This window comes from Esox lucius, chromosome 21, assembly GCF_011004845.1.
Source record: "Esox lucius isolate fEsoLuc1 chromosome 21, fEsoLuc1.pri, whole genome shotgun sequence".
NCBI classification, from domain to species: Eukaryota; Metazoa; Chordata; class Actinopteri; order Esociformes; family Esocidae; genus Esox; species Esox lucius.
Genome location: NC_047589.1, coordinates 28,189,286 through 28,298,250, shown reverse-complemented (window position 1 = coordinate 28,298,250; position 108,965 = coordinate 28,189,286). Strand labels below are relative to the sequence as shown.

General features: G+C 44.4%; 4 protein-coding genes and 1 long non-coding RNA gene across 10 annotated transcripts; 1 reads left to right on the top strand and 4 right to left on the bottom strand.

Moving 5' to 3' along the window:
• Positions 1-8,828: 8,828 nt before the first annotated feature.
• Positions 8,829-15,260, bottom strand: LOC105019615 (retinol dehydrogenase 12-like). 2 transcript variants are annotated; one of them, XM_010885924.5, is made up of 8 exons: positions 15,079-15,260; positions 14,078-14,209; positions 13,707-13,822; positions 13,209-13,364; positions 12,774-12,878; positions 12,013-12,222; positions 11,136-11,328; positions 8,829-9,472 (listed from the first exon to the last, which is right to left on the bottom strand). In XM_010885924.5, exons 2-8 carry the CDS (start codon positions 14,089-14,091, stop codon positions 9,370-9,372), a joined length of 897 nt encoding a protein of 298 aa, XP_010884226.2. In that variant the 5' UTR covers positions 14,092-14,209; positions 15,079-15,260; the 3' UTR covers positions 8,829-9,369. The 2 variants fall into 2 exon arrangements, with proteins under 2 accessions (XP_010884226.2, XP_010884228.2); XM_010885926.5 differs by lacking the exon at positions 14,078-14,209 and having other exon boundaries at positions 15,079-15,259.
• A 5,285-nt stretch (positions 15,261-20,545) lies between these two features.
• phldb2b (pleckstrin homology-like domain, family B, member 2b) lies at positions 20,546-60,923 on the bottom strand. 5 transcript variants are annotated; one of them, XM_010885927.5, is made up of 23 exons: positions 60,623-60,923; positions 50,413-50,469; positions 49,994-50,114; positions 48,879-49,061; positions 43,066-43,185; positions 41,520-41,704; positions 40,133-41,422; positions 36,956-37,312; positions 34,969-35,106; positions 34,454-34,591; positions 33,267-33,395; positions 32,671-32,826; positions 32,479-32,589; positions 31,257-31,346; positions 30,072-30,224; positions 29,126-29,269; positions 28,941-29,043; positions 27,758-27,917; positions 22,641-22,731; positions 21,678-21,824; positions 21,227-21,446; positions 21,012-21,097; positions 20,546-20,833 (listed from the first exon to the last, which is right to left on the bottom strand). In XM_010885927.5, the coding sequence occupies exons 1-23, from the start codon at positions 60,653-60,655 to the stop codon at positions 20,693-20,695; spliced, it is 4,353 nt and encodes a 1,450-aa protein (XP_010884229.2). In that variant the 5' UTR covers positions 60,656-60,923; the 3' UTR covers positions 20,546-20,692. The 5 variants fall into 5 exon arrangements, with proteins under 5 accessions (XP_010884229.2, XP_010884231.2, XP_010884230.2 ...); XM_010885929.5 differs by lacking the exon at positions 30,072-30,224 and having other exon boundaries at positions 60,623-60,922; XM_010885928.5 differs by lacking the exon at positions 33,267-33,395 and having other exon boundaries at positions 60,623-60,922.
• Positions 46,246-48,927, top strand: LOC109614876. The gene is made up of 3 exons (XR_002195847.2): positions 46,246-46,349; positions 46,882-46,933; positions 48,842-48,927. It is a non-coding gene; the product is annotated as an uncharacterized LOC109614876 (long non-coding RNA).
• A 2,617-nt stretch (positions 60,924-63,540) lies between the features above and the next one.
• plcxd2 (phosphatidylinositol-specific phospholipase C, X domain containing 2) lies at positions 63,541-68,420 on the bottom strand. Its single transcript, XM_010885932.5, has 7 exons — positions 68,122-68,420; positions 67,516-67,652; positions 67,298-67,417; positions 66,970-67,179; positions 65,311-65,421; positions 65,062-65,192; positions 63,541-64,189 (listed from the first exon to the last, which is right to left on the bottom strand). Exons 1-7 carry the CDS (start codon positions 68,222-68,224, stop codon positions 64,030-64,032), a joined length of 972 nt encoding a protein of 323 aa, XP_010884234.2. The 5' UTR covers positions 68,225-68,420; the 3' UTR covers positions 63,541-64,029.
• Positions 68,421-73,963: 5,543 nt separating this feature from the next.
• On the bottom strand, positions 73,964-84,389 carry chodl (chondrolectin). Its single transcript, XM_010885933.5, has 8 exons — positions 83,928-84,389; positions 79,683-79,858; positions 77,985-78,154; positions 76,813-76,970; positions 76,595-76,645; positions 76,394-76,480; positions 76,200-76,296; positions 73,964-74,804 (listed from the first exon to the last, which is right to left on the bottom strand). The coding sequence occupies exons 1-8, from the start codon at positions 84,025-84,027 to the stop codon at positions 74,723-74,725; spliced, it is 921 nt and encodes a 306-aa protein (XP_010884235.2). The 5' UTR covers positions 84,028-84,389; the 3' UTR covers positions 73,964-74,722.
• Between the last annotated feature and the right edge of the window lie 24,576 nt (positions 84,390-108,965).

The following is a 108,965-nucleotide window of genomic DNA, read 5'->3' as shown; positions in this document are numbered from 1 at the left end:
AGATAATTCACAGAACAAACTCCACGTCTGAGCTTTTGACTCAAGGCCTTTTTTGAGATAGTTTGGATTTTAGGTAGAGCGAAAAAAACATTTTGATGCAGTTGGTAAAGGAATGTTTTATGGCTAAAGCTTATATATTGTATTTTGACTTTAAAAACAAGGATTCAAATATCAATCAAATCAGAGGGCTGCAGTTATCGGATTCTACCATAATGAGCCGAATTGAAGAAATTGGTAAAGACATCAGCAACCAATTAATAGTGGATCTATCCACTGCACCATGTTTCAGCATTGCAGTGGACGAAAGCACAGATGTGTGTGATGTTGCTCAGTTGTGTGTGTGGGCCAGGTTCCCAATAGAGGATCCGTTCAGGGAGGAAATGTTATGCTTATTTGCAAGGCCAAACTAGAGGAGAGGACATCCAGAATGCACTTTTGCCATTTGTTAACGAGAACAATCTGAACTGGTCGGGTCTGGCATCTGTGTGCACGGACGGCGCCCCCAACATGCGAGGGAAAGAGAAGGGACTTATTGGTCTGATGAGGAAAAGAGAAGAATTTCCAAACTACATCATACACCAGGAGGCACTCGTCTCAAAACTCAAAGACAACGAGATGCAACAGGCTGTGCGTGTTCCAAGTACCTGGAAAACGACGCAGACGGAGAAAGCGTGGGAAGTGGGGTGGAGTTTCGGGGGAAACCGTGCTCCTCCCCCAGGTATTGTCTTAGCGAACGTCCCGTCACTAGACAGCAAGCTGGACCAACTTGGGAGCAGGCTTGCTTTCCACCGGGACATTAAGAACTGTAACCTACTGGTTTTCACTGAAACATGGCTGGAGCCCTCAATCCCAGATGGTCCTAAAGGGCTATCCATTCATAAGCAGGATCGAACAGCAGAGTCCGGTAAAAGCAGGGGGTGGTGTCTGCTTCATGGTAAACAATCTATGGTGTCGTGACGTGGACTGCATTTCTTCTGGATGCTCTCCTGATGGATCCTGAGCTTCCTGACGGGCAGACCCCAGATGGTGCGGATGGCAACACCACCTCCTCCTAACTGACTCTCAGTACTGGTTCCCCCCAGGGCTGTGTGTTGAGCCTGCTCCTGTACTCTTTCTTGACCCATGAATGCCTGGCAATCCATGTCTCCAACACCATTGTTAAGTTTGCTGACAACACCACCATCATAGGCCTGATCTCTGACAACGACAAGTCAGCCTATAGAGACGAGGTAAGGTCACTGACTTTGTGGTGTCAGGAATACAACCTCCAGCTCAAAATCAGCAAAATGAAGGAGATGATTGTTGATCACAGGAAGCAGTGGCTGGGAGACCACGCCCCCATACACATCAATGGGTCTGCAGTAGAGAGAGTTCACAACATCCGGTTCCTTGGTGTCAACATCAATGATGACCTGACCTGGTCTCATCCCTCTAACATCTTGGTGAAGGAAGCCAGGAAATGTCTCTTCTTCCTACGCCGATTAAGGAGATTTGGCATGGATTCCAGAATACTCACCAACTTTTACAGATGCACTATCGAGAGTATCCTGTCCGGCTGTGTCACCGCCTGGTATGGCACCTGCACTGCCCTTGACCGTAAAGCACTTCAGAGGGTGATTAAAACAGCAGAGAGCATCACAAGGTCTGACCTGCCACCCCTGCAGGATCTCTACACAGAGAGGTGTAAGAGGAGGAGCAAACGGATCATTACAGATCCCAGCCACCCAGGCCATGGACTGTTTACCAAGCTGCCATCAGGCAGAAGGTACAGGAGTATTCTATCCAAAACTAACAGGCTACTGGACAGCTTCTTTCCTCAGGCCGTAAGGCTGCTCAATTCAGGAACCCCACCTCCCTACCATCCATTGTTCCATGCACACCTGTCACTTTTTCACTTTTACATTGCACTACGGTTGTACAGTGGTATGGTTATTATTGATGCATGTTTTCTGTATAGTGTTATTATTGATAGTTTGTGTTATCTTCTTATTTATATACAAACCCGATTCCAAAAAAGTTGGGACACTGTACAAATTGTGAGTAAAAATGGAATGGAATAATTTACAAATCTCATAAACTTATATTTAATTTACCATAGAATATAGATAACATATCGAATGTTGAAAGTGAGACATTTTGTAATGCCATGCCAAATATTGGCTCATTTTGGATATCACGAGAACTACACGTTCCAAAAAAGTTGGGACAGGTAGCAATAAGAGGCCGGGAAAAGTTAAATGTACAAATAAGGAACAGCTGGAGGACAAATTTGCAACTTATTATGTCAATTGGCAACATGATTGGGTATAAAAAGAGCCTCTCAGAGTGGCAGTGTCTCTCAGAAGTCAAGATGGGCAGAGGATCACCAATTCCCCCAATGCTGCGGCGAAAAATAGTGGAGCAATATCAGAAAGGAGTTTCTCAGAGAAAAATTGCGAAGAGTTTGAAGTTATCATCATCTACAATGCATAATATCAACCAAAGATTCAGAGAATCTGGAACAATCTCTGTGCGTAAGGGTCATGGCCGGAAAACCATACTGGATGCCCGTGATCTTCTGGCCCTCAGATGGCACTGCATCACATACAGGAATGATACTGTAATGGAAATCACAACATGGGCTCAGGAATACTTCCAGAAAACATTGTCAGTGAACACAATCCACCGTGCCATTCGCCGTTGCCAGCTAAAACTCCATAGGTCAAAAAGAAGCCGTATCTAAACAGGATCCAGAAGCGCAGACGTTTTCTCTGGGCCAAGGATAATTTAAAATGTACTGTGGCAAAGTGGAAAAGTGTTCTGTGGTCAGACGAATCAAAATTTGAAGTTCATTTTGGAAAACTGGGACGCCATGTCATCCGGACTAAAGAGGACAAGGACAACCCAAGTTGTTATCAGCGCTCAGTTCAGAAGCCTGCATCTCTGATGGTATGGGGTTGCATGAGTGCGTGTGGCATGGGCAGCCTACACATCTGGAAAGGCACCATCAATACTGACAGTTATATCCAAGTTCTAGAACAACATATACTCCCATCCAGACTTCGTCTCTTTCAGGGAAGACCTTGCATTTTCCAACATGACAATGCCAGACCACATACTGCATCAATTACAATGTGATGGCTGCATATAAGAAGGATCCGGGTACTGAAATGGCCAGCCTGCAGTCCAGATCTTTCACCCATAGAAAACATTTGGCGCATCATAAAGATGAAGGTGTGATAAAGAAGACCTAAGACAGTTGAGCAACTAGAAGCCTGTATTAGACAAGAATGGGAAAACATTCCTATTCATAAACTTGAGCAACTTGCAGTCTGTTATAAAAAGAAGAGGGGATGCCACACAGTGGTAAACATGGCCTTGTCCCAACTTTTTTGAGATGTGTTGATGCCATGAAATTTAAAATCAACTTATTTTTCCCTTAAAGTGATACATTTTCTCAGTTTAAACATTTGATATGTCATCTATGTTGTGTTCTGAATAATATTTAGAAATTTGAAACTTCCACATCATTGCATTCGGTTTTTATTCACAATTGTACAGTGTCCCAACTTTTTTGGAATCGGGTTTGTATGTCTGTATGTACACTGAACCAAGTTATAAACGCAACACTTTTGTTTTTTCCCCCATTTATCATGAACTGAACTCAAAGATCTAATACTTTTTTCTATGTACACAAAAGGCCTATTTCTCTCAAATATTGTCCACAAATCTGTCAAAATCTGTGTTAGCACTTCTCCTTTGCCGAGATAATCCATCCACCTCACAGATGAGGCATAACAAGATGCTGATTATATAGCATGATTATTGCACAGGTGTGCCTTAGGCTGGCCACAATAAAAGGCCTCTCTAAAATGTGCGGTTCCATCATACAGCACAATGCCACAGATGTCGGAAGTTTTGAGGGAGCATGCAATGGCATGCTGACTGCAGGAATGTCCACCAGAGCTGTTGCCCATGAATTTAATGTTCATTTCTCTACCATAAGCCGTCTCCAAAGGCATTTCAGAGAATTTGGCAGTACATCCAACTGGCCTCACAACCGCAGATGAAGTGTAACCACACCAGCCCGGGACCTCCACATCCAGCATCTTCACCTCCAAGATCGTCTGAGACCAGCCACTCGGACAGCTGCTGCAACAATCGGTTTGCAAAAAACCAAAGAATTTCTGCACAAACTGTCAGAAACCGTCTCAGGGAATCTCATCTGCATGCTCGTCGTCCTCATTGGGGTCTCGACCTGACTGCAGTTCGTCGTTGTAACCGACTTGAGTGGGCAAATGCTCACATTCGATGGCGTCTGGCACTTTGGAGAGCTGTTTTCACTGCACAGGGCAGATGGCAGACAGCGTGTATGGCATCGTGTGGGTGAGCAGTTTGCTGATGTCAACCTTGTGGAATCGAGTGGCCCATGGTGGCGGTGGGGTTAGGGTATGGGTAGGTGTGTGTTATGGACAACGAACACAGGTGCATTTTATTGATGGCATTTTGAATGCACAGAGATACCGTGATGAGATCCTGAGGCCCATTGTTGTGCCAGTCATCCACAACCATCACCTCATGTTGCAGCATGATAATGCATGCTGGCCATGCAAGAACTGGGATGTTTTCAGCTTCCAGGAATTGTGTGCAGATCCTTGCAACATGGGGCCGTGCTCACCGGACATGTCAACCATTGAGTACTCTGGAACGCTGGAATGGCCATTGAAGAGGAGTGGACCAACATTCCACATGCCACAATCAACAACCTGATCAAGTCAATGCGAAGGAGATGGGTTGCACTGCGTGAGGCAAATGGTGGTCACACCACATACTGACTGGTTTTCGGACCCCCCGGACCCCCCCTGACTCCCCCCAATACAGTGAAACGGTACATTTTAGAGTGGCCTTTTATTGTGGCCAGCCTTAGGCACACCGGCGCACTAATCATGCTGTCCAATCAGCATCTTGACATGCCACACCTGTGAGGTGGATGGATTATCTCGGCAAAGGAGAAGTGCTCACTAACACAGATTTTGACAGATTTGTGAACAATATTTGAGAGAATTAGGTCTGTTGTGTACATAGAGAAAGTCTTAGATCTTTGAGTTCAGCTCATGATAAATGGGGGCAAAAACAAAAGTGTTGCGTTTATAATTTTGTTCAGTGTACATACATACATTTACACACATCTAAATGTTTTTTAGTAACAACCATAGATTGTCTGCAGGAAAACATGGTTTCAGGTTAACCCCAGGCTATTAAACTGGGGTCCTGGAGGACCGAAACACTTTTGGTTATCTTCCTCTTCTTCCAGTCAGAGGCTGATTCAGACCTAGCTACACTATGTGAGTTTAATTAACTACCAGGACTGGAGTTGAAGAGCCTGGATTACAGGGATCTTTAAGAAAATAAAAATAATAACGTACCCAAAATTAAGAAGGGAGCAGTTGCAACAGTCATGCTAAAGGGCATTCCACAGAGTAGCAACAAACCAAAACTGGACAGCACAGCCAGGCCAGCAGAGAGAGCGCCAAAGGTTGCCACCCACACCTTGTTCCTCACGCAATCCAACCTAGGTGGAAATATTTTTGTGCCTTTAGTGACTAAATTAAATATTTATTTAAATGTATATCAACATACTGCACACATTAGCTTGGTTTGATCACGATGACATATCAGACGTCAAATTACCTCAAGCAAGATGTAACGGAAAAACCTATAGCCAGGAAGTATGTGACGGAAAAAAGAGGGATCACAGAATTTGAGCTTCCCTTAAATTCCTCCTCTCTAGAATTTGATGTGAAGTATGATACTTGAATCTATTGACATAAAACAAAGCAAGAACTGTGAGATGAAGTGAAAACAGACCTTTAAGGAAAATAGTATTCTTATTTCTTATGTTTCATATAATATAAGAAGTCTGAAATCCATACAGACACTAAGAAGTATATAAAAAATAAGAATTCAATAATTGTGCATGGAAAAACTACTTTTACCCAAATCTATGTCCAGAGACACTGGTATCTGTGACATATAGTCAAGTGAACTTACCTCATTCAGTTTTGTTTGTGACCCATTGGAAAACAGTTGTGTGAACAAATACAGCCACAGGTCATTTTCTGCCTTGTTGTTTTCTCTGAGAAAGTAGAAGAGTCGAACAGCCCGTGCACTGACAACAATCGTCGAATTCAAAATGACTCCACCAATTTCTGTCCCCAAGAAGACAGTGTTTGACATTGATACATGATAGGGATAGGTCAAATTGGACATTTCAATTGCACCAGCCGTGCCGTTGGTGAGATCTAAGATGTAATTTGAGAAACACCTGTTACGTTCCAAGGCACAAAGGTTTTCATAAGTTTTGTTGCCAATCTCCCTCACTCTTTTGTCTAAATTTAAGATCTCCTCCATTGGCTTCTGTTTTAAGATGTTTGACTCTGAGACGGCAATGAACGACCCATAGGTCCCCTCGGTATCCAGGCGCAAACGAGAAAACTCTGAATGGTTCTGAGGAAAATGTTTTTGGACAAAAAATCGCTCCTTCTTTGCATGCCCATCTATCGCCGTGAATTGGTCCTCAATGCCATTCGCCTGTCTGTCTTCGAGGAAATAAAATCCTGCCCCAAGCCCTATGGAGATGAACAAGGGAACAATTAGAAACCACACAGGATTTCTCCCAACAAAACCTCCAAGTTTTTGAAACCCCACAGACAATGGTTTTTCAATGCAGTCTGTGTGACACGAAGGCATGTTCTCTGGTTCAGAATAGAAAACTCTTTTTTTATCAAAATGGCTCTATAAGTCCACGGTAGAAATAAAGATAGTTTGAGACCCTCCAATGGGCACAGGTACCTCCTGTGGAAATGCTCGCAGACTTGGCAACAAAACCTACTTCAAAAAGAGGAACTAGTCATCATGGAAATTAGTTCCAACTGTATCAAGCACCTGTTTCCATGACCAGGCAATTTATGACTTTATGATTAAACCTGATGTTTTGTAAATTATAATGTCAGTGTTTCTGTTTTAGTATCCTTCAGACTGGACATTTGGAATATGCCTGAAATGCCAGATGGGCTAGTCCAGTTTGAATGTGCTTTCCCACTGCTTACAAAGACACAGGGACTTGTCTACCCCGGAAATGTCCACTCTTTTGATGTCTGAGCATTTTTTCCTTCAGACTGCTGACCCTTAAAAAATGACTGGCTTGTTTCCTGTTCCCTGTCATTGGAAATAAGGACATCCTGGAGAAGTCCACTGAGAATCAGCTCAGTAAGCTGTATGCTGTGTTCATTCCTCAGGCTTCTACCCTGTTAGCATCTCTGATCTCAACTCTGGTCAGACAATGGACTGGAACAAACAGGCTCATCTATCTCAGAACCACTAGTTCCTGGCACTTAACATTTGTGGCACTGTCACAACTCTAGGGAAAGAGGTGAAGAAACTGAAAGTGGGAGAAAATGTAGTCTCATGTTGCTGCAACTTTCTGCATCTCATCTGTTCCTCAGTTTGACATAAGACCTTAGACCAAGGTCATAGCTCGAACTAAATGCAAATCAGCATTTTTATGTCATGTTTTAGTACCAGCATTATATTACATTTATCAATTACTTTATTTTAATTTTAACAGAGAAAAAACTGTACATTTATCTGCTTAAAAATGTGAACAAGCTGAATTTATTGATCCTATTGTCATCATTTGACAAAAAAAGAAATGCTGCTCTTAGCAAAAATGAGGGACAATACATTTCACCAAATTTCTTAAGATGCGCCAACCACAGCATTTGTAAGCATTGTTCAGATTTCCAACGAAAATCTAGGAGATATCAGGGCAGAGCACACTCACATTTATTGTTGTCTCAAATCAATGCATTTGGCCAGGAAATGTTCACATTTCAAGTCCACTACTTTTCAGAGCATCACCCAGTAGCACTGAGCCCTGTTGAGGATGGGTACTTCAGCCCAAAGACCCTGCCAGTTCTGGCACTAGGGCAAGAGGATAACAAAGACAAACTCTCCCACATTCCATTGATACTTAAAGTACACAGAGTTCCAGAAGAACTCAGTGTACATTTTCACAGGTGGTCAAACTGGACTAGGATTTGCAACAGTTGATTGCATAACAAGGACGGAGGTACATTGTCATTCTGGAAATATTTTGGTACCCTTCCCCAGATCTGGGGTTTGACACAGTTCTGTCTCGAAGCTCTACGCATAATGCCTTCGGCTTTTACTTTGACATGCATTGTCAGATATGGGGCCTTATATAGACAGGTATGCCTTTCCAAACTGGATGCATCGGAGCTCAATTTCAAGTGTCATAGTAAAACGCCTGAATACATAAGTAAATATGTTGGTTTTTATTTTTTAATACATTTGCAAAATGTTCTAAACACCATGGGGTATTGTGTGTAGAGCAATCAAAAAAAAAGACACCATTTTAAAATAAGGCTGTTCGTAAAACAATGTGGAAAAAGTGAAGGGGTGTGAATACTTTCCGAATGCGCTGTACATGTCTACTGTACTTTAGAAACATCATTAAAATATATTTGTATTTTATTGCAGTCCATTAAGTTAGATTTGTTTATGGCCAACCATTGTCAATAGTGTCTATATACACTGTCCACTTCCATAGCATTTATATTCAATTGTGTGCGTTCTATTTACAATAAATATCATGTAATCATAGAAAAATCATGTAATGCCATTATTCTTTTTATCATGGTAAACAGTTTCAATTATGGTGTATTTTACACAAAATCCATAATCCTTATGCAATCTGTATGTCTTCATTCTAGTTTGTTCAGAAATGCTTCTTTCAACCAAAAATCTATGTCAGTATTAGATCATTGTAATTTAATCAAATGTATTTATTTTTTGTTTGTTGATGTGTTCAATCGTCTGTGTGTAGCAGATTGAAAAATGTCTTTAGTAAAATAATAAAACAGAAAGCCCCCCATACATACAGACCAGATCTTATCACTGCAGACAACAGACGGTAATAAATAAAACTTCAGGAAAGAGAACAAAAATGTAAATGGTGAAAGAACATTTCAATAATCTTAGAGATGCTGAAGATATTGTTTGGTATGTAGAAGTATCTAAAAGAAGTATATAAAAAATGTATACTATTATTATCAAAAACTAATGTTCATTAGAAAAAAATGTTAAAACATAGAAAACTGTATATGCAGAGCTACAGTGGAAAGGGGACATTAGAATGTCCCAATGAAATACGGAGTGGGTAAATACCATGTCATGTTTACTTATTGACTCTTCAAAACTGTCTGATAATATCCAACATTGTAAGTATGTATGTTATAGCATGACAATAACTTTTCACTTTTCAGTGCCCATATATAGACCACACACTATGCATTACTTCTGAGGTATTCAATCCCACGAAACAGACAGCATCTGGCAGCTCAGCTCCCAGAGTTTCTGTGCCATGTCATCATCTGAAGCAGCCCTCGAACAGCTGGCCGGCGCGCAGTCACTGTGGACAAACAGAAGACACTGTGTTTCCTGTTTTTTTTACTACATTCAAATACAATAAATTTACAACAAACGCAAGCCATAATTTCTAGCCTTTTCAAGAAACTAGAACAAGTTTGTCATTCACAGATTTATTTGAATAAAGAGTATTGCTAGTATTTGCCCCTTTGGATTTTGGAAACATTTTGTGTTTTTACAAAGTAGGATTTAATTGTGATTGATTTTCTCTTAACTACACAAAGTACTCCATAATAATAAAATGTTGCGTCTCAGTTGGTCGAGCATGACACCAGCAACTCCTGGGTTGGCCAGGAATGAACTTTTCAATACTACAATAACCGGCCAAATCTACATAGAAGCTGCTTAACAAAAAGACCGGGAAAGTTCCTAAGTGGCAAAGAGGATGGAAAAGAATGTTCGGTCAACCACAAGCACTCATCAGTATTGGCAAATCAACGGTTAATTCAGATGGCCATCCCACCTTCCCCCATAAAAACATGATGGGTTAATCATTGTATAGCAATTTATATAGCAAGATGTATTATGAAAAATAAATGTTCTCTGGTGTCTGAGATATTGCAACTGATGTTAGCACTTTACAGTAATTACACACAAATCTTTACAAAAATGTTATTAATCATTTGATCGTAAAATGTAAGTGAACTATTCACCTGTTTGTAAATTATTTTTGAAAAGACAATGAGATGCTTCCTAGTAAGTCCTTTTAAACCGGTTGTTACAGATACACACTTGTGTTGCCTCACCAAAGCTGTGGGTTACCCCTGAAATACTTTTTTTATTACCCAGTGAAATCTCTCGCAAAACTTTGAACATGCTATCTGGAAGCAATCAAACCACCAAGCTTGGAGTCTTATAATGGATCCTTGAACACGTCAAGGGAAAATAAGCATTCAATATAGAGGACATTTAGAAAATATATATTTAACAAGAAATTGTGAATTAGTCACACATAAGTGTGAAATGACAATACTGACTACAATATGTTTAGGGTCAAAAAAATGCAGAAGCATTTCTTGGTAGGGACGTTTTTGAAGAGATCAATGTAGATTGCTGTCATAGATTAACCTAGTCTGTTTATCCCAGTACTAAAAACTTGTGTAACTGGGTAAACTGTTGGATTAGGTTCTGGGTCCATGTGTTAGAAACTGGGAGCTTTGTGAAGCCTCACCCACGTGAAAGGAAAAACTCCAGTTCGGCAAATTGCCCCGCATGCACAAGCCAGTTGATCAATCAACAAAACATATTTTAAGAAGCCATGTCTACATCAGCCGTTGTCAAAAAGGTTTATCCAGACACCCAGCATGAAACCCAAAAAAAACAAGCAACAACAATGTATTGAAGCACGGAGGATAGAAAGAAACTCCTGTAGGGTTGGAACCTAGAGAGGAACCAGGCTCTGCGAGGTGAGCAGTCCTCTTCGGTGAGCAGTGCTCGCCGGGTGACGATGTAAAGAGTACTTGACCTTCTGAGGAGACACTGTCCATCAACACATTCACACTGTAACATTACCAGACAATATTCCGTGGCCACGAGCAGGTCGCCCCTGTGATGTGTCGTCCCTAAGAACACCTCTTGGCATGGTATATTGGCCATATACAACACCCCCGCATGTTGAATGCAGTGCGCCAAATACATCTGTTTACCTGTAGTAGCCGCCACTCTCGGTCTCTAGTTCGGGGGCCACAGCACAGTAGATGGAGGTCTGGGCTCCCTTGGCGGAGGTCTTGGTGAAGGGGCTGATCATCTTCATGAAAGCCGCCTGGGCTCCATTGACGTGTCTCCACAGGTCGGTCTGGACCACGCCGGGATGGAGGGAGTAAGCCGTCACGCCTGTACCTGAGGGAGGCCGACCACGTTTATTACTCCTCTGTGAGGAGGTGTTGGATAGCTTTTGATAAAAGGCCTTCAGATTGAAATTCCCTTCTGAACAGCGGCTACAGGACTTTAATCTCACAGAAATCAACAGGCATTTTCATATGGGCGTACACAGCAAAATTGTAATTAGACATTTGTGCAATCTGAGCATTAACAATTACAATGTGAATGTACGTTTCATTGGAACTGAATGTGCCTAGATAATGAGAACAGAAACCTCTCTGTTTAGATTATCTCTCTGTAGGTTGCACTCTGATAACCACAGGAATGTTCACATTGACCATTTGGCATGGGGGTTACTGTCTTGGAAACCTGATCTTCGCTAGGTAGACACACCCTTCAATGTATATATCAGCTTGTAACCAACATTACAGTGAGAAGAGATTGAGTGAGATGAGATTGAGGTTGTGTAAGGAAGACCAGGTCCGTAACCTCATGAACAAAACTTTCTAATGCTGCAATAAATAACAGAATGACTCTTTCCCTTGACAAACGGATATGCGATAATTATTACAACCACTACACAAAATGGCCGATTTCTAACACATTCATTAAAAAAAATATTTGCAGCTTTGATCAGAACAAAAACAAAAGCCCTGAGAAATGGCAAGTGTGTAAGTATTAGATAGACTGGGAAACACAAACCTTGTAGCCTTTTCGCCAGGGATCGGGTGAAGAGGATGTTAGCTAGCTTGCTCTGGTTGTACGCTTTAATCTTGTCATAGCCCTTCTCACTGTTGATGTCGTCCAGGTTGATCGTACCCCAGGAGTGGGCCATAGAGGAGACGTTGATGATTCTGGCCGGGGTCGAACTTTTGATCAGGTCGATCAACAAGTGTGTCAACAGGAAATGACCTAAGAGACAAATGCAGGGTGCTATGAGACCTTAAGATCGGTAGATTTTAAATGTAATTAGCTGTACATTTCACAATTCTGGTGTTCATCTTCTACAATCCAGTGAGTTGCTTAGTGAGTTATACTTGTGATTACTGACATTTCATCTCATGTTTCATGACAACATTTCCTGGAGATATTCATAAAACCTAAAATATGAGAAATTAATTAATTAATTGTCTGGACTTGCTTGTTTTGTACAAGTCAAGACTTGCTTGAACACTTGAAATTGTCTTGGATGCACAGTCAAGGAAATCATCCATGCAGTTAGTCATTTCAGTTGGAACATAACCAAATCTATTAGAGAAGTATTGAGCTTCATGTCCACATGTTCAGTTAAACACAAGGAAGTAAAAAGCCAAATGTATGCTTCCTTGTGGGAGAAGATACAAGCATCACCGGGGTACATGTCAAAGTATAAATTAGGTGGTCCGTCGACTGTGTCAACCTTGTGATTTATGTCAGGGTTGTAACTTCTGGTCCACTTCCTCATGCTACACTGATTCACCTACCCATGTGGTTCACACCGATCTGCATTTCAAATCCGTCCACCGTCTTCCCATATGGACACACCATGACGCCAGCATTGTTGATTAGGATGTTGAGCCTTGGCTCTTCTACAGGAATGGGAAAAGATCTCAAACATTCAAATGTTAACAGGATGGATTCATTTAATCAGTTAGGTCGTGATGTACTAAAGGCCGTCTTCTCCACAGTGACAAACAGTAGCAACTAGGGTTAACTGTTGTGGTTAGGGACAAGGACAGAGCGACACTTTTTACAGGGCTTCGATTTTAGCAACCTTTCGGTTTCTGGTCAGATGCTCTAACATCTCGCGGTGTCGTACCATCTGACGTCTGTCTGCAGTGGCTGTGGTGAAATAACTGGCGTTCTAGAGACCATGTGGAGTAATGAAGCAACTGACCAGAGTCTCACTTCCCCCTTACCCTTGTTGATGGTCTCAGCAAACTCCCGGACAGACTTTGTGTCTGACAAATCCAGTTTCTTGATGACAACGTTTTGGTTGCCTGAGCCGTCTATGACTTCTTTCAGGGCCCCTTCTGCTTTCTCCATGTCTCTGCAGGCCATGATGACCCTGGCTCCTAAAAACAAATAGTACATTGTATTTTAATAATGATTATTTCTAAAAACGGAAGGACGCCACAGATGTGTGAGTAAAATAATATAAATAGTGCATGTTTTCATACTTTTACATTGTTTTACTGTGTGTCTAACCTAAGTGCATGCTTGAAGCATGTGGAGGGTTTTGAGGAGGTGACAATATTCTTGCGGAAACAGTGCGAAAAGAGCCTGAGAGTCATTCAGGTTATAACAGGTCATAACAGGTTATGCTGAGACGCCTTCCTACAAACTTATTAGAATAAAAGTGTGACTGGACACATTGTTCAGTGTAACCTAGGCCTATCCTATATCTACAGGCCTACCTCTCTTTGCCAGGTCCAGCGCAGTCTCTTTTCCAATACCAGTGTTGGCTCCAGTTATGACCACGGTTTTGTCATCAAGGCGGACATCAGAAGACCATGGCCTCCGGAAGAGATTTCTAAGAGATTGAGAAATCATGCTTCATTAGAAATCATTAGCAATCACTTGCACTGAACAACAGAGCTGGGTTAGACAACTAGATTCAGCCAGGTGTTTACAGGGTTTTCTTGTTTTGGGACTGTAGTACAGACTGCTTGTTGTCAGCCCCTGCTTGATGCCTGGAAAATACTAATGAAATCAGAAATAAACCGCAAAGACAACCAATATTAGGCTAAATTAAATGTTTGAGAGTGAACTGTTTGGGTAAAACCACCTGTGAGCTAACATTTTGTGAACTTAGGAATAGATGTTTCTGAAATTTTGGTCAAAAGTGTTATTCCCATAAAGCTCTGTAGGGGGTCATTTGCTTGTGAGGAAGACATCAACGCTGTTCTGAAATCTGGGACTGGAAAAGTACAAAAAGGGAACAACAGTCACAAGACCATCTTTTTAAAAACTGCCAAATTCTTCCACAAGCACACTTCTTAAAAAGAAATTGCACCTTGTCTCAAACTGACTTTGTCTCAGACACCATCACATTCAATATCAGGTTCAGGTGGGCAACTGGTCATTTGGGTAGGGACATGTTGTGTCTTTATTAATGAGCTGGAATTGGTTGTCACTTTTATTTACTCTATTTTGTAGTAACTTAATTTTTAACTGAACTTTTTCAGAATATGTCCATACCATACAGCTTTTTATTTTAAAAAGTAAAAAATACACGTTTCCATAGAAGGCATGTTTAAAGCCCATTGGTATAGCACTGAAAAAAAAACTGCCACACCTCACAGAGAAGTAGAAATAACTTGACTCTGGGTCCGTACTTAAGCAATAGCAATGTTTTTTTTATTTTCCAGAATACAGTGTCATTTAAACGAACTATCACTTAAACAAAAGCTTATTAAACTTTAAATAAAAACTTTTCAGGGTGTAGTTAGAAATAATGCTTTTCTCTTGAAGTAATATGTCCTTATTGTTCAACTGAAATTGAAGTTTTAACATTCTGGAACGTCCTCTTCAGCCCAGATTGGTCAGGTTGGGTTCCAAAATAATTCAACACCAAGTCGTCGACGTTCAATATATCTTACAGCTTAGTCGCAAGGACTCGTTTTGGGTTATTAGCCATCTAAAAAAAACTGACAGTAAGACGGGCAATGTATATAGTAGACCTCTTAGCTAATACTGACTTTGAAAATTCGTAGTGAAACGATAAAATTGCGTAATAGCCTAACTAAGCTACGCTAATATTGAAATAATTGAAAGAACGCAACTCACCCAAAAGGCATTTTCTGAAGTGGCGATACAATTCCTAATTCTTAACCGTAATATCATTCATTCAAATAATTAACCGCAATGAAACCAAAAATATCCAATTTTACAGTAAATCGTAGTAATCTGCCAAAACAAATGTATTTTACACCAGAGATAAATAATGAGGAGATACTAAAATCCACGCCCATGTTTGTCCATAGGGCGGGCCGGCAGTTAACTTGTTCCTACCTATTCCTTGCTTTTCATTGGTAGATGGATAACAGTATTGGAATATATCATAGATATAAAGCATAGATGGGACATATAGTTCTATCTGACGTCTCAATAGCTCCGCCATCTTACCTGGGACCAGTTCGGAAAAGTCAAGGCTCTTAACACTAATCATGGTGGTATTTTGTGCAGCAGTAATTTGAAAAAGGATGAACAATTAAAAGGAGGTGGGAAACATTGTTCTCCCATCAGTTAGTGTAGGAATGTATGATAACTTTACATACCATGCTTTTAATCAATGAACAAGAAAGCTAATCCAGCCTAACCATCGCTGTTTAGCTACAGAACTTTAGAGTAGGCTATCAGAATTTTGTTTTTTAAATTAACGGTTTCAGCTAGCATGTTACAGAAAAGTATAAATTAATGTTGCACATAACTTGTGTGAACTAATGCGTTTTCACATCAGCAGATGGCGATGTTGAGTAGCCTTTGTCCACAAAATAGTAGCCTTGTTACTCCTATTAAATGTTCTGTTCTCTGAATACTATGCTCCTGTTCTAATACCAAATTCAGTGAGCTAGCTTGCTCTGTTTAGCGTACTGTCAGAAAATAATGATTTCTACAATTAAATTATAATTTTAATTAAATGATAATGTATATACAAATACATACATGTATTTTAATTCAAAATCACAGTTAATTGTTTTCGTTGGAAATAAACAAATGTACACTTGCACTGTATTTAAAGTACTATCCTGTATCTTCCTACATTAGACCATAGCCATTTTGTACTCTTACATTAATAAATGATTGAAACCTATTTCAAATGGATTTGTTTGTTAATATTCTCAAAAGTACAGTCATGTTATGCATTATGCTGTGCATGACAGTGGCTATTTATATATTATTAAGGATATGTAACTGTTATAAGAACTGAAATGCCACTTGTATTGTAGATTGCTTAGAACAGGACCCCAGGTAAGATGGCTATAAAATAGCTCCATTCTGATTTATAGGGGCTCTATGACATCAGCCCATCTAGTGTTCTATTATCTATGGAACATATATTTAAATAAGGTGTGATGACGTCCTTCGAGAGCATGCAAAGATCGTCATGCTCTCATGGACACATGCAATAATAGGTTGTGTCCATTATTGCATGTGTATCCACTATGGTATGTGTATCCATAGATATAAAGCTGTTCTCTTATCTATGCGTGTATCACACTCATATCAACACTCTCGTAATTACCTAAGAATAACAAAAACATCCTTGTTAAATTCGACACTGTCGTTTACCCCATACAAATTCTCCACTCTTGCTTAATAATTTATGTATTTTTGTGGACATATAAGAAGCTGAGTCACCCTCTCGCTTTGTCTCATATTCTCTGGTAAACTTGCTGGGTGACGTCAAAGAATGCGGAAGTATATTGTGGTAGGCGTGTATGCAGAATACTACTACTACAAGTACTTCTAATCGTCAACCTACGGAAGCAATAATAAAAAAAATCAAACCATCTCGAGATTAAAGTCATTATAATGCGAGATTAAACTCGTTGTGTTTCGAGAAAAAAACTTGTTATATTTGGAGAAAAAAAGTGGAAATACAATTTTGAGAATAAACCCATTAAGGTCAGGGAATGGAGCTTTGAGTTGTATTGGTGGTGTTTTCTCAAGGGAGTCGTATTTCGTATGAACATGATATCATAGAGTTAGCCCATGGCCTGACTTTGTTTCACATGAGATCGCAAAATGAAAGTGCTTAACTATCTATGGTAGTCTAAGTAGTATTTCTGGGCCATCGAACGGACTTAAAATGTTGCTCCTTCAAAGACGTCTTGAGTTCAGTTACATCAAAACATAGTTGACTTTAAATATATTTTTTAATGTAACCTTGCATTTGTCCACTGGTTGTCAATTCATGTTGGACAAAAGCGAGTACATCGCGCAAATTGGACTGATTTTTTCTTCTAAAAAGACCTAGCCGCTTGCAAATTCTCTTTAAAGTTCGTATGCTAATTATAATTATGTCATAATTAGCTAAAGTTGATATCAATCAATCAATCAATCAAAATGTATTTATAAAGCGCTTTTTACAACAGCAGTTGTCACAAAGTGCTTTACAGAGACACCCGGCCTTAAACCCCAAGGAGCAAACAACAGCAGTGTTGAATTTCAGTGGCTAGGAAAAACTCCCTAAGAAGGTCGAATTTTAGGAAGAAACCTAGAGAGGACCCAGGCTCAGAGGGGTGACCAGTCCTCTTCTGGCTGTGCCGGGTGAGATATTAAGAGTCCAATTGGAATAATAAATAAATTTCTCTTGGCTAAATCCAGAGTATATTCGATTTTAGACTAGGTCAGAAGTATGACCAGGTGGACAAGGACAGGAACAGCAACGGCCCCCCCAAACCAGGTAATCCGCCGGTGTGGACCAGGACCTCATCTCCTTCTAAAATTTAAAATTGGAGGAAACTGAGAAAAGTTAGTAGTACATCCCTCATGTCCCCCAGCACAATAATATAGCAGCGTAACACCTTGGAAACTGAGACGGGGGGGTCCGGCGACACTGTGGCCCTACCCGGGGGAGGCCCTGGACAGGGCCCAACAGGCAGGAAATCAATCCAACCACATTGCCAGGCATCAACCAAAGGGACACCCACCAACCGCAACCCCCCTGAATGAGGGCCGAGTATTGCTAGCAGCGTACAGCCCAACTGCACAAGTGCGCAATAGAGAGTCAACAACAAGCCAGTGACTCTTCCCCCGAAGGGCATTGGAGGGAGGGCATTCCAGTGGCGACGAGAGCCCACCTGGCAAGACAGCAAGGGTGGACAGTATCAAGCCTACTGGTCACCTTCACCTTCACGCTGATAGTATTTCTGTGTTACTGAAAGAAAGTCTATAATATAGCTTGACTAATTGATCCAACTCTGCCATGTCCTCTATCAGTAGGCTATGCAATGCACACTGATCGAATGCGTTTAATTTAATTTCGATTTTTATTCTCGATATTTAATGAGTTTATTCTCAAGATTGTATTTCGACTTTTTTCTTGAAATATAACGATTTTTTTCTCGAAACACAACGACTTTATTCTCGATATTTAATGAATTTATTCTCAAGATTGTATTTCGACTTTTTTTCTCGACATTTAACGAGTTTAATCTCGCATTATAATGACTTTAATGTAGATATGGTTTGATTTTTTTTATTATTGCTTGACACTAATCCTCTTCCGTATCAACCAGACACAATATTTCAGAAAGAAATATAATACGTAATACATATTAAATAAAGGTAATTTTTTTGGACTTGCTTCATTCAGTCAAAATGTTACAAGCTGCACTACACAACATAGAATAAAAAAGTATGAGGAATCAAGTGTGCTATTAATGTATAGAAGGATTTATTAATATACGGATTCAAGAAGATTCAAGGAGATTGAGGGAGGAGATCAAAGGGTGTCATCAATTATGAATCATCAATCGTCAGGTCTTGCCTGTTTGGGCAGTTATTATCGAAACATTCTCATTGTAGCTTCACTTCATAGCCAACATTTGCAAGTATCAAAAATACAACCAATAAAAAGTCCAGGCACTGTGTCCAATGACGACCACTAGATGGAGGATTTCAATCAACAAAACCTCTGTCATTTAAACTGAATGGCATTATTTATCCCAATAGCACTTTTTAAAAAGAACAAGAACTGCCAGACCATCGTGATGTTTCATTTGGTTAAATAATGCAGTTCTGATGAAAAGGTGCTCTAGTAGACTGAAAACATACAATCGGTGATGCAAATATTTCAAGTATGTCTAACATATCCAAGGCACAATGTGTTTATTTTTCTGTATGCAAAAATAAAGATACATGCATTGATAATCAATAGCACAAATACAGTATAGTATAGCTACATTATAAAATCATCCAATGATATCTTTCCAAAAATGCTGTCTTAGACAAATAGTTAAAAGCACATTAATGCCCACTAACGAATAAACCCCTGGCTAGCCAACCCAAAGTAAAAACAAAAACTCTGGGCAATGTTTGCTTACACCAAGCCTTTGGGGTTTTAAAAGTTAGTAAATAAGTTCCTGGAGTTGACTAGATGGCGAGAGCCTGTTCTCTGTTCCTCTGCTATGCTACAGCTTTTGCCCTCTGCTGGTGAGAGGGAATAAATACATGTCTGTGATGCCAGGAAGATGATCCATGTTACAGGCTTTTGTGACTTAGAGGTTGCTAGAAGATACTAATCACTACACCTTGACTTGGCCACAGAGATCTCAGAGAAAGGTCCTTGGTAGACTCACCTGGTTGAACAGCATATGTTGCACACATGCTGATTACCATGTTAGTCAGGCTGCCTTTCACCAATTTTGGCCCTGTTCCTGGTATTTATGTTGGTTTGCCTTTTCTGAGGCAGACATAGTGGACATATTCATTAGCTGTAACCTTTCTGTGGATAGCCCCTGTGGGTGCTTTTTAGAACCCTTTCTTATTTTATCCACTGATTTCCTTTTGGTTGTCAGTGACTTTGTTAGTTTCCATTTGGTTGTTCAGTATGGGACATAACACTGTGCTCTAACATTCACAAGGCCTATAAGACTGTTCACAAACGCGGAACCTGGGCACTGGATAACATACTACGCAATTTACATATAGCGATGTGGTTAGTGAAGGATAACGTACGCGGGGAAAGCTCAACTGGCACCCTGCTAAGCTGTAAGACATTAACCGATGGGATGATTAGTGTGCCTTCAGCGTACCACCAAACGTCCCACAGTTTTGGTTTTCACCACAGATCACGGGGTCTTTGGCAACACAAAGACAAAATGGAAGACATTGGCCTGATGTGAAAAAATACATTAAAGAAAGATTAGCACCTCTGGGTTATGGTATCACATTCAGCATAGTACACGTTCACACACCCACACACACAGGAGACCTGAGCACTTTGGTGTTGAGTAAATATCAGTGACATGCCCACTGATAATTTGACGCTTCACCAACACAAAGGGAAACCGGCATTCTGTTTAGCTCGTCTGCCACCGGATGCACATTGACATTTTCAGTGAATGAATAATGAGTTACGACCAATATAGTGATGTGGTGACAGTGGCCAATCCCAGCTGAGTTTCTGTAAGAACGCAGGCACACTGTCAGAGAACACCATGTTAGAAGACATAAAAAAAAAAAAATATATATATATATATATATATATATATATATATATATATATATATATATATATATATATATATATATATATGGAAATACAGAGTCACAGAGATATATCACAAAGAAAGAGGGAACTAGTCCCGGCGCCTGGATCGCAGACCGGCGGTATCCCTCCACTCCGAAGCACTACTCTTCACAGCACAAACTGCACGTGTCCTTCCACCTCTCACACCATGAACTGGGTGTATCCCTCTGCCCCGGTCACGATGACGTCCATCCAGATGCGCATGGCCTCAGGAGACGGGGCCACCATGTAGTAAACCCGGTCGTGAGTCTTCACGCTGAACGTCAGGCACGGGTTAGGGCTCTGGACGGGGGGGGATTAGACAAACTGGGCCGTGAGGGCAAATAATCGAGCCGCGAGCGCTGCTCACACACACTCTTAGACAGCCGCTTAACCCTAGCTCTCTCAGCCTGCTGCAACACACACACCTGCGCACACACACACACACACACACACACACACACTAGAATGAAGACGTTACCTTGTGTGCATTCTTTAAGTGGTCGTAGTAAACTTCTTCTATGGCCTGGAAGTAGATAACCCCTTTCAGCTTGGCCTCGTGCTTGTCTGCAGCAACGACAACGGACACAGGAGAATTATTAGCACAAGACGGACACCGGCCAATGAGAGCCAGATCAGAAGGAGTCAGGGTTTTGGTGTGTCAATCACACCTCACGGTCAACGCCCGGCATTTACCCGAGAAGTAGGACAGCGTTCGGCGGTTGCGGTCAAAGACGAACCAGCGTTTCTTCCAGGTCTTGATCTTTCCCCCCATCTTGACCAGAAATCCCCTGCAGGTCTTCTCCGTGAGGGACAGGTGGAAACAGGTGTCGGCGCTGTGACCCGCCGATTCAATATGGGCCCTCAGGTCAAAGTCATCCTTACGCACTGGCAGGTACCGCGTCAGGGGGCGAGACTGAGAAGTCAAGGGTTACAGATTAGTGGTCACCAATCAATGTGCAGGAGAGAGACAATGTCTTGGGGGCATATGCATACATTAGCACCACCTCTCTCCTACATCAGGCCCACCTATCTCCTCCTACATAAGCCCCTACCTCTCTCCTCCTATATCAGCCCTACTCATCTCCTCTTAAATTAGCCCCACCTATCTCCTCCAACACCAGCCCCACATCACTCCTGCTCCTACCTGTGCCCTCTGTTTCTCCCGTAGTTTCACCTCCCTCTCAATAAGTTTCTGTCGTCTGTTGGTCTCCTCCTGCAGTCGTTTCTCAAGTTCCTCTCTCCTTTTCCTCTCCTCCTCCAGAGCCTGTTTGCGGGACTCCATCTCTTGGTCCTGCACCAGACACAACACACTTTTTACACATATTGAGGTTGCGTGTGTACTGCCCCATGTTGAGGTTGCGTGTACTGCCCCATGTTGAGGTTGCGTGTGTACTGCCCCATGTTGAGGTTGCGTATGTACTGCCCCATGTTGAGGTTGCGTGTGTACTGCCCCATGTTGAGGTTACGTGTGTACTGCCCCATGTTGAGGTTGTGTGTGTACTGCCCCATGTTGAGGTTGCGTGTGTACTGCCCCATGTTGAGGTTGTGTGTACACTACCCCATGTTGAGGTTGTTTGTACACTACCCCATGTTGAGGTTGTTTGTACACTACCCCATGTTGAGGTTGTGTGTGTACTACCCTTAGTACTCACAGTCTCCATCTGAGGAAGAAGCCTATTTCTGGCCAGGACGGGTAGGTTTGAAGTAAAAGTTTCAATTGAAGCCAAGTACAAATCCCCAATCACATTTGTAGGCGTTATCATAGCTGCTAGCCAGTTAAGGTATTTTAATCTAATGTTTGTGTGGTGCTGATCTGAGCATGTGCAAGCTATCAAATGACAGGCACTCCTTCAAAATAAATGTTTTTGTCAAACACTTGTCATGTTTGTTACATTTTCAGCGTGGCACCCCTACACGGTTGGAGCCGACATTTTGGAACTGAACCCCGTTATTTTGTTCATTGCAGTTTTAGCGCTGAACACGTCAGCCTCCCAAACCCAGCTGCAGTGACCAATAACATCACAGCGATGCTGACCATGACTACAAACACCTCAGTGTCCAGTGAAATCCTTCTTAAACCCGTGACCTGTGTGCGCGTGTGTGGTACCTTGTGTTCTATGAGCCGGTTCTTCTCCGCATGGGCCTGTCTCAACAGGCGCTCCATCTCCTCCAGTTTGGTGACATTGGACGTGCTGGCGCTGCAACACAACAGAACAGATGCCGTGTTGTCAAACCACCATAGAACACCTCTCCGGGAACTTTCCAAATCAACTGGCGTTCCCCAAACTGGGGGTCACGACCCTAAGTGGGTTTGCCCAATTTGAAAATATGATTGTGGACCAAACTCTGGAAAATGATTTGCACTTTGTTCATACAGCTTCATACATTTTGCACATTGTAAATACAGGTTCATATTCCTGGGAAGACAGTAGAAGTGGTTGTATTATACAGAGTGGTTTCTGTTACCTTCATACAAACGTGTCTTTAATGGTTTGAGCTGCAACATGTTATGACCCCATTCCTGAGAGATGAGACTGGGGTCATGACACAAAGAAATATCAGAATGGGGTGAAAAAGGTTGGGAACCCCTGAATTAGAGAGACACATTTTACAGACTTGGAATAACAAAGCACAGGACGTATTTTTGGAAAATACACACAGAGTTGGGGAGTAACCGATTACAAAAAAACAGTAAATGTAATCCGTTACGTTACCAACAAAAATATTGTAATCGGATTACTGATACTTTTGGAAGAAATGTATGATTACTTTTGGATTACTTCCATTGAAAAAGAATAGGTGCGAGAAAAATGTATGACACGTTGCATGTTTGAGTTTGTTATTTAATGTTATAAAAACATTGTTATTTGAAACAAAATATGAATTGTGCGCATCAGTTGTGTGTGTGATCATCAAGCGCGCAAAGGTGGACGCGCAAAACCAGTTTAGTGACATGCTAGTTTACATTTCTTCGGTTTTGGTTGGTTGGATGGCTGGCAAATATACAGAATATATCTTCGATAATATTAGCCGAGTCATATGACATTTTATTTAATCATCAACTCGACGCATAATTCTCAGAACAATTATAGGCAATGGGCCTACCTGGTGTTACATATTTTTCAAGGTTTATTTGTCAAATGCACCGAACAACACAGCCAGGACGAGTTGCACCGAATAACTTTTACAGGAATTGTTTAATAGATTAGGCAACTATTTGTTACATGGCGTTACCTTCAAGATAAAACATTATATGGAATTAACAACGACATCTGATGAGAAAAGGTGTGCTGGGAAGCATTCTGCCAAACTAGAATTATTTGCATTTCAACTCCGTGCATACAGGTAGGACATGTGATTCTGCCGGCTTTGCACCTCTGAAAATGTGTGTTCTTTGGTTATCATTGCCTGCTGACGTAATTTACTTTAAGTTAACGGTGCATTCACACTATTCGCGACGGCTCAATTCATTTCAATGAAGGGAAACGTGGCGAGCGAGCGGCTGGTGGGTCGATGCGTGGAATCCGTGAGATGCGAAGAAAAAATTCAGAGTTTCCAACTTCATGCAAATCACCCGCGCCTATCCCTGGGTACTGACCAATCACGGGATTTGTGTAGGTGGTTGTGAAATGCTCTCAGTACAAATAAAATAAACAGAACTGATTTGGCGGTACTTTTTAAAAGATGGATGAAAAAAAATTGTTTTAGTAGCAGTGACGGGAGCTATACGATTGCACACTATTTTCCTACAGAGACGCAAACAAAACAAAATGTGCAGCATGGAGACAGGTGGCCGAGATAGTTGGTGCTACTGGTGTCAATAATAGATGTTAGCTGACTGGTGGCTACCTAATTCTAGCAAGCTGGTTTGCTAACTAGCATTGCAGGTTGTAAGAATTGCATCAATGAGGCATATTAATTGAGTAGATATATATCAAATGTAAAAATTTATTAAAATACGTTTCTATTCCAATTTTAACCATTGTAATAATCTGACGTTCCTTCATACATATTTGCTATGCTCAAACCTTAAGACAGTTTACCTGCTGTTATGACGCTAGTTCACCCAAAGACAGCCACGAGAATGCTAAAGACGAAGCGCTGTGGGCGATGCTGGCGTTGGCTATCTGAAATTTCGCTAATGGTGTGAATGTACCGTAAAAGTGCAGGTTTATAATCACAGTTTATTTCTTTCATTTGCGTTTTGAAAATCCATCACTGGTGGCCTTAATAATCGCATGTTATGTTCGTGCGGGTAAATCTTATTTCTATGCGGGTGTTCACGATTGCAAACGTACATTCACGTGCCGGGAGTTTCTGCCACGTTTTGACAATGTTGGTTGTGGAGCATATCATCAGACTGCAGATTTATTTTATGCACGAAAAGCTACGTAAATATTATTTTTATATACAACAATGATATGCCCCTTTCGAGTATTTGCCATTTATTTTTCAACAGTGTTTTGAAGCAATTAAAAACATGAATAAAACAAAAATAACAGAACAGGCTTAAGCATCATTAGATTTTGGGTTATGTTCAGATAAAAATTCAGATTCTGGAAGATTGAGATTTATTGAATTAATTGGAATGACTGAATATCGGACAGACCTTTAGCATGTATAGATGTAGCCCAATCATATTGAAGTAAAAAGCTATTGTTTAGAAACCCATTTCCAAAGGCACTATAGCCTACACAACCCATAAGGTAAAATGCTAATTCTGTTTTTGTCCAGCAATGTAAACTCTAACATTGATTGATCCCGCAAAAGGTGTTCAGTTGGTTATAGGCTATTCCTATTTGTTTTCAAATGCCTCATAATATGAAAGTAATCAGAGTAATTCAAAGTAATCAGATTACGTTACTGAATTTGAGTAATCAAAAAGTTACGTTACTGATTACAAATGTGGACAGGTAACTTGTAACTGTAACCGATTACATTTTAAAAGTGACATACCCAACCCTGCATACACACACATACACACAGAGAGAAAGACACAAACAAACCCTGATGGTCACAGTAAGACTGGGCCCGTCTGGAACACATTTGAACCAGCTTAGACAGTCTGCTGCTTTTAATTTCCCCCTCAAAAAAGAACACCAGGAATAAGTCTGACTGTCCCATCACTATCTCCACGCACTTCCCTTCATCCCTCTCTCCCTGTTCCATCTTCTGTCCCTGTTCCATCTTCTGTCCCTGTTCCATCTTCTGTCCCTGTTCCATCTTCTGTCCCTGTTCCTTCTTTTGTCCCTGTTCCTTCTTCTGTTCCTTGTACCATTCTCAAAAAATAGGCCAAGTTGACAGCTAGCACACACACACAAACTAATGTTTGTTTTTCTATCCTTTTTCTGGAGACCAGAAAATATCCATGTTCCCGATCTCATAAACTAATCTTAACCTCAATAATCTAAACTTTATGCCTTAACATAAGACAGCGCTAATTTCTAACCGTTGAATCCCATTTTCCTGGTGGGGATCTGACAAAAAAACCTGGTGGGGCCTAATTATCAGGTATAAAAAATGTTGTGGGGACATCCGGTCTTCACATCTACAACATTGACAAATTTACTTCAGGAAGGGTTGGACAGAGATGCAGCATTCCACATGGATTTCCATTCCTGAGGCAACATGGCCAGTACTTTGGGAATTATCATGATTACAGATCCGGGGGCACTGATGTTTGCAGCCCCATGTGGATTACAGAGGAACATCCAGCAGAAAGACCGGCCAGGTAATTCAAGCAACTGGACACTCCGAGCACCCCCCCACCCACTGCCTCCCTCATCCTCATTTTATTTGCCATCTGCATCTTTCCCAGTTTAATCCAGGCTCCGCCACAAAGATCACAGTTGCCCTTCCTTGCTCTACATTAATAACTTTTTTTTTGGAAAACTGTTGCTGTTTTCTCATGATCGCCAAGTCAGCTGGAGCACATATGACAACCTATCAGCACATGATATAGGATGCCTGGGTTTTGGGCTTTGATGGTCAAAACAAGCAAGTCAACTTTCTTTCCCTCCATGTTCAGATCAAAAATCTTCCGTTCCCCTCAGGGCAAGTTGGAATCCTGATTTCCCAACACTGATGAGATGAATGGTACACATTAGCCCCAGTCTAAACAAGCCTCACACACACACACACACACACACACACACACACAATCGTTTCCCGCTCTCCTCTACCATCACATTTCCCTCCTTTTCCTCCTCCCATCCTGTATGCACCAACAGCCCTCACCCACACCTCACCACGCCTCACCCACACCTTACCTGCATAGATGAGAGGGAACGGAGCTCATGATCCATTCAGATGCTCCAGGCTAGTCCCGTCCAAATGGACCCAAACCCAAATCAAGCTGAGCCAAGAGCCACAGAGTGCCAATGAAGGCACCAGTGTGAACAGAACCAATCCAGTTCAACCCAACCAAATTAAGTTCAGTCCAACAATCAAACCACAGAACTAAACCACGCTTCACTGTGCCAGTGAAAACTCCCCAGTGGACGGAACCCAGCAAACTACTCCAATGTCTGGACCGCAGAAACCTGTGCTGTGCAGAAGCCGCCAACCCAGATAAAACCCAGGGGCCCAGCTGGACCGAACCATCTCCAGGCAGAAAGAGGGGGTGCTGTATAAGCAGAACATATGAACCCCAGATCTACCTCGGCTCGCCGACTATTGCCAGCCTGTAACCCGACTCCAGAGCACTCTAGTCCCCCTTCGAACGGGGCATATACAGAGAGAGAGAGAGAGGTACAGGTTCGGTTTGCTTTTTTCATCAAAGTGGACCGGACAGAATTTCCACAATTTCACAGTTGGGAAACAGGCAATCATATATATATATAAAAATAAATAAACATTCCGTTCACAGTTCAAGCTGCAAAAACAACATTAAAAGTAGCTTATATTTTACTTGAGAGTCCATTAGTAAGGCACTTTTGGCAGACTACACTGATGCAGTAGAATGCATTTAGTAATAAAAGCTCAGGTTTTCTTAATAGTGCCCAACACACCAGCATATTAGTTTATTTCTCTGTACTGAACTTGACTTCAGACATGCAGACTTTTCAGGGAGTTGTATTAACAGCACCAGACCTTGAGATTAGATGAGATGAGTTTGGTTTAGTTTACCCAGTCTACCTAAGTCAGTTTAGTTTTCTCACTTGTTTTATCAAAAACAACAAAAACAATCACTGGACACACACACACACACACACAGGCACCTACCAGGAGACGTTGTCAGGGGAGCAAGCTGAAATGCTGGTATCCATGGAGTCGGAGCTGTCCACACTCATGGTGTCAAAGGTCTGGCTGTTGTCCCGGTAACCGTAAGTGTCCAGGTACACGTTAGACTGGGAGGCGGCCCGAGAGCCGGACTGACCAGGACCTAGACCACAACGGGACCACACGGTCAGGCCGAGACCACAACATCACCAAACCACTCCAGGAGAGAGAAAAGAGGTAGTGGTAGATAACAGCAGTGCGTGTTGGATGTCTAATGGTGTGATATTAACCACTGAGTTACCTGTCTTTGTTCCTCCCTGCCCCGAGCCCTCATCTCCAGGACCGCCCCCCCCTTCCAGGACCACAGTCTGACCATGTGGTACAGACCGCTGTCCCCACTTCTGATCACACTGACCAGCCACGGTTAAAACGCACAAGCAGCAAATAACGCTTTCGAAAACCACCACTAATGATAATTAGTGGACTCCCAAAATGGTTACGGTCTGAAAAACGCCAGCAACCGCAGTACGGCAATGATGCCCGACTACAACTCAATGTACAAGCACAGTCAATGAGACCCAACAGGGCAGGGAACTGTATCACACACACACACACACACACACACACCACATATGGAGAAAGACAGACAACGGAAGCCTGATACCATCACAGAGGGTCAGAAACACACCCCACCCTCTGGGACAGGCTCCAATCTCACCACACACACACACACACACACACACAATCCATGGGTTGCTGAGACCCATTAACGGATGCATCACAACAGCAGTAAGCATTTCCTGCCGCTCCTCAACTATCTCCACAAACAAATCAATTGTGCGCCTATCCACTCATCTCACACACACACACACACACACACACACACACACTCTAAATCATGCTGCATACACCCATCACACACACTTAATCGTGCTCTATCCACCATCACACATTCTCACACACACACACACACACACAATAAACCTAGGTCTGTCCACCAATCACGCACAGTCTGAAAGTCTGTTGAAACCCTGACCTTATAAGGTAAGCACTGTGACTCACTGAGTAATCCAGAGGCAGCTCTATAGTCCTCCTCGCATTCTGTCCTCTTGCTAGGCCATTATTAAAGTTATTGTGTGTGTGTGTGTGTGTGTGTGTGTGTGTGTGTGTGGGATAGAGTACTCACCTTTGTGCTGGAGGCGTGTATCTGTGTCCCTATTGGACGAGACAGACAGGCCCCGAGGTAGAATACTGCCACAGCTAGAACTCTGCACCAGGGGCTGATGGGACTGTGGAGGACCAGAAACGTTAAAGTGATGGTGATGGTGTTTGTGTTTATGTGTGTGTGTTTGTGTGTGTGTGTGCACGTACCTTGTTAGGCATACTGCGTCCCAGCGTAGCACAGCTGAACTGAGGGGTGATGGTGGGCATGGTCTTCTTCCTGGGTAACGTGTCACTCAAGTGGGACCCGCCTTCTTTCACTAATCGCTTCCTCTCCTCCAGACACCTGAAGTGCTGAGCACACACACCCACACACAATGTCAGAATCACACATTCACACAAACAACAGCACAAAAGGCATATGTATATATACACACACACACACACACACACACCCACACACAATGTCAGAATCACACATTCACACAAACAACAGCACAAAAGGCATATGTATATATACACACACACACACACACACACACCCACACACAATGTCAGAATCACACATTCACACAAACAACAGCACAAAAGGCATATGTATATATACACACACACACACACACACACCTTTACCTGCCTGTTGTGGCAGTGTTTTTTGACAGGCAGTGGAGGAGGAGGAGAGTCAGGGAGGGGGGAGGGTTCACGATAGGTCACCATGTCCTCCGGCCAATGAACAGAGGGGGTTTTGGTGAGGAGGGGGCGGCGGGGAGGGAGGGGATGTGAGGCAGAGGAAGGACAGTTGATAGAAGAGGAGTGACACAGCTTGAAGGAGAACAGAGGAACACTGTCAGAGAATACAAAGACAGAGAACAGGAGAGAGAGAACACGAGAGAGAACACGAGAGAACAAAAGAGGGAGAACAGAAGAGCACAAAAAATGAAAGAACAAAAGAGAGAACAGAATAGAACCAAAGAACAAAAGAGAGAACAGAATAGAACCAAAGAGAGAACAGTAGAGAACAAAAAAGAAAGAAATGAAGAGAGAACAAAAAAGAGAGACAGACTGAGCGTTGAGGAGAACATGGAAATCAACAAGAAATGCACCTTTGCGGCAGCAGAATACACACACACACACACACACACTCCCTTAAACAGACCTCGTCCTCTGCTGGTTTTGATATGCTGTCATCGGGGGTGGGGCTAGGCTCAGGATCAGGGGAGGGATTGGCCAGAACAGTGGCGGGGGCGGGACTAGGCCCCCCCCCCAGCTGGGAGTAAAGCTCATTGATCTCACTGACTGTGACATAGCCCTGGAACATACCATGAGGAGATAGAGGGGGGCAGGGCAAGGTAACGTGGAGGGGCAGGGGGAAAGAGGGGATTGGAAGAAAGAGTGATTGAAGAAAGGGGGGGTTGAGAGATGTCAAAGCAATGTTAAAACTTAGCGTTAGCTTGATCAGGGAAAATGTAGCAGAGACCTACTGTTACGCATGTTAAAACAGGTTCCATTAGGATCATGTAGCGAGACAATTCATGAGTATGTTAAACATGAACAATGGGATCATCGATAAAGCCAGAACGGAACTTGTACAACATGTTATTATCAATGTAGAATTAGCTGACAAGAGACGGAGGAGTATCTGAAATTGTAAGTGCCTCTCCACCTCCAAATCCCAGGATGCACCAGAAATATCCATCAAACTGCCCATTCCTTAGTACCCAAATTGTAAATGACCAGAAGAACATTACAGTGTTTTTGGCCACTGGTGGTGAAAGTGGTGCTGTTGAGCCCAAAATGGTGCCCCATGTCTATGGTATGTACTGATATGTGCCCCATGTCCATGTCATGTCGTAGAATTTCGTGGCTAAATTAGATGATAGCAAGCCCATTTAAGATAGAGAATCTACATGCATTGAAACAGTAATTGGTATTTTATTGGGCATATTCTGGAACAACAGGAATGAGGAGGAGGGAGGGATGAGATAGAGGAAAAATAGATGGATGCAGGGATGAGGCAGAAGAGAAATAAGGAAGCAGAGAAAAGGGTAGAGGGAGAGTACCTCAGCGTTCTTTATGGAAAGGGAGGAAAGGAGGGAAGAGAGAACCAGCAGGTCAGCAGGAAGAAGAGAAGAAACGGAGCAAGGGGCGTGGTCACAGGAGGGGCCTCCGGATGACTGACACATGTCAGTCAGAGACAGTGTATCCTATGGGAGATGGGAGAATAGGAAAGAGGAGAGAAGAGAGAGAGAGGACTTAGAGAAAAGAGAAGAGAGAGAGAGAGGACTTAGAGAAAGGAGAGGAACCAGTGGGAATGAAGATGGCTCCCAGATGTCCTACGAACCTCCTTCAGGCTGATGGGGCTGACAGGGAAGCCCCGCCCACCTGTGAGCTCAGCATACCTCCTCTCTAGAGTGCCAAGGTTATCTTTTTCCTGAGAGAAAGAGAAAGGCAAAATCAACACACTTACAACACATACACACTGTCTACATACATGCATTCAGTCTACACGCATACAGTCCACATACATACCACAGTACACCCCTCACATTTCTGTAAATATTTGATTATATCTGTTCATGTGACTGAAGAAATGACACTTTGCTACAATGTAAAGTAGTGAGTGTACAGCTTGTACATTTGCCGTCCCCTCAAAATAACACAACACACAGCCAATAATGTCTAAACTGCTGGCAACAAAAGTGAGTACCCCCCTAAGTGAAAATGTCCAAATTGGGCCCAAAGTGTCAATATTTAGTGTGGCCACCATCATTTTCCAGCACTGCCTTAACCCTCATGGAGTTCACCAGAGCTTCACAGGTTGCCACTGGAGTCCTCTTCCACTCCTCCACAATGACATCACGGAGCTGGTGAATGTTAGAGACCTTGCCCTCCTCCACCTTCCGTTTGAGGATGCCCCACAGATGCTCAATAGGGTTTAGGTCTGGAGATATGCTTGGCCAGTCCATCACCTTTACCCTCAGCTTCTTTGGTCGACCATGGCGAGACCTGTTCTGAGTGGAATATGTCCTTGTAGAACCGCTGTATGTTCTTGGCCACCGTGCTGCAACTCAGTTTCAGGGTCTTGGCAATCTTCTTATAGCCTAGGCCATCTTTATGTAGAGCAACAATAATTTTAATAATTTCCAATGACCAGTATGAGGGAGTGTGAGAGCGAAGACACCAAATGTAAACACCTGCTCCCCATTCACACCTGAGACCTTGTAACACTTATGAGTCACATGACAACGGGGAGGGAAAATGGCTAATTGGGCCCAATTTGGACATTTTCACTTAGGAGTGTACTCACTTTTGTTGCCAGCGGTTTAGACATTAATGGCTGTGTGTTTTGAGGGGACAGCAAATTTACACTGGTATACAAGCTGAACATTCACTAATTTACATTGTAGCAAAGTGTCATTTCCTCAGTGTTGTCACATGAAAAGATATACTCAAATATTTACAAAAATGTGAGGGGTGTACTCATTTTTGTGAGATACTGTACATACATGCATTTAGTCTACATACATGCATTCAGTCTACATACATAGAGTCTACATACATACCCTCTGCAGCATCATGTGCAGGTTGGTCCTCTCCTTTAGGAAGCTGTCCTTCTCCCTCTGAGCCTGCTGATTAATCTGGTCTGTCTGCTTCTTCAGGGTCTCCAGCCTCTCCTGCAAACACATACAATTTAAAACACACACACACACACAATGTTCAGCCCTGGACACACTTTAAAACACACTCCAACAGACCTTGCGTGTGACTGTGCTGCGTTGGCGGTCTGCGATCTCTTTGAGGAGATGTTGTGCTTTTGTCTCCTTCTCCTCATCCTGTCGGCTTTCTTTCTCCAGCTGCTGAAACTCCAGGTCCTCGAACCGCTTCGTCTCGGCCTCCAGCACCTCAGAGTCCTGAAACACGGACTGCCTTGTGTCACTCGGTCTTTTCTGCGTTTGTTCAAATTGCAATCACCAAGTTTGTGCACGGCGAGGTAGAGATGACTCACACCCACACAAGCACCCGAGCCATGCTGTCACCAGACATGCTGTCAAACCATGCTCCTTCATCCCTCCAACCCAAACAGCCGCTACTCCCACAAGCAGGATGATAGTCCAGGGAGCTTCTATGTGGACAGAGCTTTCATTACTGACGGACAGGCCACATTCTGAAACTCACTGTCAGTGAGCTGGGCAGAGGACAAACAGGAGCTAGAGACAGCCTCCTGAACAGGAGCCAGGAGAGGTGAACAGGGAGGAAGGTGTGTGGAAATAAGCAGGAAATGCTGTCTTTCTTTAGCAGGAAGAGGAAGTAGAAGAGGAAACAGGAAGTGTGTGTGTGTGTGTGTACTGACCCTGGCGAGCTGTTCCTGTAGGGGCTCCTTCATGGCCTCAGGGCAAGAGTCGAGCCGCGAGCGCTGCTCACACACACTCTGAGACAGCTGCTCTACCCTAGCTCTCTCAGCCTGCAGCGACACACACGCCTGGCGCAGACACACACAACACACACACACACACACACACACAACACACACACAAGCACAGACAGTGGAACATGTGGAACGTATTACGTATCCACACTCCGACATGGAAGACAAGCAGAGAGGGTGGGAGAGGGGAGGAGAGAGAGAGACAGAGGAGGGGTTAGGGGAGTGGGGAGGCGGAGTTAGTTACTACAGTATCACGGGGGAGGGGGGGGTAGCTGGCAGATGGAAAGGAGGTCCTCTGCACAGACCACAAACACTCCGGGACGTTTCCACTGGCAATATATATATATATATTTATGTGTGTGTGTGAGACCAGACAACTATCTGTTCATCCCTCTCTTTCATTGGCTTCATGTGTCTGTTTTTGTCTCATCAGATTTGGTAAAAGAAGTCTAATTTCAAGCTCCCTCCGTGGCTTCTTTGGTTCTCCCCGCGCCCGGTAGTTTCTTTCTCGTGTTTCTGGCAGCTGTAGGGTTAACGGAACGGTCCGGAAGCAGGCCTGAACATGACCCAGTGGGGACCGAGGTGACAAGACACAAACACTTCCTCGGAACCATTCAACCCCACTTAGTGCCTGCTGCATCTTTTAATAGAGCCTCACTAAAACACATGTGTGTGCATGTTTGGGTGTATACGTGTGTGTGTGTGTCCAAATCTGCTGGCACGTGTGTGTTTTCTATATAAATGTTTGTTTAAATCTATGCATGTGTGTATAAATGTATGTGTGTGTGTGTTTGCGTATAGGGGTGTTTAAATCCATAGGGGTGTGTGTGTGTGTGTGTGTGTGTGTGGACACAGATAGGGTTGTAAGCTCTATGCTCTATGCTGCATTAACAGCTGTATATTTGGACCTTGGACAGCATGAGGAGGATTTACATGAGCCAAGTCAGCTACTCACGTCAATCAATGTGTGTGTTCAGGAACACTACCTACGAACACAGGACACACACACACCCCAGAAGCCATGTACACACACGTCGTACGGAGAGAGACACACACCGCGTTGGTTTTGGTCGCTGCCCGGTGGACCTAGGCGACTGGGTGTCATCACACACCTGTGTCTTCTGGTTCTGTGCCTGTTGTTCCATGTCAGCCATCTTGGCGTTGAGTGCCTGCAGAGTGTTCCGATCCTGTTGCAGGGCCGCAAGCTCCGCCTCCTGCTCCGCCTCCACCAAGGCACGCTCCATCTCCACCTGTATGCGAGAGAAAAACGCATGAATCCCGTATGGCGTCACTTTTGAGCCCACGCGGTTTAGAAGAAAATAATGGATTGGTCTTATCATATGACACATTGTTTATGTCTGATTTCAAGACTGGACACAAGGTAAATAAGCTGTTAATGAGGTGTACTTCTTCAAAACCAACAGGAATTTTATGGTCATTTTACTTTTCAAATCATTTAAAAGTCAAAGTGAGTGTGTTCAAAGGTTTATGGGCTTATTGATCTTTGTTTGCCACTCTAGAGGTAAATCCCAGGTCTTCTCTCCATCTCCCCCATTTACATATACACCCCCATCTCTCCACCTCTCCCTATCTCCACCCAACCTTTCCTCCCCCTCAATCTCTCCACCTCTCTGATGGACTCCTCCATCTGGTTGTCCAGGTCTTTGATCTTCTGCTCCAGCTCCTCCATGTTGTTCAACACCTGGATCCTCTCCTCCTCCAGACGGACGACCTCCTTCCTCCGCTGGGCCTCCTCAGCCGGCGCCTGAAGAGAACATCACACTCTCAAAACGGAACCATTGCTCCTGATGTTTACACACAGCATCTAGGTCTTGACGGTAAATTGATGAGTTGCATCATGGGCATTAGTGCCGGGCTGGTTGAACACACTGCAGTTTGTCTAGAACAAGAGGTGAAAAACACTGGTTCATGGAAATGTTATAGGTGTTAATATTCATAGATCCATCTTTGGGATTATTACCTATAGAGTCACTCTGTTCTTCAATTATTCACCAGATACTAGGCAGCTGTTCCTACAGACTACACACAGGCTAGTCTTAGACGGCTATCCTTAGCACTCTCTAATCTAATAACCAGAATGTAAATATCTCCTGTGCATATAGCCAACTGTGGGGTTTTTTGTTCTTAGAGTGCCCTTGAGCAAGGCAGCATATTTGCTCCTTTAAGTTACTCTGAGAATCTGCTGAATGACACAAATGTAATACTGAAAATAGACATGATCCAACCTTGGGGTTGAAGAGGGGCCCGAACTGCTGAAACTGGGGATTGTCATGTCTGTGAAACTGACTAGTACATTAAGTTACAGAAGGGTGATTAGAAATGATTCAATTATACGTCTTCATCATTGCATCACTTTGACATCACACATATTTGCGCATATTGAGTCTTTACAGTGTTGCAACGTGTACAAAATGTTGTTACGACACAAATATCTGCAACTGATTTGGGTGTACTGACATGCCACGCCAAGGCCACAACTATTTTTATTTGCAACATGTGTACAAAATGTTTCTATAATGCGAATATCTGCAACTGATTTGAATGCACTGTTCACACTAAGTCTACATTCACGCTAGGACAAGTCTACATTCACGCTAGGACAAGTCTACATTCATGTTTTTCGGTCAGAATATGTTTATTGGTGTCTCAGATATTGCGGGGAACGTTATCACAGGTGGAAAGAGATTTACATTTTCACATGATTGTTTATTGGTCATTGATGGTACTAAAATGGGTACACCCATCTACAGTTAGGCTTCATGAAGTTCGGTCATTTGGTGTCTAAAATGGGTACACCCATCTACAGTTAGGCTTCATGAAGTTCGGTCATTTGGTGTCTAAAATGGGTACACCCATCTACAGTTAGGCTTTGTGAAGTTCAGTCATTTGGTGTCATTTCATGTAAGAAGAATATCATTTTAAGGGTATTTAGCTACATTTGAAAGGGTGGAAAATCTATCACGGTGGAGCTTATGAGTCCATGACTCAAATGTGTTCTTTCTGAGGAAATTTCCTGACTTCAGGTCAGGTCTTCCCAAGCTTTCCAATGTTGATAACATGTTTGTGACCACAACATTTAAAATGTAAAACATAAAAAATTTAAAAGAAGGGATTTCAGCATACAGTGGATCAATGCTTTTGTCAAAGTAAAAAAAAACATCCAAAAGTACATGAGAGCGTGCAATTCATTACAAAAATGTGTATGGCAAGAATGATACATGAAATGGTGGGGTCACAAAAATTTTTATCCGAATGGGTATGTTCGGGAAGTCACAACCCAAAGTCAGGAAATGTGTTTCACTCCGAAGAATCGGACTGGACTCATGGACCCATCATTCACCCAAGACTAATCCAAATTAGACAAGGGAGATCTGTGGGTCATGTTCACATGGAGCAAGATCGAATCCTAGTTGGGGACCAGCATCATGTCCTTACGTTGATAGAGAACGTCAGATTCATACCAGGACCAAGGAATCTACAAGGAGGGATTTGGATCAGGACAGAGCCAGTCTCTCAGGTGACCTAAATACAAACCACAAAACACCCAAAATACCCTAAACGATCAAACAGAGGGGGGAGAAAGAAGCACTCACCCGTTTGGTCCTGGGAAGACGCGGGGTGGGCGAGGGGGTGGGGCTCTGCAAGCTGACGGTTGGTGACTCTGCCCTGTTGTCACGACGACCGCTGCTCCGTCGCTGCCGGACCTGAAGCTCCTCGTCATTACCATGGTAACCGTTCTCAGAGCGGGCACCTGTGCCCACGTTGGAGAAGACAGATTCCACCCATTCGTTGTCGTCGTCGGAGACCTGGAGTTTTTCTAGTTCCCGGTTGATTTTCTGGAGGTCGGCTAAACCAGCACCAGGACTCGACACAACGCCCGTCTGCCTGTCCTGCTCCGAACGGCCCAGCTCCGAACAGAGAGACAGGATGGTCTCCAGCCGCTGGCGTTCCTGAAACAAACAAACCAACACAGTCAGAAGCAAATACAGAGACAGACACAGGCACACTGACGAGTACATACACAGCTGGAAAGCAATTTGATTGGATGCCGAAAACTAAGAGCCAATGCATGGATATTACCTGTGGAAGCATGAGCGCAGTTAGGAACATAACTCCTGACGCCCACAGATCGTCACTGGGGCAAACCGGACTCTCAAAGCTCCTAAAATTCCCTCATGTAGAATAACAGCAGTCTACGAAAACATGACTGGAACCTAAAGCTGCCCAACAACTGACCAACCAGAGCTGTGCCGCTAAGCTAGCTCTGGAACGTCACTAAGCTCACAGTCCCACCCACTGCTTTACAGCGACTGAGCGGGGCTGCAGGTGAAGTTCCCGTCCCGTAGTGCATAGTGACGGCTATGAGATCCTGGGACGGAGGGCGGGGTGGGGAGGAGGGAGCAGGAGGCTTTCCTGGGAATGCTATTGGCTCCAAGTCAGAATTTCCAACAGGAAAAGCCCAGCGGACTGCCCACAGCTCATGAAATATGTCCAAACACACACTCAAGACCAGAAGTAAATGCACACACACACACACACACACATGCACACAGAGAGTAATACTAGACTACAGACAACATGTGGCAGAGTAAGGAATACTCTGTCAGATTGACACCTGATTTATTCTTAATAGAGACAAACCCCAGTAGAGCTCCCATACAAAAGGAGGTCAAGGAGTTCACAGCAACTGGCACAGGGTTAAACCTGATCTGAACACAGACCCCAGGCTCCCACGGTGGAGGAGATACTGATATAGAAATATCGAGATCTAATCTTTGAGCATCTCAGGATCTGCGCGATCTTCCTGTCAATCAATGAAATGTAGTCCTTTTTACATCAGCAGTCATCACAAAGTGCTTGTACAGACACCCAGCCTGAAACCCCAAAGAGCAAGCAACAACAAGAAATGAATGCCCAAGTAGTGTCCAAAGTAGGGTGAAAAGCACGGAAGAAACCTAGAGAGGTGCCAGACTTTGAGGGGGGGCCCGTCCTCTTCTGACTGTGCCAGGTGCACATTATAATAGTACTTAATCTTTTAAAGCCAAACACAGGTGGGTTGTGTCCAGAGCCTTTTGGCAGAATCCTGATCAGCTACACAACCAGGTGGACGAGGACAGGGATGACCAGGTGGACAAGGACAGGGGTGACCAGGTGGACAAGGATGACCAGGTCGAAAAGATTCAGGGATGACCAAGTGGATGAGGGTCAGGGATGACCAGGTGGATGAGGACAGGGATGACCCGGTGGACGAGGATAGGGGTGACCAGGTGGATGAGGACAGGGATGACCCGGTGGACGAGGATAGGGGTGACCAGGTCGACAAGGGTCAGGGATGACCAGGTGGATGAGGACAGGGATGACCCGGTGGACGAGGATAGGGGTGACCAGGTGGATGAGGACAGGGATGACCCGGTGGACGAGGATAGGGGTGACCAGGTCGACAAGGGTCAGGGATGACCAGGTGGATGAGGACAGATGACCAGGTGGACGAGGATAGGGATAATCAGTTTGATAAGGACAATGATGACCAGGTGGACAAGGATGACCAGGTGGACGAGGACAGGAATAACCAGGTGGACGAGGACAGGAATGACCAGGTGGACAAGGATGACCAGGTGGACAAGGATGACCAGGTGGACAAGGACACTTGACAATGAATTCAGGAGAAGTACTGAAAGTATTCCCATTTATTTAAACCACATCTCTATATGCCCTCTATCTCTCAACATTGGAGCAGCTGTTGGTAATTTAGCAAAGAGACAAGTCTTGAACAGTGAAATCAGGGATGGTGTCGTGTTGCACTTTGCCCGTCTCACCTCTAGAGGGCAATGTGGATACACAGTCTGAAGTAGTGTCCATAAAGAGGACTTAAAGAGGAAGCCATCTTAGACTCCTGAGACACAGCTTAATTCTGTCGAGAGATTGGAGTGTAGATGTCTGTTTTCAACATTTGTTTGTGTGTTCTCCCATGAAGGCAGCTATTACAATATTTGGGAAAATATTTTGAGGAATGTTCAAAGATCTTCTGGGAATATTTAGCCCACTTCAAACAATGTTTAAATGTCCAAACACTTCTCTGGAAGCCACTGGCTGTAGCTGGTGTGTGTTTTTGTGTGTGTGAGTCTGTGTATATGTGGGAGGGAGGGAACTTCCACCTGCTCTATAGTCCTGGGCCGCGTTAAGCTCACATCAGATGGTTCTGAGTTCCAAACAAACCAAACCGATCCAAATGGGCGGAACAGCAGATGGCCTCATTTACGGAACCACACACACACACACACACATCTACAGAGAGTCTAAAAAAAGCCAAGGGTTTCCTCTGAACTCTGTCCAACCCAGTGGAGAAGCAAGAATAACTATGTTCCCGTTAGTAAGGGACACTTCTCTGACAAAATATACTGCATATTTATCTTTGTGTGTGTGTGTGTGTATGTTAGGACTGGGCAATACAACCTAAGATTATTATTTTTTACATGTTTATTACTTACAGGAGGATCAGTATAACAATATCCATCTGTTAAGCTGCTTCTTAGAAATAAAGTTATATTATTTTCTACCTCATATCAATAACCTTGTTGACTTGTCTCTCTGATCTGAAAAGATCTGACATGTTCTTAGCAGACTAAGCAGTGATGGCTGGACCATATTTCCTAGCCTTCACAATCCACCCAGATCACCTATTTCCCAGAATATATCCAAGTCCTTCAATTCTGTGGCTCAATTTCATTCAGATCATTTCAGACTGAGACAGACAGACAGACACTCCTCACCAGTCTTTCCACCTCCTGCTCTCGTAGTCTCTCATCTCTCTGGCGATGGTGGTAGTCTGTCAGTTCTTCTTTCCCGCTCAGAGAGCTGATACTGCCACTCCTCGCCCTGAATCCTCCAGGTGGGGTTGCCCCTGCAGCCAACCCTACCCCTCCCTTTCCAAAAGACTGTCTCCTCTCCCCTAACCCCAGCCCCAAACCTGGATCAACTCCTCCCTTTCCAAAGGACTGTCTCCTCTCCCCTAAACCAAACCCCAAACCTGGCTCAACTCCTCCCTTTCCAAAAGACTGTCTCCTCTCTCCTAAACCAAGCCCCAAACCTGGCTCAACTCCTCCCTTTCCAAAAGACTGTCTCCTCTCCCCTAAACCAAGCCCAGGCTCCAGGCTGCCCCCCCTGCATTCTATCTCCCCCACTGAGAAGTCGTATCCTGGGGAGACTCCACGGCTGGCCGGCCTTTCTGGCTCCTGGAGGCTGGAGGTGGAGCCGGCGGACGTGAGGCTGAGTTTCTTGGCTATGCGGGGGCTGGTGGAGCCCCCTGAACGGGACGGAACTGTCACATCCGGAGGGGCCTGGATCGGAGCCTTGGGGGAGGAGAGGGAGATGGATACCACCCCTTCACCTTGGTTCTGGGTGTGATTCATATTCTGGGCCCGGTTGTATCCAAAGTCCTTGGTTTGACTGTGGCTGTAGCCTGTGATGCGGTTGTAGGCTGTGATGTGGTCGGGGTGATGGTTGTGGGGGCGTTCAGAGGGCTGCAGAGGCAGGGTAGAGAGCGCCAGGGCTCCGTTGTCATGGGAACGAGGAGACGGACAAAGGCGGGGCAGAGAGCGGCTGTGACTACCCATCATGCCGCCTAGAGACCCTGCAGAGTACTTCCTGGTTCGGTTGCTAGGCACTGGCTCGTGGCTACGGCGTCCCAGGCGAGGGCTGGAGGGCATGCTGGCCGCTCCACTGGTTGGAGAGAGGGAAGTGGGTGGGGGAGGAGAGGACAGGCACTCTCCACCCGCCACGGAGTTAGAGGAACCTCCACCATTCCACGTCGACAACAGGGGGGAGTTTGGGCGTCGTCGCACTTCGCCAGGTGAAATCAGCAGGCTGTCCTGTGATTGGTAGGAATGGTTCCGAGCCTTGGAGGATCTGGAGGAAGGGGTATCGGAGCGTCGAGAGGGGGAGGGAGGGGTGGCTGTTTTGCAGGAGAGGGGAGGACGATCAGAACCGTAGAAACGCCTTGCCTGCTCCTGATAGGCTGATGACATTGACGTGGGTGAGGTCACAGGAGTGGTGGGCGGAGACTGGCAGAGAGGAAAGGAAGGGAAAACAAACGTTTCGAAGCGTGAAAACATATCCATCCAAATCCATCCATTTCCTGATGCTCCACACCTGTCATACCTGGGTCATGCTGAAGTAGGAGGGGCTAGCGTCCCCATTGGCTCTCAGGCTGGTCTCCAGGGCGATTTTCTTGCGCTGCAAGGTGTCCATCAAATCCCGGAGTTCCGAGGCAGAGCGCATCCCTCTGGCGCTGCCTGCCCCTCCCACGACGCCATGACTGCAGTCGCTGCTGAACTTCAGATAGTCTTGGGGAGGGGAGGAGAGGGAGCAGGCGACACAGGAGGGGAGAAAGAAAAAAAGAAGTCATTTAAACAGTGCAACTCTTCCTTCAACACTATGAAAAGGGGAGGAAAACCAGGCTTTACATCAGCCCTCCCTGAGTGTCTCATGGTCACAGGTGTGTGGGGTAGGTTTAGGTCACAGGTGTATGGGGTAGGTTTAGGTCACAGGTGTGTGGGGTAGGTTTTATGATTCAGAGAATAACTCTGTGGACGTGGTCAGTGTGAACCTTCCCCATGTCTGGTCGCGGTCAAGGAGTTAGAAAGTGAAATGGCGGTGGCACCTGCATCAGTCTATTCCTGGCCGAGCTACGGTTGGCAGAACACCCATAACCCAAACAACAGAGAGCTGCCAGCCAAGGGCCTGATACAATGGCCAAAACACACACACACACACCTATTCTCGGATCCAAAACTAACACACGGCGGTTTATGTCTCTAAAAGTAACAGACCAAGAGACTTCCTTATTTTGGAATTCAGAGGATATAAAAAACCTCTCAGTGGTCAGGAATTTGCTCCTAGAGTATGTAAGAGAGGGGGCTCTGAGTGTGAAAGGTTCAACGTTAGCCTTGTAAGGAGGCGGAGAAATGGGGCAGAAAGTAGATATCCCGAGGTCTGGAGACGCCGTAAGACACACACACGCACACACACACGCACACACACACGCACACACACACACACGGACACACACACGGACACACACACACACGGACACACACACTGCTAGGTTTCATACATATACGGGTTTGCCCTGCCAAATGTCTTGCTCATATCAGCTCCTTCACATAGTACAGTTATGTTTAACTATCAGCTCTGTGTGTGTGAGATAGTACGACCATACCCACAGATGTATGTTCGTGTATCTACATTCCTGCTGTCTAGCTACAGAGACCATGCTGATATATGACACACACACACACACACTAAACATAACTGTACTGTGAGAAGGAGCTGATATGAGACATTTGCCAGGGCAAACCCGTACATATATGAAACCTAGCAGTGTGTGTGTGTGTGTGTGTGTGTGTGAGATAGTACGACGATACCCACAGATGTATGTTCGTGTATCTACATTCCTGCTGTCTAGCTACAGAGACCATGCTGATATACGACACACACAGAAAGGCACTCACACACACAAACTGTGTTCGGAGATCAATCACCGCTAAGACAGCCATTACCAGATGCGAGAAGCATTCCCCCTGCCAAGTCTCCAGCACAGTGTCTAAGGTGTGTGCGTCGGGGGGGGGGGGGGGCAGAAAATCACAGAAGACATGAGCGTGATCACCGCCAGGTCAGAGGTCGTGTGCGTGATGGCGCGTGTTACCTGTGCTGTAGGTCAGGGGGGAGACGGGGTTCTTCTGAGGGAGCATGCCCTTCATACGACTGGCCTCTTCTGGGTGGTTGAAGCGGAAGAAGTAGGACTTACCCAGACACAGAGAGTAACCTGGAGACAACACACACCAACACACACAGTCAGAGTTGCTCCATTGGGTTTTCTCTGACCATTAATAGGATCACCCATTCAAGCATTGAATAAGGCATTGGGGTCCTTCATAACCCCATGTAACACGTGTATACACACACACACACACACACACACACCGGTCCTCCACAGCTGTCCAAATAGCTAACAGAGAGAGAGAGAAACTCCTAACTGACTGGAGGTCAGACAAATAAAGCCATATTGACCATCTCTCCATAAACCTCTAGCTAGCCTCTTGGACCAGGCTTTTCCAGGAGGTATGGCCATCTGAAGGTGTGGCCTTGAGAGACTAACCTCAGACTGACCATTCCACACAATCCAGATGAAACACTCAGACCCGTACCTCTGTTTTAAACCATTCTGACGCTGGTGGCTTTCGTTTAGATCTGAGTGCAGTGGTCCTGGCCAAAGAGCCTCAATACGGGGAAAACTGCTTCAAAACCATATAACTGTTCCATCTATCTGTCTGCGTCTGACAGGAACCCACAGGAGAAAACCAAACCAGAGAAAGAAGACAACAGAGGGAGAGGAGTGAGAAAAACACAGCATGAAGAAAATTCTAGACTCTCGCTTTCAAAGCCCATAGTTAGGAGGGGGGTTAGTAGAGATGATGTGATGCCTTCAGAGGACTCCATGTCTGACTGTATATGTAATGTGTGGTTTTAGCATGTTGCTGACGTGCAGTGTGTGTGTGTGTGAGTAATGTCTGTGTGTGTGTTTGTGTGTGAGTAATGTCTGTGTGTGTGTGTGTGTGTGTGTGTGTGTGTGTGTGTGTGTGTCTGGTCCTCCTACTCAGCTGTGCAAAGAAACATTTCTGACACGCTTGGCTCTTCCTGAAAAATTGCAGGTGACGTGTGTGTGTGTGTGTGTGTGTGTGTGTGAATGCACACATTTTCAGCTGAGGGTACTTTTCTGGCTTCGCTGTAGTATTTCCACTAGATGATAAGCCAAGGAAAGACTAAACTCAGAGCGTCTTGTAGCAGAGTATGACTGCACACACCAACCACAGGAAATAATGGTCAGGACAGAAATGCTTTTAACCCCTCTGAATTGAGAATGCTTTCACACATCACTGTTTAGTCTACACAGCTGGACGAGGCTCCGAACAATAAACACTCATCCTACAGGACAGAATACATGCTGTGACTACGTGGCACATCTCTTTACACACACACACACAAACACACTTAGCAAAGAGCACAACCTTCATTCCCAAGACCAAGGTACTCATAGATGTGAGTCAATGTGTGTTTGTTTATGGTGTCTGTGTGTATATGTGTGTATGGTTTCTGTGTGTGTTTACGTGTGTGTATGGTATCTGTGTGTGTGGTGTCTGTGTGTATGTGTGTGTGTGGTGTCTGTGTGTATATGTGTGTGTTTATGTGTGTGCGTGGTGTCTGTGTGTATATGTGTGTGTCTGTGGTGTCTGTGGTGTGTATGGCCTGGCTGTCATGAATAAGGTATGGTTATAATGTTGTGTGAACCTGTACCATGACGTGTGTGTGTGTGTGCGCCTGCGTGTGTGTATGTGTATGAATACTCTAACAGTCTCTGTCTAATAACTCACAGTACCATATGGTATTCAGCGGGGCAGCAAACAGACTGAAAAGAGGAGAAACTCAAAGACAGAACATGTGTTTTACAACAGACTTTGATTCTGAAACGCAACAATCTACGTCACACGACGGATTTATTTAACACGCCACTCTCTGATTTTCTCCCAACTCTCTCTGTAAACAACAAATAACACTTCCCAAAACACTCAAACAATCTTGCATTCATATAGCCGATCACATGGATGCCAGTAAACACGTCTCCCACCAATTTATTCCCGCCGATCAATATTTCTGACACCCAATCACAGTGTAATAGGAGGCCAACCTGTCTGTATGCAGTGTTTGCCACCGTCCAATAGAATTGGTCCTCTGCTTCTCTTAGCCTGCATGGAGGCTGTATACAGTGTGTGTTTAGGTGTTACAAATATAACAAAACTATCTTCCAATCTGGATAAAGCATGGGGCAATATTATCCATGACAAGATGAGTTCGTTTTCTGCTTCTATATTGATGAGTACATCATGGTACAGACAAAACTGCCCAGGTCAAGGTGGGCACCACTCAAGATGGGCACCACTCAAGATGGGCACCACTCAAGGTGGGCACCACTCAAGGTGGGCACCACTCAAAGTGGGCACCACTCAAGGTGGGCACCACTCAAGGTGGGCACCACTCAAGGTGGGCACCACTCAAGATGGGCATCCCAGGTCAGGCTGGTCCCAAGGGAACACACAAGCCGGTACAAATAAATCTCTGACAGATGTAATTCGTAAGAGAAGGCACATCATTAAAAAAGCATTACCCTAATCTTAGCAGCAGTACTGTTTTAGTTAACCTTAACAGTTCCCTGACACCCCTTACCCACTCCTGGTGGTTCCAAGTTCAAACCCATGGAGGAGTGTGTTGACATTAATCCTAACTTTCACCCCAGTGCTCTGACACCTAGTCCCGAACCCAGTGATTCTCAACCCTGCTCCTGGAGGCCCCCCTCCCCTGCATGTTTTAGATCTCTCCCTGCTCTGTCACACCTGATTCAAATGCCCAGCTCATTATCAAGTCCTTCATGAGCTACATCAGGTATGTCAGGGTAAGGAGAGATCTAAAAGACGCAACGTATCACACGAATTCGACTGTCACAGATGTCCATTTGCTATGTTACGTCTTCCCATAAGACCAGGTTGCACAGAACTACAATAACTAAGGTAGGACGAGAGAAGCGGTCGTATTAACGTCTCATTTTCAACAGCAACAAAGCGCGTGTCCGTGTGTAGCTTTTTCCTGTGATGGGAGACGACTGCCTCCCTAAAATGTCCTTTATAAAACTAATAAAGTACTGTGGTAAATCCTGCCCCCCCCCCCCCCCCCCCAACCAACCCAAATCCCGGAAAAAAAAAGCTAAATATTTCCTTTAGTTCCAGATGCTTTCTACGGACGTAGGCTTTTTTTTTTTTTATTGTGTCGTTTAATCACGTCGTTGTCTTCTTTGGGCACAGGCCTTAAAACCCCTAGAGCAATACCATGCTTTACAAAGGTAACTGATACGTGCCATGCTGCTTTGTTGACGTCGAGGTAAGAACCTTTTCATGTTTTCTGGCGACCGACTCAATAATGTTAATTTCCCAGTACAAAGGTAGGCTAGATATAAACTCTAGGAAGTTAGATATAAACTCTAGGAAAGATATGTTTCAAAACCATGCTTTCGAAAGAAATTAAAGCAAATAGCTTCGTTTAGCCTTCTCCCTTTCATTTAACATTTTGACTAATTAAAAACAGCTGACAAAAAATATAAAGAGTAGTCCTAGACGATCATAAAAATGGACTAAACAGTTTCATAAAAGTCACAAACAGCAAGAAACTATATATAAAAAGTACAATGTTACTTTGGGAACAAATCACAGGCAAAGCGCTGGCACGCGCGCGCACACCAGATTCCTTGAAGTCAGTGAACATAGACATTAGGCTACCTTCAGGCTGCTTACCTTTTTAAGGAGTCTCATCCAGCAAAACACCAGAGGAGTTGTCCTTTTTTCTTTATATCTGACCTAATTATCATGACAATTGTTATAACGTAACCCCTCGCTTTCTCCCCCTTCTACTCCAGAAATGACTCCGGACTTCGGGGGTCCACGGATTTCCATCCAGATGGGGTAGAGGTAGGGAGCGCACCAACTCCGTTCCAAATGAGGGGTTGACGCGTTTCTGACGCACATAGCATGGGGTCTAAAAAAATGTAATCCCCCCCTAAGAAGGTTTACGAGCTTCGAGTGGGTAAAAAGGGGATGGTTCTAATCTTCAAATGCGACTGTATTTTACTAACACGCATTTCAGTTAAGCTAAAATAATGACTGAACCCCTTTTCGCTGTTGGTAGGATCACAGCGGTTTAAAAGCCAGAGGTATGCAGTACCCGCCCCTTACCCTTTTTTTTTCTTCGTCTACCTACTCTTTTCTGTGGAAACACCTGGAGAGGAATGTGAAACCCAGGCCCTCAGAACTGAGGGGGAATGCAACTACTCAAAAGCAAATGGATGTTATTTGCTTCAAGTTTTAGCTTGGCTCTTTAAACGGATCAACCTTTATCTGATGCATAGGAGAACCTCTTTAGAAAACGACTCTGTAAAAAGGGGGAGAGTGAAGGGAGAAAGAGGGTGGAGCGCTTGGGTGTGAAAGTAGGAGCTTTGGAAAGGAGAGAACCATGACGAGAACTGGAAGAGAGACTAAATTAGATGGGGATGAGAGATATGGGAACAAATAAATATATTTTTACTTGCTCGTGGCAATTGTTTAAGTATTTTAGATACTGTATATTCTCCTACCTTCACATCTTCATTTTGTGTGTGTCTGTATCTGTGTGTGTGTGTGTGTGTGTGTGTGTGTGTGTGTGTGTGTGTGTGTGTGTGTGTGTGTGTGTGTGTGTGTGTGTGTGTGTGTGTGTGTGTTTACGTCTGCAGCCTTAGGGATTATCCTTTGAAGGATGTTTCCATTTCACGCTCTTTCTTTCCCTCTCTAAAAACCCACAAGGTTCTCTTCTCTCTTCCTTTCTCCTTGTCCCCTCTTCTCTGTCCTTACCATGAACTCTCTCTCTCTCTCTCGTTCTGCCCTTTTTGTTTTTTCTTTTCATCCCGTTCTTCTGCTACAACCCTATTAGACAATACCTTGGCCTCCGTTCAGTAAACAAACCAAGATGTGGTCAATATTTGAGTGTGCCTGACAGTGTTAAAACAAACAGGTCTGTCAGTAACTCACAGCAGCCAGACCAACACCAAGAGTGTGAAGGAGGTGTGATAAACAGAGATTAATGAGGAGAGCTGGATGCAGGAAAAGTCAGAAAATGTGGAAATGGAGCAATTATTTTGCATTTTCATTTACTATTCTGATAAAATTCGGTGGGCTTGTAAAGGTCTAAAAGCGAAGTAGTAAATGTTGTAATGAGAAAAATCTAAAATGGATGGAGAGAGTGAAGGAGTGGAAGGGAAAAGGGGATTATGTTCTGTCAGTAATTGGAATTTGTGAGTCATGGCAAACAGTTTATCAGAGCTATCAGTTCCAAACCGAGAATAATTTGGCTAGGCTAAAGGCCAATCCACACACGCTGAACCCAGGCGATAAACCCAAATGATTCAATGAAAGACGTATGTACGGGAATGTAAAACCTGACATAATTTACTCACTTACTCTTTCTGTCTTTCACTAACACATACACATACACACACACACACACACACACACACACACACACACACACAAATGGAACAAAAGCAGCCACTGTACCCTGGAACTGCACGATACACAAATGACCACTAAGTGGCGTCAGAGTTCCAGTCTTGTGTCAATGTTCCTCTGTTTAAAGTCACTGAAGAATTTACACCTTCACATTTCGATAACTTAAAAATGAAACCTTAGAAGAATTACTTTGGATTTTGCTTTTCTTTAAATTGTTTTTGTATACTTTTCTAGAACTGTACTTCTAGCATCAAATCATTATGATAATATGGAGTACGGTGGGTTGTGTTGTCTTTGAAAATAAATCAAATGTAGCTCCCGTTTGCCTTTCCAATGCAGGGAGACAACCACGCACAACGTTTCCCCTGCGTCTCACCTTGAGTGAGGGGGACAGGTGAGGTCACAGGCACTCCGTCCAGGGAGCAGGGGTTCCCACAGGGGTCAAGGATGACGACCCCTGACCTGTTGGTGATGATACAGTGTTCCGCCTCAATGCCCGCACCCTCGATGGCGATATCCTGGGGTACCAGCGCATCCTCACGCCCGATACGGGTCACTCCTGGAAGGGGACAATGTTAGGTTCTTCTGGGTCGATATCAGTTTTTTGCATTTCTAGGCTAGAGGTGTTCAGTGTGTGGTCTGCTGAGCTGGGCTTGCATAGGGTCCTTCCATTTCACCTCAACGTGCCACGACACCTGCCACCTCGGGTTGTTCTGTAATTGTTTCTGTGGCCGGTCGCTTGTGTTGGAAATTGTCACCGGTCTGCACCGTATGGGTCTGACAGACCGTCGGTGGAGGTGGCCAAACTGTTAGCATTAGCACGTTGTTCTGTTATGTTTCAACCAAATAATTTTTAAGGAATAACTTCCGTACCTGCTACTAATTACAGAATTGATGTCAGGACAGTCTCAGATGGTGGGTGTCTGTCCTATTGCCTGTGCTTTTTGAGTTGGAATGACCGTGGTGTTTAAGTCAGGTTATCAGTCAGTCTGTGTGTGTGGATCCACGTATTTCTGCTCCCATTTACACTCTGTTGTGACATGAGAACATGCTGTCTGTCTTGAATACAGATGAAGCAGAAACACCTGAGGTGTCAGCTACTTAAAGGGCTATGCATATAGCACATGTATGCCAATAAACACTAGAATACTGTGAATGTTGACTGTGTACATACTGTACGTGTGTGTGTGTGTGTGTGTGTGTGTGTGTGTGTGTGTGTGTGTGTGTGTGTGTGTCGTTTCATGTGAAGGAAGTCTGCTTGGCTCCCTGTTATGATTCTATTGTGACCCGATTTCCTCCTGGAGTATCATATTCCCCCTCTGTCTCTCTCTCTCTGTCTCTCTGACACTGTCTTTTTGTCTCACCCATTCTTCCCCTCCACATCTGCCGTAGCAGTCACCATGGTTACAAGGTAATCAGCGTATAGGTGGACAGATAGAAAATGGGCGTGGCATGTGCCGGGCATGTGAAGTGCATGCATGGGCGTGTCACCTTCTTTAAGGGGCAGTAGGGTTACCGCCACACTGAGCCTCCCACTTCCCAGGCTGACCAGATGTGGCGAGGCTGTCTGGACCTTCAGGCTTTTCCCTGTGTTCACCAGGTCCAGAGAAGACTGTTGAGAACCACAGACACGTGTTATTCTGCTCCAATACAGCTTTTAATTCCACGTATTATTTCAACTTTAACCGTGTGCTGGGGTTTTATTTCTGTTTTCCTCAACGACAGGAGTTTTGGCTCTGAAATACCTAGCGAGTGAACTTTCCTGCGACTTGTTTTTGAAAATGAAGGCTGCTGGTCAAACCATGAAGGCCTCAGTGTGCCAGCTATTCCACCAGCGGTCCGTTCTTAGGGTTCTGTTGAGTCAGGTGTGTCTGTGTGTGTGTGTGTGTGTGTGTGTGAACTGTGGTCACCTGTGGCTCGTCCGGGCTCATCTGGTCTGACTCTGGCTGCAACCGTTTCTCCTGGTTCTGCGGGAGAGAGAGAGGGGGTCAGGCAGAGTGAAACAGCACTGGGATCAGGACGGCATACGGGAGAGACACCCGCATCGTCTCGCCAAAAGCTGTAAGCCTAGGAACTTTTGGTATGAGGGATCCTCAAAGCCAACTGATTGCACCCTTAGAACAGACACAGAACACACACACACACACACACACACAAGCCCTCTCTAAAACGTACAGCTGCCACATGTTAGAGTCCATGTGAAAGTGTTCCAGAGGGGAAAAACTCCCTTCAACAGGGCACATGCCGACACACACACACACACACACACACAGACTGCAGTGGGAGGAGGGCAAGAATGTTCCATTCCATGTGATTTCCCACGAGTGTAGGGGTGTTTTGCATGCCAGCAGTTGGACCCACACACTAGTACACACACACACACACACACACACACACACACACACACTAGTACACACACCACAGTGGCATGAACGTGACTGACAACCAGTGGTGAGACCCACCCCCAAGGAACCAAGTTCACCACAGAAGACAACCAGAACACGGCAGTTTGGCAGATTGTCTGGTGCTGCGAATCAAAGCACCGGTGTCTGCGTTTCTGCGATGCGCTGTGCTAGAGAAACAGCTCATGGTATATCGACAATTTACCACATACTCTTGTGCCTTACTGCTAAATAATAAACCAGGCGGTTTGGATCCTGATTGGCTGATAGCGGTGGTGTATGACACGGTATACCACAGGATGACATCACCTTCTGCTGCTCTAATGCGTTGGTAACCAGTTTATGTAATTGTCATAAGGCATCCGAGGGGTTTGTGATATATTGCCAATATGCCACATTTAAGCACAGCTCTTAGCTGTGGTAAATCGACCATAAGCCACACCCCCAGGGGCTTAATATCTTAAGTATAGGCTATCAGTATGCACATTCACGTCGTTATAATTGGATGAGTCAGGGCGTTTGTAAAATAGCCAAGTCTAGCCAGTGTGTACATTTCCTCATATTGTGTCTACCCTGTTTTAATTGGCCTGGGATGTATCCAACTTGTGGGTGATCGCCAATCGGAAGGGACGCAGCCATGCGATCATAGATCCATAACAGGACAAGGCTTTGATGGCACAGCCCCCCCCCCCCCCCGTCTCATTTCACATTTTTAACATGATCCTAAATGCCAGCTAGGTTTCTAATAGCCCCTGTATTTATTTGGGAGGGCAAATTGTGATGTGCTCTTGTGTTTTTAGATTTGCTGGGTCCGGTGATGGATGTTGGAGATGTCGTTCGCAAACAGCGGCTCTTCTTGAACATCTCTTTTGGGTAGATTGTTTGGGAACTGAATTATGAATGTAAAAAAACAACAACAATGACAGGTAGTGTCATGGCATTCCACTCTAGGAGTGCGGTTGTGCATGTTTTACACAGCTCTGTTTTAACAACTGACTGTTCAATAATTTGGGCTAATAAAGGCCAATGACTCAAAATCTGAGCATTACAGTGTGGAAAAGTAAAGTAAAAAGCGTGAGAAATTGTTAGGAAGGCGAGCACTTTGCGCAAGGGGGAAGAATTGACAGATATGCAAACAAACAGTAAGAGCGCCTGAAGGACAGAGAGGAAGTGTGTGTGTGTGTGTGTGGAGTTTCTGGGTGGGTTGGCCTTGGCGACTGCTCTAAATATGTTTACCCCTAACACACACACATACATAGACACACACAGACTAGCGTAACTCCACAGCAGAGATGATTGGAGTCTTGTTAAAACCCCATCAACCGCACCTCCTCCCCTCTTTCCTCTCCCTTCCCTTCCCTCCCTCTCTTCCTCCAGCTCCTCCTTATCCCTCTCTTCCTCCAGCTCCTCCTTATCCCTCTCTCATTCACCTCCATCTTATTTATTTTTGTGTCATTCTCGTCTTCTCTTCCTCTCCTCGTCGTTTTTTCCAGAGGAAACACAAATCACTAGCCACCCCAGAGAACTTCCTCTAATTCAGAACTTACTTCCTCTGTCTGAGCTCACATCCTTTATGGCTCGAACTCCTCCATTGCCCGAGTACAGACGCTGTCTGCGTCAAACACACACACGTTGGTATCCTTTCGCCCACAACCGAAGTCTCAAATCTGCTGTTTTCTTTGTCACAACAATTCACCTTCCCACAATCCACCACAAGAAATCACACAAACACATTCTACTGAACACATTAAGGGAAACGGGAACTACCTTAACGCTAAATTCTCAGAAATCACAATCGCACACGCACAAACACAGGATCACTAACAACGGATGAACGGGATGTGGAGTTCAGACGCATTTTAGACGGTCCGACGTGGACGGAGGTCAACAGTGTGTGATGTTGAAGGAGAGAAGAATCTAAAGGTGTGCTCCTCCTAACGACGGGGGCAGTGTGAGGATCCCACGCCTCCATGTTCTCCTCCACCCCCCACACCTCCTGCTGCCTCGCTCCCCCATCCCCTCTACATCCCCCCCCAACTCACCCCCATCTGACAGGCGCCCAGGTGAGGGGGCGAGTCAGGGCAGGTGCTTGGACACCTTAGTGGAGGCCTCTGGTATGACGCTCTAAAACACGAGACACGGAACTCCTGGATGTGCTGCAGATCAAGACGAAACTTGACGATTCCAGCAGCCAGTCCGCTGACCATCCCCCCCCCGGGTTGTCCTTGTCCATCTGGTCATGCTTCTGACCTGGATTAGGTTGAATAGACTCTGGGCTCAGCCCACATGCATTTATACATTTTTACAACTTGTATACCTAACATGTTCACCTGGCACAGCCAGAAGAGGACTGGTCACCCCTCCGAGCCTGGTTCCACTCTAGGCTTTATTTCAAAATGTTGGTCCTTCTTAGGGAGTTTTTCTTAGCACCCGTGCTTTAACACTGTTGCTTGCTCCTTGATGTTTCAGGCTGGGTGATTTGTAAAAACTGCTAATGTAAAAAGGGGCATAATTTATAAATCCATTTGATTGATTGCTTGAACTTCCCTAGCGGACACGTTTTTGGACTGTGTGTATGTTTTGCTAACATGGTGGGGACTGAAAACCCCTACAAGAGTAGCTAAACAAGGAGAATTAGACTTTTTCGCTGGTCCCCTCAAGGAAAACGCTCTCTGAATTTACTGTTTGAGTCACGGTTTAGGGCACAGGTTTGGTTGTTAGGTTTAGGGTTATGTTAGGTTTAGGGTTATGTTAGGTTTAGGGTTATGTTAGGGGTTGGTATGTTAGGGGTTAGGGGAAATGTGATTTAAAATATTAGCTTTAGTCAAGGTCAAGACTTTTTGTTGGGAATTGAATGTTCGTGTCTCTCCGTATCAAGCTGCCATCCCAGGGCTCTGGGTTTGATTCCCAGAATGTACAACCGCGTAGGCATTCATTACCGCGAATTTGCCCTGGAGTGTTGATGTAAATAATGACACCACTGAGGTTTGTGGTCTTTGTAATGTCAACATGACTTGCTGGCTTAAAGTAGGTGAACTGTGTGTGTACGTGTGTGTGTGTTCAGTCTGTGTGCTGTTATGAAGGGGCCGGGCCGTGCCGCTGATAAAGAAGCTCAGAAAACATCTCTCGGGTATCTAACAGATTTATGTGTTTTCATAACAGAGCCCTGATGCCTGAGGAAGAAATAACAGCGGACGTGTTTAAACGGCTCGACAGACAGAGCCTCAAAAGCGGAACAAGAGCTCTGGCTCAAGTGCAGCTTCAAGACCAACATAGGTGCCGTTTCCACTGGTGAAGGGAGACAGGGAATGAAGCAGAAAGGAATGGGCGGACCGGGTGTTGACTGGAATTACAGGAGAGAAGGTGATACAGAGAGGAAAAGGAGGATCAGAGGTAGTCTGAGAGAGGGATGTGAGGAAAACATGAGAAATGTTGTGACAGGATGAAATGAAGAGTAGAACTGAGCTTAAAGAGAATCCGTCTGTGTGAATATTGCCTTCACTTCTTCATAAGTTCCCTCTGTCCTCCATCTCTCTGTTCTCTGTCTTTGTCCTCTATGTCTCTGTCCTCCATGTCTTTGTTCATCTGTCTCTGTCCTCCATGTCTCTGTTCATCTGTCTCTGTTCTCCATGTCTCTGTCAATCAATCAAATGTATTTATAAAGCCCTTTTTACAACAGCAGTTGTCACGAAGTGCTTTTACAGAAACACCCGGCCTTAAACCCCAAGGAGCAAACAACAGTAGTGTTGAATAGGAAAAACTCCCTAAGAAGGCCGAATTTTAGGAAGAAACCAAGAGAGGACCCAGGCTCAGAGGGGTGATCAGTCCTCTTCTGGCTGTGCCGGGTGAGATATTAAGAGTCCAATTGGAATAATTAATAAATGCATGTGGGCTGAATCCAGATTCTATTTAAATTTAGACTTGGTCAGAAGTATGACCAGATGGACAAGGACAGGGACAGCAACGGGCCCCCCAAACCAGGTACTCCGCAGGTGTGGACCAGGACCTCATGTCCTCATAAAGTTTAAAACGTCAGGACACTGGGAAAATTCAGAAAATGCATTCCTCATATCAACAAGGATTTATAGTGGAGAAGGAGAACTTAGTGGGGAAGGAGAACTAACCCAAACCCCCAGCACAATAGTATAGCAGCGTAAGACCTTGGGACTGAGACATGAACTGCTGTGCCAAGCTGAAAGTTGGTCAGAAGATCTGTGTGAAGTGTTTTGAAAAAGTGACCTAAGTGTTGAGAAATGGGTCTTGGGGGAGGCCCCAGACACCCACCAACCGCAACCCCCCTGAATGAGGGCCGAGTATTGCCAGCAGAGTACAGCCCAATTGCACAAGTGCGCAACAGAGAGACAACAACTGTATTTCCCTCTTCTCCATCCCTCTCTTTCTTCCCAGATGTGGAGATATATTTAGGGAAGCCTTCAGCTGTTTTACAGATGGGTCACTGGAGATCAAAGGTGTGTGTGAGTGTGTGTGTCTCTGTTTGTGTGAACGAGCCTGTGCCTGCTGGCATCCGTGTGCCGTTTTGGAGTCGTCAACTTTGATTAGAAACCATGTACCTGAGCAGCGGGTTGTGGACAGGGCGTGGTGAATCTGCGTAAGTTTCCGAGGCGTGTGTGTGTGTGTGTGGTGTGGTCTCTGCGTATGGAATAAAAAACATGAAACCCATTATGCATGCTCGCTGAATCTCCTTCTCTCCTCTCTCTCTTCTCCTCTTTCTTTAACATGTTTTTTTTCTGGGCCAGTCCCTCCCTACATTCCATCGGAGGCCTCCTCCCACCCAACAAAACTCTTATTGTCCCTGCTTTCTGCCTTGTCCCCTGAGTGACACATACACCTTTGTTTTTCAATCCTTGTGGGGACCAGAGACAATATTCTGCCTTTTTCCTGTCTGATAGACCTAACACTAACCTAACCCTGAACTTCACATCCAGTTGCCTGAAATGAGCCCTAACGGGGACTGGCTTAAAAATCTTGTGGAGACCGAATTGTCACATTTTACTCTGTGGGGCCCCACAGTGTAGGAGCACACAGAGAAACACACTTATACACTTACTCACACACACTTATACATTTACTGACACACACTTATACACCTACACACACTTATACACTTATTCACACACACTTAAACATTTACTCACACACACTTAAACATTTACTTACACACACTTATACACTTACTCACACACACTTAGACATTTACTCACACGCACACTTACAGAAAGGTACTAAGGGGCAAACCCTTCCCTTCAGCCCCCACTAGTCCCACCTAATCTTTCCAGCTAGTCAACATCTTAGATCAATCAGTAACGTCCGATGGAAAGGAGGGAGTTCTGCAGAGCGAACACAGCAAACACTTACTTGGGCGGAAGTGACCTTTCAACACAAACCCGCTTCTGTCTCTGGATTCATCCTCCGCTTGGCCTTTTCCAGCCCTCCAGCTCAGTTGCAATCTTTTTCTGGTCATTGTACCACACTGCCCTGGTCACTGTACCACACTGCCCTGGTCACTGTACCACACTGCCCTGGTTATTGTACCACACTGCCCTGGTTATTGTACCACACTGCCCTGGTTATTGTACCACACTGCCCTGGTCATTGTACCACACTGCCCTGGTCACTGTACCACACTGCCCTGGTTATTGTACCACACTGCCCTGGTCATTGTACCACACTGCCCTGGTCACTGTACCACACTGCCCTGGTCACTGTACCACACTGCCCTGGTCACTGTACCACACTGCCCTGGTCACTGTACCACACTGCCCTGGTCACTGTCCCACACTGCCCTGGTCACTGTACCCACAATGCCCTGGTCATTGCACCACACTGCCCTGGTCATTGTACCACACTGCCCTGGTCATTGTACCACACTGCCCTGGTCATTGTACCACACTGCCCTGGTCACTGTACCACACTGCCCTGGTCACTGTACCACACTGCCCTGGTCACTGTACCACACTGCCCTGGTCACTGTATCACACTGCCCTGGTCATTGCACCACACTGCCCTGGTCATTGTACCCACACTGCCCTGGTTATTGTACCCGCACTGCACTGGTCATTGTACCCGCACTGCCCTGGTCATTGTACCCACACTGCCCTGGTCATTGTACCCACACTGCCCTGGTTATTGTACCCACACTGCCCTGGTTATTGTACCCACACTGCCCTGATATACAGTAATGCCTGGAAATAATTGGACACTTACACAAGTTGCTATTTTGGCTGTTTACCAAAATATATTAAAGTTACAGTTAAACAATTAATATGGACTGAAAGTGCCATCTCTCTGCTTTAATTTGAGGGTATTCACATCCAGGTGTGGCATTCGCATTTGGAAGCTGTTGCTGTGAACCCACAACATGCAGTCAAAGGTGCTCTCAAGATAGCAGTAACATTAGGAGTGGCCAAAGCAACAGTTTGGTACATTCTGAGAAAAAAACATAGCAGTGGTGAGCTCTGCATCACAAAAAGGCCTGGACATCCACAGAAAAGACAACAGTGGTGAATGATCGTTGGATTCTTTCCATGGTAAAGAAAAACTCCTTCACAACATTCAGCCAAGTGAAGAACACTCTCCAGGAGGTAGGCATATCATTATCCAAGTCTACCATAAAGAGAAGACTTCATGAGAGCAAATACAGAGGGTTCACCACAAGGTGCAAACCATTCATAAGCCTCAAGAATAGAAAGGCTAGATTAGACAGCCAAAAAACATCTTAAAAAGCCAGCCCAGTTCTGGAAGAGCATTCTTTGGAAAGATGAAACTAAGATCAACCTGTACCATAATCCGAAGCATACCACATCATCTGTAAAACACGGAGGACGCAGTGTGATGGCGTGGGCATGCATGGCTTCCAATGGCACAGGGTCACTAGTGTTTATTGATGATGTGACAGATGACATTAGCAGCCGGATGAATTCTGAAATATATAGGGATATATTGTCTTCTCAGATTCAGCAAAGTTGATTGGACAGTGCTTCACTTTACAGATGGACAATGACCCAAAACATACTGCGAAAGTAAGAGTTTTTTAAGGCAAAGAAGTGGAATATTTTGCAATGGCCGAGTCAATCACCTGATCTCAACCCGATCGAGCATGCATTTCACTTGCTGAAGACAGAACTTAAGGCAGAAAGACCCATGAACAAACAACAACTGAAGGCAGCTGCTGTAAAGACCTGGCAAAGCATCACAAAGGAGGAAATCCAGCGTTTGGTGATGTCCATGCGTTTCAGACTTCAAGCAGTCATTGCCTGCAAAGGATTCTTGACAAAGTATTAAAAATGAACATTTTATTAATGATTGTGCTAATTTGTCCAATTATATTTGAGCCCCGGAAATAAGTGGACTGTGTGTGAAAATGGTTGCAATTCCTCAAAGTTTCATACAATATTTTTGTTCAACCCCTTGAAGGTGTGTGTTAGTGTGTTAGTGTGTTAGTGTGTTAGTGTGTTAGTGTGTTAGTGTGTTAGTGTGTGTGTGTGTGTGTGTGTGTGTGTGTGTGTGTGTGTGTGTGTGTGTGTGTGTGTGTGTGTGTGTGTGTGTGCACAGGACGGGAGCACAAGTTTAACTATTCTAGTGGGGACCAAAAGTCCCTGGGAGGATAGTAAAACCTCTGACCTTTTACCGGTCATCGTGAAAGAACGGCCTATTTTCCTCTGCTAGACCTTATATTTAAGACAAGCTGATCTTTGTAGTTGAATCTGTTTTTGAAATTCAACACTTGACAGAAGGACCAGAGAATGGTGAACAGTCAAGGCTAGGTGTTTAAAAATGCACTTGAATTACGATTATTTAACCCTGAGTGAGTCTACTATTCTTAATGTGTCATTTGTAGAATACTTATTAAACAACTATATTTTAGCTACTCTTCACATTGTATAAACATTTGTATCATTTTCTTTACACTTTCACATAATAGAATATCTTATGTACATCAATCACAAAATCACAAATTAAACCAATTTCAATCACATTTTGTAGCACAACTAAATATCTCAAAGGGGTGAGTTCTAATGAAATCCACTGTTTAGTGAAGAACAGTTGGTTAATATGTCCTAGCCCACAGAACACTTCCTAAAACACACACACCAGATTGTTTTAATTGTGACAATGCAGGCAGACCCTCAAACAACTTAGAAAGGAAATATGATTCCAAAGACGACAGATGAAGGAATGGCTGGTGTTTGGACAGCTGAAAGTGGCTAAACGGCGGTTAATATCTCTTGTGAAGGAATGCGTTCGTTAAGGTGGGATTACCTACAGTTTATAACAACTTGCAGAGGATTAGCTGGTGTTATGGCTTGCTGGAGGACAGGAATCAGACCCAAACTACACTGCTCCTGGGTCAGCTGACAAACGGTTTAAAAGTCTCTGATAGGGTCTCTAGCAAAAGTCAGAAGAGTTAACGAGAGGAAGAGCTGAGGAGAGGTATATGCTACAAATAGAGGGAGAGGGAGCGGGGGTCAAGGTTCATTCTGCGGGGGGGGTTGGGGCAAAGGCCAAATGAACGACACACACCCCGTCCTTCATAGAGAGACTTAATAAACACTCTACAGCATTAAAGGTGATGGCTGTTTTCAGGCATGATTAATGTAGTCTACATCTCTTTGTGATGTGGATCTAATCCTTAATATATGTCTTGACACTGAAACTCCTCTGGTACTGAAGTAAAAACAGACCTGTGAGATAGGACTCTGCAGTATCTCACATCTTTGTTATGCCGTTGTTCCTCGACGGTTCTCTGAGACCTACCTTAAAATGTTCTCAACCGCCTAATAAACAAATGTGATGTGTAGAACCAGAATAACCATGTCTGTGACCCCGTTCCGAGATTAATCTGGCACCACCAATTATTTGAGAATATCACATCCACTTTTGAGGACATCACATCCACTTTCTTCACCTTCCGTGTGGAGACACGCCCAGACGTCCCTCAGTCTATGCTGTTCTGATGGATCGTCTCATTACATAGAGAATGTGCTTCCGGCCTTTCTGTGTGCATCAGACACATTCTATGCTCACTCCTGATTGTATAATAGATAAGGCTGGGTCAGAGAGTAGCCTATGTGGTTCTGGGTATATGGCTCACGTTGGTTATAGGTTTTTGAGGAATATTTCAGATGTTCTGTGTCCTGGACCTGGTCGTGTTATTGTACACTCAGCTCTTTGAATGTCCCAGTTGCCTGTTGAGAGACAGACGTACCTTCCCATCTGCCCGTGTCATCGGAATACCTAGGAACCGAGGAGGCGTGGCCTATATGCGTGCAGTACGATATACAGATGTTGGATAATTCACGTGACCCTATTATGTGCACCGCCTGGTAGACACAACATTTATTTTGCATGTGCCGGCTTGCCCGGCACAATTTTGGCATGCAGCCCGCGCCGCAATATATAGTGTTACTGTTAAATTGAACACAAAATACACTGATCAGTTTAACAGTAAAAAAAAATATAATAATTTGCAAATAACATATGAAGCTATAGACTAAGACGTTATTTGGTTGCTATAGCTTCCCACATATATGTATATGCCACTGAGGACATAAACATTTAATAGAATAAACGAACTAGTCTAGGACTATACATACTTCTAGTATTAGCCTACATAACATAAACAAACGCACTAGGCTAATGCGGTGTTAACTATAAACCGAAATACTAATTGCAGGTTAAAAATAACAGAAAGTTTTACCATGTTGGAAACGGGGCTGAGAAGCTCAGTCATGACGAGAGGATTCCCAAACTGTTTTAAATCCAAGTTGTCCTTCTGCTGTCACTTTGCATCTCTCCTAGACCAAATATTAAGGACACACAAGCACATTCCACAGCTGGACCGAGAAGTTCTACGGCAAATTGGGTTCTCCAGGGGAGACTTAATGCGCCCTCCCCTCACACACAAACACAGACACGCACACGCTGGCCGGTCTACGCCAGTGGCGACGTGTAGCAAACAAGAATGCGCAACAGCTGGAGTCGAACCTGGGAAGAATCGGGACAGGACGTGGTGTGTGTGTGTGTGTTTGTAATAATGGGCAGGTTTAAATAGAAACCTCTGCTTTACCTAATGTCCTTCTGAGAGAGAGACGTGGAGAGACAATAAAGTGGCTTTAATTTGTGTCCTTAGACTAAGCTAAACCAGAGCCAACGTACATTATACTCATTTAGCTTTAATCAAATATATAAGATATATGTACATTTCCCCTGAGCAGCGTTGCTCGTTGACCGAGACGTTTAGCTAATTAAGCCTACTTCGGGAATTTAACTAGCCTTTTTGAAGGGGGAAATAAAGTATTTTGAAAATAAGCTTGTATTCACACATTCTAACTCGTTGTACCATGATTAGATTAGAGACCCTAGCCTACAAATCCAAATTGGGCTATTCTGATTAAGGATCCATCCATTATCCTTGACTGAAGAAAATTGCGTGTAGCACTCTCTTCTAGGGATTGCATGCCCCAAGCCAGACGAAAGTTAAACAGCTATCACCACCTGTAAATTCAAAACGGAAAATGCCAATGCGACGTTGCATAGGAAAGTGCGGACCGCACGACAATTTCTGGGTGCGTCCATAGCCTTTCATTAGTTGAGTTGCGCACGCACCCCTGACCCGGCATGGACTATCTGACCTGGTGAAAATTCAACGAAAACAGGAAAGTCCAGCGCGTGTCTAGCCCTGTCCCACCCTATCCCTCTTCACCGGATGACCTGAAAGACCTCGGCATGCATGCATGTCTGCATTTATAACCAAGCCCTTCAAATAAATGTCCAATCCTGTTTGGGATGCTTTTATTTTTGGCAAAGAAGGACAACAATCCTACACCAACTACTTACAGCAAGTGTTAGGTTATTCTCCACAAACTACTTGTTCAAACTACTTGTCAACGAACCAAGACATTACAATTCCATTCCTGTTACTGTAGCTAGTGGAATGTTTTCTACCTGCAGCATAAGTGAAAATATATACCTTCATAAAGTTACGTAATACTCCATTCTCTGGTAGGTGTAGTCAGTCAGTGTTGAGGTCGAGTCCTCCATGAACTTTCAAAATGACATCGTCACAGCCAAACACAGCCGCTGTTGGTTTGGGGTGACAAGACCGCTATGAAATGTACAGCATTCCACTATGAATTCTGCAATTCCCAAGTGATTCTGTGGAGGGAAATGTAGGTGGGCACTGCACTGGGCCTGTGTGTTTCCATGGGCCTATATGTTTCTATGAAACACGTTTATACAGACAAATTCCTTGTTTTGGTTAGGAAACAATTAGGCTAAAGTTGCACTGTAGCCTGAGACCCACTGTCAATCAAAGAGGAAACTAATGAGAAATACTATTTAGCTCTGCATCAATCCCGGATCAGCTTACCTTCTCCTAAATCACAAGTTTAACCTTTAAAGGGGCCATAAAATGGACAGCAGATTGGTGTCTAGGGCAGGGTTTCCCAACCGGAAACCCCAGACATTTCACATATTTAGCGTGGCCAAGCACTGGCACACCTGATTTAATTAGTAAAGTACTTGGTAATATTGGACTAACTGATATGGGAAAAGCTTGGTGGTCTCGGAGGTGTTGGGAAACCGGGGTCTAGGGCAACAGCCTGAATAAAGGGGCGGATTGAATAGGCACTAGCTGGTTTGGTGTGATCCCATGCCGTATTTAACCCTACTCCTCTTTGCGGCTCCCTCTTCCATTCTCTCTCTCTTAGCGCAGAATCACCTTTTACACTTCTCATGAGTTAGACAAAACACAAACATGTCATCCCTGGCCCTGAGATTCATAACCTACCACCAAGTCACCAACAGCAGAGGGCTTTTGTACCCATTGGAACGAGGGTCCATTGGGGGTTGTAAAGCCCAAACTGTCCTAGAGACCTGGGTACCCAACTGGGATAATCAGAACCAAGGAGCAGGAGAGAGAGGAAACGAGAGAATGTGAGAGTGGAAGAGAGAGGAGAAAACCAAACAAACAAATGACAGCGTTGGTCCCTCTACATCCATTTGACCCACTCCCACAGGCCCACTGTGGTATGTATAATGACTCTGTAATTACTGTTCTTGTGTGTGTGTGTGTGTGTGTGTGTGTGTGTATGTTGCGTGTGTACGTTGTGAGGGAGTGCGTTAAATATTGGGTGTTACTGCTTGACCAATCAGTGACCTGAACGAGAGCGTCAACACGGTGGCTTGGCCTGAGAGACTCTCCACCTAAGCCGCTGAGAAGGAGGCAAGGAAAGAGAGGAAAGGAAGGAGAGGGGAGGAGACAGAGGGGGGTACCTAACTGAAAAGAAGGAACACCTCCAGAGATCCATGCTGTTTAGAGGACATCACAGCAGTCCTGAGCCCATCTTTCTCTTCCTCTCACACAGACACACCTGGTCCCCACAACACTGGCCTCATCCCAATCCTCTCTCCGTGTCATCCCCATTCCGTCCCAACCTCGCCCGGGACTCCGTATCTCCTCTCTTTCTCCTTTCCCTGTTCCTCCATCTCATCCTCCCTCCAGAAGGACAACAGGAATGTGCGGTTGGTGATTTTCCGTGTGTCATTATGATAATCAGTGGACAGCCACAATGGCACACCCAGAGAGAGAGAGTGAGAGAGGGAGGGAGAGAGAGAGAGAGAGAGAGAGAGGGAGGGAGAGAGAGAGAGAGAGAGAGAGTGAGATCCAAACAGCTGTGTGAGTGGCGAAGCCAGACTATCATTGCTAGTTTGCTGTGATCAATCATGAATGTGTTAACTATGTGTCAACACACAGCTGTTAAAACTGCTACCAAAAAAGTGTTGAATGGGTTGTGAGCATTTGTTTGTGTGTGTGTCTGTGTGTGTGTGGCACATAGTCTCAATTCTTATACGCTGCTACAGTCCTGAGGACAGTATGGACATGTTCCTGACCATTGTCCGTCAATGCTGAACATGTGAGCTTTGAGTTTCTGTCATGATGTTTGTCTTGAGTGTCGGATCAATACAGGTGATCCCACCCAAGAGTGACCCTGCGATCAGTGATGCAGCTGCCATGATGGATAGAACCGCATCGTGAACATATCTCGTTCTGTTTCCTTTGGACTCACGTCCAGTCTACCCATTCAAAATGTCACATGGCGTTGGTCATGTTTTTTTGCCGGCCTGTTCAGTCAACAGGAGATTGTTAAGGTTGATGACCGTGTTGGCGAAGTCGGTCAGCTCCACAAAGTCTGACGTGATTATGTTGACACCATCGACGCCAGGCTTCTGGGTCTCCACCCATGTCAGTATGACGGGAAGGTTCCTGAAGGAGAGACAGGTAGAGAATGTAAGTGCTGTCATCTCAGACTGCCTACAATTCAAGTTGGGCTCTGACTAGAGCTACTGTTTATGCTGGCGCTCTCATTGTTTTCTTAATAGGCGCACACCAAACCCCCCACTCACACACGCATACAGACACACACACCAAACGTCCAGGGTTGTTTCTGTTTTGAAGCCCATAACCTGCCACTAAGCCCTTGCCGCCGTGAGGACAAAACCAGGAAGTAGGCATGTTTATCCCAAGATAATAAACAATCTTTTTTCCACTGATACAGAAAATTAGGCCACTTCCTTCCAACCCACCATCTCTATACAATAACTGCTTCAGAGTTGGTTCTAGACACTGATCCAATGACTGCTTCAGAGTCGGTTCTTGACACTGATCTAAGGTCAAGCGTGTGGGGTTCTGGGTCATTAAATAGTTGCTGATTTTAGACTGAAATTTTTGTCATAAAACTAGCATCCAAACTTGAGTAAATGTCTTTGCGTTATTCCACCGTACATTTCAAATATGGTCTTTCTTTCCTGTAGGCTTACACCTGCTCAGTGTTTTAATAACTGTGTATATATTTCTAGGACAAGGTGACTGTTATCAATGCCTTCGCCTCTATTTAACCAACAATTATTTTGCAGAGTGAACTGAGGCAAATTTGTTGACAAACGTCACTTTGTCCTGGCGAGATTGACACCACTATCAAAACTCTGAGGCGGTGTAGGCCTAAACGAAACAGACCTAATTTGAAGGACCGGTAAAACGACTCGTAATATTTTAGTCAAGGAAGACGATATGAGTGACTGTATATACCGCCCTCTGCTGGCTCTTCTTGGAAGGGCACACTGGAGTTAGGAACACACCTCTCCACCAGGTAGCTGCGAAGGCCCCGGACAAGGCCCTTTACGATGGTATTGACCCTGGGGGTGAGAATGGCCTGAGTCACGTGGAACGACCCCTTCTCAGCTCTCTCACCAAGCGTTGTTTCCAGGAACTAAAACACACATTTACACAGCATGGTTACCACCGTTATCATGGGGGTCAACAGTTTATAAATATAGCATTGGTGTTCTATGAGCGGCGCCACCACGGACACACACAGAGAACTGGACCTGGAAGAGTTTGGACGTGTCGGTAGTGTTAGCCCACGGAGCGGGACACTTGTTTCCGGGCCACATCAATGGACAGCCGTCCGCCGACGAGTGGTGGTAGAACACAATGACCTGAGATACACACACACACACACACACACACACACACACACACACACACACACACACACACACATGACTCTCACTATCAGAACATTTCCTTTTCCCAGCTCACCCTCTGATCTGTCTGTCTCCTCACTCCTACTGTCTCACCCTTTGATCTGTCCGTCTCCTCGCTCCTACTGTCTCACCCTCTGATCTGTCCATCTCCTCGCTCCTACTGTCTCACCCTCTGGTCTGTCTGTCTCCTCGCTCCTACTGTCTCACCCTCTGGTCTGTCTGTCTCCTTGCTCCTACTGTCTCACCCTCTGGTCTGTCTGTCTATTTGCTCGGAGTGTAGGCAGACAGGTGGAGAGGGGCAGAATAGGACAGGAAGGGGGAGAAACAGGAGGGCTGAGAGAGAGGCAGAGGACTGGGAGAGGAATGAAAGAGCGAGAGGACAGGAGGGAGGAATAGCAGATCAGACAGTGGGACATTGCTTAATGGGATAAAATTACTACTAATTGGTATTCAGCATGGGCCATGGAAATATACAGAATTATGTACTATAGTTTTACATAGACAACATTAAACAGACCTGTACACACACACCCAACGCAATACAGAGACATGTACATACACAACGCAATACAGAGACATGTACACACACAACGCAATACAGAGACATGTACACACAACGCAATACACAGACATGTACACACACAACACAATACACAGACATGTACACACACAACGCAATACAGAGACATGTACACACAACACAATACACAGACATGTACACACAACGCAATACAGAGACATGTACACACACAACGCAATACAGAGACATGTACACACAACACAATACAGAGACATGTACACACACAACGCAATACACAGACATGTACACACACAACGCAATACACAGACATGTACACACACAACGCAATACACAGACATGTACACACACAACGCAATACACAGACATGTACACACACAACGCAATACACAGACATGTACACACACAACGCAATACACAGACATGTACACACAGATGGGACACAGAGAAACACACTAACTGTCTCATTAACTAACTGCCTCCTGACTTAATCGTCTAAATGTCTTCCACTAAGACCTGACTAGCTTGTTACAGACAGGAATTGGTGTGTGTGTGTTATTCCAGAATGTCACTGTTGTGATGGAAGCAGCATCTATTAGACAACTTTTTAGCTGCTACTGAAATCCCAAATCTGCGAAATTCTGACCTAAACCTCCCTACCTCACCTGGTACTTTCTGATGCCAACCTCCCTGCCTCACCTGGTACTTTCTGACCTCATCCTGTCTGCTTAACCTGGTACTTTCTGACCTCATCCTGTCTGGGAAATTTACAACTTCATCCCATCTGACATTCCGACCTCTTCCTGTCTCACCTGGTACTTTCTGACCTCTTCCTGTCTCATCTGGTACTTTCTGACCTCTTCCTGTCTCACCTGGTACTTTATGACCCCTTCCTGTCTCACCTGGTACTTTCTGACCTCTTCCTGTCTCACCTGGTACTTTCTGACCTCTTCCTGTCTCACCTGGTACTTGTTCTCCCAGAGGTAGTCTAGGGTGATTGCCTCGACAGCGCTGATCTTGCAGAGTTTGCGTCCAAACTCTTCCCGAAGCATGTTGATGAGGTAGGCGTGATGCTCCTCCCCCATTGCGTAGTGATGGTTAAAGTCAAGGAACACCACTTCCTTACCATGCGCATCCAGGAAAGAGTTTATGTCCAACAGACCATCACGCACCTAAAAGAGACCGATGTAAAGTAAGCATCAGGAGCAGGTATTGTACATTTCCTTATTGCAAAATAAGTCTTTACAGTTCTGGGATGTGGGTGTTGCGGTGTGGGATGGGTCCGCCCACCTTGTGCCCAAACAGGCCGTGGATGAAGTAGACCTCAGTGCCGGACTCTCCAGGTTTGGACGACACGCGCAGGTCAAAGTAACGAATCCCTGCTTCAAGCTGCTCTTTGAACGTCAGGTTCTGTTGATAAAAGTCACAGCGTGGTCAAAGAGTTCCTCTTTACCCCGATAGTGTCACTCAGTCGACGAAACCAGCTGAACCCCTTTTCGAACCCTCACCTGGGTCATGGACCACTTCTTCATGACCTTCTTGGACACGAAGCGAAAGGCTGTGGCCAGGTACTTGACGATGGCCTTCTGGTCAGGACCCACTGGAGCTTTTTCATCCACCCAGAAACTAAAGGAGTCGTGGGAGCCTGGCGGCGAGAAGGAGCAGGAGCCAGAAGGAGGGAGTTAATGGAGACACAAATGTTACCATGTCCTCTCTCTCTTTATCTCTGTCTCTGTCCTCCTTTCACTCCAGCAGGCACAGGAAACAAACACATTCAGGTCATATTCAGATGTTAAAGATGACTCTCTCAGACTAGCACCACTACGCTGTCAACTATACATGTGCTCCGAACAAGTCACCTGGATCACTCGGCCACAAAAAGGAGACGTGTTTTTCCATCCAACCTGAACTTTCCTCAACAGTTCCTCGGACAGAAAATCTGGGCTTTGTTTATTTCCCCAAAGTGTGGCTTTACTGTTAAAGCGATATAATCCCCGAGAGCCTTTAGCAGTGGGAGGTCATAAACCAAGTCCGACCCACAGTCAACTCTATACCATCACGTCAACTGACCTATAATTCCCCTGTCCAACACGCACCAGATCAGCGTATCATACCTGGCACAGCCAGATGCTTTAAGGGCATGGCTGTGAGTTTAGGTGAAAGCGAACCCATCCAGTCAGAATTGGAGGCACGGACTCCTGTGGGCCGGGTTTTCATGGCTGTCCTATCTGGCACCGCCCGGTGTAACGGCGTGCCTGCTGCCGGGGTATCACCGGGATGCTTGCCAACCCAACGACGCCCACATCCCAAGGCCTGGATCGAGAGTGCGCCTTTCCCACCCTAACTCCAGCCAAAACCGGTCCTCCGTCCACTGTGCCCCTCGTTGTGTTGCTGAGTCTACCCAGGCAGCCAACGCGCCTGTGACAGGCTAATGACGGTCACTAATCTTCTTAGACTGAAATTACACTAGTTAACTCCCCCCCACCCCCGTCCACCCTCCTTTGCGTGCAAGTTTTAACCGGCAGGACCTCCTCCAGGCGTGCTGTGGATTAGCCTACTCAGGCTCACCCTTGTCACGACGGGAAACCAGCGACAGATGGGCTGAGGGACGGGTTGGGTCTCTGTTGTCTCAGACAGCGAGTGGCTAAAGGTAAATGCCCGTAAAACCTTTTGAAGGGCCGTCCATTAGTGGACACCAATAAAGTGTTGTTTTCTTTTGTCGGTGTGTGTAGTTGGTGCAGGTGCTTCGCTGTCTGCTGCTTCACCGAGCGGCTGTATCACACACCTCGTCTGTATCCATCACAACGGATTACACTTGAGCCGAATGGCAGCCCACAGTATAAAAATTAACCTTTTTTCGGTAAGGTTAGTAACCGTCCGGGCGATTTCACTGCAAGCCAGCCACAGCTGGGACAGTAGGTCTGCCTTGTTTGACAAGCATCGCTGTCCTGTTTTAAGCTGAGCGTAGTGTCATGGTCGAGAGACAGGACACGAGGCGCAGAGCTGCAGAACATCCTTTTATTATACTTAGTGAAAAAAACACCAAAAGGGGAGCCAAACTGAGTGTGTAACTACACCACAAACACAACCTGTACAAATAAGGATCCAGAAACTGAAGGTCCAAAAGAGCAACTTAAATAGGGTCCCCAACTAAAGACAACGTGGGGCAGCTGCCTCAAAATTGGGTCAACCGGAAACAGTAGTGCAGAGGCCTAGAGGCAGCTCTGCGGGCAGGCCCTGAATGTGACCCCAGGTGCATAGAGATGTCTAGAAGTACCTCTGCGGGCAGGCCCTGAATGTGACCCCAGGTGCATAGAGATGTCTAGAAGTACCTCTGCGGGCAGGCCCTGAATGTGACCCCCAGGTGCATAGAGATGTCTAGAAGTACCTCTGCGGGCAGGCCCTGAATGTAACCCCAGGTGCATAGAGATGTCTAGAAGTACCTCTGCGGGCAGGCCCTGAATGTGACCCCAGGTGCATAGAGATGTCTAGAAGTACCTCTGCGGGCAGGCCCTGAATGTGACCCCCAGGTGCATAGAGATGTCCAGAGGTACCTCTGCGGGCAGGCCCTGACTGGGACCCCTAGGTGCATAGAGATGCCTTGATGACCTCAGCCAGGACCTGAAAGGTAGTGGTTTCATAGAAATAAATTGTTATAATTACTTAACTCTCCCATGTCCCAATGTCGGTCAAAAACCTCTGAATTATTGCTTAAGCTGACCTGTTTGTATGTCCCACAGCATTTCCTCATGCTGTCTATATTGCTATATGCTGTGTTGTCCACTAGAGGGAGTGATTACACAACTGACTCGCTGATCTGCTTCTCAGTTTTTGTATCACTATATATCCTTATGTCTCCATCTCTCTCTCTCTCTCTCTCTGTGTATTAGTCCTTAAGTACAGGTCAGTTTTAAGTCAGGTGAAGAAATTACTTTCATATTTGCCCTGGCTGTAATCAACCTTTCCTGATCTGTTGCCATGGTGCCCTCGACAACCACCTGGTGTATCACTACAATTACATTTTGTTGTACAGGTTAGACACACACACACACACACACACACACAAACATCCTCAGACACATATTCTTTCATTAAACTAATATGATTTATTTCCTTCTGTAGGTGATTGTCAGACTCAGTGCAGCTGAATTCCTTTGCAGGAGTGGTCCTGATCCTGGTCTCATTAACCCTCCAGTCCTTTGGGTCCTGAGATATCACCTGAGAGAGGCTCTTCATGCCCCGTTCCAGACAGTTGTGGGTTGATAGCTGCACCTGTGCCGGTCAGAAAGTGGAGCAACACACCGTCTTGGAGACCGGGGATGGATGGTGGCCAAATGAAACCCTTCCAGGGGTGAATCCACGCTGGACAGCTGGGCCAATTGGTCCACATTTAAATTAACCCTGTGTACAATGCTAATGCTCTGTCTGTGTGTTAAGAAGACCAGGAACTGCTTAGTTTTCTCAGATGGGTGCGGTAACACCTTTTAGGGTATTTTTAACCATTGCAATAATAAATTCAATTTTTTCCATATCGGACATTTAAAGTCCGATTTTGTTATTCAAGTAATTGTTAATTGAACATTCCCAGATATTCTTGTTGAGTGATTCCATATTTTCTGCTTATTCCCCGCAGTTAGAATTAAGGCAAGGTGCACAGGACAGTGACACAGAATACTACATAACTGTGTGTAATTTCAGCTCAGCAAGTGTACAGGCAACTTAGGCTCTGTGGAGTGGAGTAAAACCAGAGAAGGAGGGCCTACCAACACAATATTCACTTTAGGAAAATTGGAATTGACTCTGCGATAGGGCCATCGACACATCCACTATTTTTTGTGTGGGGTGGTGGACGATGTCTGTCAGTGACACAGACCCAAGTGAACTGGCAGCCCTCCACCCCCCCCTCTTGAGCTGCGTCAACCCTATTGGGGGCATTGTCACCGATTCATTTTCAAAAAAGATTATTTATGCTGTTAAGTGGCCCCCCAATGCTTGAGCAGCTGTCTGTTTCCCTGTCTCACTGAGTTTGACTGTGCTTCTACTGTCCTGCAGACAGGGGCGCTGTTGTCCTATTTCAGCTGTCAGACACAGACAGACAGAAGCGTTGGCTCGCCATAAGGACGAGGGCTGGGGGTTGGCATCAGTAACAGATCTGAGATCAGTTGAACAGTGGTTATAATGGTGATAGACTACAGGGCTTTTGTGTTGGTGTTGATGTTTAGAGCACAGTGATAGTTGTTTAGAGAACAGTGTACGTTTTTAGAGACTTGTTAGTTGTTTACCAGACAGTGGTACCGTAGTTGTCTAGAGCACATTGGTAGTTATTCAGAGCACAGTGGTAGTTATTTAGAGCACAGTGGTAGTTATTTAGAGCACAGTGGTAGTTATTTAGAGCACATTGGTAGTTATTTAGAGCACAGTGGTAGTTATTTAGAGCACAGTGGTAGTTATTTAGAGCACATTGGTAGTTATTTAGAGCACAGTGTTAGTTGTTTAGAGCACAGTGGTAGTTATTTAGAGCACTGTGTTAGTTGTTTAGAGCACAGTGGTAGTTATTTAAAGCACTGTGTTAGTAGTTTAGAGCACCAGAGTTGTGGGTTTGAGGATGGGCCAAACACATAAAAAAGTATGTGATACCTGTATAGGAAAAGCATCTGATAAATGACCATAATATTATTATATTAGTGTGTTAAGTGCCCCATAAGAGAATCTTTCACATTTTGATGAAGTTATTTACCTCAGCCTCTACCACTGACGTCCATCTTGGCTCCAGGTGCTATCTGGTTGCAGTGACTGTGATGCTTTTGCAATATGGTCAATATGTAACTGAATTACAAAGGAACCGCATGGACCATGGCCAGGGCTCTTAGGTGTACTCATAGGATCAATACTAAAAGTACAAGAAATACAGCACATAAGTGCAGTACACAATAGATAAGGTACCATTGGAAATAAGGTGCCAATCTACACATAATAGTCTACTGACAAAGTGGAAACCCGTTTTTAGAAAGTTGTGCCAATTTATTAAAAATTAAAACTAAATAATCTCATGTACCTGAGAATTCTGACCTTTTATAGAGACCTGGAGACCATCCAATCTTACAGAGAATCTGCATATATTAATATGAGATCCTGCCAAAAACAGGCGAGCAATGCTTTTAGAGGCATACCCAAGAAGTCTCAAAGCTGTGATCCCTGCCAAAGACGCTTCTAGAAAGTGCCTGAATATTTTCGTCCATGAGTTAATTCAGTTTTTTATTTCAAATACATTGGCACAAATTTCTAAGAATATGTTTCGCTTGGTCACTATGTGTAAATTGATGGCCTTATTATCAAATATGTCTATAACGTCAAAATGAGGAGAAAGTGAAGTGGTCTGAATACCTTACGAATATACAGTATCTCAACGACACCAGCAGAACAGCAAAACAGATACTACCTGGGCTAACGGCTTTACTTCTTTTTTTTGTCTCTCTACCAATATCACTTTCATTAAAGAGGGTTTTTATTGATCACACTTCTGCATCCAGCAATGTTATTACATTCCAGTTAGACCAGCACTGTTTAAACACAATGTATTGTTCTATGCATTATCGATAGTGACTGAGAATAGCAGTATGTCCGTTTCTAATGAAACTCCAGTGAGTAGAGATTTTATTTTCCTAATCTTACCCTGCGCTTCAGAATGCAGTAATTACTCATATCTATAATTACCAGAACCTCCATTTGCACTAGCGTTGTCTTGTTGAAGCAGAGAACATATTAGTTTAATTAGCATGCTAATCGTTTAAACAAAGTAGGCCTACTGCTTAACATACTAGGGGTAAACCACCGAAGTGTGTGTGTTTCTGTCATTTCTCAATTTGGAAAATACAATTAACACTTATGATGTGTCACTGAATCACACAAAGTATTTTATTGAATTCTCTCTCATCACAAAACAAGTTACGGTTGGAAAACGGTTCAAGTTTCCTCACGGCTCCATATGAACCACTTCACACATGCTAGCGGGACAGTGACTGTTTCACAATACCATGTACAAAAGAAATACCGATTTCTAACACCTTCACACACAGGCTCCAGTATGCACCCGCACCACCGCCACAACTTCGTGTACGTCAGATCTACGCTACTTCCAACACGAACACATCAAAATATGCACACATTTCTTTAGACCCTTGGTCAATTATTGCCAAGCACGCTACACGTATTTACCGCTAACCCGTGTAGCGTGCTCATAAATAATCGTAACATAGGCCCTACATATTAAGTACATATTACGATACTGTGTATGACGTGTCAATATTGGTGCGGTAAATTATCTCATTCACATTAGGCAATGCTTACAGAATATAAAACAGAAGACGGCAGTCACATTACATGCACGAAACTGCACATATAGTATAAGGCGTTGTACATATATATTTGAGCAATAGTGGCTGTTTCATCCATTAATGAATCACTGGCATTACGCTTTCAATTAGATTTCCTTAGGATAAGTCCCTTCTGTGCGTTCACAAGCTTTGGTCCTCATCTTGGTAGCAACCTCTCCTAAAATCATAGAGCGTTATTTGGCAAAATAACTTGTATTACTACAAAATAAAACGTTTTAATGTCAGAATCGTCCTCTTCGTGAAAGCAATGATCCGGTCAGTATATTTTTAAGTTAATCTTTCTGTAATAGCCTGATAACATGTTTTTCTCGTCGTGATATTTAAGACAGTGATTGATGCATTAGATCCGGGATGGAACACACCAGACTGGTGAGGTCACAGAAAGTCAAGCGCAACCAGAACCGCACAGGAAGCAGATCAAACCACAAAATTCCACAACCATTTTAAAACCATATTCTCAAATTTTCCTCACTGTCTCTCTCTCTATTCCCTTCTTTTAATCTTTTCATTCACTTCCCCCTAGAGCCCCCCCCCCCCCATCATTCCCTCCCCCTTCCTCCGCTTGTTCCTACCAGTGAGGGAGCAATACCGAAAAATCTGTGATGTATTAAGTGGTTCTGACCCTGTTCCTCGTCACAGGGGATGCTTCAGTTCCTCATTTTATCAGGTTCCCCACTCGCACAACTTAATTACTTCCTCTGTTTGGGTCCAATTAAATGAACACACACATACACGCATTACTCACCCATTAGTACACTCACTCACAGGCAAACACACACGCACACTATAGCATATAGTGCACGCGCAACATAATTTCATCACGTCAGGATCCCAGTGGAAACTCCCCGGGAACAGCAGCGATGGGGGAAAGGCAAAGCAGTACCTTGATATCAGACAGGTATTGACACAACTTGTGATTGCAAGGGAATACCATGGAGTGTAAAGACAAACTCAATCATGGAAATGAGAAAAGGAAGAGCAGATCATTGGTTGAAGTGGGTAGTTACAGAGCAGATCATTGTTTGAAGTGGGTAGTTACAGAGCAGATCATTGGTTGAAGTGGGTAGTTACAGAGCAGATCATTGGTTGAAGTGGGTAGTTACAGAGCAGATCATTGGTTGAAGTGGGTAGTTACAGAGCAGATCATTGGTTGAAATGGGTAGTTACAGAGCAGATCATTGGTTGAAATGGGTAGTTACAGAGCAGATCATTGGTTGAAGTGGGAAGTTACAGGCAGTTTCAGGAGAAGAGTGACCATTCTGTCAGTTCGTAAACATAATTTGTTCTGTCTGCTGATCTCTGTGCCGATGCCTCCTGCGCTTCATACGTCCATGCTGTCCATCTTGGGGGTGTTAGAGATCCAGAGAGTTGATTGGTTCACGCTGGTTTTCGTCCGTGGTTTACTTGAAATCAAAACATTGAAAACATAATGCTAACAGCAGTAAAATAGTAATAGGAACAAACTGCGTGTGTGGGTAAAACATGACATTTATTGCTTACACAACACCGGCCATACTCAGTGATAGAACTCCTTATAACTCCTAGTAACTCCTACTCCTCGGTTCACCCATTGTAAAGGAGGGACCATGCACACTTTAGGGACCAATGGCCATTACCCAGAAGGCTACGGGAGCATTCCCAGTTTTGCTGCTAGGCCTAGTGCAGGAAAGCATAATCATAGTTGTTGGCCAGGGAATGTATTCTCCCCCAGTGTGTAGGTGCTGACCAATACTTCTTGGTTGAGGGAGAAATGTGCTAAGAAGTGGAATGGCTTATCAAAGCGTGCAAGGGAGGACATGTTGATATCCAGTTCTAAATCAGAGCTGTCAAACCAGTTCCATGGAGGGCCTAGTGTCAGCTGTTTTTTTTCTATTTATCGGTTGGCAATAAAGACCTAAAAACCAGGTGAGGGGAGATCCTAACTAATCAGTGACCTAATTACTCAAACGAGCGCAAGGTAAAAGTGAAAACCTCCAGACACTCTGCCCCACCTTGGAACCGGTTTGACACCTGTGCCATAAGCAAACAGGTCGGTAATGTGGGTAAAACATCTAGGAAAAGAAGAAAAAATAGAAGACAGGGAACGATGATGATCAACATAGTTAATGAAAAAAGGCATTACAGTAGCTGCTTATGCTAGACTCTGAGGAGCGAGGTGTGTGTGTGTGTGTGTGTGTGTGCGCGGGGGGGGGGGGGGGGGTTATGATATATCAGTTATGGAAATCTAGCGGTGGGGTTATGGGAAGTTGGTTAGCCCTATACAATGTGCTGTAGTCGCACTTTGGTTATTGTAGGGATGCCATCCAACTATCGACCCTCTAATCAGAGATTCTCTGTCCGTTGCCAGATTGCACAACACCTACACATACTTACAATAATAAGTGATGAGACGTAGCCAAGCCCGTGTCCCACATGGTTATATTAGTCTCTGCTAACAAGGCATCTCAGTGTAATCCCAGTGATTATGACAGAGTAAGCACAGTTTTTACCAAACACTTATGGCCCAAGAGCCGTCCATCACCACGCCAGGACCCATCCATTAATGAACAAAGGGGGGGAGGGGGGGGGAGGGGGGGGTCGGGGTTCAGAGTTGGTCTCTGATTAGTTTTGAGACCATGCCAATTTCAAGAATTTAAAAAGAGAAAGGGGGAGGATTTATGGGAGGCGAGTGGTGTTTAAGAAAGAGCAGCGTTAGTGCTGTGGGGGAAATGAATGCAGTGTTTGTATGAAGATCAGAGAGAGATTTGTGTTGGTATCAGCAGTAAGTGCGTGTGTGTGTGTGTTGTACCGTGTCTTACCTTTTACTGAACATCTGAAAACAGCAAGTCCCAGAAGCCACCAGGATGAGCAGTAGCAGAGGGATTGTGGGTATAATCACGTAGACCAGCAACATCCCTTCAGGACACACATTTCACCTTCTGTCAGTTCACCTGTCTGCCCCACAACCTCTGGGGGCTCCACCAATCACCAGTCTTGCCTCTACTTGTCTCACCTGAGGGCCCGGCTATAACTACGCGTGGGGTTTCCTCTTCACTGGATCCAGGTTGCATCACCACTTCTGTCTGCACCCCAGGCACATCTGGAATAGACAGACACCAGGTCAAACAGGGACATACTAACTGGTCACACAGTTAACCAGGTGGACCTCCAGGAGGGGGGCTGATGTGGCACTCCCCAACGCATGCCCGTTTACCTGGCTCACGAGGTCCAGGCCTGTCCCCCTGCTCCTTCGCAAGATGGCTCTCTAGATGGACAACCAGTGAAATTTATACATGTATATGTTCTGTCAGTGTAATGTTAAATCAGGCTAAGACCAGAGAAAATAAACACATTTTACAACAGATGGGACACTCCCAAAGACACCCCAGTGCCATGGCATGGGCGTGCCTGCGGGGCGCTGCATAGTCGTACCTGGTTCAAACTTGCAGATGAAGTTGTGCTTCATGTTGCACCTGTCGTCGTTCCACTGGTACATGTAGGCCCCGCCCAGCCCGTGGAGAGCCGTGGGCTGATGGTACATCACTACGCAGGCCTCCCCTCCACACGAGGGCTCGTCGAAATACCAGTTCCTGACGAGCACAAAAAAACGCCAGTCTGTCAGTCCATCCATCCAAGTCAAACCATCCATCCATGTTAATCCATCCATCCATGTTAATCCATCCATCCAAGTCAATCCATCCATCCATGTTAATCCATCCATCCAAGTCAAACCATCCATCCATGTTAATCCATCCATCCATGTTAATCCATCCATCCATGTCAATCCATCCCTCCATGTCAATCCATCCATCTCCTTCTATCCATGTCAATTCATCCATCCCCCATGTCAATTCATCCATCCCCCATGCCATTTCATCCATCCATGTCAATCCACCCCCCCAGGTCAATCCATCCATCCATCTCCATCCCCTCATGTCAATCTATCCATCCAAATCAATCCATCCATCTCCATCCATCCATGTTAATCCATCCATCCATCCCCCATGTCAATTAATCCATCCATGTTAATCCATCCCCCCATGTCAATTCATCATCCATGTTAATCCATCCCCCCATGTCAATTCATCATCCATGTTAATCCATCCATCCATGCCATTTCATCCATCCATGTCAATCCATACATCCATATTAATCCATCCATCCCTCCATGACATTTCATCCATCCATGTCAATCCATCCCCCCAGGTCAATCCATCCATCCATCTCCATCATCACACATTTGGGGCACATTTTATGGCAAATTTGGTAGATTTTGTGGAATCTGCTTTTATTCACATTAACACTAAATGCACTTTCACTGTCATATCAAATAATTTCCCATTATTCTTTCGGGAAAGCTACATACTGTACGTACTACAACTCTATATTAAAATACAAAATAATCTATGCAAAATTCACCTTCAAACAACTGCGTGTTCACTTTGCACACCTATATGTATTAAAACACACATACCTCATCTCCCACAATGTCCACAACAGATCGTCAAACTTTCAGTTGCTGTATGAAACACACATTCCTATACAAATACCCATACACACACAAACACAAATACACACACACACAAACACACAAACACACAAACCTGAACTGGGACACACTGCCGTCTGTCCAGTGATAGAGGTCCGGACAGGAGGTGAAGCCATTCTGTTCCGGGACATTGTCATCACCTGTTCTGCTCAGCCCAATCCAGAAATCACCGTCTGCAATTCCTCTACTCCCTTTTCCGGTCCCTGTTGAAGACGCCTGTAGCTCCTGTAACCGGTCAGATGTAGCATATTTAAGCAGTGAGGCATCAGGGGCTGTGGTACATGGCCAATATACCATCACTGACCCGGATACAAAACCCAAAGGTGCCTTACAGCTACTGTAAACCAGTGGCCAACTTAATTAAGAGTAGTAAAAACTGGTTATGTCATACATATGGTATACACTGATCAGCCATAGCATTATGACCACCTGCCTAATATTGTGTAGGTACCCCTTTTTCCGCCAAAACAGCCCTGATCCATCATGCATGGACTAGATCTCTGAAAGTGTTCTGTGGTATCTGGCACCAAGACGTTAGCAGCAGATCCAAGTCCTGTACGTTGCGAGGTGGGGCCTCCATGGATCAGACCTGTTTGTCCAGCACATCCCACAGATCCTCGATTGGATTGAGATCTGGGGAATTTGGAGGCCAAGTCAACACCTGGAATTCATTGTTGTGTTCCTCAAACCCTTCCTGAACCATTTTTGCTTTGTGGCAGGGCGCATTATCCTGCTGAACGAGGCCAATGCCATCAGGGAATACCGTTGCAATGAAAGGGTGCACATAGTCTGCAACAATGCTCAGGTAGGTGGTACGTGTCAAAGTTACATCCACATGAATGGCAGGACCCAAGATGTCCCAGCAGAACATTGCCCAAAGCATCACACTGCCTACGCTGGCTTGCTTTTTTCCCATAGTGCATCCTGGTGCCATGTGTTCTCCAGGTAAGTGTCACACACGCACCCGGCCATCCACGTGATGTAAAAGGAAACGTGATTCATCAGACCAGGCCACCTTCTTCCATTGCTCCGTGGTCCAGTTCTGATGCTCATGTGCCCATTGTAGGCACTTTCGGGTAGTGGACAGGGGTCAGCATGGGCACCCTGACTTTTCTGCGCCTATGCAGCCCCATACGCATCAAACTGTGATGCACTGTGTTCTGACACCATTCTATCAGTACCAGCATTAACTTTTTCAGCAATTTGAGCTACAATAGCTCGTCAGTTGGATCGGACCACACAGCCAGCCTTCACTCCCCACGTGCATCAATGGACCTTGGACCATGACCCTGTCGCCGGTTCATGCTTTTCCTTCTTTGGACCACTTCTGATAGGTACTGACCACGGCAGACACACCCCAGAAGGGCTGCAGTTTTGGAGATGTTCTGACCCAGTCATCTAGCCATCACAATTTGGCCCTTGTCGCTCAGATCCTTACGCTTGCCCATTTTTTCCTGCTTCTAACACATCAACTCTGAAGACAGAATGTTCACTTCCTGCCTAATATATCCCACCCACTGACAGGTGCCGTGATAACGAAATTATTCACTTCACCTGTCAGTGGTCACAATGTTATGGCTGATCGGTGTACATTCTCTTAATAAATCGGGTGGTTTGAATCCTGAAAGCAGATTGGGTGATAATCGCTGTATACGAAGCCGCTCTAATTTTGTATACCCCACCCCCTTACGCCTCACATAACACAGAGGTCTTTTTCTGGTGTTTTGGCGTTTGCACAGTCACACGCACCGACCTGTAGCAGGTACTCTATGTGTCTCTGCTCCGCAGCGGTCTCCACGCTCAGCAGCGACCCTCCGTCCATCTCGCAGGCGTGCCTGGCCTCATCGAAAGCGACGCGGCCCGCCACGTCCTGGAAGTACGCAATCTTATAGCACGGATGCTCCGCCCCTCTCTCACACAATGTCTGACCTGGGGGGTGTGGTGGGGTGGGGGGGGGGGGGGGGGGGGGGATCCTCAATTATCTACTGACTGTAACAGACGACTTTACTCGTGGGTTGTTCAGTCCCTCCTATGTACCATGATCAGATTCATGCCTGGTTTATACTGTACACCGATGGCCTCTCTTGGAGGTGGTAGACTGCCTTTTTACTGTGTTATTTTCCAATCTGTTATCTCAGTACATTGTTGTCACCCTCCTGTCTTTCCGGATGGAGACCTCACCAGCTGGCGCTTCTCTCCGCCCGACTCTGGGTTCATCTCCATCTCGATGAGAACACTCATGAGGCCATAGGCTTACTGGTTAAATGATCCTGAGGGGTTATTTGATCCATGGGATTGTCCAGGTAGAGCAAAATTCAGTTGGGGATTCAGTAACAATTGATCTATCTACTGATCTATCTAAAGAACACAACTGATCTATCTACTGATCTATCTAACAAAACACAACTGATCTATCTACTGATCTATCTACTGATCTATCTAACAAAACACAACTGATCTATCTACTGATCTATCTACTGATCTATCTACTGATCTATCTAACAAAACACAACTGATCTATCTACTGATCTATCTACTGATCTATCTACTGATCTATCTAACAAAACACAACTGATCTATCTACTGATCTATCTACTGATCTATCTAACAAAACACAACTGATCTATCTACTGATCTATCTACTGATCTATCTACTGATCTATCTAACAAAACACAACTGATCTATCTACTGATCTATCTAACAAAACACAACTGATCTATCTACTGATCTATCTAAAGAACACAACTGATCTATCTACTGATCTATCTAACAAAACACAACTGATCTATCTACTGATCTATCTACTGATCTATCTAACAAAACACAACTGATCTATCTACTGATCTAACAAAACATCAATCAACCACTTAGTGATCGGTAAATCCTGCAGAGCACTGTATCTGCACCCAGTCAGTCTCTTCCCTTGTCAATATGTCAAGCAATCAACAAATCAACCACCTTAATGTTCAGCTAATTTATCAGAATAGTGTACTTCAGCAGGACTGGAACTCTCGGGACCTCTATTCTTATGAAGTGGTTTCATGGTCCTACTCCAGGGCGGGTAAACATCTAACACAAACATGACCCCCCCCCCCCACACACACACACAACACGCAGTCTTAACGAATCTTGGCTACCCTCCAAAATGATGTGGTCATCGCATTCCCATCCGCTCCGTCTGTAGAATTTACTGTCCAGATTTCCCAACGCGGTCAATATCCTGTCAACTGAGGACGTGACTGTGGCTGACAGACTGTTCTATTGCAGGGCTACTAATCACCCAGTAGACCCACTTCCTCAACTGCCTTGTTGCCTCCCACAACACACAGTCGCTGGATGTGTTCCCACTCATTTCTGTTGTCACGTTTACCATAAGCAGACCATGCTGTATTGTGGTTTACCGACACACCCTCAAAAGCTCTGTTACCAATTTCACTTACACAATATTCATAAAATATGCATCCTATGAGTGATTTACTTAATATTTCAACAAAAAGAAACATGCCAAAGGAATTGTCTAAATTCCAATCTAAAAAAGCAATTACAAAGGTATTGCGTACTTATTTTTCAAGTTTTGCAGGTAAGAATTATGAAAAAAGTTCAGGTTTCAGCAGAAAAATAAACAACGACACTAACCAAGAATACAGTAAAGTTACTGTTTTGTTTAAAGATCTACAGCCAGACTTAAAAATTGCCATGTCGCCAAGATCCACAACACCTTGACAAATCCTAAAGCGTTCTGGAAAGAATGACGAACAACCACAGTGTTGGTTAAGCTCTTGGAGATGAACCTAATAGTTTGGTATCCCTGCCAAAGGTGTTTCCAACATGTACTGACCGGTGGCGAATTGGTATCTAGTTGAGGTATAATAATGCTTATTTATTACCATAAAGGTTAGAGTATTTATTCCACTTGTGGAGGTGAACATGTGTGTACTGGCAAAGCTGTCCTCTACAATGGATGCTAACTGTGTAAACTGAATATTGGTAGTTCTGGCCCAGATTATGAACAAACTCATGAAAAGAGTGTGTGTACGCTACTGTGCCTGATAACGGTGATTAATACCAGTGATTAATACACAGCAACTTAAAGAGGATTAATAATAAAATTAGTAACGTGGCCAGGAGGTACTTAAAATGATTGCTTGCCTGGTCTACATCAGTTCTGCACTATCATCACTTTGGGACCCAGTAATAGGCCGAGGTGCACTGAAGACCAACGCACTCAGCATTTTCACCTCCTTCCTCACTTCCCTCATTCACTCCCTGCATCCATCCTGCCTCTTCTTCAGTTTTGGATGCCTAAAAATGCTCCTTCTTAGGCCAGATGCTCACACAGCTCCTCTCTCTCTTTCCTTCATTCTGCCTGTTCTTGCCCTTTGACCTCTTTTCAACCCAAATCGTCATCATCTTTTCTTCCCGATTTTCTGTCTTTGTCTCTTCTTTCTTGCTCCTTCATCCATTCCTCTTCTCTATTCTGCTTCCACTGCTGCTTCCACAAGTCCCATTTTTCATCGGTCTGAGGATATTCACCCTGAAGCGTTCTCTTTCTTTTCCTAGAACTGCCTCATTTGCTGTTCCTTCCCCCACTTTTTGGCCTCTTCCTCAGGTTCCCTCCTTCATCCCTCCTCTTCAAACTCACCTTTCAATCTCTGCACATTCCCTTTCTTGAAACATCTCCACTCTCTCCTGTAGGTCTTCTCTGTCACTTTGAGTGTTCTCCCTCCCCCGATCCAGGTCAAATGCAGTTTATTTAGTCCGAATCGCACGGCAGGGAACTGGTTAAATTGGGACATACTTCAACCCCAAATTAAATAAAAGCAGCTCGCTCTCCCATTTCTCTCCAGCTGTCATCTGTCTATCACTCTGACTCTCTTTTTCACTAACGCGCAGACACATACACACACACACACACACACAAAGACTGTAATACCATCATGGTAAGTCAGCAGTCTGCCTTATAATTCTCTCTGAAAGCACTGACTAACGTTCAACAGCTCTTTGCTGTAATTGATAGTATTCATATATTAAGAGTCCCAGAGGGACAGGAACGTAAACACACTTTACACTTAATCTTTACAGTCACAATAACCCCCAAGTCAATAAAACCAATAAAGCCATTCCCATGGGTAAACAAAATGTAAAAGGCTCACACACATTCATAAACAGAATCTAAAGACAGCACACACTAAACTCAGAAATGTGTAAAAGCAAAACTTATAACCACAATAATTGTATTTGTGACATGACCCCCGATGTAAGATGTTTCAGACAGCACAGATTGTGCGGCCAATCTTGGATGTATTCATATTTTCCAGAAACCAATTTTTTTTTTTTACTAAATTACGTTTAATTGGACTTGTAATCTCATTTCAGTTTGATGATAAAAATGACCATAAGGTAATAGGCATAGCTTTAAAGCAAACATTCCTATTTTCATATACATTGTTATTATTACTTTAATTATACACCCATTGATTTTTGAAGAATATAACTTTTAAATGCTATTAACTTAATTCAACTTTCATAATACAACCCAAAATATAATATGTAAGTAAGTGTACAAAATATAAACAAACACTGTACAGTGGTAATACTATCAATAAAATCAAACTAGAAATTGACACGTACAGATTTGTAGGCCTTGCTTTCATAGCTCTGAAATTGAGTAGATTATATTTTCTCCTGACCCATCCATCAGCTTTTTACCAAAATACAGGTGGGAGACCGCACTGTTATGGTTAAAATGAAAGATTGAAATGTAAACCACACATTTTACGTTTTACTAGTAGTTTATGGTTGGCTATCAGCATGAAGAGACAACTAAACAACCTATTGGCGGTTCAGGTGTTGATGAACTGTTCTTACATTACTCGAAGCTTGTGAATAACTGAAATTCCCAAATGTTCGTCTAAGGCTTGCTTGTTTTATAAGACCACTGAAAGTAGATCTAAATTCAACCTAAAAACAATATTATAAAAGTGATAATCAACTTACCACTGACGACTCGCGCGCCCTGAACGCTTGAGGCCACGGCCATGAGTCCCCATAGAACTCTGAGGATATTCTGACCCGCAAGCGCCTTTAAAGATTTCATACTTCACAGAGTAAAAACTCAGGACTTTAAAACAGTTCTCGTTAAAACAAAAGGCTTCTTTTCTCGTAGCAGTCTTTTACAGTCTGTTGACTGCGATTCCGCTCTCAGTCTCCGGTCTCTGTCGTTGTCATGGTTTCCCCCTCCCAAATTTAGGTTTTCCAATGAGCGAGAAACTCTCTAATCAGGATTTGCAACTGTTTCCTTGCGCGCTCGAGGATCGAAAAGTGTTCGAAGAACGGGGGCTCGGGCAGCCAGCGTCCAGAGAGAGAGCGAAATAGTGTGTCCCACAGGAGCGCCTATTGATCTTGCTTCCTTTGCTTCTCTCGCGACTGGTGGGGTCCCGCTGTCCCTGGTTGACAACACGGGGGCCACAGCTGTCACCTCGCGCCCCGCCGACTATTTCATTAGCCTCGGGACACGTGCCCTGCACCCCTCCCCGAGATCCATAAGCACAAAGTCCAATTATGGCATGTTTGAGATTAGCTGGATAGTAATTGCATTACGTTTTCAAACTAGTGCATCATGCTATCTAACATTTTATTAATTTAGCAGCCACTTATCCAGAACGATTTCAGGGGCAATTAGGGTTTAAGTGCCTTGCTCAAAGGCAAATCAACATATTTTTTTCTGGATACCAGTGACCTTTCAGTTACTGGCCCAATCCTCTAAACAATACCACCATGAACTAATAGTGTACAATTTGTCACAAAAATAAAGGCAATAATTGAGAAAGGAGATAGTTCTGGGCTTTTGGTTCCAGGCTCCCTCCTGTGTAATGTTTCTTCACATGACTCTATACATCTGTCACATTATTCATGTGTATATTAGTTGGCCTGGCCTGGGGTCACCACCACAAGAGCAGCGTGGGACTTGAACCAACGCCCCGCAATTCACCAGACAATTTACCTGTCAGACAAATTGTCAAAGCCCATCAAATTAAAAGTGGGCTGTCCCATTCAGACCTTTTGGACAGAGCTTTTGTTGGCTACCTAATGGAGGTTCTAAAACCATGGCATACTTCACCAGAATAATAACAACAATAAAGTTAAGTCTATTGATATTTTAGGTGAATGGTAAATGAAACACGTGCCTTCCCGTTTCAAACACTTCCTTGAACACACACACACTTACACCAAACGTACACTTCTCTAGAAGGGTCTTTCACACAGTTATGATAGCCAATTAGATTGTCCGACAGAGAGGTGCTCTTGCTCTCTCCGGGTTCTATCGATCTAGTCTCTAGAGTGATGTGGAGCGAGGCTATTCCGGCTCGCTGCTGTCAAACACACTGTAATACGCATCGATACAAAATATGCTATCACTTAATTCACTGTTAGCTATTGATCAGTTATACCCTCTCACAACTCTCCTCTTTCCTCTGTTCATCCCTTCTTCTCCCACATCCCTCCATCCATTCCATCCCCATCTTAAATACCACTGGGAGGGTTCGATAACGGCACTAAGATATTCTCAGTCATATTTTCGATAAAGAGGCCTGACCATTATTACAGTGGCTATACTGCCATCATCATCATCAGAGCCATGATTAAACAAGGACTGTCAGGAAACGCCAACAGAGAAAAAAAGAATAGAGAAGAACGAAAGAAAGAAAGAAAGAAAGAAAGAAAGAAAAGAAAAGGGAGGGTCTGTAAGAAAGGGAGGGAGGAACGGAAAAAGAGAGAGAGAATATAAAGAAAATGTGTGGTAATCATAAAAAAGGGAGGATGGAGTTGAGTTTATGTGCCGTCGGGCAGAGGAAAGGGCCAGCTTGCAGAAAAGCGAGCGGGCAGTAACTGGGACAGCTGAATCGGGTCCTGCTGAGGCAGCAGTCTGTATGGACCCGGTCGGCAGGCGGCGGCCATACCCAGAACATCATCATCATTAATGTCATCACTGTCCTCCTGTTCTTCATCATCTTCATCTTCATCATAGTAGTCATTCTGCTGTGAAAGCAATGGACATACAATACACAGATCAGAATTGCCTGCTTAGATGCTTGGACTCTTTCTTTTTTTTCTCTTTCTCTCTCTAGGTCTGCCTGTCTCTCTCTCTGTCTGTCTCTGTCTATCTCTCTCTCTGTCACATAAAAACACACAGGGGCTTAAACAGATTGTATGTTAAGGCCCTGTTCTCCAGCCTTGAATAGATTGTATGTTAAGGCCCCATTCTCTAGTCATAAATAGAAAGAATACCCCCACCACCACCACCACCGTTATGTCTTTTTAAGTAATTGTGTTTAAAATGTGTCCGTCTCCCTCAGGACAGTTTTACTGCCACGAAACCCCACTCAGAGACAGTGACAGATTCCCCAAATCTTGTTAAGTAAGAGGGGTAATGTCTGGGCGGCAGGCTGGACCCCCTCTAAAGAGCCCCTGTTTGAGTACACAGAGGCCCAACCACCTGAGGGTTCTCTGAACTAATGACCCTTAGAACTTGCTTCATGAATACAGTACGCACCACAAACACACACACACACACACATACACACACGCATATAGACACAGTTACAATCACCACTGCCAGGGGAAGATTACTTTAATTTGAATACAACAGTATGGAATCATTTACCTCAACTAATTTCTTATTGACTAGAATTATATTGAATGAAATGCATTGATTTCCATCACATTCCGGGTGAACACTTAAATGACTTGAGGCACCTTGTTCCTGCAAGAACTAGTATTTGCACCTTCGGTCCATTGTAGCAGTGGGTTCCTGGAGGAGCCTTGGAGTGGAAGTGTCGTTTACTAGGGGTGTAGCTTTTCTCTAAATACTATTTTGGACCAGCCGGTGAAGAACATTTTCTTGTTCAATTGTTCTATCGTATTGCCATCTCAGGGTAAGATTGTGTGTGTTAAAATTCAGCCACTGGGGCAATCCAAAATGTTTGTTTCCCCTGCTTCTTTATTTCAATGAGTGTATAACATAAACAATTTGTCATTCTGGCTTTTTTGTGGTACTTCAGGCACTGGCCATAGCATTTACTAAGCACTTTACATTGTAAGGAAAACGGGTGCCCTCACATAAGTTTTAGCTTTCAAGAAACCCGTATTTCATTGAAAAGGCCCTCGCTGTAAATGTGTAGGTTCTATCCTATTGTGTCCGTGTGGTCAAGCGGTCTCTGAAGATGAATTGGCCTAACTTCTTCTAAAGCCCCACTCCTGGAGGACCACAGACATGGAAGAGTCAAAGTGTGCACAAGGGAATCGTCCAAAATGACCCACAATTCAGTGAAAAATGACGGTGAGAGAAACAAGAGTGTAGCTATGGTCACCTCCTCTGCCTCCACCTGCTGCTCCTCTTCTTCCTCCTCCTCAGCCCTTAACTAAACCCCTCGTCTCCCTCGATTGACCCCTACACCTCCGCCTCCATGCCAACCCCTCCCCTCCTTCACATCCTCCTCTCCACCCAAGTCCTCTTCCTCCATCCTTCACGTATTCAGCCTCCATTCCTCACTCTGACCCCACCCTCCCTTCCCATAAAGATGAATGCCACCCCCATTGAACTGTAGGGAGGGTGACTGAGCGCTGCCTCTCCCCTGATTGGATTAGAGTCTGGTCGTTGTGGCAATACGAGATGGGGGGGAACATTAGGAGGAAGTAGCAGACATCCATTAGATGAACATCAGACTACGGCTAGCACAGATCTATGGGTTACATCAACTCTCCTCTATTCCCTACATCATTCTCTCCTTTGTTCTCTCTTTCTCTCCCTGTCTCTCCTGCAGTGATGGTGACCCTATCGTGTTATCGCCATAACCTATTTACAGAGGTGTTGTTATTACTGCTTCATATAGTGTTTCATGGGTGAATTTGATAGGTTGGTTGAAGTGTTGTGTAATGAGAGTTTTCAGCAGGGTGTCGTGATGATGAAGGCCTGAAAAACTGAACAGGACAGTAGCAGTGAGAGATGCACACACACACACACACATGCACATACACACACACACACACACACACATATATACACACACACACATACACACTGTTAGAGTAAAAACAACCATGAGTTAAATGGAGTGAATCAGGATAAATTGTACATTCGCAAGCTTTTGTATAAATTAGTAAAGGCGCCAGTCAGTGAAAGTCCATAGAGTTAAAAGGACAGAGAAAACGGGTCAAGCCGGACTGGAAATTACTGGAAAAAGAGAAGAGAGTGAGTCTTTAGTTTATGACCTGCTCTCTTTACAACCCTTAACAGACTCAATGGACACAGACACCATCTCGTCCTACAGAACCTCATCAGTTAGTGGACAAACACACACACACACATTTCTGTATTTTTATCCTTTTGGGGACCAGAAAACAAAAAAATCCATGTTCCCTAACCTCAACCTAACCTAGTCCTAATGCCTACCCTAACCCATAATGCCTACACCATGAAGTAACCAAAATTCTAACTCTAACCCTAAGTGTAAGTTTCACCCTAAACCTGACGCCTAAGCCACAAATGTACTTTGTCCATGTGGGGAATGACAAAATGGCCTAATAAGGTCAGTTCTTTCACATTTAACTATGTTTCTGAGGACCTAATTCAAAATGTTAAACCAATACATATTTTCTAGCCTTCCCTTTAAAAACAAACATATTCACATAAAAACATTTGCCACTCCTCCTACAGGGATTTCTTCCTGGTATATTGTTCTATTGGTGATGACATCAGCAGATGACATCAGCCGGTGAGGAGGCAATCACAGCAGAGAAAATATAATCAGTTATCACACCACGAACCACAGGGTCAGGTCAGCGGACCAATAAACGGACACACGCACACACGCACACATGCACACACGCACACACGCACACATGCCCAAGCACACACACACACACACAAGAAAGTACAAGAACAAGAAAATCAGAAAGTTAGGAAATGCAGATTGAGGCCGTGAAGTCGATGGCATTGGAAAATAAAGCACTTGAGAAATGGGAGCTAACCTAAGTCAGAGAAAGAGGTAGATTCTTGCACGGGCTCTGTGTATACTGTCCAGGCCAGGGACAGGGGCGTATTTCTCCCAAAATTGCTCCATTCCTACAAATGGACTTATATTGATTAGAGGGAATGCATCTCTTCAGAAAAGATAATCTGTTAGTGCCATTCTTCCTCCGCCAGTCTCCACTTAAGGCTAATTACCCAGAAGTCAATACTGCGGCCGAGGGCGTTTAACCTCTCCCTCTCCGATTGGACCGAATCCGGCAGGCCGAGGAGCAGAAAAAGAGTGAGGTATTGACAGGGGTTGGGGGTGGTGTGGGGGGTGGCAAAAACTGAGGAGACACAGAGAAAGACCGAGATGGACGAGGGAATCAAGAAAGAGAGGGGCTTTAACAGAAAACTGACCGATGGAGAAAATAGAGTAGAGATGGAGATTGTCACAGAGAACCGAGGAGAGAGGAGAAAGAGTTGGACTGACAGAGAACTGAGGAGAGAGAAGAGAGAGTTGGACTGACAGAGAACTGAGGAGCGAAGAGAGAGTTGGACTGACAGAGAACTGAGGAGAGAGAAGAGAGAGTTGGACTGACAGAGAACTGAGGAGCGAAGAGAGAGTTGGACTGACAGAGAACTGAGGAGAGGAAGAGAGATAAAAAAGTGGGGAATTGACAGAGAACTGAGGAGAGAGAAGAGAGGGTGAAGAAGAGAGGATGAAATAGAAAAGACTAGATAAGTATAACTACTCATTGTCAGACTGCAGTCTGGGCTGTTTGTTTGTCATGGTGATGTCCAGCATCTCAGAGGAGTGAGAGAGCGACAGTCAGCTTAACGCTCTCCAGCACTGGCCATCAGCCGGAGAGAAAGGGACAAGCTAGGCACAACAGAGGGACACAAACAAAACTGCTGTAGAGGCCCGATTCACCTGTATTTCTTTCCCACTCTCATTCGCGCTGCGCTGGCTCTTTAAATACAAGCGGGTCTCTCCGGTTGTTGCGGCGGGAGAATGATGAGACTGCGCACAAATTAAAAATACATTTCCCTGTAGGGTCTTATAGGCTCCAACAGCCCCCCCCCCCCCCCCCACAGCTGTGAGGGCCCCCTCGGGATCACATTAATACATTTTCATACGGTGATAAAAAACTCTTGACTGCTCTTAGTGGCGTAACCGCAGGTACAGAGAGAATAACGGATAGTGGTGTTTCAGCTGTAGGGGAGGAATGACCAAAGTCACATCATGTGGGGATGACTGATGGACCAATCAAATGTAGACGTCTACAGGGAATCGGTTGGAGGCATCGATCAAACCTGGCGCTGCTTCCTGCACTATGGATGTAGGTCTGCAGTATATCAATCTATGAATGTATTATGACATGTCACATTTCCACTTCGGTTATTTAGCAGACACTCTCATCCAGAGTGACTTTCAGGTGCATCTAGGGTTAGAATGGCAGGTTCTTTCCTCGGGCATGCTCGGGATTCAATCTAGCAACCTTTAATTTACTGGTCGTGTGTTTTCACCGCTATGTAATGCTACTGATCATATCATTCAAATGTTTACCTATGATCTTATTTCAGGGGACTTTCAGAACTAATCTCAAGCCCTGTTTTGAAGCAGAACTTGACCTCTGACCTGATCTGATTACAAGCTGCTCTTTCCCAAGCCAGTATAACCAACACCTGTACAGCAAATCCCTTGCTGAAGAGTTCTGGGCCTTTGTTTCCAGTTTGATTAAGTATAGTGATTATTGAAACATATGCATTGTTATCTGCAAGCCAGCTTGTTAAGGTTTTTTTTAAGGTTAATGTGTTAGAAATTGGATTAGACTAGGCTAGGTAGTCAGGATTTGTATATAGTATCTACCTAGTAGGAGTTTGGTGTAATTATTGTCCATTATCATTCACAGATTTTGTAATTTGTCAGACCATAACAACAGTAGAGTTATAATTTGTATCACTCAATTTGTGATATTTTGATAACACTACAATGAGTGACTATGTCTAATTGTATGATGTCATGTCATGTCATGTCATGTCATCTTCTTCCGCTTATCCGGGGCCGGGTCGCGGGGGCAGCAGTCTAAGCAGGGATGCCCAGACTTCCCTCTCCCCAGACACTTCCTCTAGCTCTTCCGGGGGGACACCGAGGCGTTCCCAGGCCAGCCGGGAGACATAGTCCCTCCAGCGAGTCCTAGGTCTTCCCCGGGGTCTCCTTCCGGTGGGACGGGACCGGAACACCTTCCCAGGAAGGCGTTCCGGAGGCATCCGAAAAAGATGCCCAAGCCACCTCAGCTGACCCCTCTCGATGTGGAGGAGCAGCGGCTCTACTCTGAGCTCCTCCCGGGTGACCGAGCTTCTCACCCTATCTCTAAGGGATCGCCCGGCCACCCTGCGGAGAAAGCTCATTTCGGCCGCCTGTATCCGGGATCTTGTCCTTTCGGTAATGACCCAAAGCTCATGACCATAGGTGAGAGTAGGAACGTAGATTGACTGGTAAATCGAGAGCTTCGCCTTGCGGCTCAGCTCTTTCTTCACCACGACAGACCGATACATCGACTGCATTACTGCAGAAGCTGCACCGATCCGTCTGTCAATCTCCCGTTCCATCCTTCCCTCACTCGTGAACAAGACCCCTAGATACTTAAACTCCTCCACTTGAGGCAGGCACTCTCCACCAACCTGAAGCGGGCAAGCCACCCTTTTCCGACTGAGGACCTCTGATTTGGAGGTACTGATTTTCATCCCCACCGCTTCACACTCGGCTGCAAACCGTCCCAGCGCATGCTGAAGGTCCTGGTTAGAAGGGGCCAACACGACAACATCATCTGCAAAAAGCAGAGACGAAATTGTGTGGTCCCCAAACCTGACACCCTCCGGCCCCTGGCTGCGCCTAGAAATTCTGTCCATAAAAATTACGAACAGAACCGGTGACAAAGGGCAGCCCTGCCGGAGTCCAACATGCACTGGGAACAAGTCTGACTTACTGCCGGCAATGCGGACCAAGCTCCTGCTTCGGTTGTACAGGGACCTGACAGCCCTTAGCAAAGGACCCAGGACCCCATATTCCCCAAGCACCCTCCACAAGATGCCGCGAGGTACACAGTCGAATGCCTTTTCCAAATCCACAAAACACATGTGGATTGGCTGGGCAAACTCCCATGAACCCTCCAACACCCCGTAGAGGGTATAGAGCTGGTCCTGTGTTCCACGGCCCGGACGAAAACCACACTGTTCCTCCTGAATCTGAGGTTCTACTATCGGCCGTATTCTCCTCTCCAGTACCCTGGCATAGACTTTCCCGGGGAGGCTGAGAAGTGTGATCCCCCTATAGTTGGAACACACCCTCCGGTCCCCCTTCTTAAAAAGAGGGACCACCACACCGGTCTGCCATCCCAGAGGCACTGTCCCCGACCGCCACGCGATGTTGCACAGGCGTGTCAACCAAGACAGCCCCACAACATCCAGAGACTTGAGGTACTCAGGGCGGATCTCATCCACCCCCGGTGCCTTGCCACCGAGGAGTTTCTTGACCACCTCAGTGACTTCAGCCCGGGTGATGGACGAGTCCACGTCTGAGCCCTCATCCTCTGCTTCCTCAATGGAAGAAGTGACAGCGGGATTGAGGAGATCCTCGAAGTATTCCTTCCACCGCCCGACGACATCCTCAGTTGAGGTCAACAGCTGCCCACCTCTACTGTAAACAGCGTTGGTAGGGCACTGTTTCCCTCTCCTGAGGCGCCGGATGGTTTGCCAGAATCTCTTCGAGGCCAGCCGATAGTCCTTCTCCATGGCCTCACGAACTCCTCCCAGGCCCGAGTTTTTGCCTCCACAACCACCCGGGCTGCAGCCCGCTTGGCCTGTCGGTACCCGTCAGCTGCGTCAGGAGTCCCACAAGCCAACCAGGCCTGATAGGACTCCTTCTTCAGCTTGACGGCATCCCTTACTTCCGGTGTCCACCACCGGGTTCGGGGATTGCCGCCTCGACAGGCACCGGAGACCTTACGGCCACAGCTCCGAGCGGCCGCTTCGACAATGGCGGTGGAGAACATGGTCCACTCGGACTCAATATCTCCAACCTCCCTCGGGATCCAGTCAAAACTCTGCCGGAGGTGGGAGTTAAAGATCTCTCTGACAGGAGACTCGGCCAGACGTTCCCAGCAGACCCTTACAGTATGCTTGGGCCTGCCGAGTCTGTCCAGCTTTCTCCCCCGCCATCGGATCCAACTCACCACCAGGTGGTGATCAGTTGACAGCTCCGCCCCTCTCTTCACCCGAGTGTCCAAGACATACGGCCGCAGGTCAGATGAGACGACAACAAAGTCGATCATCGACCTGCGGCCTAGGGTGTCCTGGTGCCACGTGCACTGATGGACACCCTTATGCTTGAACATGGTGTTCGTTATGGACAAACTGTGACTAGCACAGAAGTCCAATAACTGAACACCACTCGGGTTCAGATCAGGGGGGCCGTTCCTCCCAATCACGCCCCTCCAGGTGTCACTGTCGCTGCCCACGTGGGCGTTGAAGTCCCCCAGTAGAACAATAGAGTCCCCAGTCGGAGCACTTTCCAGCACCCCTCCCAGAGACTCCAAGAAGGTCGGGTACTCTGCACTGCCGTTCGGCCCGTAGGCACAAACAACAGTGAGAGACCTATCCCCGACCCGTAGGCGCAGGGAAACGACCCTCTCGTTCACCGGGGTAAACTCCAACACATGGCGGCAGAGCTGGGGAGCTATAAGCAAACCCACACCAGCCCGCCGCCTCTCACCATGGGCAACTCCAGAGTGGTGAAGAGTCCATCCTCTCTCAAGGAGTGTGGTTCCAGAGCCCAAGCCGTGCGTAGAGGTGATCCCGACTACCTCTAATCGGAACCTCTCAACCTCACGCACTAGCTCAGGCTCCTTCCCCGCCAGCGAGGTGACATTCCACGTCCCTAGAGCTAGTTTCTGTGTCCAGAGATCGGGTTGTCTAGGCCCCTGCCTTCGACTGCCGCCCGATCCTCTTCGCACCGGCCCCTTATGGTCCCTCCTGTGGGTGGTGAGCCCACGGGAGGGCGGCCCCACGTCACCCGTTCGGGCTGAGCCCGGCCGGGCCCCATGGGGGAAGGCCCGGCCACCAGGCGCTCGCATACGAGCCCCAACCCCGGGCCTGGCTCCAGGGTGGGGCCCCGGCTGCGCCATACCGGGCGACGTCACGGTACTCATTATGTTGTTCTTCATTAAGGGGGGTTTGAACCGCTCTTAGTCTGACCCGTCGCCTAAGACCTGTTTGCCTTGGGAGACCCTACCAGGGGCATATAGCCCCAGACAACATAGCTCCTAGGGTCACTCGGGTACTCAAACCCCTCCACCACGTTAAGGTGGCAGTAATTGTATGATGATATTTGAAAATATGGGGAACCTACAGGCAAATTAATCCTAACCATGCAGTGTAAGCATGTTTGCTAATGCTAATTAGGTTGGCTTGCCGCAGCTTCTTGAAGCTAGACTGACCAGCTGAGTTGATTTCGTTAATAGGCAATCAGAACTCAAACTAGTAAACTGTTTTCGACTATGGTTAAATTAAAATAGCCACATTTGCACAAGTAGCGTTAATTAATTATAAAAATATTATCTGAACGGTCCAAGCTAGAGGGACCAAACTAACTTTGTTTCATATGCTAAGGCTAGCCTCAACTTCAAAGTCTTCCACTTTTTTTAATGTGAGCACACTGGCAAGTACGACACATTTAGTTATTTTTGAAGTAAGTAAGTCTTAGGTTGTTATAGGTGAACTGACACACAGTAAATAGGTCAGTTGTGTCAGGTTGTTACGTGTGTACTGACACACAGTAAATAGGTCAGTTGAGTCAGGTTGTTACGGGTGTACTGACACACAGTAAATAGGTCAGTTGAGTTAGGTTGTTACGGGTGTACTGACACACAATAAATAGGTCAGTTGTGTCAGGTTGTTACGGGTGTACTGACACACAGTAAATAGGTCAGTTGTGATAGGTTGTTACGGGTGTACTGACACACAGTAAATAGGTCAGTTGTGATAGGTTGTTACGGGTGTACTGACACACAGTAAATAGGTCAGTTGTGTTAGATTGTTACGGGTGTACTGACACAGTAAATAGGTCAGTTGAGTTAGGTTGTTATGGGTGTACTGACACACAGTAAATAGGTCAGTTGAGTTCAGTTGTTACAGGTGTACTGACACACAGTAAATAGGTCACTTGTGTTAGGTTGTTAAGGGTGTACTAACACACAGTAAATAGGTCAGTTGAGTTAGGTGGTTACGGGTGTACTGACAAACAGTAAATAGGTCAGTTGAGTTAGGGTGTTACGGGTGTACTGACACACAGTAAATAGGTCAGTTGAGTTCAGTTGTTACAGGTGTACTGACACACAGTAAATAGGTCAGTTGAGTTAGGTGGTTACGGGTGTACTGACACACAGTAAATAGGTCAGTTGAGTTAGGTTGTTATGGGTATACTGACACATAGTAAATAGGTCAGTTGTGTTACGGGTGTACTGACACAAAGTAAACAGGTCAGTTGAGTTAGGTTGTTATGGGTATACTGACACATAGTAAATAGGTCAGTTGTGTTACGGGTGTACTGACACAAAGTAAACAGGTCAGTTGAGTTAGGTTGTTATGGGTATACTGACACATAGTAAATAGGTCAGTTGTGTTACGGGTGTACTGACACAAAGTAAACAGGTCAGTTGAGTTAGGTTGTTATGGGTATACTGACACATAGTAAATAGGTCAGTTGTGTTACGGGTGTACTGACACAAAGTAAACAGGTCAGTTGAGTTAGGTTGTTATGGGTATACTGACACATAGTAAATAGGTCAGTTGTGTTACGGGTGTACTGACACAAAGTAAACAGGTCAGTTGAGTTAGGTTGTTATGGGTATACTGACACATAGTAAATAGGTCAGTTGTGTTACGGGTGTACTGACACAAAGTAAACAGGTCAGTTGAGTTAGGTTGTTATGGGTATACTGACACATAGTAAATAGGTCAGTTGTGTTACGGGTGTACTGACACAAAGTAAACAGGTCAGTTGAGTTAGGTTGTTATGGGTATACTGACACATAGTAAATAGGTCAGTTGTGTTACGGGTGTACTGACACAAAGTAAACAGGTCAGTTGAGTTAGGTTGTTATGGGTATACTGACACATAGTAAATAGGTCAGTTGTGTTACGGGTGTACTGACACAAAGTAAACAGGTCAGTTGAGTTAGGTTGTTATGGGTATACTGACACATAGTAAATAGGTCAGTTGTGTTACGGGTGTACTGACACAAAGTAAACAGGTCAGTTGAGTTAGGTTGTTATGGGTATACTGACACATAGTAAATAGGTCAGTTGTGTTACGGGTGTACTGACACAAAGTAAACAGGTCAGTTGAGTTAGGTGGTTACGGGTATACTGACACAGTAAACAGGTCAGTTGAGATGGTCTATGTATACTCTGAAGTCTAGCATCCCATTCTCTATACAGCTCACACGCTCCACCCAGTCAGTGGGTTGGCAAATATAACCACCACTTATAGATCCCATCAACATTTATTTTTTATAAGGAGGGTGGACAGTGACCCTGGTCACTTATTAGTATTGTTTTCTGCCAGGCTTTTATTGACAGTAGGAATCAGAGGGAGTCACAGGAAGGCGAGAGACGGGAATTGAACCCACTTTCCTCCGGGGAGCTGTATATGTGTATGGACCCGGGGGCATTAGCACTGGACCATCGCTTTGCACTTCCCATAGACATTTAAATAACACTGCAGTTCATAGAGCTTCCGAACATTGAGGTCTATGTGGTTAGCTGCTATTAAAAAGGTTAGAAAACACTGCTGTTGACAAAACAATAAAAAACATTCTTCATTTATTGAAATTGTTTGGCGCTATTAATATAATTAGGTGTAGTGGGATGACGTGGCCAATATACCTCAACCAGAACCTTTAAAAGGTATGGCAGAGCTTGTGAGCATTAAATAGCAGTTATCTACAAGACCTGGCCTAAATGAGAGGACAAGAAGAAAAAAGCCTCTGTTCCCTACAAAGAATATAATATCACCCAACTGACATTGGCCAGTCAACACCTTATCATTATCAATACAACTGGAACAATGTGCTCCGGGCAGGTGAGACAAAGGCAGCGTTTGTTTGCCAGGCGCCATGTTTGGCAAAAACAAAACAATTCCTTTGAACAGAAAAACCAGAAGCCAATCACAATCCATGGAGGCAGTGACATCACGGTTACTGCTTTGCTGCCCCCAGGCCTGGCGAATGTTCTTCAACCATATTGTGCCACAAAATGCTTGAGGAGAATGTGAGCCTGTACATCAAAGATCTGAAGCGTAAACTGAACATGGATCGTGCAAGAGGACAATCATTCAAAACACACAAGCAAATCTACAAATGAATGTCTCAAAAAGAAGGAATGGAGGGTTGTGAAATGGCAGAGTCAAAGCTCAGATCTCAATCCTGTCAAAATGTCTGGGGGACTTAATCATCCGTGCATACCCGAAAACCCTTGAACGTTACACAGTTGTAGTAGCACTGTAAAGAAGGGTGGGAAAAAATGTCTCCCAGTCGATGTAAGAGACTAATAGAGAGTTACAGGAAATAGCAACACTAAATCATTTAGTTATTTTAGCCATAGGGGGCAATACCAGCAATTGAAGTTAGTAAATGAGTAAATGACAGCAAAGTATGATCTTTAAGTGTAATTTGTTAAATACGTCAAAGCCTTTAAATGAAGACCTCCACATGCACAAAATATGTACTTACTCTCACTGTATTGTCAGATGGTTCTTACAATAGTTTTAACACCACAAAGGACCTGGTAAACATGAGAGCCACCCCTCCCCCAATTTAATGCAGGGCACTAAGTGACCCTAAAAAATGAAAAATAAACTAAGCAGAAATGGAGTTATTTTCCAGGGCCTGAATCTGTCTCTCAGCCTGTTTGCTAACAAATTAAGCTCCAGAGTGATTGTTCCCTTCATGATTATCCTTTGTGATTACCTTTTTGGAAGACTGTATAAAAACGTGATTATGCTAACCGCAATACGTGCCCTGAATGACACTCCCTCAATGTGGCCACTTTAAAAAAAAATCAATTCTGGGTTATGAATGGGTCCTGTCTGAATCCCTATTGGAGATGATGCATTTTCAAAAGGCCTGACAACAATTTATGGTTCAGCTGACAGGAGGCGTAAGAAATATATAAAGCCTGGCTGTTTAATTCTGCCAGTTACACCTCACTGCAGGACCACATCGGGACAGAAATGTCTCATTAGGGACCTCCCTGTGTGAAGTGGCAGTATCACAGTTGAGGCCAGTCAAAATTGTCCCATAGAAGCAACTCCTTGGCAATGAACAAATTATCAATTAAAAGGGGGATATGCCCACCGACAATGTGTACAGTCAGTGACCAAGTAGCTAGCTAGTATGTTGACCATTCTTATGTTTTGGGACGGCTTTCAGCCTAGCAGTTAATTAGGGCATTGCAGGGCCCATGTAGCTTGACACTTCAAAATTGAATGGTCAAATCCGTTGTCCACAACTACAACCTAGATTTGTATGAGCCAATTGGTATAACACCTCCACATGTAAACACAACAAATGGAGTAGACGAGGTTCAGGGACACTTACAACAACCACATGAAATGTAGGAACAATAGCAGGCATGGAACTATTCACATTTTATCACAAAGCATGGAATAACACCTGTTACAAGAACATGTGTATCAGAATGAAACATACATACATTAATAAAGTATTTATATTTACTTGTACCTGTGTGTTCTTTGTGTGTATTAGTTTGTATGTGTGTGTACGGGGACTAAATTCAAATAAACTTACTGTTAGGCACTATAAAAGTGGGATTTTTATAAGTATGGACATCTTTGGTGTCCCCATTTAGATAGCTAAGTAAATGTGTGTGTGAGTTGCCTCTCATCTGGAGTTAATATGGGGATAATTAATTACATCCAATGATTCAACACTAAAAATAATTAGCCTCCTTGCATCATCAATCTCACAAGAACTCACACACACAAACCCTGATTAATATAGATTTTTCTGCTTGGTCAATGCTTTAGAAAAACGAAAAATCTAAGTCTGTGTGTGTGTGTGTGGGGGGGGGGGGGGGGGGAATCATTGGGTCCCCACAAGGCGTTTTAATCAGTCCTCAAGGAATAAGTTTGTTTTTCCTGCTTAAGTGTTTAGGGTTAGGGTTAGGTCTAACGTTAGGTTAGATTTAGGCATAAAGTATAGATGATTAAGGTTAGGTTTAGGATATAAGTAAATTTTAAGGTTAGGATTGGGGTAAGGTTTACAGTTAGGGGATAGTTAGGAAATAGAATATTTAAAAAAGCATGTGTTTGAGAGGGAGAAAGTGATACAAAGACAAAAATGCATGAGCCTCATTGAATCAACCCTGTGAGACTCTGCCCTCTAGTGGCTATTCAGTGACATTACAGAGAGGGGGGCATGATAGGGTTAATAACAATAACATAACATTTAAAATGTCTTCAACATTTATTTCCTGGTTGTTTATTTCGCTTTTCTTAAATATTTTATATTGAATTATTGTTGTTTTTCAATTGCTTTGACAATGTTATCAATTGTTGCCCCACTGTTATCGATTGTATCCCCAATTTGGGCCCTGCTACATTTAATTTCAGTGATAGTAAAAGCAAAAAAGAGACAGAAAGGGAAAGAGGGTCAGGGTGAAACCTCATCGCTCCTGTTCTGTTAGTGCAATTCCTCCCAGAATCTCCCAGAAACAAGTTGGGACATGCCTATTTATTCAAGGGTATTTCTTTATTTTTACTATTTTCCACATTGTAGAATAATAGTGAAGACATTAAAACTATGAAATAACACATACAGAATCATATATTATTTTGTAACCTGAAAGGGGTTAAACAGAGCAAAATACATTCATATTTTAGATTCTTCAAAGTAGCCACCTTTTGCGATGGTGCATACTCAGAGCATTTTCTCAACCAGCTTCATGAGGCCTCTTCCAAATACCAACCATACCTCACAACACAACTGATTGGCTGAAACGCGTTAAGAAGGTAAGTAATTCCCCAAATTAACATTTAACAAGGCACACCTCGTAATTTATTGCAGGAGACTACTTCACAAAGCATGCTGAAGGAATGCCAAGGGTGTGCAAAGCTGTCATCTAGGCAAAGTCTGTGGCGCTATTTGGTGGCGTTGGATGCACTGGTACATAATGTCCCAGAGGTTCTCAATAGGATTCAGGTCTGGGAAACGTTAGGGCCAATCAATTACATCAATGCCTTCGTCATCCAGGAACTGGAACTGCCTACAAGGTGCTGGGCTGTGAGCACAGGACCCACTTGAGGATGTCGGGCCCTCATGCCACCCTCATGGAGTCTGTTTCTGACAGTTTGGTCAGAAACATGCACACCAGTAGCCCGCTGGAGGTCATTTTGTAGAGCTCTGGCAATGCTCCTCCTGTTCCTCCTCATACAAAGGAGCAGATAGCGGTCTGCTTTGGTGGCGTCGATATAGGTGATATAAGTGATGGACTGGCCCAATTTGGACATTTTCACTTAGGGGTGTACTCACTTTTGTTGGCAGTAATTTAGACATTGATAGCTGTGTGTTGAGTTATTTTGAGGGGACAGCAAATGTACACTGTTATACAAGCTGTACACTCACTACTTTACATTGTAGCAAAGTGTAATTCCTTCAGTGTTGTCACATGAAAAGTACTAATCAAATATTTGCAAAAATGTGAGGGGTGTACTCACTTTTGTGAGATACTGTATATATGTGAGTGCGTCTCCATCAATTTTTTGATGTACCGCACCTTTGTAGGCATAGTCCATTAACCTAATCTAATCTACTCGCTAAAAATCTTTTTGTAACAGAAAGTGAAAATCTTATCACCAAACCAGGTTCACATGCTCAAAGTTGAACATGTTTGAGAGTTGTAAAACGTCTATGTTTTATGAGTAATCTGTGACTGACTGACTGATACACCATTAGGTTAGTGATGATTCAGTCTTTAAGATACAAGGTGATTTTTAGTCGGTCAGTTGGCAGTCACCTGTAGGGTTTTTGTCCTCTCGAACATGGCCAATGTGTCACGCTTGGAGGGCGAGAGAAAAACATTTCATGCGGAGGGCGCGGTGTGGAATGGCGGGCCAGCGTTTTATGTGCAGGCTACTCACATTTCTTTCAGATTTTTCCCGGTGGTGTTTTAAGACCTCCTCCTGCCGCAAGGGCTTAAGTCGCCTTAAGGGCTCCACTAAACAGGTAGACGGTTAATGTCAATGACGCGGCGAAAGTAGAAGTCAAGTTTCCAGTTGAATAGGAGAAAGAAGAGTAGCGCAAAAGGCTCATGAGCAAGACGCAAAGTGGAAGAGGACGGAGAAGACGTGAGTTCAACGTTAATAAATGTAGGCTATATATATTTAAAGACCATTCGAAAAAGGACGTCTGTAGAAAGAATGTTTTAAAAGTAACATGCTTCCGCCAATGGGTTTTGGAAATAATAATTTCGATGTGCCATGTTTGCAAAAAAGAAATAGTAGAATGTTAATTTCATTTTTTATTTTTTTTTAAGTTAACTGTAAATAAAATCGTTGTCGTATCTAACGTAGCCCGCAACCTTTCGAAGTGTTTTGTGAAACAACAACTGCTCTGGTCCAACTAGTGGAACTCACACATGAACGCTCCATCATTGTGCCTGAAAATTAAACTAATTCCGGCGGTGGAAAGTTATTTAAGAGGCTAAAAGATGGTATTTTCTCCCTTTTCCCAATGCCACTTCTGCAGGCGTCATTGGTCTACGGTCATCAGAAAACATTACACTTTGGTTTAAAACAAACTAAATCTCAAACACACTGGGGTTATTAGGTTCATCAGTACATAGGAATTCGTACTACCAAATTTAGAACACAATATTACAACATCTATTGCATAAATATGCAACATGTTAAACGTGCTGCTTACATTTAGCCTTATTAATTTATATTTTATGTAGGCCATGTTATACTGAAAAGATCCTTTACATGAAAGCGTGTCCAAACTGGCAATACAGGATTTGTTTACCAAAAATAAACTGGGGGTGTTTTTTGTCTTTAAACAATTAAATATAAACAAAGGCAAAAACATAATAATCATTAGAACAAAAGGAAAACCTACAAAAACAGAAGAGAGAACAATTTCGTCACATCCAACTGTATCTACGCCAACGTTTCACTGCAGCTACTCCCACCAGTTTTGAGATACTTCGAAGATTGCGGCAACCCTTCCTCGTGGGCATCTGTGCCAAGATATGTGGCTTTTCATCCAACCAGGAGTTCACGTGAGCCAGCGCTTGTGAGGGCATGTTCGTTCACTAACCTGGCGACCTCGGTTAACTTTGCAGTCTCCCTGTATGGAAATGCAAATTGGCCAGCAGCTTCCATGGAGGGGGAGGCATCGTCAGTAGGGAGTCTCTGGTCTCATAGCTCAGCGACTCCCTCAGGTGGCTGAGGTCATCGGGGTCAGTCCCTCGCACTGCTTGGCATGTGGTAATTATAGGTGATTAATTTTTTTTACTCTGATCCCCATAATGGGTCGTCCCTAAACCATTTGGGACGGTGTGTTTTGTTACAGTTCTGTGTTCTACAGGGAACACACCCATTATGTAACTTTCTCTCACACAGATGTTAGGTATGCACACACACCCACTCCAGTAGACACTACACACACACACACACAGTCCTGTAGACACTACACACACACACACACACACACACACAGTCCTGTAGACACTACACACACACACACACACACACACACAGTCCTGTAGACAATACATATATATATATATATATATATATATATATACACCCAGTCCAGTAGACACCACACACATACATACACACAGTCATGTAGACTATACATATACAGTATCTCACATTTTTGTAAATATTTGATCATATCTTTTCATGTGACAACACTGAAGAAATGACACTTTGCTACAATTTAAAGTAGTGAGTGTACAGCTTGTATAACAGTGGAAATTTGCTGTCCCCTCAAAATAACACAACACACAGCCATTATTGTCTAAACTGCTGGCAACAAAAGTGAGTACACTCCTAAGTGAAAATGTCCAAATTGAGCCCAAAGTGTCAATATTTTGTGTGGCCACCATTATTTTCCAGCACCGCCTTAACCCTCTTGGGCATGGAGTTCACCAGAGCTACACAGGTTGCCACTGGAGTCCTATTTCACTCCTCTATGATGACATCACGGATCTGGTGGATGTTAGAGACCTTGCGCTCCTCCACCTTCTGTTCGAGGATGCCCCACAGATGCTCAATAGGGTTTAGGTCTGGAGACATGCTTGGCCAGTCCATCACCTTTACCCTCAGCTTCTTTAGCAAAGCAGTGGTCGTCTTGGAGGTGTGTTTGGGGTCGTTATCATGTTGGAATACTGCCCTGCGGCCCAGTCTCCGAAGGGAGGGGATCATGCTCTACTTCAGTATGTCACAGTACATGTTGGCATTCATGGTTCCCTCAATGAACTGTAGCTCCCCAGTGCCGGCAGCACTCATGCAGCCCCAGACCATGACACTCCCACCACCATGCTTGACTGTAGGCAAGACACACTTGTCTTTGTACTCCTCACCTGGTTGCCGCCACACACGCTTGACACCATCTGAACCAAATAGGTTTATCTTAGTCTCATTAGACCACAGGACACGGTTCCAGTAATCCATGTCCTTAGTCTGTTGTCTTCAGCAAACTGTTTGCAGGCTTTCTTGTGCAGCATCTTTAGAAGAGGCTTCCTTCTGGGACGACAGCCATGCAGACCAATTTGATGCAGTGTGCGGCGTATGGTCTGAGCACTGACAGGCTGACCCCCCACCCCTTCAACCTCTGCAGCAATGCTGGCAGCACTCATACGTCTATTTCCCAAAGACAACATGTGGATACGCTGAGAATGTGTACTCAACTTCTTTGGTTGACCATGGCAAGGCCTGTTCTGAGTGGAACCTGTCCTTTTAAACCGCTGTATGGTCTTGGCCACCATGCTGCAGCTCAGTGTCAGGGTCTTGGCAATCTTCTTATAGCCTAGGCCATCTTTATGTAGAGCAACAATTATTTTTTTCAGATCCTCAGAGAGCTCTTTGCCATGAGGTGCCATGTTGAACTTCCAGTGACCAGTATGAGGTCACAACAAAGATGAATAAACTGTAAAAGATTATCTTTAGAGCTTCAAAGACTAATTTTGGAACATGTGTCTTACATTGTTTGGTCTTGGATTAACTGATTGTTACAATGAATAAACTGAGAGTATTACACTGTTATGTTTTGATGACTTTACTAATTTTGTCATTATATTTCACCAAAAACGTAGTGGTTGAATCAGTCACCTTCTGGGAAAAAATATTTTTACAAACCAAATGAAAGCATTCAAAACATCAAGTTGTTTTGAGTGGAAGTTCTGATCAGTTTGGAGTGTTGTACTAAGAGTTTTGAAAGACCACAACATGCTATTGATAATAGTACCAAAGAGCCTAAAAAAATTTTCATTAACCCTGGTGTTGCATTTTGTGCTTCCGTGTGCAGGGAAATTCTGTGCAGAGAGGAACCCCTCCAAGCACATGAAAGCAACTGTGGTGTGCAGATTGTATTTACTCAGAACCGAATGTGGAGATTTTTCTCCAGACAGGATGTTTGCTTTGGGGTTCTGGCTCCGTGCTGCCAGCATGCTAGTTGAGCTCTATCAGAATTTGTCTTAACGTCTACCTTACTATCACGGCACAATGCAAACCACTGCTGTGCCTCTGAAGCTAGACGAGGTCCTGGTTGGTCCCTGGATGGGGGCCAGACGCAGTTGGAGGTGGCATTGGAGTGCCAGTGGGGGACGCTCTTCACTCTCATCTAAAGATCAAAACCAAATGTCCCAGGGCAGCAAAAGGGACTTTTTCCGTAGACAATCTGGCTTCATATTAACATCTTCCACTCTGTCGTCCTCACTATCATCCCCGGCTTTGAGTTGGAAGTTAGGGATGATATGGCCTTGCTTCATCCCTTCTCCCTCGGTTAAAAGCTAACAATAATTTATAAACTACAAAACAGTGTATATGGCTCTGATTAAAAGCGTCAGATAAATGACAAAACATATAGTCCTGTGCCTCTGAATAGGGTTAGGGTACTTTTTCCGTGGCCTGTGGGAGAAATGAAAAGTAAAAAAAAAAAAAGAAATCTGCCCCACAGTATGTTGAATTTGGCAATTAATCTTCAGTTCGAGGGATGATTACCACAGAAGACGGCTGCTCATAGCATGTCATGCCACGTTGTCCTGTTATCATACCAGGCTTATTAAGCCCCACAGCGAAACATGTCTTTGCTAATGAAAAGGCGTAGCAGCTTGTGTAATAGCTTGTTTCACCCTACCCATAGGGCCTGTGTTGGGAGGGAAGGAAAGGGAGGGAGAAACAGAGTGAAAGGAAAAAGCAAAAACAAAACAGAAGAACAAAATATACGGAGGTGGACAGACAGAATCTGTCATCGACTTCAGCCAGAGGCTTTTAACGGCGGTCATGGTGGATTTGAAGTGCAGCCTGCCCTGGACAAAACAGGGCTTTGGTGGTGATTAGCCCTGCGTTTCACGGAGGTATGGTACTCCGTTTCACTTCAGTGTTTTTGACGGTGGCCACACTGTGTTCACAATCAATGCGGAGAATCTGATCTTTTGTGGAATTATTCTGGCATGTTGTGATTTTTTCTTAATGTGTATTCCGTGTTGAGACCGGGATCATGGGAAACGTGTGTGTCATAGGTTGGTTCTCTGTGACAGCATCCAGTTGTTTAGTCTAGTGGTTTTCATGAAGATGTTTTTGTGTTTTTCACTTTATGAGCAACTAAAACGGATTAAACAGACCAAGGGATCTGTTGAATACGTTTACAAGTTGTAATAAAAATAACAAAATATTGTTTATCGACACAGAAGTACTGGTATTCAAAGTACTCATTTATTAACATACATTTAGTTGAAATGTGAACTTTGAAAGTTCCTCTGCCTTATGGCAACAGTTGTAGAATTTGCAGTACATTAGCTTTAAACAGCAACAAAAATAAAACTCTCTACACTATGACAAACAGTGTAGAAATGCAGGATGTCAGCTTTTAAAAGGCGTAATGCTCTCTCCTTTGCCAAGAGGGGAGGATTTATCGTGTTCCTTTCCAGTGGCCAAGCCTTGGATCACTGCAGCTGCACTGCCAAAGTCATTTTAGACCTGTTTGTGTGTTATCTCATCTCACCGCAGTTTGGTACTGATCGTTAGAGGGTCACGCACGTAGGTTCTATAACGACAGGGATCCCTGTCCCCAATAAGTTGCAAATCCACTGGTTTAATCAACATTAAGAGGGAGAGTTATGGGCTTGTCTGTTGCATTGGGGGATGTGTGTTGTGTGTTAGCTAGCAGGTCAGTCGCCACTGTGGCCCACCGGGTTGGGTAGGAGTACTGAGTGGCGGGACTGGATTATGCTGTAATAAATTGCAGGCAAGGCTCTGTTGAAACAATCACCTCGCTCGATGTGATTCTGCTATTTCCTGTGACTGATTAGTGTTGGACTTTGTGTTATCCTCCTGCTCTGGGCTTTGCTCATGTTAGCTGACACAGAACTGTGCAAAAGTCTTAGGCACCTGAAAGTTGGACTAAGGTAATTTATGTGGAAAGTGTTCATTTGTAAAAAAAAAAAAAACGAAAGAATATATATGAATACATGAATATAATATATATTATTTTATATATTATGTTCATGTATTCATATATATATATATATATATATATATATATATATATATATATATATATATATATATACATTATTAAAACACTGCCCAAATAAATGGCCTTAGTTTTACTTTCAGTTTCTTAAGACTTTTGCACAGTTCTGTAAATTATTGTGTTAGGTTATCTGATGTTTCCATTGTTATCTGATGTTTCCAACTTTTTATTATACAATGTTTTTGCACAATGTCTGTTTTTATGTGCACAGACAGATTTATGCCAACAATGCTCTGTAAATGAACTCTGTGAATGTGATCAGGTTAAACCTTGGGTTTATGTTTTATTTGCCCTACTGAGAGTATAGTATAGATTGATTTGTGTGTTCCCGTTCGTGAGTGCTAACCTGCGTTCAGCATCCGTGAATGAAGTGTCCACTCTTTATCAGTCTGAGCAATTTATAACTTAGCAACAGACGACCTTTAACCTGCCTGTGTCTTCATCTCTCCATGTTAGCCCTTTAGACTGAGACTGCACACACAACCGCCCTCAACATGACCTTATTTAGTAGCGCTGTGTGAGTGGGTGTGTTTGTGTGGGTGTCAGTCTTTGGCTTCAATTCAGAATAATTAAATGGGTTCTCATCCAGCTCATTTTGTGCAATTCCGATCAGTAATAGAACAGAATCGGTCTGGTGACACTTTCAAATACTATAGAATATTTACATCACCGGAAACAAGGATCATAAACTCCTTTAAGAATCACTGTAGCATAGGTGGGTCAGGTGTTTAGAATCGCTATAGCTCAGTATGGTCAGGTGGTCTTGGACTCTGCCTCGGGTGCAGGTGTACTGCTGCAGCATAGGTTCAAATCCCACATATTTTTCTGCAAAAACTCTAATCTTTTCTTTCCTCACTCTCTATCAATACAAGCTTTAGAAACGCCCCAAAATATATCCTAAGAGAGCATTTTCTTTTAATCAGAAATCCAGCTAGATTAGTTGCAGTATGCTGTTTCAGTCAACAAAAGCATTCTGGGGAAGATTATAATTTTATCATGATTGATTAAAGACAATTTAATAAATTCACAGGCACGTTTTGTACATGAAGCATTTTACTACACTTAATAATAAAAAAATATTTTTAATGACGCAGATTAAATTGTACATGCTTTGATTCAAATTTGATTATCCTACGTGTTAGTTACATTTTAAATTCAAGTCTCTATTGAACCGAAACAACATGTAGTTTGTGTGTGTGTGTGTGTGTGTGTGTCAACTATTTATATGTTCCATTAAAACTGTTAAGGACGCCGTCAGAATGCATAAACTAAGATGATAATACTGTTTGTAAAGACAAGGCTTAACCGCGGGTGACTTTACTGGTTGTAAAGACAAGGCTTAACCGCAGGTGACTTTACTGGTTGTAAAGACAAGGCTTAACCGCGGGTGACTTTACTGGTTGTAAAGACAAGGCTAAACCGCGGGTGACTTTACTGATTGTAAAGACAAGGCTTAACCGCGGGTGACTTTACTGGTTTATAGACAAGGCTTAACCGCGGGCGAGGCAGGGAATTTACTGTCGCGCGGCCGACCGGAAGCTTTTTAAATTGTGCATTATACTGCCAATCTGCATCATTGTGTACATTCCTGATATCTGTGCCAGTACGCATTATTCGCTTAATAATCTTCTTCAAAATCAAGCCTCTAGTGCCAGAGATACCGAGGAGTTACTCACGCGCAGAGACCATTGCTGATACCCCTGCCAATTTCATGATGTGGGACAATTATTAGAGGTACAAAGACAGGGAAAGAAAATGAAGTCGAAGGTGAGCGATGAACCGCTGAGGGAGAGGTGAAGGGAGAGCGGAGAGGAGAGAGAGAAACGGTGGAGTGAGAGGTGAAGGGCGACATGAGGAATGTAGTTAATCCCGTTGGTCAGGTGAATCTGAAACATGAACTACCTTTAATTACTGCTAAACAGCATTAGCACACAGTAATTATGTATGTGCATATGTTGCTGTTTCTACACGGTCTGTTGGGATAGTAACCGCAGTCTTATTGATTCTAATTATTTTCCCGGGGTTTTTCTCCGTCCCTCCGGTTCTCCGAGAGCTGTTGTGGAGCGCTGAAGACCACTTCGTAGATGACACTTATAACGTAATAATATTATTAAAACTTTTAACATAAACAGTCATAGCAGGTCACGTCATCTGTTGTGCCCATGACGTCATTACAGC

Bases quoted from the DNA above. Each gene is read 5' to 3' on its own strand.
- LOC105019615 (XM_010885924.5), bottom strand. The intron at 12,879-13,208 runs GTAAGGGGGAAG...CCATTCCTGTAG, and splicing joins TGCTGAGACCATCAACAAGG to AAGAGCCAAGGCTCAACATC. The intron at 11,329-12,012 runs GTTTGTGTTTCC...GGCCTCCCTCAG, and splicing joins CCTGGCGAAAAGGCTACAAG to GTACAGGCGTGACGGCTTAC.
- phldb2b (XM_010885927.5), bottom strand. From the start codon at position 60,655: ATGACTGAGCTTCTCAGCCCCGTTTCCAACATG. The intron at 34,592-34,968 runs GTGGAGAGATTG...TCTCGCATACAG, and splicing joins TGGAGGAGTCCATCAGAGAG to GTGGAGATGGAGCGTGCCTT. The intron at 22,732-27,757 runs GTAGGTGCCTGT...GTTGTGTTGCAG, and splicing joins TCCCCTGACAACGTCTCCTG to CGCCAGCACGTCCAATGTCA.
- plcxd2 (XM_010885932.5), bottom strand. From the start codon at position 68,224: ATGAAAACCCGGCCCACAGGAGTCCGTGCCTCCAATTCTGACTGGATG. The intron at 67,418-67,515 runs GTGAGGGTTCGA...TTTTATCAACAG, and splicing joins AGAAGTGGTCCATGACCCAG to AACCTGACGTTCAAAGAGCA. The intron at 67,180-67,297 runs GTGGGCGGACCC...GGTCTCTTTTAG, and splicing joins ACGGCCTGTTTGGGCACAAG to GTGCGTGATGGTCTGTTGGA.
- chodl (XM_010885933.5), bottom strand. From the start codon at position 84,027: ATGAAATCTTTAAAGGCGCTTGCGGGTCAGAATATCCTCAGAGTTCTA. The intron at 78,155-79,682 runs GTCGGTGCGTGT...GACCGGTTACAG, and splicing joins ACATAGAGTACCTGCTACAG to GAGCTACAGGCGTCTTCAAC. The intron at 76,646-76,812 runs GTACGACTATGC...TTGTCCATCTAG, and splicing joins CATCTGCAAGTTTGAACCAG to AGAGCCATCTTGCGAAGGAG.